The sequence below is a fragment of the Amphiura filiformis genome, unplaced genomic scaffold (assembly GCF_039555335.1).
Source record: "Amphiura filiformis unplaced genomic scaffold, Afil_fr2py scaffold_597, whole genome shotgun sequence".
Lineage (NCBI taxonomy): Eukaryota > Metazoa > Echinodermata > Ophiuroidea > Amphilepidida > Amphiuridae > Amphiura > Amphiura filiformis.
The window spans coordinates 1,487,546-1,631,724 of NW_027306061.1; the positions used below are offsets into that span (position 1 = coordinate 1,487,546).

Here is a 144,179-nt window from a genome sequence, read left to right on the forward strand (position 1 = left end):
AAATGCGAATACCACCTCAAAGCCCCACTGTGTGTGTAACCCCATGAGAACTACCTGCCTATTGGTCAAAAAGAAGTTTTCATTATCAATTGGACCAACCAGAATAATTTCACCACGCAAAAAAAAAAAAAAATGGGGTGAATTATTTGCAAAACTCCATTCTGATTGGCGATCCAAGTGAAGAAATCATGTAATCCGAGGCAATGTTAGATCCGCAGGTAGTTCTCATGGGGGTTAAACATCAGAATCATTTCACATCATGTCCGTTAGCAGCATAGCGGATTGGGACAGTAATAGGTTATCAACCTGTAGGCCTATATATTGTTTGACTGTGAGCTATGGTATGGCACTCATACATTCATTCATTCATTCATTCATTCATTCATTCATTCATTCATTCATTCATTCATTCATTCATTCATTCATTCATTCATTCATTCATCTTTATTTCATTCAAATATAAAATATAACAGCACAACAATTAAACACATACATTGAATGAGGAGGTTCTCGGATGGCCTGTATTAAGAATCCCCTGTCCTAACAACAACAAAAAGTTTCAAATAACAACAACAACAAAATATACCGCAAAATGTCAATACACAACCCCCCCCCCCATTTACCCTAACCAAAAAACAACAAAAAAAGCCTGTTTTGTGATCAAGAATATGCAAAAAAAAAATTTTTTTGTGATAAATTCAATACTACATTAAATATATTACAGATAATACGATACACAATTAAATTACTTTAAGCCGTACAAGGAAATTAGATAAAATACTAAATGTAATTAAGAATAATGTTATCTTTCACTTTGGTTTTGAAATGCTTGATCGTCTTGATATTCTTTATATGTTTCTCAAGTGAATTCCACGTAATTGGGCCCGCTGTTTTTAAGGTTTTATGAGCGAAATTCGTTTTAGATTTAGGAACCTGGTAATCTTCATTATTTCTCGTGTGGTACTTGTGCAGAGTACTCTGCCTTACAAAATATTTTTGAAATGCTTCTGGAAGTTGATTTGTAAAATGTTTATACATAAAAGTACTTAATTCAAGATCATAGGTATCGTAGACATTAAGGTTACACGAAGAAACGTATAAAAAACGTATAAAAGACGTATAAAGTTGTTCTCTAAAACAGAGTTTTCTCAGTAATCAAATATCGCAGCGAGTGAAATGTTGGTGCATTGGACGTAGCTTAACATTTTTGTGTGTGTTATATACAATTTTTTAGAATAAATTTGAAAATCCTTCGTTTAAAGCATTTTTACGCACCATGTTCACAAGATCAAAAACACGTTCCATGACGTTTTTTTCAAATGTGCGCTCCGTATAAATCCACGCCGAGTGATTTTTTTCTTCATTTTCGTATTGTACTACAAATCGATCAAAGAAATAATGTTGCCATGGGGAAGAACCAAATACAGTACCGATTAAATTTTAAAAGCCAGTTTTTGGGGAAAATTTTGGAGAATTTGCTTGAGAAAAAGCTGGTTTGTGAAATTATCGATATCTTGATTACGGGACGTTAATTTAGACATCTGAATACCTACATTATTTCTCAACATTCTGCCAATTGCCATTCCATTTCATTTTTACTCCAAATTGAAGCTAGTTTTGCAAAAAACGAGGTTTTTCTCCATCGGGTTCGTCCAAAATTTCAGCGCCGACATGCGTGTTTATTCTAAGAGCCATTATGCGGACGCAATTGCAATCACGTCATTGCGTCAAATTATAATTATATATCCCCTTCGAGGACAATCAATTGCGTAAGCTGATGTGTGGCCTAGCGGATAGAGCGTTAGACTCTATTATGATTAAATTTTGTGGGTTCGAGTCCCCGTGTGGCTGAAATTTCGTTTTTTTTTCCTCTTTTCTCATTTTTACTTCTGTTCTTCCCTCTTTTCTTTCTCCTTTTCTTTTTTCATTTCTTTTCTTTTCTTTCTCTCTCTTTCTTTCTTTCTTTCTTTCTTTCTTTCTTTCTTTCTTTCTTTCTTTCTTTCTTTCTTTCTTTCTTTCTTTTTCTTTCTTTCTTTCTTTCTTTCTTTTTTTTATTCACTATTTCTTTATTCTTTCTTGCTCCTTTCTTTTATAGTTTTTGTATATTTGATTGATTAGCTGACTATGGTGATTGATTGTTTTTCACTTTATATAATTCAGAAATTTGTAGGCCTGCTAAGTCTATCTTGTTGAATATTCCCAAATTCGATTTACAAATAATTGCATTGTGATGTTGTTGTTGATGTTATTTATTTATTTCATCAAAGATATCAAGGCTCTATAAATTTAATATCAACACATTTTCTAGATGGTGGCGTATCTTCATGGGGCGGGCATAGGGACCAGAGGAAGTTCCCCCAATCGATTTTAAAATTGATAAAATCCTCATGAAAATTGCCGAAAACGGCTTGTGCCCCCCCCGCATCACGAGCTCCCGGGCACGAGCTGACCCAAGTTTCATGTCTTGACTGTGGATCGATATTCTATTATAATTATTAAAGTAGGCTTATACCTCCCGGTACGCTTGTTCATTTTCTGCATGGCTGTTTCTGTTATGAACTTACGCCCCTCTGAAATCAAGCGCATGAAAAACCTTTCGGCTAACCTTAAGTACTTTATAGTTCTAAAACAGAGGAGCGGAATGACTTAGGTAATGACTATTTGATACAATTCGAAGTGCCCTCTTTGCAGCTTGAAAAGTTTAGCTAAGTATGTGTTACAAGTGCTGCCCCATGCTATAATACCGTAATTAACATAAGGAAGTATCCGTGTACAATATAATGAATATAGAATATGCTCAGGTACGAAATGTTTAATTTTGCTAATGATTCCTATAATAATAATAATAATAATAATATTTATTTCTTATATAGCGCAATTACATCAAAAGAACTCAAGGCGCTTTACAAAACATGGTATTAAAAGCACATACATTTGTAAAATATGAGAACAATATTTGAATTTACAATTTTAAAACAATTATTAAAAACCAGTGTAAAAAATGACAAACAAGATATTGCACAGCATGAGCCTAAAAAGGCAAGATCGAACAAAATGCAATAGACATGTTTTTTGCAATGTTATCGATATGATTTTTCCATGTCAGGTTCTCGTCAATAGTTACTCCAAGAAATTTTGTATTTTTAACTCTTTCCAAATTCGTGTTATCCAATACAATGTTAACGCTATCATTATAAATACATGTTTTACGACTTGTACCGAGTAGCATGTAATTTGTCTTGCTTGCATTTACAGACAGCTTATTTGCTTTAAACCAATTATTGACCTCTTCTAGTTCCTTGTTAATGAGATCAAATTTAGATATAATGTCTGGGTGTGAATAGGTAATAGTAGTGTCGCAAACAAAACAAATTCTAGAACAGAGGTAGTATTTACAATATCATTAACATACAGTATGAATAGTAATGGGCCTAAAATCGACCCCTGAGGTACACCACACGAAATGCTCATATAGCTGGATTTACATGAATTGTAATATACATATTGTTTCCTATTGTACAAATAATCTGTAAACCAATTTAATACATTTCCCCTTTACCCATAATACTCTAACTTGTATAACAAAATGCTGTGATCAATTGTGTCGAAGGCTTTAGACAAATCTTGGAGCACGGTTTGTTTACAAGTGTCGTGATGATGACTTGCTGAACGCGGATTTATAGCCGGCGCCTTATTGTTAATTTTGCACCTTTCGACATGCAAACCATCTCAAAAGTTAGGTCTTTATAGTAGGAAACTTTCATAACCGAAGGCACCATGTCCACAATGCCTAGAAAAGCTGCTTTTTGCCTTGTAAAAGTACGTATTTTTTCGCCATTTGCTGCTATTCCTTTTCTCCGATCAGCACCAGATAGATCGGTCTTCCTTTTACGCGCTGATTAACCTGTGTAAACCAATCAAGGATCGTAATTGACAGTGACGTCAGACGCGATAAATTCTTTTCATCTCTGTCTTTAACTATAGGGAGTGACAAGATTACTACAGATAGTGTTTATTTTATTAAAAAAGACTAACATTTTTGCTGCTGATATAGGGCAGGTCGCAATTATATTGATGTCCACCATGTAGGGCCTACTTGTATAAAGTACGATATAGAGCTAAGTCTATTAATAATAATAATAATAGAACCTACATAAATACAAAATTGGTCAAAAATTTGGAACTTTTGAATTTTCATTTTTCTTACATGACATGCCTACTGTAACATGGGACTACTTTGTCAAACTAAAATAATAATAATAATAATAATAATAATAATAATAATAATAATAATAATAATAATAATAATAATAATAATAAAATAATAATAATAACAATAATAATAATAATAAGAAGAAGAACCTACATAAATATAAAATTGGCCTAAATTTTGGAACTTTTGAATTTGCATTTTTCTTACATGACATACCTACCGTATTGTCTGTAATTTTTCCTAAAGAGGGGCGTTTATTGGAATTTTCAGTGAAAAAAAACCCCTTTAAAATCGGGTTAAATTTTCTGATGGTGCTCCTGTAGAAAGGAGTGATTTATGACCGGTAATAGGCTTATCGGACATAAACACGTCGGACATAGCGCTATTGCCGACTAAATATTTAATTCGATCGGACATAAGCCTAGATAAAATATTACCGGTAATAAGTGCATGTGTGAACACAGCTATAGCATTATTTTTTTGCCTAATGTAGCAAAAGAAATTCCCAAGCCCATAGCACCCTGTACTACATGTATAAGGTGGAATGTATAACTCGTTTAGAAATGTGTGTTGTTTGTTTGAGTTTTTTCTTCTCCATGCGGTTTTTTTTTTAAGTTTCTGATCCAGATGGGGATGACACACGGTGTAGGTGGGGTGAGGGACCTGGAGGAGATGGCGTACAACCACCAGCAGCTGTTTTACAAATTGATGAGGTAAGGAACTACAGTCGTGTTCACACGGTCGGACATAAGTGACTTATTAGCGGTAATAAGTGACTTATTAGCGGTAATAAGTGACTTATTACCGGTAATAAGTGACTTATTACCGGTAATAAGTGACTTATTAAAGGTAATAAGTGACTTATTACCGGTAACAACATTGTTATATTGTGTACATGGAAATAGGGAAATTGAATAATTGAATAAATTAGGGAAAGGAAATGGAAATGACGTAACGAATTCGGATGATGTGTGCTAGGTCTAGACACTGACCCCTAATACATGGATAGCAGGCAGCGGCCAAAAAAACGGGCAAAAAAATCGCCTCACTGATGAGTAAAAAAGAATTCCCCGTCCATCTCTGTATAAAGGTATAGATGAGTTGACCTCAATGTTTATCAACAAAGGCAAGGGACTGGTATATCGATATGCTTGAGTGAACCCCATGCAAACACTACACTGTTCAATAGCCTTATTGTGATGTGGCGGGAGTTTTAACAACACGAGCTCTGAGCATAATATGATGCGCGGGCATACTGCCAGGCAAAAAACAATGGAAATTGTGATGATGCGTGCGGAGTCAACTCATCTATACATTAAAATTTACACCACATTTCGCCATACCGCATTTTAGAAACGCTTGCTGTTAGAATAAGAAACATTTTAATGCTAATTTATTGCACATTCTAGGGAAGCGTGGTTACCGTTTCAAAATAACCGAGTGAGAGGGTTTTCAAGAAAATATTTTTCCTGTCAAAACTGAAGCATCCTCTGTATAAAAGAAAATATGAATATTAACTGCACATAACGATTCGTGATACCCAATTGTGGCACATTTGATGTCGTTTATGAGGCAGAGAATTTTATTTCAATTTTATATACGCCAAAATATTTTCTATTTTAATTGAGCGAGAATGGCGATAGAAAAAACGTTGAAAATTCCATGTATAAATTACATTAGACCCCAACAATGATTACTGTTTCGTTTTTATGGTAATCTAATCTTTTATTTCCTGAAATAAAATTAGGGGTCTAATGTGGATTAATTGTATAATTGATGAAAACATCGACGTGTATAAAAGAAGCTGCAAGAAAAATGGTAGGCCACGCCACATTGATAATCTATGCTTTTAGTACACGACGAGTTCGTAGCGCACGTGTGAATCAAAATCGATATACTATTGTGCGTGTACAGCCTCATTTGTTGTCCTATTTCTGTATATAAAACACGCAGTTATCAACAATTGAACGCTATTAATACACATTAATGTTTTTAAACAAATAAAATTCCAAAATATGGTACGTTTTCTGTCTTTGCTTGTCACGTGGTATGTTGAAGTAATGAAGTTGCGATTATATTTTCATCATGAACCCATCAAGCCCTGATAGCCGAGCGGTCTAAGGCGCTGGTGTTATGTCAATATTGTATATGAGTACATATAGCGGCTCAGTGTAGCGCATGATGCAGTCATGTCTACAGTAGAATTCACCTCGACCCCATTAAAAGCTATTAAACCAAGATAACACTCATTGAAAACAGCTCAACTGATTAAATCATATCTTCTCTGGTTAAATACACACAACATATGTTTCTGCTTTACACGTACAATGGAGCAATGCGCTGGGATTATAGTTTCAGTTGGGTGAACGATTATAAAGCGAGCGCTAGAGAACAATTCTGTGTGGTCTTTGTATACGAAATGAGACAATACGTGCTTATTGTTAACCAGCGTTCTTGAAAATGAGAAGCATGGTGGTTTGCAGACTTAACACGGTTTGGAAATAATTTCTTCATATTTTTGGTGTTATCTGTCGTTTACATATCCTTCCTAAAACACCAAAGTACGCATAATTTCCAAACATCTAAATTAGCTAAAAATTTAGGACATGTTACAAAACTATATTTTCTAGAATTTTAGAAAGTACTTTTAATATTGGCCGGTTATTTTTCACACAGCGACGTTAACTAGGCAATGTACTATTACCTATAACATACACTAAAACACCAAAGGACGCATATTTCCAAACATCTAAATTAGCTAAAAATTTAGGACATGTTACAAAACTATATTTTCTAGAACTTTAGAAGAGTACTTTTATTAATATTGGCCGGTTATTTTTCACACAGCGACGTTAACTAGGCAAATCCCCATACTTTTAACGTAGGCTATTTGTAGAGGTCACGCGTCAATGGTAAGAGCACTGTGTATTGTGTATAGGAAAACGGACAGTAACTGCAGTATGGTGGGTTCGAACCCCGCCGGCGCATCTGACAAAATAAATTTAATTTTTTTTTAAAATTTCATATTATGTTAGGGAAATGTGGCTGGGAGAATGTATGTATGGCAAAGAGTGGTGTGATTAAAATTGAATTAATTAGTTCATGGAGTACAAAAGAATCAATACCACGAACAGGTGATTGATATTGTACTCACTGAGCTTCTGCCATATCAGTGGTTTCAATCGGCGACTATCCTATTACGTGCGAGCCGCCATGTATAGAGGTCAGTGGGTGCATCGAACGAGATAAGATCACTGACCTCTACACATGGATATGCTGTATCAGGAGGGTGAGAGTTCAATGTCGGGAACCCAGGTCACGCTATTGTTTGACCTAGGCCACATCATTTTTAACGCATGCGTGTTCGTCCATCCACCTTCGTAACACGGTATGTGGGAGTGACTGGAATCACACTGACGGCGGAGGACACTACTAGCTAGTCAGACCAACGCACTGAATGGTCTATTGTTCTATTGTGTCCGATTTGAGCGCTGACACAGAGAGTTGATATTCTTGTGAGGGCACTCTATTCACGTGGTTTCTTTTCCAACGCTAAAAGATCACGAACTTTGGTGGTTTGCAAATGAAAAGTGTCCGCACTATCGATTGATTACGTAACGTAACTGTTATGAATAATGTATTAGGTTTTTCAATGCAATCGCCTCGACCCATTAATACATATTATCTGTATTATCAAAGTACTTGGAACAGCAATCCGGTGAGTTCACTGAACTACGCCCTAATACTGATGGAGTTTTAATGGCGTTAATCCTCTCCATACACAGATGAACAAATACAATAGATGAAGGTCAATACGTATGACCTCCTATGTGACATGTTATATGTGATGTGCAAAACCTGAATATCATAAAGATCAGTATTCGTTTGTGCATATGAACTGCACATTTACGTTGCTAAATATTACTCATCATATATAATGACAAATATTGGTATTATGACAATACGGTATATACATTGTATATAAAACGACTAATAGATCCTACTGTCATGGCGTCAGGTCAATGTTCATCATATCCCGTATGTTTCTTAAAATTCATTCATATTTGAGACAAATTGCTGTGCCCATTTTATAGGTGCACAGGTAGATCCGTGTTTTTTTAAAATAATTTTCATTTCCTTTTAATGAAAGAATTAAGGTTTTCCACTGCACGGGGGCCACAAGGGTGATGCTAATTTTAATGCTATATTTTCAAAACGAATACGTGTTCCCGATTGGCTCTATAGCTATTTCACAAAAAAGGTATTTCTAGTACAATGCAGCGTCGGACTCTAGCTGAGAGCGTAGCCTAAGTCATTATAGACTCCAAAAGGGCTCTCCATACAAAATGAACAAACACAAAGGAGAGTAGTCTCCTCCGTGACCAGCTTGATTTCGATGGAGCGAAACCAAATTGGCTGCAGAGGAGACGGGTAATTTTGCCATGCAAATGAGGTGAGTGTCATAGCCCTGGCTGACATTGGAAAATGTTGCCAATCAATATTCATGAGAGTGTACATTCAACGTCCAATTTTCGAAATTGGGTGACTTGTGCTTGGCAGGTGTAAAATACATCTGACTGGGCGTTTTAAATACGTAACGCATAAATGCATTGACATCATCGAATGGCTGCCTATAGTGCTGTTAGTGTTAGGCCTATGGGGAGGCTGTGTTTAGTTTCTATAATAATTATTATAAGGCCTACATTTATTTGTCATTCCTTTCTTTTCCTTTCTCTGTACTTATTCTTTCCTTGCTAAAGTATCACTCCCTCTTCTTATCACCCTTCCCTTTTTCATCCCCTCTTACTTTTTGTCCCCTCTCCTTCCTCTCATTTTCCTTACCTTTCTATTTATTTACATCTATTTATTTATTTCTTCCTCTTTCTTTCTTCCTCCAGTCCACCTCTCATTCTTCATATCCCTCCTCCACCTCTACCTCCCTCATCCCCTCCCAAGACCTCTCACAGAAGAGCTGCCCCCTTCAGTACGCCACTGTTTATGACATTCTCCTTCTTAAAATAAAATAAAATGTCAATTTGTGAAACAACCTTTATATAGGCCTATACCGGTATACTTATTATATGTTACATGTATACGTAGCTATTACCATTATACAGTACTATAGACATGCAGACATGGCAGCCTTGATGTGTAATCATTCAGCAAGCGCATTCAATTTATTTAAATGAAGCACCTAAATTCAGTAGGGTGACAACGAACTGTACATCAGCAGCTAATGTGTGCCTTTTGTGCTTACGGCTACTCAATCACACCCTTGAGTGGTATGACAACAAAAGGTACTTTTCGTTATAGTACGCGCTTTCACGCGACTTTCGTTTGATCACTTATTGACAGTAGTCTGCTAGGTAAAGCGTTAATACACTGTCGGGTCAGCTTACCGATTTAATGGCCGAAGCCCTTTGTCCCAAACAAAAGGTACCTTTCGATGAATAGCTTGTCAGATTTCAAATCGGCACAAGTTTACAATGCGTTACATAATCTATTGCCTCTCCATCTTTAATAGCGCCATGGGTCAGACGGTTTAATTCTATCAAGCCTATAATACCTGAACAATAGGGTGATTCCCAAAAAATGAAATTGGTATTTTTCAACGGGACACCCCCTCATTTTGTTCATATTGGTAATAAAATCATATCTGCAAAATATGAAAAAAATTCAAAAAAGTTTAGGGGGTGCTACCGGTCAATGAACTTTTGTACACAAAGTCAATGGGATTATGAGCCATTTTCTTTACAACACAAAAAAAGCCATGTTAATTTTCCCTGATTGTGCCAAAAATATTTGATCATAGTGTGAGTAATGTCCTTAAAATAAATGCTAAAGAAAATTGTAAAAATGTTAACCCGCTTTCCAGAAAATTGCATTTTTGTGAAAACTGTTGCTTGAACAGCCAAAAAGGGAGACACCTTATCCCAGTGTCGAGGAGCTTAAAACTACCTTTTGCCAGCATTTTGGCACTTGTGCCAACTCTTTCCATCTATGCTGGATTTTCTCCAATTGGGTACTTACACCTTGTCCCATTTTGGTTGCTCCTACCTACACTACTCTATATTTCATCCTTTTCTATTTTTTTTTTTTTTCTATCTGTCCACCTTCTCTACCTTAAAACTTCCTTTCGCAACACAGCTGGTTAGGAAAGGTGAGCCAATTTAGTTGGCTTGGTAGTTTGTTTTTTGTCTGGTGTTGTTTTTGGATTGGAGCTTTCGTCCTAAGTTTCGTAGAGGATGGGAGTTCTTATTCCACATACTAGGGTAAAGGCGCTGAATTCCAGTACTGATGGGCACATAACCCATATCACACTGGCGGTACAGGACACAGATCCCCAGTGTGAAGGTGACGGCGTAACCCCACACAGGCATCAGGAAATGGGCGATACTGTCAAATTAAATCCGGACTGTGGACTAAAAGGTTGTCCACAGACGGACAACATCATCCATTTCCTTTTGTCGGGTAAAAGCTAGTGTGGGTGCCAGCTTGTGTTGTGACTTTTACTTCTTCTCTTCATCTTTCTTTCTTGCTGTCCCAATCATAGTGTTTTGTGTAGGATGTGGATTCTCAGGGGCGCTGAGACCCCTGTCAGTATAACAGCAAGAGCTGACTTCAAGAACTCCTCTCTTCCAACTCGGAGCTCATCCAGCCTCTACCATGTTACCTCGCCAGTGTGGTATGAGTAGGCAGAAGGAAGGGACACTTTTGTAGGGTGAACCTTCTGTAACCCAGCTATGGGTAAATAGCGAATACTAGCTATGGTTTAAATAGTCGTCAGTGGTCAACAGCATTGATGTATGTGTTGCGCCGGAGGAATCAACCGTATGGTCAACGACAAAACACAATTACACAAAGCTCATATCTGGCATCCAGGGAGATGGTTTGTGTCAAGAGGAGGCTAGTACTGTAAGAACTCAGGAATGGCCCTCTACTGTTGGTACGGAAGGACCTGGCCACCCACCGTACTATTTGGCCTTGAATGTAAGCATGAGAGTACAAAGTCAAAAGAAAACGATGGTATCGGAAGGTGCGACCCGCAGGCCGGAAGATACGTCAATGGCTACTGGGGAAGAGAGAGATGCTGCTCAGAGTACACCTGTTGGTGATGACAGATCAGGATTAAAGCCTGCTACAGGAAGTCCTGTTCTTGATGGTCCCAGGAAGGAAAGGAACAGCACCCCTTTAAGGAAGCCAATAAATATTGCTACATGGAATGTACGCAGTATGTCAGGAGGAAAGATTGAAGTTGTGGAGAAGGAGATGGTTGCAAACAATATTAAGATCCTAGGAGTAACAGAGTTGTGGTGGGTTGGTCAAGGGAGGTTCACTACAGATGATGGAAGTATGTTCATCTATTCTGGAAAAGATACTGGAAGGAAACGAGGAGGTGTGGGTTTCATAATAGAAATAACCACAGCCAAGTGTGTTTTGGGATATAATCCAATAAATGAAAGAGTGATGACTGTAAGACTGCAAGGACATCCTTTAAATGTATCTATCATACAAGTGTATGCACCAACATCAGATGCATCAGAGAGCGAGATGACAGACTTCTATGAGATGGTACAAGGAGTTATGGATAGTATACCTAAAAGAGACTTACTCATCGTACTGGGGGATTGGAATGCTAAGATTGGCAAAATGAAGGAGAAAACTGGGTGTATAGGCCAATATGGACTTGGGATCAGAAATGAACGTGGAGACAGACTGGAGGAATTTTGTGAAGCTAATAACCTAGTCATTGGGAACACGTTATTTCAGCATCATCCACGGAGACTGTGGACTTGGATGAGCCCAGGAGATAGAACAAGAAACCAGATCGATTACATCATGGTCAGGAAGAGGTGGAGAACATCACTCCAAAATGTCAGGACACGACCAGGCGCTGACTGTGGTAGTGACCATCAGCTACTTGTAGCCAAAGTAAAACTAAAACTGAGAGCTAAGAGAGGCAATGCACCACCTACCAGGTATGATGTTGACAACATTCCCACTCAATATTCAGTAGATGTGAAGAACAGGTTTGACGAGTTACTGAAAGTTAATGAAGAGGAGCAGACCCCAAATGAATTGTGGGAAGACATGAAAGAAGCAGTCCAGAGCACAGCAAAGAAGTACATCCCTAGAAAGATGAAACGGAAACAGCCGTGGATCTCTCAGCAGACCTTAAACCTAGCTGATGACAGGAAGAGAGCAAAGGCAGATGGAGGAAAGGAAGAATGGGCACGCTTAAACAAAGAGGTCTCCAAAAGTGTTAAGGAGGACAAAAGAAACTACATCGAAAGGAAATGTGTGGAAATGGAAAGATGTAAGGGTGACTCAAAAATAGCTTTTGGTATTGCCAAAGAACTTACCAAGAAGTGGACCCCAGGATGGATGTTATAAATGATGAGAAAGGTAACACTCTTACCGAAAGTGTAGACATCAAAAGGCGATGGGTTCAGTATAGTTCCCAGCTGTTTGAGGCACAAGATGACAAGGTGTATGTACAGTGTGAAACGAGTGAGGAAGAACCTCCACCATTGAGATCTGAAGTTGAGCTTGCCATGGAACAAATGAAAAATGCTAAGTCACCTGGCGTTGATAATGTAGCTTCTGAGTTGTGGAAGGCAACTGGGAAAGAAGGGATAGACCTAATGTGGCGTCTATGTGGTATCATCTGGAAAAAGAAGAAATGGCCGAGAGACTGGTGCAGGGCAGTATTTATTCCACTGCCAAAGAAGGGAAATTTGAAAGAGTGTGCCAATCACCGGACCATCAGCCTGATTTGTCATGCAAGTAAAGTGCTTCTGAAGATCATCATCAAGAGAATGAAGAACAAAATGGAGGAAGAAATAGCTGATGAGCAGGCAGGATTTCGTGAAGGAAGGGGTACTAGGGACCAAATTGTCAATATCAGGAATGTGATTGAGAAATGCAGAGAGCATAGACTTCCTCTTTACATGTGCTTCATAGATTACAGTAAAGCTTTTGACTGTGTTAGCCACCCTCAGATGTGGGAAACTATGAAAAAGATGGGTTTCCCAAGTCATCTTGTGGATCTGATCAGCTGCTTATATGAAGACCAAGAATCGGCAGTCAGAACAAGTAGTGGAGACACAGATTGGTTCAAGATTGGAAGAGGCTTACGACAGGGCTGTGTGCTATCACCAAACCTATTTAACATCTACTCTGAAGACATAATGAGAACAGCTTTGGAGGGGTTTGAAGGTGGAGTGAAGTTTGGCGGTACAAGAATTACTAACCTGAGGTACGCCGATTATACCACTCTTATTTGTAGCAGCAGAGTAGAGCTGATTGAACTTTTGAAGCGCATCAAAGAGGCCAGCGAAGAAAAAATTCTCCTGAACACAAAGAAGACAAAAATAATGGTTGTAGACAGAGAGCGGAAAAGTGATGAGTTTGTGATAGATGGACAGCAGATTGAGGAGGTGAAGCAATTTGAATATCTGGGTTCAATGATTAACAACAGTGGTGACAGCACAACTGAAATTAAGAGAAGACTGGCTATTGCAAGGACAACTGTGCAGGGCATGTCAAGCATATGGAAAAGCAGAGGCCTATCCATTGACCTCAAGGTACGCCTACTTCGTGCAACTGTGTTTTCCATTGCCACTTATGGATGCGAGTCTTGGGCTATGACCAAGAATGATAGGAAAAGAGTAGATGCTTTTGAGATGTGGTGTTACAGGAGGCTTCTACGAGTGACATGGAAAGACAGGAGAACAAATTCCTGGATCCTCGACAAGATTGGTACAAGTCTAACCATCAGAAGCGGCATAATGGAGAGAAAGCTGAAGTACTTTGGCCATATTGTCAGGAAACATGGAGGTGTAGAAAAACAGATTTTGCAAGGGGCTATGGAAGGCAAACGAGGAAGAGGACGTCCACCAACATCTTGGACTAATGACGTGAAGCTGGTTTCTAACCAGGGAATGCAAGGTGCAACGCACTTGGCATCAGATCGAGTGAGATGGCGTACTCTTGTGAAGACCACAGCAGCGCTACACAGCGCCACCTGACACAGAGAGAGAGAACAGCCAAAGTATTATGGTACTTGGCTAATATAAAGTTGTGTTTATGGGGCTCTAGTTCTTTTTCTTTTTTTAAAAATGTATGTAGGTTTGTAACTGTAAATTAATTTATGTTATTCAAGTGTTGAATGTGTGTAGGTTTGTAATTTTATGTAAGTGTAGTGTAATGTTTAATGTGTAATCCAGTAGTAAAAGTGTCTTAGCCACTCTAGCTCTTGTCACAAGTACCTTGCACAAGGTGTAGTTTTGAACTGGCCAATGTTGTGACCCCAATTTATATACATTTCTCTTCAACCATGGTGAACAAATTTTTTTTTTTCATATTAGACTTTTAAAAATCTATTTTTTTTCAATTGAGCACAATCTGGCAGTTGATGTTGTTGTTGCAAACTGTGCGCATTAATAAAACAATAATTTGTTTTAAATATTTTGTTTTTCTGATGACTTGCAGTTAATGTAAGATTTCTATTTGTGTGGCTATAGTGTAAATGATGATGATGACGACGACGATGATGATGATGATGATGATGGTGATGATGATGATGGTGTAGATGATGATGATGATGATGATGATGATGATGATTATGATGATGGTGTTGTTGTTGTTGTTGTTGTTGTTATTGATGATGATGATGATGGTAATGTTGTTGTTGTTGATGTTGATGATGATGATGATGATAATGATGATGATAGTGATGTTGATGTTGTTGTTGTTGTTGTTTTGTTGTTGTTGTTGTTGTTGATGATGATGATGATGATGATGATGATGATGATGATGATGATGATGATGATGATGATGATGAGTCGTGATGGTGACGATGATGGCAGTGATGAAGGATTTAATTTAGTAATAAATTTTCAACCCCCTCCGCACCCACCCAGTCAATGTTGTTTTGATACTGAGACAGGAACGGACAATTGGTCTAGTATTGGCTCCAACATTGCTTTGGGGGAGGGGGTTGTAAACAATATGAAACATTAATGTTTGCCACTCATGTTACTTGTAATGTTTAAACAAAGAGCACGTTTCTATGGTATCACTCACAGTAACCTGCTTACTTCTCATGTATGTTTTTGCTTAACACGTGTGCTATGAGCCATCATCTCCAAATACACAGTTCAGTGACCTCGAGGCCTCCATTCAACAAGAAAGTAAACCTGCTGTTATAGAGGATGAGGCCCACGTGCCAAGGCCAAATCGACTTTTACAATGTTTATTGAAGAGATAAAATATGCATAATTTTAGTTTGCGAGAAGATAAGAGGTCAAATTTTTCCATGATAAAAATAGAATTACATGCTAGGCATGTTTGTTCCTCTTCGTCCTTTGTGTATTAATTATCATCATCATCATCATCATCATCATCATCATCATCATCATCATCATCATCGTCATCATTATCATCATCGTCGACGTCGTCGTCGTCGTCGTTGTCGTCGTCGTCGTCGTCGTCATCATCATCATCATATCATCATCATCATCATCGCCTTCATCATTACCTGACTACTAGCCACAAACCCATACCAAGGAAAATAAAATATCAATTTTGCTGCAAGCCCTCAGAGAAAATTAATATACAAATATTTAAAATCATGTTTTATTACAACGTATCTAATAGTAATAGGAATTTGCGCACAACCATGACAACTGCTAAATTAAGCTGAAATGAAAAAATATAGACTATAAAAAGTCTATAATGAAAATAAATGTTGTTGGTGAATCTAATCCTTCCTGTGGTCATTCAATTCAAACAATACAAATCTTCATCAGGTATGGCCATAATGACCACCCCTGATACAGATGTATGGATTTTGATAGTTACTATTACATAAGATTTCAAAAGCTGGTATCACCATTGGGGTAAACTAATATGTGAAGAATTTTAATCTTTTTTTTATCAACAGTTCAGTTCAATAAGGTATAAATTTGGGTGCCTGGTGGGATTCCAGGGATATCCCAGGGTATTCTTTTCTTGAGCTACACTCCCTCTGTCACTTTTGAAACATTTTTTATTATTACAGTCAACTATGAACTTTAATTTGGTAACAACCCATGTTTTCACAAAGTTAGGTATATCATTGAACATTTACTTCAGTTTTGCAAGCCTGGTAGACTTTTTAGGCCCTGAAATAAGCGTTTGAAATTTTTGACAAAAAATCCCATTGACTTTGTGTACAAAAGTTCATAGACCGGTAGCACCCTAAACTTTTTTGAATTTTTTTCATATTTTGCAGGTATAATTTTATTACCAAAATGAACAAAATGAGGGGGTGTCCCGTTGAAAAATACCAATTTCATTTTTTGTGAATCACCCTACTGAACAATCACCATCGATTTACTACAGAATATATTGTATGCTCAAAATATAATTTAAAAATTGTAAACTTATTAACTTATATATTTGTGTACTAAAGTATAACGCCACGTGAATAACATCATGTTGGAAACAAAATGGCCGCTAATGGCCGCCTATTGTCTAGACCTAGGCTACATCCGGTTTCGTCACGTGATTTCAGTCGCCTATCCCGACTAATAATGAGATTACCAATTTAGAGCCCTGAAACAGCTTTATAAACTGACAAACGATCGGCCCTTTGTTTTATCCCCGAGTTTTATCATTTTGGCCTTTATAGCCCTTGGCATGCGACATCTGGAGCCAAAATGGTCATACGGGGTATGACCATATCAGGACCATATTTTGAAAGCGGGGATGGGGGGGGGGAGGGGACAGTCAGTGGCGGATGTAGAAAATTTAAATAATTGCCGCAAACCAAAACCCTCAGAGGGGGATGTGCTCCCTAATAAGTGAGAAACTTGTGCAAAAGGAAGGCCCAATTGAAGCCATTTGGTGATCCATTTCGGTGCCTATTGTGTAAAAAATTATTGTGAAAAAGCCGAAAATTCGTGAAACGAAGGCCGAATTAAAGCCATTCGTGGGCACGTTTTCACTATCATTGTGATGCGATGGTTGGGGTCTGATTAATGCCCCATTAATGCACCGGCATATATAAGGATGGAATGCAGAAACCCTAGGAAAATAATATAATTATAAGAAAGCGTCGTGCAACGACAATGATAACGTTGTTATTCATACTGCAGTTACTGTTCATTTTCCTATACACAATACACAGTGCTCTCACCATTGACGCGTGACAGTGTATGTTATAGGTATAGGGCATTGCCTAGTTAGCGTCACTGTGTGAAAAATATGGCCGGCCAATATGTTTTGTACTCTCTGAAATTCTAGAAAATATAGTTTTGTAACATGTCTTAAATTTTTAGCTAATTTAGTTTGAAAATATTCGCACTTTGGTGATTTAGTAAGGAAGGGCACGCATGGCCTGCAAAATTACCTGTGTAAATCGAATGCAACTTTTAGTGACTATCACTCACTTGTGGACCGCTCTCTTTTTTGTACTTGATGTCAATCAAGAATAATGTATATATTACATGTAGGCTAAAAACTGAGTAGTTGGGGCATCTGTTCGTACCTCCCTGATATGTAAGTGACAAATAACAGAAAAAACAACTTCCATATCTGTCCATATACGTCTAGCCCTTTTCTATTCACAGATTATCCATTGTATTTCTTTTGTTTAAGGTTCACTGCCCCAACCATTACCTAGAGTAATGGAGGTGGCTAGCTGCCCAGAGACCATTATCAACACAATAGCTCAAGATAACGGTCTCGGGCTGCGAGCTAAACAAAAGGAATTCCATGGACATTCTAGAAACACTATGGAGAGAATAACAACATACATGTAGAATCTGAGTTAGTTATAGTCTCAGGTAGACTTACGAAACAAATGCATTTACAGCTCGATTTAAATGCAAATGTTACATGGCAAGAGAAAATTATAGAGGGCTACTGCAGTCCGTATAACATTAACATTTCATATAACACCACTGGTGCTCAATTAATAAGTTAAATTTATGCAAATTAATATTTAATTAGCATAACGAGATAATACTCATAAATGAAAAGTAACTGTTTCGTTGAATGTATACTCAGTACATGTATATAAACTTGCCATTAGTTTCTAGAAGGGAATCTGTCTTTATCCTTGCCCAACCCAAAAACGCTCAACGGTCCATGCTAATTAGCTACTAGGCAAGAACCCCCGGGATACTACCCGACCAGGGGAGCTTCGCAACTAACCTGCGGTACTCATTACAAGTCAAGAGGCTGGGGGTGCAAAGCCTTACTGTGACCTACCCATAATGGGGAGTACCATTGGACACAACGTTACTAGGTGTTTCAAATATCTGGTTACTCACATTTTTCTAAGATACAAATTTCATGGTGTTAAAACAGATTGTAGACCAAACAACCCTTTTCATAATTCATTAATCATTTGAATAACAATGGTCACGGGGTGAATACACTCCAACGGATTAATAACCTACCAAACCACTTCAAACACAGATGTAAATTGAGATCAATAACTATTATTGATTTGATAATGCTGGCGTCTGAGGTGTTAGTGTTTTTAATTCAAGAAACTAAAGTTTGGCATTAAACTTATTTTTAAACAATTATATACATATTTTTATGCAACCAATTTAATTTTGCTCGCCGTATATGTAAGATAAACGGTTCAAACAGACCATTATCAGCAATAATGGGCGTGTTGTTCATGACTGGCTCAATGTTAGTTGGTTTGAGGTTTCGACCCCTATCGGGGTCTCAACCTCAAACCAACTAACATCTCACCAGTCATGAACAACACGCCCATTATTTCTGATAATGGTCTGTGTCTCACCCTTTATCTACTACATAACTTTGGTCAGTGAAGCAAGCCAGGGGATTTCAAGTGGGTGATTATTGATTGGCAAGTGCCATTTGGTACAGTCCTCCATTCAATGTGGAGGATGTGCTAGACTTTATCGATTGATTTTGCTGGAGTAATTTCTTGTTAACCAGGTTTAAGTACTACAAAGGTCGAATCATATTGTGCAGAATAACTACACTACGTATGTTAGTATTAATTATTATTCAATATTATTACTATTTCAGAACAATTGCGTGTTGACAGTAACAGAATCAACTACTGGCTTTATAGTTGTTGCCCTGGAAATACAGGACTTCATTACACCTTCTTCCGACACGTACCTCAGCTCAATCCCGCTGCAGTTCCTCATTAATGTCGATGATGGGCCCTGTCCTTGTCACGCTACCTGTTCTTGTGTTAAACCATCCATCGTGTCGCCGACTCCAGTTGACGGTAGTAAGGTGGCAGTCCAAATTAACCAACCTTTTACGCAGGAAATTAGAGCAAATGCAAATGGTGCAAACCCTGCGTAAGAATATTAACCTATTACACGGCTTAAGGGTATACGATGTATTGTTGCTCGAAGCTGCAAAAAAACAGTATCTTGCGAATGGTAGTGAGCTTTAGCAAAAATTGCATTGCTCAATTCATAGCGAGCGTGTAGAAGAATTCAAATATCACAGAAATACTTTTGTAGGTCCTGTGGTTCTTGAGGGCTGAAACAACAACACTTTTGTAAAACGCACATAACTCATTAACAACAATAAATTAAGCAAGTTTTCAAAGTATATGATTTGTAGAATGAACTTTTGCAAAACACAAAAGTGTTATTTTTCAATAATATATTGATTCAGATAATGAAAATCGATTTTTTTGGCAGCTTCGACCAACAGTACCCTTAATTCCGCGGTTTGCGTAGTAAAAAACACATAAAGTATATATATGAACCATAGCTGTAGATCACGGTCGCTATGGGGGTTCGAAGACCCCCGGGGCACTAAACATCATAATTATGAATTTGTAAGCGCTCTTTAGCAAAGTCATAAATATCATAAAAAAGTAACTAACCCCCTTAAATAATGGCCATTATTCAAATAGGGGCTTTTGTATTATAAATCTGAAGTTTGAAAGTTGCACTTACATACAAATTTTTACACTACAAAAACACTCAGATATCATTACACAGATTTCCTTCCATTACACTGAATACAAAATCAATACAATTTACTGCAACTTTCAAATCTTGGGTTACATTGATTTAAATGTACGCTGTGAAGTCAATATTTAGTCAATTACTACAAATGAGATGTCAAAGTGTGCAGAAATAAATTCGGCTTCCAACTCATTTTACCATGTTTACAGAGTTGTAATTATACAATCACCCGTTTTTGAATAATGGTCATTATTGAAGGGGGGTTAGTTACTTTTTTTGAGATGTTTAGTTCATTGAATTTACAGCCTGTCGGTTACGAAGGACATTTCATATTGTTGAAGTCGTTTTTATTTTTGAATGGCAAACACCAAAAATTACCGTTACGAGATGTAAACACAGTTAGTTTTCTGTCGCCTCTTGCTTAAATTTCAACGAATTTCTCCACCTTTTTCAAATTAGATTTGGTGTAATATAGGTAACATTTTTCCCAAATGGTGGCCGAATTTTAAAGAAAATCAAGAAAAGGCTGGTTTAGAAACTTGTTTCGCTCGCGTGCACAAAGCTCTCGTCTACGGACAATCCTGTAAAACTATTCAAAAGGGTTCATACCATATTATGCAGTAAATAAAGGCACTTTTCCCCATGTTGAACAAGAAGCAATAATAAAACTTGGTATTGACCTTTTCGGTAAATCCCATAACCCATTGCGAGTACACCTGAGAACTCGTCATTTTACGTCACGCCGACTTGCAATGCGCAGTAACGATGTTCGATAAACGATGTGCGCATCGGCGCAGAGCGGCGTGACGCAAAATGACGAGTTCTTAGGTGTACTCGCAAAGGGTTATGGGATTTACCGAAAAGGTCAATTGGCTCAATTTGTCTCTTACTCTTATTGAAAAAAAAAAAAAAAAAAACAAACAAAAAACATGAAGAAATAAAATAACACAATCATTGATTTAAAATAATGAGTTTAGGGATGTTTTCGCGAGTTTCAGATGGTAAATTGTTTTTAGGTCAGCAGCAGAGAATAACAGATTACCGTGGTGTTTACAGAGTTCGGGTGACGAAGAAGATGTTGTGATCAGATTTATGGTATCAAACCCCGCCGAGTAATCCAAATAAAATTCCCTTTAAAAAGAACGTGTTTATACATAGAGCCTGCACTTTGGCTCGTTTTTTGCAGGTTTACATGGTCCAATAATCACAAGATGACTGACATGTGGTAACAAAGGAAGCAGTCACTGCAATTTGATTATGTCCCATATGATTGGCTATTCAAGACACCCCTGTGAATATACTATAGCGGCCTTTTCAAAATATAATACCTGTTTGCTTGACTGTATTGACAATACCCGGGAACAATACACACAGTATATGCATTGGACAAACTTTTTACAATAAGCATGATAAGTGCCCGGGATAAGTGATGATGTGACCTCCAGATTTATACATCGTTCGTCTCGCACACTGACAACATTTGATTGAATGGACTGTAGGCTACTGCGCCGTGATTACGGTGAAGGACACCGGTTCAAATCCTTTGTTTGGAGCCAATCGATAAAAGCATGCAAGGCTTCTATACCCATGTACAGTTTATCCCTACATAACCTATGTCTTGAATACGCTGGCAAAGTTATGTAATAATCGGATTAATACTATACAGCAGTATAGGTAAAAACAAGTAATCCGCGCTATAAAGTCCCATTCATTGATCCCAGCGAAAGTGAAAAAAAAAAATCAAATTGTTACGTTTATAAATTTTTTTGATGAAAAACAAATGGCAAAAAAACAAAACAGGAAAACGACAGTATTGACGAAGCTAATTTATATACTGTCAGTACCGGTATATAAATTACAGACTCAAGTAAATGCATTAGTTTTTGTCTTAGACACACGGTTTTCGGCTGAACCACTGCACTAGCAAGCTATGTTAGCACATCTATGACAATGACGAAAGGTACAAAATCAGCCATAGGCCTTTAGATAGCAGAAGACACAAAAGTGGTGTTTTATGACCTTTGACATTCTTTTGTGGCGAGTGACATGGTCTTTCAATTCACGCCGAGTGTCCTTGACAGGTTTGACTATGCTTCAGTGGTCATGAAAGAATTCAAAAGATAACCTCTGCCCCAATAATCCCAAGCAATTGTCTGAAACTGCTCCTCGGATCATAAGAACTCAGTCCTCAAATGATAGTCATAATAATGTCCAAAATATAAAAATTACTGACTATCATTGAAGACTGAGTTCCGCAGTCTAGTATCCAAAATCTGAATTTTGATGATTTTTACGATCGTCGGGATGAAAAAAAATCAAAAAAATCACTGAATGGGCCTTTAGTTCCCTCTCCTTACCCTGGCAATATAAATCAAAGAAAAATAAAGAAAGAAAACAAGAAAAGAAAATTAACCAAATTAAGGGATCTGGAATGAGCGTTTTGAGCGTTTCGATAGTATTTTTTGTGGGACATGAGAGCACATCAGACATATCGAATTGCATTCTGAATACGAAGAATGTCTTTCTGGTATCAAATAAATTTCATTGTTTGAAATTCACGATATAATACAAATTTTATGACAAATTATTAAAATTTGATATTTTTCACATTTTTGATAAATAACAGTCCTCGAAGTAAATATCATAAATCTAATGTTATATTCTTAAACAGTCCCTGGCATGATACCATACATGTATAGGCCTATGTATAGTAAATTTGTCTGCTTTATAATCTGTTTTGTGCTGTTTAAGCAAATAGTTAAACATAATTTCCATAAAATGTAAGCTTTTACTGTCAGCTAGATATGTCCCCTTTTAATTTTGAGCAGAACAAGTGAGGTAAAGCAAAGAAAATTGAAATTTACTACTACTAGCGCCAATGAATGTTATACGATTGTAAAACGGTACGATCCTCTGGGTGGGGTGTGGGGTGTGTGCGTATGTGTGTCCTGCACGCGTATTTTTTTTTTCTGCAACTATAACGGGACGCAATACGATACCGGTATGTTATAGAATCAAACTTACAAGAAAGATGGCTCTTGTCAAATCCTACAATTCTGTCAGAGAAAATATGCATATTTGCATTAAATTTTTAATTAATTGACATAATTGATTAATTAATAAATATTTTATTTAATGATTTACCATAATTCCAAATATTTCGTACAATATGTCAAATTAAAGCTAATGAAATGCTTTATAAATTGGTCAGAGCGCATTTTGCAGAATGCATTTAGTACTTTAGTTACATGATTCCAAACATTCTATTCCAATTTTTTGCTATACACGCATAGGAGCTGTACTTTTAAAATCCGCGCCTAATCAATAATAATAGTCTTTCACTCCATTATCAAAGTACTGTGCTCCAGGTCCTAGAGTGTGATGGTTTTGTAGCAGATGACAGTGCTCATTCAAGCCTGTCAAGGTCAGTTAGTAGCCACTTGCTGAATGGATGGCCATGATCAGCTATCAAAGAGATGCCTTGTGCAGCTGCCAATCACAGAAGAGGTTTGATAACATTTTGTTAAAACCCAAATGTGATATAAGGACAAAGCTGTGCATGTTGGTACTTAATTGTTTGGATTCTTACGTTGAAATTCCCTTGTATTAGTATTTTTATGTGTAGTGTATAGTGGTCATAAATTATATAGCTTTTAAATTTTGGGCATTTTTGCTCTGTTGCACTGTACCATTATGGAATTTGAGCAAATCAATTACCGACACAGTGTATTATTTTATTTTTATTTCGTATCTCAGGAGCACAGCTCACTTGGTAAGGCATCAGAATTTGGTACACTAGCGCTTCGAACTTTAAATCGGAAGGTGGTGAGTTCGAGCCTCATCACGGTCACATTAATTTTATAAACCAAATATTGTTCGAACTTTTCATATTTGTTTTTCTTTTATTGTTTCTTTTCTTTGTCTTTTTTTTTCTTTCTTGTTTTCTTTATTTTTTTCTTTATTTTTCTTTGATCCATATTGCCAGTGTAAGGAGAGGAGGGAACTAACGGCCCATTCAGTGATTTTTTTTCATCCGGACGATCGTAAAAATCATCAAAATTCAGATTTTGTACAAGACTGCGGAACTCAGTCTTCAATGATATGTGACCTCTCGGCACAACTGAGCCCGGAAGTCGCCAGTGCCACTATTGAGATATGCTCCATCGAACTTAACAATAAACAATAGGAAACAAAGGATTTATTGACTGTTTTATTGATTTTTCACTACTTAAATGTCAAGTACTATAGACATGATATACATCATTTTAAAGCTAATTTCAAGCAGAATATTTTGGTTGAATATCTCAAAAATGATGATTGGCGACTTCAGGGCTCAGTTGTGCCGAGGGGTCACATATAGTCAGTAATAATCTTTTGGTCATTATTCAGTATCGAAGTTACGTAATGTTACTATGTCAACGGGATCACGCGCTAGAGTAATGAACCACGATCGAAATGATCACCACATAAAGTATATGGCACTCGAAGGCATACCAAAGTAGCGTGATCCGGTAACCAAGAGAATTACGTAACCACTTCGATGCTGAATATGACTATCATCATTTGACGACTGAGTTCTTATGATACATCATCCGAAGAGCAGTTTCAGATTGCTTGGGATTGTTGGGGCAGAGGTTATCTTTTGAATTCTTTCATGACCACCGAAGCAGAGTTAACCCTGTCAAGGACACTCGGCGTGAATTGAACTGACCATGTCACTCGCCACAAAAGAATGTCAAAGGTCATAAAACATCAACTTGGTGTCTTCTGCTAGTGGTTCAGCCCTAAGCCGTGCAGGCCTATTTAAAGAGGAACAAACGTTGGCCTGGTCAACTGGCCAGTTGGTAGGCGACCTTGTCCTTATAGATCACACTCCTGTATACTTGTATACATGTCTGGACTTAGGTGGTGTCTGGACTGACATGCCCTGGGCCACATAACTCAATTATGTAGTTCATTATTCCAGATGTGCTTGTTCCTCTTTAAGACAAAAATAATGCATTTACGTGAATCTGTAATTTATATACTGACAGTATATATAAATTAGCTACATGTATTTGAATGGGGCTTCAACTTCGTCAATACTGCCGTTTTCTTGGGTTTTGTGCCAATTTTTTCATTAAATTTTTTAGAAAAGTAACAATTTGATTTTTTTTTCACTTTCGCTGGGATCACTGAATGGGGCTTTGCAACGCGATATATTCAAAACTTGTATTCACCTGCTGTTATAGCAATAATCCGATTATTACACAACCTCACCAGCGTATTCAAGATATCCAATGCAAATAATCACCTAGATTATGACGTATCATACCGTAAATATGGCGGAGTACTCAAATTCATTCAACAAAAGCATGATTACAAGCTATTGCAATCTACCGCGACAGCTCGTCTCACACACATAACAAATGCACAAATACGATCAAATAGGTTGACGACAACGTTTGATTGAATGCACTGCATTGTGCCATGATTACGGTGAAGGACACCGGTTCAATTCCTTTGTATGGAGCTAATCAATAATTTCACGCACATCCTCTATTATTGCCCAATTATTGCCCGGGATGATTGCACACTGTAAAAGAGCTATTGTTATAATGTTTGATGAAATCGTGTTTAACTACCGTATTTGCTTAAGAAGGGGCACAATACAGATAAAGCAGACAGATTGACTATATGTGGTACATGTATATACATATTAATATAGGGAATGTGTGTGAGTCGAGTATTACCTAATTATAATAGGGGCGTATCCAAAAATGAATTCACGCCCCTTTCAAATGTCGAGCCAAAGTGCAGGCCCTATGGTGGGAGCAGATGTGCGGTACATTGCGGTAAAATTTTTATCCGGTCAGAATTTATCCGGATACTTGTCCACTATAAACACTAGCAGTATATGTATGTACGGTACATCGATATCCTTCTCAACCGAAGGATATTGTCGCGAGATATTTGCGCTATAAACACATCAGTATAAATATATTACTCATTAAGCGTGTTTGTAGTGAATATACCGTATTTTGAGTATACCGTATATATAAAGAACATAAGACCAACGAATTTGTAAGAAACCAAATTGGAGACCATGCTTCCATGTGCCAAAAAATAGATCGTTTTAAACTGGCGTATTTTGGCCACATTTCTAGAAGAGATGGTGACAGCATTGAGAAGATAATTATGCAAGGTCACGTAGAAGGCAGTCGTAAAAGAGGTAGACAGAAGCTTAGATGGACTGATGGAATTAATCAATTAACAGGCCTGTCTCTCGTCGCAGCCCACCGTCTGGCTCAAGACAGAAGCTGCTGGAATACCATCATCAACAGGGTCATTAAGGGTCAGTCATGACTCATAGGACCACGACGACGACGAGGAGCTTCTTCATGGTGCGTAGGATGCGCGCAGGACATTCGGAACGATTCTCACACCCAAGAGTTATCAAAACAGACGCCATGATCATATTGTTGAATGGGCTGTTTATAGCTCGCACCACAATATTTACACATTCCCCATGTGACCTCGGGGTCATTGCAAATATACGATCATTTTAGTTGGTATATAATTTGTGCGGTAACTGTGTCTCACTATAAACAGCAAGGGTATCGGTATATATACAAGGATTATCGTATACGGTGTACTCAAAATGCGGTATATTCACTATAAACACGCTCAATGAGTAATATATTTGTTTTTATAAAATGGTCAGAATAACTTTGAAATGGAACGATTAGGGGGTTCTAAACGTTTTGGTGTAAAATTAACTTTGTGTGATTCTCTCAAAATCTGGCACCTTTCCTCAAATTCTGATGACTCAGTTGGATTACATTCCAATTCTTAAACGTTTATGTTCTTTATGTTGTTACTCCTCTCCAAGTGTTCCAATCACTGCGGTATCATTTATAACCATGGTGTGTTCACCTTTTGAACACTTGTTATTTGTCCTCTAAAATATTGTGTGTTCATCTTTGAACATTGAATGCTAAATCTTGTGTTCAAAATGGTGTCATATGGACACGTTCAAAGCCATGTAACACTTTTTAAATACACGGACATGTTCAAAAATTGTTGTGCATACTTTTGTGTCATATTTGCTTCAAGCAAGAAATTTCTGTACACAAAAATCCACCATTAGAAGTCAAGTAATTCAAGTCTTAAAAAATGTATTCCATGTGCTGTCTATTCAGGAAACACAGTACACCGCAGTTAACATCTCAAATAATAAACACTATTATGTTTGGGTCAGGTGGGGTTTTAACCATGTTACCTGGTGATTGAATCCATGTTTTGTCACCAATGACACCAAGACACAGAGCAAAAGCACATTATATTTATAATATAAAAAGACATAATATATATAGAATACTTGAATCCAGGTTTTGTCACCAATGACACCAAGACACATAGCAAAAGCACATTATGTTTATAATATAAAAAGACATATTATATAAAGGATGATTGAATCCATGTTTTGTCACCAATGACACCAAGACAGAGAGCAAAAGCACATTATATCTATAATATAAAAAGACATAATATATATAGGATGATTGAATCCATGTTTTGTCACCAATGACACCAAGACACAGAGCAAAAGCATATTATATTTATAATATAAAAAGACATATTGTATATAGAATACTTGAATCCATGTTTTGTCACCAATGACACCAAGACACAGAGCAAAAGCATATTATATTTATATAATATAAAAAGACATATTATATATAGAATACTTGAATCCAGGTTTTGTCACCAATGACACCAAGACACAGAGCAAAAGCATATTATATTTATAATATAAAAAGATATATTATACATAGAATACTTGAATCCAGGTTTTGTCACCAATGACACCAAGACACAGAGCAAAAGCATATTATATTTATAATATAAAAAGACATATTATATACAGAATACTTGAATCCAGGTTTTGTCACCAATGACACCAAGACACATAGCAAAAGCACATTATGTTTATAATATAAAAAGACATATTATATAAAGGATGATTGAATCCATGTTTTGTCACCAATGACACCAAGACAGAGAGCAAAAGCACATTATATCTATAATATAAAAAGACATAATATATATAGGATGATTGAATCCATGTTTTGTCACCAATGACACCAAGACACAGAGCAAAAGCATATTATATTTATAATATAAAAAAACATATTGTATATAGAATACTTGAATCCATGTTTTGTCACCAATGACACCAAGACACAGAGCAAAAACACATTATATTTATAATATAAAAAGACATATTATATATAGAATACTTGAATCCAGGTTTTGTCACCAATGACACCAAGACACAGAGCAAAAGCATATTATATTTATAATATAAAAAGACATATTATATATAGAATACTTGAATCCAGGTTTTGTCACCAATGACACCAAGACACAGAGCAAAAGCATATTATATTTATAATATAAAAAGACATATTATATACAGAATACTTGAATCCAGGTTTTGTCACCAATGACACCAAGACACAGAGCAAAAGCACATTATATATAAAAAGACATATTATGTAAAGGATGATTGAATCAGGTATACACCAATCCGAGAAGCGTTTACTGTATTTGGCCCTCTATTGACGGTAACACAGATGTACCAGAGCGGGAGATTTAATTCGTAATTCAATACTCATGATTGTGTATTGAATATCACTATTGTGTACAATTCCCGGGTACAATTCTGTATAGCACACAATAAATAATGGATAGAACCCCCGACCTCGGGACACCGCAGTTTTACATCGGGGACACCGCAGTAATGGCGAAGTCGGATAGGTGTATAAAGACATATTACTAATAAAACGATTGAATCTGGGTTTTGACACATCTGGAGTTGGGGACACTATGTATATAGGTCTTTTAAAACTGCCTCCTATTCAAATGTCAATTACGGAAAAAAAAAGGGACACTATGTAGGTCTTTTAAAACTGCCTCCTATTCAAATGTTAACTACGGAAAAAAAGTTCGCGGCCGGGAATAGTTTGATGTTCATACAGTGTTCAAAACAAGTACACTAAATGTTCGCGGGAATGTACACGTTTGAACACCTGTGCAACATGTAGCAAAACGTGCTTATTGATTTTTATGGGCGCTTAATTACGATTAAACATTATAGTGTTCATTTTATGTTCATTTTATGAACACTAAGCGTTATTATTGTACACTTTAGCCGTCCAATTCTGAGTATATCAATCATTTCTCATCTTCATGTTTAATATGTAGGCCTAAGTGCATACCGTTGCTGTAAAAAGTGTATATTGAATAAAAATCTGAATCTGATTTATCGTTCACAAAAATCCAGAAAACATGTTTTGTTTATTGCCTTTGAAGAGCTTGCTGTGTTTTAGATGTCTAATATTTCTCAATTTGTTAATCGCTTTCAGAATCACGTCTATTGGAACGATACTGCCTACAGGTTTTACAGCTTCGGCAATCCAAGATGACGGCACTCCCAACGAGAAGTTCATAACTATTGCTGGAACCCCAACTGAAGCTGGAGAATTTCTGATATGTTATTTCGCCGAAGACCAATGGTAAGTTATTTATTATGATACCATAATTACCACATGGAATAGCTTCTCTTTTGTGTGCAATGGTATTTATACAGGCCCTGCCAAAGAGCTTTCAATAGTCATAGAGTAGCAATAGATTATGTAATGCATTGTTCGTTTGATGCCGATTAGAGATTGCGACAGGCTATTCATAAAAGTGGTACCATTGTTTCGAACAAAGGGGTTCCGCCATTAAATGTTGTCATCCACCTATTTTGACTACAGTGCATTTTGTTATGTGTGTGAGACGAGCTGTCGCGGTAGATTACAATCATGCTTTTGTTGAATGCGTTTGAGTAGTCCGCCATATTTACAGTATGATACGTCATATGCACAACCACTATAGTACAACGAGACAGATGGCATAGTGCACCCTCACTGGTTCTCTCTATTGACAATGAGTAGGAAATACGGCCATGTAAGTCACGTTAGCAGTAGGTAAAGCTATGATCGTTGCAATCCCGCTGCAATTGCGATTATTAGAACACAATACGATCGCTGTACACTTCTGGTATTTGTTTCTAATAATTACGTTACGCGTTAACGTACCAGGTCCAGGTACGAAAACTATTCCTATCAAATTTTTCTAAATATTTTTTATCATAGGCAAACAAATCAACTATAAGAGACAGCTCTTTAAATCCTTTTGCTACTTACAAAACGCGTAAAAAGCGCGATGATATAGCAGGCATAACGCCTACATGTTGATACACAAGCCTCAGCAAACTTTACAGGCTGACCACTACGGCCTCATATCATTCCAAAACCGTTCAAAAATCTTCATGGCAGAAATCACCATGGTAGGTTGAATCCACAGCCACGCATGGCCATTTTGTGCCGACCTTTGAGACGCATAATGAGCCGAGGGACATCTGACTAAGGCTACTGACAATAGCCTGGAAATTGACCTCTCTGTGTGTGAGTGAGCATGTATACGCCATTATGAGGTCAATGGTCATATGCGTTTATATAGACTGATTGCACAAGTGAGTGCAGCTAGCCTACGCTGCACTATAGTTCGGCACATATAAAATGAGAATATTTTTGTAAGGTTTTGAGTTCAAGACGCACACTTCCTTCATTATTTTCTACCACGGTATCCAAAGATTTATCGTCTAATATCAAATCGTGCATAGCACATTCATGTGTATCAATCCCGGGTATTCATTTCAGGGTCTCTGCTGTATAATGTAATTATTAACCGAGCGATGTCGGTGTGGACTGTACCTTGTACATTCCACAATTGACCTTCATAGCCAGGATGAACTCTCCGAGTCTCGTACGGGTTACAACGAGATAATTAGCAGTACGTTCTTTGTCCAGTGATATTTCAAACTCAAATCTCCTAATCGATTGAGATTGACTTGACTGCTTAAATCGTATTTTGTATACATTTTGACTTTCAGCGATAAAACCCCCCTTGAGTGCTTCACTATAACAGCATGTGTCGGTAAGATTTCAGTATCATAATTTCGAATAATCATGTTAAACTCATCGTAAAAATGTAACATTATTAACTAATTTGAACCCTTAAAAGTGCCACTTGGTAAAGTAGCAATTTGATTAAGTCTGTCTAACGAGTTTGAAGCTTGAGAGTACACAATTGAATACTTTTTGGAATTTGGAATGTGCATGCCTTCTCATACATTACCTTCAAATTTTTTTTATCCCCCCTTAATAATGACTGATTTTTTTTTGATCCCCCTTTTTAGTACCCAAATTTTTTTTGATCCTCTACCATATTTTCCAACCCCCACCAAGTATTTATGAATACTCCCTAAGATTGTAATATATAGATATGTAAACATTTTTTATTGATTTAGATAGGCAGGGGTGTATATATATTTTTAGAATCTGCCAGGTTAAAATTGCTCACGCTTGAGGGCTTAAAGAAATTCAAGACGGCGTCCAAAATGGCCCCCATTTTATATTATTGGCTATAACTTAATTCCTTCAAATTTAACCTTTAATGATAATTTTGGTGTCTTTAGTCATAGGGTTTTTGGGTCAAGTCATCCAAATAAACCATTTTCAAGGTCAGGTAGGGATTACGTAATGGCAAATCCAAGATGGCTGCCAATATAGCTGCCATATTGGTAACATAACCTACTTTATATTTAACCTAATATGGTAATGAGTATGTATACATAGGTTTTGGTACAGAAAGAAACCAACATTTGGTGTGACTATTGAAATTGAAAACCTTGGATTTTGCCCATAATGGGGATACGCCATCACCGCCAAATGGCAGATGTGTGTATATGTACCCCAGATCTAGTCAATTGGAGTTGATTTGAAGGAATCAGGACAAGTAAAAGATATCACGGCTGACCTGCCTGTGGAAGGGATCCGTCGCTTCAAACCCTACCATGCAGCTGGAATCAGCACTATTCAACCTAACTGGAGTTCATTTGAAAGAATCAGAACAAGTAAAAAGATATCACGGCCAGCTGACCTGCCTGCGGACGGGATCCGGCGCCTCTAACCCTACCATGCAGCTGGAATCAGCATTAAACCTAACTGGAGTTGATTTGAAGGCTAGCTGAACTGCCTGCTTTGGCCGAGGATACTAAAGACTAGGAACAGTTGGTGAGAATAGAAGTAGAAGTATTTAACTCCAACGGGTCAAGTTATTGCCCCTTCTTGGCCTCTTAGTCTCTTTGGATAGAGTCCATTGGGCCGGGCGTGTATACTAGAACCCTTTGAAGGTCTTCAACATATTTGCACATATTTTTCTGCAGTTATCGTTAGCTCAAGCCTGGTATCGTCTGCAGGTATCGTCAGATCTTTTCACTGGGTGAGTAGATGCTTATGTCTGGTCTCCTTGACTTGGGTACTATTTTTGGCGGGAATATTATCGGGTCTTTGTCCTTTGTCCATACAATACCACTTTCCAATCCTCACACTTCTGGAGTCTGTCTTGAGTCATTAATATATCGTGTTCCAAGATTCTGTCTTGAACGCTCTGCTAGTGCGGATTTGTTTGTCATCCCATATTCCAGAAGGTTAAAGACAACATGGAAGAGCACTACTGATAGAGGGTAACCTGGGAATAATCCTATCTGGAACATAAACCAGTCATGATTGAACAAATTCATCAGGATCGGTATAGTAAACTGGTTAACAAAGTTCTTTGTATCTGATCCAGAATGTTCACTTACTTGTGTACGTTTCAACAACACCTGTTGTCTTTATCAACACTTGATGGGTAGTGACTGCTATTGGCAACCGACGCTAGAAGTAGTTCCAGCGTTGATCTTGGAGTTGCCAGTCTGTTTTCCTTCAAGGGATTTTCTTGATCCCTGAGTCAGGAACTCATCAAAAATGTGAGAGAGGTGTTGTTGAAACGTACACAAGTAAGTGAACATTCTGGATCAGATACAAAGAACTTTGTTAACCAGTTTACTATACCGATTCTGATGAATCTGTTCAATCATGTTCGACAATCGTATGGACAAAGCACGGTGAAACAACTACGTGACTTGGAAAATTGTGAGAAAAAGGTACAGAGACATAGAAACCATCTAGTCTATATCCTCCGCTGCCGTGACCAAAAGCTTACCCCGCCCAGTTTGAAACTACGTTGTCCGCTAAATACCAACAAAGCCAAGGAGATAATTAAACGCGCGGAAAAAGGTCTTATCAGAGAGAGAATTCGTGTGGTAAATTATAAAATCAAGAACTTAAAAGCCAAGAAAGATCAGTTGAAAGATGTAAACATTCCCGCGAAATCTGAGTTGGGACAAAGAATTAAGCGTCACTTGACGACCGTCGGCGAGACTACTTTCCAGGATACTAAACGACGTCATCTACAGAAGTTAGAGATTCTGAGTGAGAAAACCGCCGCGAGAAACAAAAAGTCCCAGGCTTCAAACATCGATCTATCGGGCGCCCAACTCAAAAAATGGGTCATCAATCTCTCGAAATACAAATTAAATCCTGCACAAACCAGCGTTTTGTCAAAAGGTCTAAATTTGCGCGGAGGAATTCGTGTTAGCAACCGAATTGGCGTGCACCCACCTACCGCAGGCCGATAGAATCCAACTTCGTGGTAAAATAGCAAGCACGCTGAAATCATCGAAAGTACCGGAACAAAACATCACCAAAGACGAAAGGAAAGCTATTAAAGACTTGAAGAAAGTGGAGGATATCATAATATTACCTGCAGATAAAGGCAAATCAACCGTTGTATTGGACAAAGCTGAATATGAAGAGAAAGTTACTACCATGCTTGGAGACAAGAAGACGTACGAGGAACTACCGGCTGATCCGACACAGAGGTACAAATGGAAATTAGTTACCAAGTTGACAGGTCTCAAGAAGGAAGGTAAGATCACCGAATTGAAGTATAAACAGCTCTATCGAACGGCAGAAAATGTACCCAGATTATATTGTACGCCAAAAATCCATAAGCTTAACACCCCATTGCGTCCAATCGTAGACTATACATCAACCATCGGCATGATCGGGTATAGCACATCGAGATGGCTCGCTGATATTTTAGGTGCATTGGTTGGTAACACTCAACATCATGTCAAGAATTCCAAACAATTGTCTGAAGATCTAGCTAAAGTGGTCATAGATGAAGAAGACATTCTCAACTCGCATGACGTAGTTAGTTTGTTCACCAACACCCCTATCGTCCAAGTATTAGACATTGTTCAACGCAGACTTGAGAATGAAAACATATTGCGTGTTTACAACAGAGAGACAGGGTTTAAGCTAGGATGTGGTAGAACTTCTTGAGTTCATACTAACTACCACATATTTTACCTTTAGAGGTAAGATTTACCGCCAGCTTTTTGGTACTGAGATGGGCAGCCCTTTATCCCCGATTGCAGCCATATATTCATGGAGGCTCTGGAACAGCAGGCAAATGCCACGGCACCCCTAGACTGTAGACCTAAGCTATGGTTGCGTTATGTGGATGACGTGTTGGAAGTCATAAACAAAGACAGTGTCCAGCGTCTTACCGAACATATCAACCAAGTGTACAAGTCGGGTTCAATAAAATTCACCTTTGAGCAAGAATCTCAAGGCAGCCTTCCATTTCTGGATACGTTGATTGTGAAAAAAGAAGACGGCACCGTAAAGTTACTGGTCTACCGCAAGCCAACACATACAGACCAGTACCTCAACTATCAGTCTCATCACCCTCTGCATCAAAAGCTTGGAGTGATACGCACTTTGTATAACAGGAAAGACAGTGTTGTGACAGAAGAGGAGGATAAAGTGGAAGAACAGAAGAAAGTGCAAGAAGCCCTCAGAACATGCGGCTATCCTGACTGGACCTTTAAAAAGGTCAAAGACCAGATACAAAGCGTCAAGCCCAAGAAAGTGAGCAAAAAGACTGATGATAAAACCAGGAGTAAAGGCATGGTTGTGCTTCCTTATGTAAAGGGTGTCACAGAAAGAGTATCTAGAGCTATGAAAAATTACAACATTTCTACTGCGATGAAACCGCACAACACTCTCAGAAAACAACTGGTACACCCGAAAGACAAACGCGATCCAAATAACACCACTGATGCAGTATATAAGATTCCCTGTATGAACTGCGAATTGTCCTACATAGGGAAACTGGCAGAAAGTTTGGCACGAGACTTGAAGAACATAAAAGCGAGGCGGAGAAAGTGAGTAAAACGGTAACCACCAGAGCAGGGAGAAAGGAATCGTTAACAACTACACATAAGTCAGCCATTACTGATCATGTCGTCGACAAGAATCACGTCATAGGATGGGGGGAAGCTGAGGTCATCGGCACAGAGCAAAATAGATACACTCACTGGATAAAGGAGGCTATAGAAATCAGAAAGCGAAGGGGCACCACCATGAACAGAGATGAAGGACAGTACCAACTCTCTCACATTTTTGATGAGTTCCTAACTCAGGGATCAAGAAAATCCCTTGAAGGAAAAAAGACTGGCAACTCCAAGATCAACGCTGGAACTACTTCTAGCGTCGGTTGCCAATAGCAGTCACTACCCATCAAGTGTTGATAAAGACAACAGGTGTTGTTGAAACGTACACAAGTAAGTGAACATTCTGGATCAGATACAAAGAACTTTGTTAACCAACATAAACCAGTCAGTTGTCCAATTCTCCGTATGTACTCGTACAAACATAATAGTTATGGATCAATTTACGGATGTCAGATGGAACGTGATACCTTGAAGAGCAAACTGGATCTAGCCAGGCCACGACAATTTGTCTAGCATATTGCTTGGCATTTTCAATGTTTTCAATGGGTTGGTCTATGTATCCCTTCTGCACCATAAAACTGAACGGGCGATTGGCAACCACTTGGAAAACCCTTTTCCCACTGACATTAGTTAACGTAATGTTTCTAAACAATTCTGGTTTAGATTTGTCTTTCTCTTTTATTATAAGGAAAGCGTCTCCTACTCTCCACGACAGAAGCACTTTTTTCTTCCTGTTGATTCCCTTCAGGATAATCTGGATTATTGCTAGGACTACTCTGCATTTCTTGTATTCCAGATATGGATTAGTATTCATACCTGGAGCAGATTTGTTCCTCTCAGATTTGTTCCTCTTCTTCAATTTAACTTCCTCCAACTCTGTCAGGGATGGCAGTTTTGCTAAAAAATGGCGCCTTGGGGCCTTTGCTTTTGGGATGCCTCTCAAGGGGTTGTTCCAACATTGGTGTTTATTGTCATGATAGGTGTTACGAAAGTATGTATCCTCAACTTCCTACATTCTGGTGTACCTTGTTTACCTTTGGTGTCCAATAGTTTTTAGTATACAGGTAGGGGTTATCCTCCTGTGTAGATATTAGGTATGAAATCCAAAATATGAAAGCAATTCTAGTCTGGTGCTGAAATGGCAGCCATCTTGGATTTCATATGATGTAATTCAGACCGACCATGACAAAAGTCGCAGTGGATTATATGACTACCGATACCAAAGATGACATATCAAAATGACCACCATAAGTTAAGGGAAGAAGTGCAGCAAAAACAACCATTTATGGCCATATTTCATTGTCATTCCAGGTAAATTTGAAGTGGAGCATCTTGCGCGATCAAATGTATTATTAATGTATTTTATTGTTTTTCAAGCAGTGATATTTATTATGTATTTTATTGTTTTTCAAGTGGTGATATATAACATTTCTACAGTCAAAAAATCTGTATCTCAAAAAGCAAATAAGCTTTTATCATGTTATCTTCACAACAAATTGTAATAAATCAAGTGCCTTCTTCTTTTACCTGCTGTATGTAATAAATTGCCATCTAATTTGTATAAAAAATTTAAAAGGTGTTTCTAGGAATTTATTCTCGTTTTTGCATTTTTGCGCCTTCAAAAGAGTAACGGGAGGCCATTTTACGTCACATTTTTAGGTCAACAATTTTTGTTGGCGTTATCAGGTTTTGGACTTAGCATTTTATAAAAATTCTACTTCCGCACTTTTTTTGCTGCTTTTTAACTTTCAATAAAAAAAAAAAAAATCTCTAGCATCAACGGTTGTGTTTCGTAACTATTTTGAAACCCGAGATGACCGCCAATTAAATATGCAAATGAGATTTTTTTTGAGATGAAGTTCCTAGCATGTTTAGTTTAAAATATGATTTTTGGTGCACTTCTTCCCTTAAATATGAAGATGGGTATAAAATATAAAACTATAAATTGACGGCTATATTGGCATCCGTCTTGTAAAATCATCATGCTAGGTTGAATTTGAAGGAAATTATACCCGATAAATAAAATAGCGGCCATATTTGCAGCCATCTTGAATTTACCATAATGTAATACCTGCCTGACCTTCTAAATAGTTTAAATGATTCCATGCCCCCCCCAAACCTAGGTTGAATCTGAAAGTAGTTATGCCCAATAATATAAAATGGCGGCCATTTTTTACGCCATCTTAAATTTCTCAAAACCCTCAAGGGAGAGCAATTTTCACCCGGCACATTCTAAAAGAGGATAACATCAGCTATACAAATCAACCCTCAAAAAAACTATACACAAAATTTCCAGGTTCAACCAAGGTTCTGCCAGACTACCGTAGAAACTCGACAGTTAGCATATGTGCTTACTATCAAGCGCGTTTAAAACATGCAAACATGAAGAGCCCCATCCACAAAAGTGTGAAGGGTTATGAGCAAATCATCGATATAGTTATATACAAACAAGTAAATCTGCAAATGTTTGTCTCAACCCTATTAGCTCAGTTGGTAAAGCGCCGGACTTGGGTATATACAGATTCATGTTTTCAAAAGCGCCCGATAGTAAGCTAACTATCGAGTTTTTTCGGTATGTAGCCAACTCCATCACTCGTCTACACTACGCATGTATGTGTCACATTTCTGCACATAGTATTGTAATTAAAGGTCGCAGATAGTACAAACTATACATTTTTGGATTACTTACTTATGACCAAAAGAGTAATTTGGTATTTGGTGTGAAAGAATTGGGATATTTTATAATTTTGACCCCTCTTTGAACTTAATTGACCCTACCAAAAATGCCCGCTAATTTGAAGAGTGTAGCCCAAGCCAAATTTGTTAATTATCCTTCAGGCATGCTAAAACACTTTCAAACCTTTATTTTAAAGATTTTAGTCACCAACACTAGCACTGGTATCTTACTACTAAGTTTACAACGAAATTCTTGGATGAATGCCAAATTTAGGCATATAAATCTTAGGTGTGTAAAGTTAGGCATATAAATCTTAGGTGTGTATTGATTGCTACTGTTAGATTGTGACTGTGGTTGATGAATTTTATTACTCTCATAGATACCACAGATACTGATAGTGATGGAGCACCCGACTGTATTGACAATTGCGTGGGAGACTTCAACCCAGATCAAGCCAATTCCGATACTGACTTGCTTGGTGACATATGTGACAATTGTCATGACGGTGCCAACCAAGATCAACAGGATTCTGACAGTGACGGCTTGGGTGATGTGTGCGACAACTGTCCCGATATATCGAACCCAAATCAGGAGGATACTTTGGATAACGGGGATAATGCGGGTGATGTATGTGACAATTGTCCTAACATAGACAACCCAGGTCAAGAAGATGGTGATAGTGATGGTGTGGGCGATGTGTGCGACAACTGTCCCGATATACCGAACCCAAATCAGGATGATATTTTGGATGACGATAATGTGAGTGATGCATGTGACAATTGTCCCAACATAGACAACCCAGGTCAAGAAGATGGTGATAGTGATGGTGTGGGCGATGTGTGTGACAACTGTCCCGATATACCGAACCAACATCAGAATGATTCCGATACCGATAATGCGGCTGATGCATGTGACAATTGTCCTAACATAGCCAACCCAGGTCAAGAGGATTGGGATAGTGATGGTGTGGGCGATATGTGTGACAACTGTATCGAAGTATTCAACGCGGACCAAGATGATATGGATTCTGATCACCATGGTGACGATTGTGACAATTGTCCTACAGTTCCAAATAATAACCAAACCAATTCCGATTCCGATGCTATAGGCGATGACTGTGATAATTGTCCAGATGTGACAAATGCTGATCAGTTGGATAGAGATGGAGATCTAATTGGTGATCTTTGTGATAATTGTCTCGATACTCCCAACTCGGACCAAGACGATAAGGATTCTGATTACCATGGTGACGATTGTGACAATTGTCCTGCAATTTCCAACAATAACCAAACCAATTCTGATTCCGATGCTTTAGGCGATGACTGTGATAATTGTCCAGATGTGACAAATCCTGATCAGTTGGATAGGGATGGAGACTTGGTTGGTGATCGTTGTGATAATTGTCTCGGTACATCCAACACGGACCAAGACAATATGGATTTTGATCACCATGGTGACGATTGTGACAATTGCCCTAATTTTCCCAATAATGACCAAATCAATGCTGATTCTGATGCTTTAGGCGATGACTGTGATAACTGTCCAGATGTGACCAATCCTGATCAGATGGATAGGGATGGAGATCTGGTTGGTGACGATTGTGACAATTGCCCTAATTTTCCAAATAAAGACCAAGCCAATTCCGATTCCGATGCTTTAGGCGATGACTGTGATAATTGTCCAGATGTGACAAATCCTGATCAGATGGATATGGATGGTGATCTCATTGGTGATCTTTGTGATAATTGTCCCGATATACCCAACTCGGACCAAGACGATAAGGATTCTGATTACCATGGTGACGATTGTGACAATTGCCCTAATGTTCCCAATAATGACCAAATCAATTCTGATTCCGACGCTTTAGGCGATGACTGTGATAATTGTCCAGATGTGACAAATCCTGATCAGTTGGATATGGATGGAGATCTGGTTGGTGATCTTTGTGATAATTGTCTCAGTACATCCAACACTGACCAAAACAATATGGATTCTGATTACCATGGTGACGATTGTGACAATTGTCCTAATGTTACCAATAATGACCAAGCCGATTCTGATTCCGATGCTATAGGCGATGACTGTGATAATTGTCCAGATGTCACCAATCCTGATCAGTTGGATAGGGATGGAGATATGATTGGTGATCTTTGTGATAATTGTCCCGATAGCTTAGACCAAAGTACGGATTCAGACGGGATGGGTAATGCTTGTGATTCTGATGATGACGACGGTAGGTTTTCATAAATCGTTGTATATAATACTCACGGGGAAAGTGGGGGGAATATCGAACACCTAATCCAGTCTTGTAGTATATAAACACGCTTAATCATAATACTAATCATGGCGTGTCCGTCCGTCCGTCCGTCCGTCCGTCCGTCCGTCCGTCCGTCCGTCAGTCCGTCCGTCCGTCCGTCCCTCTGTCCGCGCGCTATCGCGTTCGCACGGTTCGCGTTCGCGCGGTGCACTATCGCGTGCTCGCGGTGTGCTATCGCGGAGTATCAATGGGCGCGGAGTACAGTGCGCGCATCGGAAAGCATTACAGTGTGACTAACAGGTGCATCTCATCGGACCAATAGGCCTATTTCTCCCGATTGATTTCATTACTTTAGTAACGGCCTATATCCATGTCCAGATACTAATTTGGGTCCTTCAATGTGGTAGCAGGACAGGGCTTGGAAGGAGCGAATGATGGGCTTCCAGATTATGGGTAGGCCTACCTAACTACCGAAGTAGGCCTAAGCATCATCACATCTACAAAACAAAGAGAGTTGTTGTGTCAAGTTTGGTCTTGATCATTGAGATACGCATTTCATAGTAGTTTAAAACGTCAGGGCAGGTATATGGGTAACGGGTGTTGGGTAATTAGAAATAGGCCTATCACGAGAACCGCCCGACCCGAGAACCGCGAAATCTAGTATATTATAGTTCTGACTGTATAATGTATATTTTATAACGGCTGAGCTTTTTGGTGAGGTTTAAATGATCTCAAAAATAATTTACGTCACTAAAAACATGGAGTGTGTATAGTTTAACGTGACGCTGAGATAGTGTCGCACTCTCCTTATCTCTCTCATCACCATCATGACTTTTACACCGGATGAATATTTGTGTAATAATAAACAAAATGTGTAATGATGTGTATTTCAGACGGTATGTCAACACTCAACTTGATTTTCATCATTGTCGATCCAATTTTGATAATATTAATGATGGGTGCATGCTGGATCTGTATAAGTTATCGACGACGCAAAGAGACGAGATCACTTGAGATTGACGCTTGCCAGATTACTCCCAACTTCTTATCACTACAGGTAAATTAAAGGATGACTACGCATCACAACATTATGCCTTATATGTTAGAAAAGCAATTATCAAGCACGAATCACGTGGTTTAATTTTCACATTGACCATAAAAACGATATATAATACAGCCGTTTCTCAACACGCGATATTCAAAATTCCCGGGCACCGAGATTGTCCATTGCAATGACGTCCTAGTAATACAATGAAGGCTGACAACAATTGAGCACAAATAACCATGACGTCGTTCCACTAGACGATTTCGGCGCGGGAATTTTGAATATCGCGTGTTTAGACCCGGCTGTTTTTAATCGTTTTTATGGTCAATTTGAGTGACTAGCTCATAATTCCCCTTCACGGATATGATAGCTCCATGTTCATGATGTGAATACAATTCCGCTCTTTTCAAAGATACTAATCCTACAGGTGCGAGTGATTAACATTTCTTTGACATCTATGGTTCAATGGAGTGTTACCGCGTGTACGTTGTAGTCCAGGGCGATCGATTTAAAAGTGGATTCATCTATTGCTATGGTAATTAATTGTACGAGCAACGTATAAAAATATCGAGAAGGCCTTCACTACTCATTGAGAGTGTTTATAGTGAGCTACCGTATCCGTTATTTAGCGTATTTTAGCGTATAAGTACTGCACCATTTAGTATCTTTGAAAAGAGCGGTATTGTATTCAATCTATGATTGCACACATACAGAACTGATGAGTGCAACCTGTCTGTAGCGCAGGGAGATCTATTCAAAAATTGTATTCCTCTATTGCTATGGTAGTTAATCCGATTATGACGTCACTTCTACGGCGAATTGAAGCTTATTGAGCCCCTCAATTTCACAAGTACCGCCTGCTCAAAAGTAAGGATAGCTCCAAATAGATATTTTAGATCAACGTGGTATGACAAATATACAACACTTATTGCAGACGTCTGGTTTCGGTGTGGTGTGGCAAACTCAAAATGTTGGTGATTTAAAATTATTTTTGAATATTTTTGCCACCTGAAAGGTACTTATTATTGATTATAAATTTTGGTAAAAGAAGGTCCATGGCAAAATTAAGATGTTCCGATCACCCTCTCAGAATTGAAACTGGCAGGTGGAATAAAATAAACGCCGAGGAGAGGTTTTGCGAATTGTGCAATGATGGTAGTGTTGAAGATGAATATCAGCTGATATTCAAATGACTTGCTGAATTCATCTGTGCATGAGGTCCAATTTGGGCCAAAATGCTCATTTTGGAGAAAATCCCCCAAAACGGGTTTTTTTGGCCCAAATTTTTTCGTGCAACGTAACAAAAAAATTGTTTTTTTATTAATTTTTAAAAACTAGATAAAAATATCATAAAAAAGCCTGATTTTCGCCCAAATTTCAAATATTTTTGAAGCAACTTGATTTTTACCCAAAAATGAGCATTTTGGCCAAAATTGGACCTCACAGATGAATTCATCCATTCATATTCATATTCATATTCAAAATTTTCAAAAAAATCATAAAAAGCCTGATTTTCGCCCAAATTTCAAATATTTTTGAAGCAACTTGATTTTTACCCAAAAATGAGCATTTTGGCCAAAATTGGACCTCACAGATGAATTCATCATGTCATTTCCATTCTAAAAATGTATACTTTAATTTTCGCCCAAATTTAATACCTTAATAAAATACAATGAATGAATGAATGATATGCAAAGTATGCTAAGTAATAGGCCAAATAATAGAACAGGATGCAACATATTTTACAGTTTTAAAGAAAATAAATGAACACTTTTCGTGTTTTTCCTGTGTAGATAATGGCGGCACAAGAAGATCTGGCATGGAGAAAAGCATACTATCAAGGCGACGGATGGGTGTCCCAGAATAATTTATACCGGTAAAGTTGTATTTTTTAGGTATGAAGGGTATTACTATTGGTAGTATTGTTTTACATTCTAATGTTAACATATATTTAGTTTTCTTGGGAATTTTAGATTTTAGAAATTGGACGTTTCTAATAGAAGTTACATGATATTGTGTAAAAATTTGACAAAATTACCTGTTTTGAAAACCTGTAAAATTACTAACCGTTCATACATACGCGTTATATAACAGCATATGTGATTGGTCGATAGGCGGGCATAAACAACGTTTATGCCCTGCTTTCTGGTCGTAAACAAGTCGCGTCAGAACCGATGGACGCTCGCGAGTAGGATATATGCGTGTATGCTCGCGAGCTATTTACGCAAAGCGCGAATGATGTACGCGATTTTCGCGCGCGTCCAAACACGGTGGACTGAGCAAGTAAACGTTTTCTTACAATTAGCAATGGAAAAACTTTTAAAAAGGATAAGAAACTGGTAGTTTTTAGTCTAAAATGACGATATTTTTACTTGTGGAGGAAAATAACAGCACGCAGAATGTTACGTATGTATGAACGGGGTTCATTCATATATTTTCATGACTAAACGTTGTTTATGCCCTCGGGCTAAAGCCCCCGGGCATAAACAATCGTTTAGTCATGAAAATATATGAATGAACCCCTAATTCATACATACTCACGATATAACGACGTTTCTGATTGGATTTGTGCCCTTTTTGCTGGTCATAAATTCCGTTTATGACCAGTACGCAGGGCATAAACAAGCTGCGTCACAGCGTTGGAGCCCAATTAGCACGATCCACGATTTGCTAGTGTTGCGTACACGCGCATGTCACCGCGCCCATCTCACGCGGAGCGCAAAAGATGACGCGTATCACGCGTTGACTCCCGGTCGTTGACCTCATGAGCCGAGCTGCTTCCTGCAAGTAGACGTACTCATTTTCTTCCAATTTATGAAGGAAACGGTATGGAAATGTTATTTAAACTTGTAAACCCTTATTATTTTCATCTGTATTGAATTGCTAAGAATGTTGGGTATGTATGAACGGCTATGTTCGGGCATGATCGCTGTTTATGCCCTCGGCTCACGCCTCGGGCATAAACAGCGATCATGCCCTCAATCCTATGAATGAACCCCTAATTTAAGTTATTTGGAAAATGTTAAGCAGTATATTTCTCGTGTCCTGATCTTACTTCAACTAAATAGTCAATATCTATCAATTATTTATGATGTTAGGAAGCAATCCTTGTTTGGAATAAAGGATTTGTTACACCTTGAGTGACCTGAAACTATTCTTTCTTTGGCGGCAGTTTTCAAGACAATTATTGCAGTGTGTGAGTCTCATCATTTTAAATGTCGGCAGAGATGGGTTTTTCATAAAAGTATAGTGAAGGCTCGTCCTTAGTGTCACAGCATGTATTTATGCCACAGTTTATTGACAAACCCACAACTATGTAACGGAGAAAATTAACATTTCCTGCGGGGGATCCTTGAGGAAGTTTTATCCTCTGTAATAATGACATTTTTTGGGTAAAGATTGTGATAAAAATCGCATAAAAAGTACGTTTTTCAACCTAAATATCCAAAGTCATATTGAAATGTTTCACTTAATCCTATATCAAGAATTATTCAGCGTTGTAAGCTCTACATCTGTGCCAAATTTGGTGTATTTCCTATAAAAGAATGTAGGATTTCTCCAATATATTGCACAGTGCGGCGGGACGATGTCACGATGGTGATACAGAATCCATGTGTTATGAAGCCGTTGCGCTGTAAATTACACACATGCAGTTTTCGTCCATTTTCAGTAATAGCAATGGCATGCACGCCAAAACGAATCAAGCTATTTCCATGAAAGTCACAGGTACTGCACTTATTAAAATTAGATGTACTGTTGACTATATATTTTTGATATTTTGTTCAAACATGGGACACCCTGTATAAGCATTTATTTAACAATAAAGATTTGTAATGTCATTTTATGAGATATGTTATTATTTGAGACATTAGATTAGATTAGATTATATTAGCTTTCAAAAGCATTAGATAATCATTTCCAATAATAATTTTAATTTCTTATCAAGAAATCGCAATTGTGTTATGATCCGTTGTCTGAGACAGATTGCGTGTGCACGAAATTTACCCTAAGTTACTCTTCATAGAGTAACTTGAGACATGACAAAAAGTGAGGGTAGAAATTTTGTAACCTATCAACAACTCTGCTAGAGGGCGTTTTTCAAAATGGCCGCCAAATTCCATTTAATTACACATTAAGACACTGCTGACTACAAACTGAATCTTTTTCCAACTATTTATCAATGTCAAAGGTACAGGAATGTACCATGATTCAATATAACCTTAAGATGAAGACTATTATATAGGGCGCTTTTCAAAATGGCCGCCAAATCACATTGAATCACATATTATGACATCATATATATTCAGACAACGGATCATTATACAAAACAGTAGTAATAATTATATTATGCGTAAATTACTGGCATAAAACAAGGTAGAACTACAGTGTTCTTCCACTTTTGTTCTTAAGATCATTTAGTTTATTAAGACTGATTTATGGTAATATCATGTGGTCGCGGGTAAAAAATCAAGTTGCTTCATATTGACAAATGTGGTACGGTAGGCATTGGGGCTGACATTTCATAAATAAAAAGAAATTTTAACACAGATTTTCCACATTTACGCCAATTTTCCAACCATGAAAATTTAGGTCATAGTTACAATAATTTATTATGATTTTATGTATAATTGTCTTTGGTAAACCCCTATATGAATTTGCATCGTAAGTATGCAGTTATAGTGTTGCTATAATATATTATATTGACTATTTTCATAAATGCGATTTGCTTAAACATTTATGTAAATCTTTCAAATTACTTATTTTTCCCTTCACACACTTAAACAATTCTAAAAGAGGTTCTAAATACAACACAATCAAAAGAAAAGGGTTCTTGGAAATATATTAATAAGGTTCTTTCTGCCCGTTACATAACCATTTTAAGGTCTGAAATTGTTCTTCTTTCTGACCTTCGCTCAAACCTATAATAGTTCTTCATAGAACTATTTGAGGTTATAAATACGGGACAACTACTTTGAACCTTTTTTTAAGAGTTAAGATATGCAAAAACGGTTTTCAGAGGAGCTCCGGGTCTAAAAGGTTTTTTAGCATGTTTAGAAAGTAGCCAATTAATTCATAAGATATCAGTGTTGTCAGTATGACATCAATAATTTTGCATCATTACACAGCCGTGACGTTAGTCACGGCTGTGTCTTTTTTCTTACAGGTTCTTTCTTCTTCTTCTTTCTTCTGCCGACCACTACATTTGCTCTAGCACTTACATGCTTACACCGATTTTGACCTAACTTGGTCACAACCATCATTGGCCATGCCCCTACATGTCATATGAAACTCGCGGGGTCAAAGGTCACGCAGGGGTCATAGGGGTCAAAAACGTGATTTCAACTCAAAATGCTTCTTCTCTCACAGATTACGTAGGACAGTGACACCACTTGCACACATGCATTGTTATTATCCAGTGTATATGGGGTCCTCACAGATTTGGGGTCAAAGGTCATGAAGGGGTCACTTCCGGTATAAAACGAAAAACCATCAAAATTTTTTATTTGCTAAGAAAAACATAGGACAGTAACGGTATGTTCACACATAAATTGTAGTTACCCTGTGTATATGTGGTATTTTTTTATTTAGGGTCAAAGGTCATTAAGGGGCCACTTCCGGTTTAAAACGAAATACCTTTAAAATGCTTCTTCTCCCAAAAATTACGTAGGACAGTGACACCACTTGCACACATGCATTGCTATTACCCAGTGTCTATGGAGTCCTCACAGATTTGGGGTCAAAGGTCATTAAGGGGTCACTTCCGGTATAAAACGAAAACCTTCAAAATTTCTTATTTGCTAAGAAAAACATAGGACAGTAACGGTATGTTCACACATAAATTGTAGTTACCCTATGTATATGTGGTATTTTTTTTATTTAGGGTCAAAGGTCATTAAGGGGCCACTTCCGGTATAAAACGAAATACCTTTAAAATGCTTCTTCTCCCACAAATTACGTAGGACAGTGACACCACTTGCACACATGCATTGTTATTACCCAATGTCTATGGGGTCCTCACAGATTTGGGGTCAAAGGTCATTAAGGGGTCACTTCCGGTATAAAACCAAAAACCTTCAAAATTTCTTATTTGCTAAGAAAAACATAGGACAGTAACGGTATGTTCACACATGAATTGTGGTTACCCAATTCATATGTGGTATTTTTTTATTTCGAGTCAAAGGTCATTAAGGGGTCACTTCCGGCCTGAGACGAAAAACCTTCAAAATGCCCCTTCTGCCACAAATAACATAGCAAAGTGATGCCACATGCACCCATGCATTGACATTAGCCAATGTCTATGGGGTTTTCATATATTTTGGGGTCAAAGGTCATTGGGGGTTACAACACGGCTGTGTTCGTGGTCTTAGACCACAGCTAAGTCTAGTTCACTCTTTGACTATTTTAACAAAATTTAGTTTATGGGTTGATGGCATTTAAGGAAGATGAACTAAGGATGAATTAAGGAACTAATGAACTGAACTAAATTTATGAAGCACACTATGGATTATAACTACCATAGCAATAGGTGAAAACAATTTTTGAATATACCGCGCTGCACTGATACGTTCAGGCGGTACCTCTTCATTGAACCATATTATTCTGATTACTTGCACCTGTAAGAATAGTATCTTTGAAAAGACCAGTATTGTATTCAATCTATGATTGCAGACATATACACAGGTGATGAGTGTAACCTGCTTGTAGTGCAGCGCGATATGTTCAAAATTGTTTGCACCTATTGCTATGGTAATTAATCCGATTAATTACGTAACTTCGCCAGCGTATATAACAAGAAGCATAAAAGGAACTAGAAGGCTATATATTTGTACACAAATACGGCTATACCCGCATGTTATCGGTGTACCCAAACTTACAGTCCTTATTTGCTGAGGACTTAAAATAAAGAAATTGTAAAAAGTCGCCCAATTGGGCAGAAAATGTGTAAAAAGTGAAAGTCCAAGTCACAAGCTTTAATTGAAAGTAGGTTGCACTGTCGTAGCACTTAAAATAAAGAAATTGCAAAAAGTCCCTCTCAGGGGAGTCGTCTCTTACTTACTCCATAGGTTGCTGTTGTCAGTATCTCTTACTCACAGTGAGGCTATGCAATATGATTAGGGGAAACTATTCCAGAGGGAGTATGTTAATTAAATGGAACAGCCATTTCAGAGGGAGTATGTAAATTAAACGGAACAGCCTTTTTGGGGCCATTTCAGAGGGAGTATGTAAATTAAATGGAACAGCCAATGGGTATGTAATTTAAATGGAACAGCCTTAACGCTTCACGCTGGTATTTCCTATTATGATATAATACGATCTGTCTGTTTAGTTCTACGTGTATGGGGTGGATGGGTGTGTGGATGTTAGTAACAATATACTTCTTATGTGAAAGCTATTCCAGAGGGAGTATGTAAATTAAATGGAACAACCATTTCAGAGGGAGTATGTAAATTAAATGGAACAGCCTATTTTGTGGCCATTTCAGAGGGAGTATGTAAATTAAATGGAACAGCCAATGGGTATGTAATTTAACTGGAACAGCCTTAACGTTGATGTCATCTATATTATAATTACACTATTCTCTGTGGATCTGTTTAGTCCTACGTGTATGGGGTGGGTGTTAGTAACAATATAATTCTCAGGTGCAATCTGTCTACAAACTCTGAGCCCTGCTTTATTTGATGAGAAACAACCGGCCCTTTGTTTTAACATTTGGGGCCCTGGTGGGGCCCATAGTATTTGATTTATGAGGCTCATGAACATATATTGAAGTATAATTCATTCTCAGGTGCTCTCAGTAGACTCAAGCTGGGCACTGTAGCTGGTTTATTTACTGAGTAATGGCCGGCCCTATATTTTAGCGTTTGGGGCCCTGGGGCCCATATTATGTGACACATGGGGCTCATATGTACATATAACAATATAATTCTCAGGTGCAATCTGTGTACAAACTCTGAGCCCTGAAGCTGCTTTATTTGATGAGAAACGGCCGGCCCTTTGTTTTAACATTTGGGGCCCTGAGGCCCATAATATTTGACTTATGGGGCTCATGTACATATGTTAAAGTATAATTTTCAAGTGCTATCAGTAAACTCAAGCTGGGCATCGTAGCTGCTTTAGGGGTGGTGCAATAATTATGTGTACCCCCGGGGGGGTGAATTCTCAAAATGGTCTGCCAAAAATCGCTTGCCCCCCCCCCCTCTGGCCGTGCCAAAAAATCTTTGCCCCCCCCCTTTTTGACGTGCCAAAAAACCTTTGCCCCCTTTTGATGTGCCAAAAAATCTTTGCCCCCCTTACACATGCAAGATTTTGGGGAACCCGAATTTAAAACCTTAAATTGTCTTATCATATAGTGCGAGCGCAGCGAGCAGGAAATTTTGCATATTTGAACGTGTTCCTAACGTTTTCCTACGCCTTTTAGGGCGTAATATAGAAACAATGCCCAAAATATCTGTGCCAAAATTGCTTGCCCCCCTTTGACCTGCCAAAATCGCTTGACCCCCCCTTTGACCTGCCAAAAATGCTTGCCCCCCTTTGGCCTGCCAAAAATCTTTGCCCCCCTATAATTCACCCCCGGGGGTACATAATTATTGCACCACCCTTATTCACTGAGTAACGGCCGGCCCTATGTTTTAGCGTTTGGGGCCCTGGGGCCCATATTATGTGACATATGGAGGTTATATATACATATGACAATATAATAATTAAGACCTATCTGTGTACCAAATCTGAACCCTGTAGCTACTTTATTTGCTGAGAAACGGCCGGCCCTTTGTTTTAACATTTGGGCCCTGTGGCCCCTAGCCTTGTAAATCTGGGGCCAAAATGGGCAAAAGGCACATCTACAACTTAGGGCCCATACATATGCCATATATGAGCCCCAGTGATCTTGAACTTGTAGAGCTAGGCTTGTCAATCTGTTGCACCATATTTTAACATTTGGGCCCCTGGGGCCCATAATATATAACATATGGGGCTCTTGGATATTTGTAAATATAGAGTACCCCTAGGGGCTATCACTGGACCAACTCAGGGCCCTGAGGCTGCTTCATTTGATGAGAAACGGCGTGCTTTGTATTTTCACATTTGGGCCCCTGGGGCCCGTGACCTTTGACCTCTGGGGCCAAGATGGGCAAAAGGCACTTCCACGGGGTAGGGCCCATAAGTGTACCACATATGGGCCCTGGGGCCCTTGTAGTTTTAGCGCTAGCCTTGACAGAATGATGTGTTTGATAGGAGAAGAAGGAGGAGGAGGAGGAGATGAAACCACAGAATGGCACTAGAAGGCTATATATTTGTACACAAATACGGCTATACCCGCATGTTATCGGTCTACCCAAACTTACAGTCCTTATTTGCTGAGGACTTAAAATAAAGAAATTGTAAAAAGTCGCCCAATTGGGCAGAAAATGTGTAAAAAGTGAAAGTCCAAGTCACAAGCTTTAATTGAATGCAGGTTGCACTGTCGCAGCACTTAAAATAAAGAAATTGTAAAAGTCCCTCCCAGGGGAGTCGTCTCTCTTACTCCCCATAGGTTGCTGTTGTCAGTCTCTCTTACTCACAGTGAGGCTATGCAATATTATTAGGGGAAACTATTCCAGAGGGAGTATGTAAATTAAATGGAACAGCCATTTCAGAGGGAGTATGTAAATTAAACGGAACAGCCTTTTTGGGGCTATTTCAGAGGGAGTATGTAAATTAAATGGAACAGCCAATGGGTATGTTATTTAACTGGAACAGCCTTAACGCTTCACGCTGGTATTTCCAATTATGATATTATAATACGATCTGTCTGTTTAGTCCTACGTGTGTGGGGTGGATGGGTGTGTGGGTGTTAGTAACAATATAATTCTCAGGTGCTATCTGTGTACAAATTCTGAGCCCGGAAGCTGCTTTCTTTGATGAGAAACGGCCTGCCCTTTGTTTTAACATTTGGGGCCCTGGGGCCCATAATATTTGACTTATGAGGCCCATGTATATAATTATGTTGAAGTATAATTCTCTAGTGCTACCAGTAGACTCAAGCTGGCCACTGTAGCTACTTTATTTACTGAGTAACGGCCGGCCCTATGTTTTAGCGTTTGGGGCCCTGGGGCCAATATTATGTGATATATGGGGCTCATATGTACATATAACAATGTATTTCTCAGGTGCAATCTGTGTACAAACTCTGAGCCATGAAGCTGCTTATGATGAGAAACGGCCAGCCCTTTGTTTTAACATTTGGGGCCCTGGGGCCCAATATATATGACTTATGGGGCTCATGTACATATGTTGAAGTATGATTCTCAAGTGCTATCAGTAGACACAAGCTGGGCATTGTAGCTGCTTTATTTACTGAGTAACAGCCGGCCCCATGTTTTAGCATTTAGGGCCCTGGGGCCCATATTATGTGACATATGGGGTTATATATACATATGACAATATAATACTAAAGACCTATCTGTGTACCAAATCTGAACCCTGTAGCTACTTTATTTGCTGAGAAACGGCCGGCCCTTTGTTTTAACATTTGGGCCCCTGGGGCCCCAGCCTTGTACATCTGGGGCCAAAATGGACAAAAGGCACATCTACAACTTAGGGCCCATACATATGCCACATATGAGCCCTAGTGATCTTGTACTTTTAGAGCTAGGCTTGTCAATCTGTTGCACCATATTTTAACATTTGGGCCCCTGGGGCCCATAATATATAACATATGGGGCTCTTGTATATTTGTAAATATAGAGTACCCCTAGGGCTATCAGTGTACCAACTCAGGGCCCTGAGGCTGCTTCATTTGATGAGAAATGGCGTGCTTTGTATTTTCACATTTGGGCCCCTGGGGCCCGTGACCTTTGACCTCTGGGGCCAAGATGGGCAAAAGGCACTTCTACGGGGTAGGGCCCATAAGTGTACCACATATGGGTCCTGGGGCCCTTGTAGTTTTAGCGCTAGCCTTGACAGAATGTTGTGTTTGATGGAGAAGGAGGAAAAGGAGAAGAAACTAGAAGGCTATATATTTGTACACAAATACGGCTATACCCGCATGTTATCGGTGTACCCAAACTTACAGTCCTTATTTGCTGAGGACTTGTAAAGAAATTGTAAAAAGTCGCCCAATTGGGCAGAAAATGTGTAAAAGTGAAAGTCCAAGTCACAAGCTTTAGTTGAATGTAGGTTGCACTGTCGTAGCACTTAAACTAAAGAAATTGTAAAAAGTCCCCTCCCAGGGGATTCGTCTCTCTTACTCTCCATAGGTTGCTGTTGTCAGTATCTCTTACTCACAGTGAGGCTATGCAATATGATTAGGGGGAAACTTGTGTAAATTAAATGGAACAGCCATTTCAGAGGGAGTATGTAAATTAAATGGAACATCCTTTTTTGGGGCCATTTCAGAGGGAGTATGTAAATTAAATGGAACAGCTAATGGGTATTAACGCTTCACGCTGGTATTTCCAATTATGATATAATACGGTCTGTCTGTTTAGTCCTACGTGTGTGGGGTGGATGGGTGCGTGCGTGGGTGTTAGTAACAATATAATTCTCAGGTGCTATCTGTGTACAAATTGCTGAGGACTTAAAATATAGAAATTGTAAAAAGTCGCCCAATTGGGTGGAAAATGTGTAAAAATTGAAAGTCCAAGTCACAAGCTTTAATTTAATGAAGGTTGCACTCTCGTAGCACTTAAAATAAAGAACTTGTAAAAGTCCCCTGCCAGGGGAGTTGTCTCTCCATAGATTGCTGTTGTCAGTCTCTCTTATTCACAGTGAGGCTATGCAATGTGATTAGGGGAAAACTATTCCAGAGGGAGTATGTAAATTATATGGAACAGCCATTTTAGAGGGAGTATGTATATTAAACGGAACAGCCTATTTTGGGACCATTTCAGAGGGAGTATGTAAATTAAATAGAACAGCCAATGGGTATGTAATTTAACTGGAACAGCCTTAACGCTTCACGCTGGTATTTCCAATTATTATATTAATAACTATAAAGGCCCCTGGGGCCCGTGACCTTTGACCTCTGGGGCCAAGATGGGCAAAAGGCACTTCTACGGGGTAGGGCCCATAAGTGTACCACATATGGGTCCTGGGGCCCTTGTAGTTTTAGCGCTAGCCTTGACAGAATGTTGTGTTTGATGGAGAAGGAGGAAAAGGAGAAGAAACCACAGGATGGGAAGATACCCGTCCATGCTTCGCATGCGGGTATAAATATACCCGTTCATGCTTCGCATGCGGGTATAATCTGGCGAAGACACTAAAGCAGTATACAGACTTTTTATTGTACGTAAAATATTGTATGTACTGTATGTACGTTATTTAGTCTATTGCCATTCTATTTCCAGTAATGTTTAAGTTCTAACGAATGTTTGATGACGTAAAATCGATAATATATTTCTGCTACATATTGTATGTAACATATTATCGATTTTTCGTCATCAAACATTCGTTAGAACTTAAACATTACTGGAAATAGAATGGCAATAGATTAAATAACGTAGATATGTTGCATACAATATTGTACGTACAATACTCGGAGTCTGTGGAGCGCTTTACACTTTGAAACTGTTTCTGCCACTAGTGAAAATACAGTTCCAACATTCCAACTCAATTGTGTTATTTGCAACATCTGAAGTTGTGAGGTCTATACAGTTCAGCGGACCTGGTTCCATAAGAATGGAAGGTATTACTCTTCTAAAAATAATCAGTAAAAATATTTTGAAGTTAAACATTTTTGAACTTATACATAAAGAGGGAAATTTGATACTTGTATATATCATAAACTGTAGGTGTATTTAAACGGTTAAACAAAGGTTTGTGTGTGTGTGGGAGGTAATAAATAGATGTGAATAGAGAAGGCCATCTTAATTAAATCATATGTCTCAAAGCTTTTGAGAAATTGAAAACCTAATGCGGAATGCGGTGTTTTAAACTGTATTTTTCTTTATTTTTAATTTTTATTATATGTCAGTACAGGATTTCGGACAAGCATTTTGTGCAAAAAATACCCAATGTTGCAAATGTTGGAATAGCAGAAAAAAAGAGTCACTGCTACAAACTACTATTCTTTTTCCTTAGCAATTTGCAAAATTGCTAAGGTCTGTTTCTGTCAAGTTCTTTGTTTCTTTCTTTCTTTCTTTCTTTCTTTCTTTCTGTCAATCTTATAATGAGCCACCGTAGCCATATGCTTTGAGCCATGTTGACCATAGTTGGTCATTAGGACCATTGGGTGGGGGGACAAATGAAACATGATCAACTTCAGGTCAAAGGTCATCCACTTCCGCCCAATGGCCAAAAACATGATTTCACTAAAAATGCTACTCCTTCCACAAATTACACAGCACGATGATGGCACTTTGGTACATGCATCAGCTATACCCAGTGTCTAAAAGTTATTGTCCAGAATCGGGGTCAAAGGTCATTAAGGGGATACTTCCGGTATATGACCAAATACCGTAAAATGCTGCTCCTGTTGCAAATATATATAGTACAACAATGTTACTTGGTCATCAGGACTAATAGCTGGTGGCACAAATGTCACATGACCAACTCAAGGTCAAAGGTCATGGAAAGGTTATTATGGCCGAAAATGTTATTTCCTATTATTTTTACTAAAACTGCTACTCCTTACTAAATTACACAGCAAGATGACGTCACTTGACACATGCATTAGCCTTGAGGTCAAAGGTCATACGAAGGTCATTATGGCTGATGTGATTTTCTGTTCTGTTACTAAAAATTCTACTCACAAATAAATTATAGCATGACATTACTTGCATACAACCATTGGGGTCAAAGGTCATTGGGTCAAAGGTCATTGGGGTCAAAGGTCATGTAGGTATTACTTCCAGTATGTAGCAAATTACCTTAGGAAGTCGCACTATAATAGCGTATGACCAAAGTTGCACAGAAATATTTACATGAATATTGAATAATTTTTGGTTAGGCCAAATAAAAAATAATCATGTTTCGCGTCTTCTCCCGCTTCCTTTTTTGAGGTTTCTTCAATTATATTTTTATTTTTGAAATTCAGTTATAACTCTTGGGAGTAAAGATGCTTTCTATAGCCTTGCCAATATACAAGAAACACTTTTGGAAGGTTTTAGATAATTAGAGGAGGCCTATCTCTTTGAACAAGATATAAAAGAGGCCTCCTCCTTTTTCCAGGCATTATTGTGTGCGCTAAAACAGTTCTAATTATTGGTATTTGCACCAATTTTACGATAAAAATTAAAAATCCCCCTCTTCCTCCTTTTTGAAACATGTTTTTTATTTTACTTGGCCTTATCAAAATGATTTCACATACTGTAATAGTATGGAAAATAATTATGTAATATAATTTATGATTATAATTATAATACTACAAACTCTGTTCATACATGTATAGTCCAATGAATTATACATATGCTGGACCTTTTGAACTCGCATATGCTACATGTATAGGTGAGCTAACGAATTAACCTTGGTCTCTAGCCAAATTCCAAAGTTATAGTGCATTTCAAAAAAGACCTCTCAGTAAAATCAGCATAATATACTACCTCTTACATGCATTCATGCTATATAGCTGGGCTAATTAGCTATAGGCCTAGGTAATTAGCTATTGCTAAGGTCGCGTATATGTGTATGCGCAATTAGCTCTAGTCTTTTATTATTTTCGTGTCCAAGTTTGCGAAAAAATCGAAAACTTGAAATCAAATAAGAATTTTGAGTTTTATTTTCGCCTTTTTGTTTAAAAAAAATAAAAAGAGATAAAAAAATGAATTTCTTTTTGATTTTCAAAGAGGACTACGCGCATGATTTTTACGGATTTTACTAACGCGCGCGGCAGCTTTGAGACACAGGATTTAATTAAGATGGCCTAAGCATAATAAGTTGCAATTATCATTGTCAGCCCATATACTATTACAATATTGAATGTGTGGTGGTAAAATAGAATATAGAATAAAGAGAAAATAACGTTGAACCAGTGTTTAAGACGATAAAGGATACCTGTATACTTCATCTATAATCATCAAGAATTATCACTTGAAATTGATATAATTAATATATAGGTTTATTTTCAATAGTGATTAAAACAGTGTCATGATACGTTAAGCATGTGTTGTGTTTGCGTGGTTCTTAATATTATTAAGGGAAAGTTTGTTTATTCTGAGCCATGTTAGTTCGATATTAGCTGAATGTATGCGGTGATTGAGATTTTTATGTGAAGCCTATAAATTGGTGTCATCAGCATAAATGGCTTATGAAAGAATTTACTTACTTGAAAACACAATGTCATTTGATTATAAAATGAACAATAAGGGTCCTACGATCGAGCCCTGTGGACCTCCGCAATTGGTTGATTTGTGATGATTAAAGTTAACGAACTGGGACCTATCAGTAAGGTAACTCCTGAACCAATCGAAGGCATTCCCACGAATACAGTAATGGGCGAGTTAAGAGAATAGAATATCATGGTTACTCTTGTTGAATGCCTTCGAGAAGTCCAGGAAGATACCAAGGGCGTGATTTTTGTTATCGAGATTGGTAACAATTTTATCGTTGACTTCCATGATGGCTATGTGGAACGGTTAGAGCAGAAACCAATTGGGAGCCATGAAGTAAATTAAATCGGGAAATAAAATTGAACAACCTCTAATGACCAGGTGCTTAAGAATTTTAGAAATTAAGCAGGAAGAACTGAAATTGGTCTGTAATTCGAAGTATTATGGCGATCACCATCTTTAAAAATGGAAACAACTTTTAGTGATCTTGAGTTGATGGGGAACAAAACCAGAAGACAGAAAAATATGAGCATGGGGATGCGATTAAGGTGCTGACTGCTTTAATAACCTCAGGCTTGATGCCATCATAACCATTGCTTGCTCCAGACTTCAGTGACATACAAAGATTGACTACTTCATCGAATTCGATAGGTGAAAGAAAGAGTGAGTTAATTATAGAAGAATTTAAAACGTTTTAAATTGGTTTTAGTTTGGTTTCGTTTTTGTGAAACGTATTAAATGCGTTTTAAAAACGTAGCCTCGTAATAGTTGGTTTCTTGATTGCTGACTGGTTGCACCAGCACGTGTTAATAACGAAAAAATAACGTGTGCAAAATGCTCACAAAACAAGCATATTGAACAGAATATAATTATAACCAAATATGTTCGTAAAACATAGTTAAGGCATAATTTATTTTGTCATCATTAAATTAATCGTATGTTGCCATTCATCATCATCATATCATCATCGTCATCATCAACATCATCATCATTATCATCAACACCATCATCATCAACATTATTATCATGGTAAAAGTCAGTTGCCAAAATGTAGAATTGAAAGTTAATCCTCAATAAGTATTTGAATACATGAATACAAAAGCCACCCAAGTCCATGGGAAGTGATTTTGAGAGAAAAACCTGTGTATCATTTTAATTCCTTCAGTTAGATTTACCTGGTCAATATGGTAAGTTTTACATGCAAATGAGTGGATTAACCTGTATTAGGTATGACGATTAGCATTTCAGGGACTTCGTGGGGTTCATGGGTGGTTTTTTGAATCATATACAAAGACAACAATGTTAGAATGAGATTACCACTAGTAAGATAATACTAAATAAAGCACACAGGTATGTATAGGCCTAATGTTGATAAGCATTCTGCCATGTAATATAAACCACACACTTTCCTTTATTAAACCCATTTTTTTTTCAAAAGTCACTCTCTAGCAATGAATGTGTTACAAGTGGATTTTTATACATACTGGATTTCAATCAATGTGTTACAAGACTCAAACATGGAATTGGGTGATTCTTTCATACATGCTATTTTTCACATGCTCAATAGACACAGAGGATGAATTTGAGTTGTTCTTTCATACATATGACAGGCCTATGTATAGCAACAATTTCCCATGCTTAACACAATTTGGCTAAAGTATGGACTTGGGTGGCTTTTGTATTCATATATTCATTTATTAAATGATGTCCAAATATTTCGATGAAATGTATCATGAACAGACTGATAGGAAAACATATGCCTACTATACATTGTATTGACCTGCAAAAATCGATGAACTTCTGAACGCTTTGTCTCATTGCCGTTTGTAATTATGAAAGATCGTAAATTTATTGTTTTTGCAAGAGTTCAAATAACCTTTTCAACCTCGTAGCTCTGCTCTGGTTGCAAAGTGATAACACGTATGCAGGCAATTCGCGTACTAGGAATGAGTTCGTACGGTACGTTCTTGACCCTGATAGGGTCTAAGATTTGAAACATTTGAACTCCAGCTAGCGGTTTACAAACATGTACATGTCGCACTGGACAGACTGGCAGTTTATGATCTTACTTTTACTGAATAGTTATAGTAGGCCTATTATATTTTAAATCAACACGTCGCTCGGCCGCTGCAGGATTATTTTGAGGAGAAATGACATAAATGTCTGTGTATAATAGGCGTATACACATATCACATCAGCATGATGTTCTTTTGCTTTTGGAATTATTTTTATATCGTTGTAGTTTTTGTATTGTTTCTGCATTACACTCTCATGACTAACTGATGGGATCGGATACTCTAATATTTTCCAAAAAACTGAGTGATATTTTCGGGTAAGTTTGAGTTTCCTTCCATTTTTGCTTACCAATATACCATATAAGAAACGCGAGCTTCTGGATCTGGATATTTAAGTCGAACACATCCTACATGTATAGGCCTATATTCAATATCACAGACTTCACTGAAGCTGCAAAGTGGGTAGTTTCGCGGTCGTAGTATATATATTCCTATAGTAAATGTGCTCCTTTCTGGACTACACAGGACCAGCATCTACACAGGAACCTGTATATAAGTATGCACCACAAGTTCTACATAGTTTAAATACAACTTGCTCTGGATCTGTTATTTGTCAACTTTCGAAAGAAGTTTGTAATACCCTACAATCTCTCAAACTGAATAAGAACACATGCAGTTCTCATGATCTAGCAAAACCAAAGAGGAAAACAAGACGCAGCAAAAGAAAGAAACAATCTCACTTTGAAAAACTTAACAAGAATAAGGACACTGTTAAATTTAGCATTCTTAATACTAGATCTGTCAGAAATAAGACTACTGAATTTGTAGACTTTGTTATTGACAATAGTCTTGAAATTATTGCACTCTGTGAATCCTGGATCAAACCAGAGAACCAATCAGTTATTGGAAATATCACTCCAGATGGTTACAAATTTACCCACTGTCCAAGACCTGGTTCCAAACGTGGAGGAGGTGTAGCCTTAGTTTATAAATCTGGATTGAATGTACGTGTCTTAAACAGCGAATTGAACTTCACATCATTTGAATCGCTTTGTGTAGAAATTACCAGCGGCTCTACATCTCTTTGCCTAGTTATAATCTATCGTCCTCAACCTAAATCTACTGGATGCGCATTTGGCATATTCCTTGAGGAATTTTCATCACTTGTTGATAGATATTTGCTCAGCAATAGCACTGTCATCTTTGCCGGAGATTTTAATATCCACGTTAATAAGCCTACTGACTGTGAAGCGAAATCATTTGCAAGCCTTCTGGAAGCAAGTAATTTAGAGCAACACATTCATGTTCCTACTCATAGGGATGGCAACACACTTGATCTACTAATCACCCGCCAATCAGATCCTGTCATCTTCTCTGATCTGAAGGTTGTAGATGGCATCGGAGATACACCTGACCACTTTGCAATTTTGTGCAAACTTTTCCTAAAAAAGCCACCAGTCGCAACAAAAACTTATCACTGCTAGAAATTTGAAGAGTATAGACATTGTCACCTTTTGCAAGGACATTGATGATTCTGACATTATCAACACCCTTTCTGATTGTGATGTGAACCAACAAGTTGAGAAATATAATGACACCCTACAAGGTATCCTTGATAAACACGCGCCTTCAAAAACTCGCTCTGTAAAAGTTCGTCCAAATACTTCATGGTATAACTCTGAAATCCTCAAAGAAAAGAAAAAGCGGCGTCAACTTGAGAACAAATGGAGGAAATCTCGCTTGGAAATTGATCACCAACTTTACACAAGGCAAAAGCAACATGTTAATGCTCTTGTAAGGAAAGCAAAGCAACATTACTACAACAATTTGTTGATTGAAAACGTCTCTTCCAAATCGCCGATCAACTACTTCATCGCCGTCAAGTATCCCCGCTTCCTGATGCAATACTTCTGATAAGAGTCTAGCTAATCAGTTCTGTGACTATTTTACAGAGAAAATAAGAACCATTCGTAAAGGGTTTGAGCTTGCCGATGATTGGTCCTGTGAGGATGTACGACCTGTCTTTCACAGCTTGACAACATTCGCGCCAGCAACTGAGGAAGAGGTTTCACAGATTATATTCAAATCTCCCTCTACTTCGTGTGAACTCGATCCCATTCCAACCACACTCCTCAAGAAAGCTTCTGCTGCCATTGTGCCACTTATCACCAAGATTACAAACTGTTCTCTTAAAGAAGGAACCTTTCCTGACATTTTAAAAGTCGCACATGTACGCCCACTGATCAAGAAACAGAACCTGGACCAGAATGTCTTCAAAAATTACAGGCCTGTATCTAATCTGACTTTCCTTGGAAAGACTATTGAACGTGTCGCACTAGCTAGGCTATCATCATTTCTTCAAATTCATAATCTGAATGAAAAGTATCAATCAGCCTACCGCGCATTCCATAGTACGGAAACTGCTTTGTTACGAGTGCAAAATGATTTTCTACGTGCAATGGACAAGACCAAAATTACGCTGCTTGTGCTCCTTGACCTTTCTGCAGCATTTGATACTGTGGACCACAGAATACTTCTGTTGCGCATGAAAGAGCGACTTGGAATTGATAGCATCGCACTTAACTGGTTTCAAAGTTACTTGTCTAACAGGAGCCAGTTAGTTTGTATTAATGATCAGACTTCGGACACTGCTGCATTGGATTATGGCCTACCGCAAGGTTCATGTGTTGGACCAGCATTATTTCCAATTTACACTCTGCCCTTAGGTGATGTTATAAGCAAGCATGAGGTAGACTATCATTTCTATGCTGATGATAGCCAATTATATCTATCTGTTGAGCCTACTCAAGAAGCTGTTGATGCAGGCCTTGCCAAACTTGAGAACTGCATTGACGATGTTCGCGGGTGGAAAGGAAGCAACTGCTTGAAGTTAAATGACTCTAAAACTGAATTTATAATCATTGGCTCAAGACAGCAATTGGAGAAAGTCAACATTCCGCACATTAGGGTTGGTTCTTCTTATATTGAACCATCCACTGACATAAGAAATCTGGGTGTTATGTTTGACACTTCATTGACTATGGAGAATCAGATCACGTCCATGTCCAAAGCTGCTTGTTTATCACTGCGCAACATTGGAAGTGTACGCAAATATTTGACCAGAGATGCAGCAGAAACTCTCACTCATGCTTTTGTGACATCAAGAATTGATGGAAATAATGCTCTCCTAAATGGTCTGCCAGATAAGCAACTTAATAGGCTCCAGAGACTACAAAACATGGCTGCACGCATCATAACTTACACCAAAAAAGTCTGACCACATCACACCTGTGTTAGCGGACTTACATTGGTTACCTGTTAAACAGCGAGTGTCTTTCAAAGTTTGTTTGATCTTGTACAAATGCATGCATGGTCAGGCACCCCTCTACTTGAGTGATCTAGTTGATGCTTTCACCCGGATAAAGCTGGGTTGAGATCAACGGACAGTGGACGCCTGCTGGAGCTTCACAAGAACCCTTTGGGGAGATAGATCCTTCGAAGTTGGTGCACCTAAACTATGGAACACACTGCCTGTAGCCCTAAGAACATGTGACAATATCGCAACTTTCAAATCTGGACTTAAGACCCATCTATACAATGAGGCATTCAAAGAGTGACTCTTTTAGTATTTGACTCTTTTTCAAATGAACTGTGTCACCATGTTGATATATATTTTCTCAGATCTTTTGAACTTGTTGTGTCAAGCGCCATTGAGCGTCGAAAGGCGGATACCGGCGCTATATTAAATCGTCATTATTATTATTATTACTATAATATACTGAAACGGACAGTGGAACACCCTTTTCGAAATTTAAGCTTACCAAAATGAATTCACTGTGTGTGTGAATAGCAGAAATTGACTTGTGTCAAAATCATATTTTTCGAGTGAGTTGAATACTCACACTTTCACGATAGTTAGCTATCGTCATTTTAATGAATATTTTGGAATTTGGGCACAGTCACAGTCATATTTTTGAAGAAACTTAGATTTTTATATCGCGTCCGGCACATGTCGAATCGGCGATGTGCAGTTTCGTGCTGCTTAAGCACCGAGTTCAACGCTGTTTTTATACCCATTTTTCATCATTTCGTATCCACCTAGGTCAATATTTCCAACTTAAATAGTTGAAATATACTGTCAGTTATTTATAAAATAGTCACATACCTCATGATTATACTCAGTAACAAAGAAATGTGTATTTTATATCAGGTTACAAAGTGATCTTGACTCGTCAAGCTCGCCATCGAGAGAAAAAGTTTGTTTTGGCGATGTTCGGTGAGATTTCTCAAAATGTTCACAAAAATGCGCCAACTTGCGTTTATAAGTCCATTTTTACATTTTTGGATACATAAAACTTGGCACTTTTATATTCCTGAATGCTTTGGATATATTTCCAAGATTGTATTTTTGTGGAGTCATCTTATTTCTCTAAATTTATAATGTTTTCCTAAAATAGAAGTTTTATGAGATTTGCATATGCGCGCTGGAACATTGATTCCATATAAGGACTGACCAGTACCTTATTCGGGAGATGGGGGGGGGTATAAAAGGCGAAGAAAAAGTTTTGGCCTTCACTTTGCTGAAAGTCATTGACCGATACAGACGTGTTTATTACTATTCTCATTAAATCTGTGGTAAGAAGATCCAAGATCAAGACCCAAGAAGATCTAATTGGTAGGTTCCAAATCTCGAGAGATCTCGAGTATTATTTGGGGAAATACCCAAAAGTAAAATGTGAAGTTTGAAGCTTGAAGAAGCATCTCAAAATGCGCAGAATTGCGCTTAGTGTACCAATGTACACATCATCCGAGCCGAAGCGCTTGGTAAAGTTGAGTAGGCTAACTCTATGATACAGAGAGATTTTTGCTTTGTAAATACAATGAAATTGTAGGAAACATGATGTAGGAATTCCTAAGATAACACTAGGAAAAATCCTTTGTTTTTAATAAGAATTAGTTCAATTTGTAAAGAAAGGAATTGTTTTGGTTTATATTTACTCTCTGTATAAATGAAATGTCAATCGTAGTAAAAATTCCCGACCATTTTGTTTTCGCTCGTATTTTGTAATGGCGAACGGAAAACCATCCATACAGTCTCTTCAACCAAACCTTTAAATGCCGGTTGACTGTATGCAGAGATCGTCCGTGAATTTCGATCTTTTAAATTCAATATTTTCTATTTAATATTACTCCAAAAAGTCGAGTTAGCCTATAAATATGCTCAACACAAATAAAGGTTTATAAAACCTGTTTATTTGAGATTGCAAACCAAAGTAATAAGCTTACAAGTTTCCGATAATACTTGGGTATTCTTGCGATAAAAGTTGTTTACTTTTAAGCGATAACGTGATACTGTGTAAGAGTTGGTTGGATATAATACGCTCTGAGCGCGTATTTCTAGAGTTTATGTTTGACAGCTGTCGATCAGCTGATCGCTGTTTACAAACAATGGCAATGTTTGTAAACAATAGCAATGTTTTTATAATCAAAATACACAGTAATGTTCTCGCCAAGAGTAATTGATTTTTATATACATAGTCTGGAAATATATTGTGTCAATTTCATGTCATATGGATAAGCTCGCATAAATTCAGAGCCTCATATGATAATTAATAAGTATTCATGAAGGAATATTTATAGCATGCCAAATGGTATTTGCAAATGTATTTACATATACATAAATGTGTGATATTTATTATATACTGTGCCAAATTGTTATATACTGTGCCAAAGAATGAGAGTTTTAAAACAAAGAAATAATATTTATTTATGATGAGAATTTAAACTAAAGAATTTGCCTCTGAGTCTCTTCTCTTGTCTTATTCCATTAGTTTTAACCGAGTATCAGCGATTAAACAGTATTCAGGAATGATAAAGGGTTAAGCAAATTATTTGTGGTTGTTCGTCAACTTAAGGTTGAACCACATTACTTATGGAAGTGCGTGTTATCCTCCTGATTTATATTGTTTGATTATACTAGAGGAGTTGAAATCCCCTCAAGATTAAAAAGAGTTACAACTCATGAATCTAGTTGCTGTCATAGTATTTGAGTATCATGGGGTATCTGTTAGGTTCAGGCCAGTACGAAGATACAGATATAATTTCATGGATTAAATGTTATCCCCATTTGATTCGAGCATTCTTTCAGTTCGTTCGTTATTCATGTACAATAACGATATTTAGGAAGTACTGAGGTCTCACTTTACTTAGGGCCCAGGGAGACAGAGTCAGGAATGGCCGCCACGACTCATTCAGTACTATGGTCTATCATAATCTCAAGTACGTACGAGGTACTGAGATATTTGGTAGAAGGTTACATATCATACATTCTTGGATCCACATACAATATTACGATACTACTCAACAAATACTGGAGGTTACTCATCAGTGATATTAATGATACATAGACTCATTATTCACATCTTACAAATAAATTACATGACTCTCGAGGAAGTACATAATTACTCGTTCCACTTACGATACCTGTCACTATCGACTCTTGCCACTATATCTGTAGTCTCGCAGAATGTTTTATACGCTACTAGTTTTATACGCTACCAGTTTTATTCGCTACCAGAGGAAAAACTAGACAGTGTTATTTTGTCTCATTTTGCAGAATTCGGTCCCGTTACAATACATTATCGTGTATATTTTAGCCTTTTATTATAATCCAAACAGGTATAGACACCGGGGTAGACAAGTACATGTTGATATTGCAGGCAGTAAGAAGAAACTTAACCACGGGAACTACAATGGCCTATATAGGAACATGGAGCTGTCGGGGTCATACGTTAGCTAACGGCTTCATGTTTTTCTACAGAGTTTGCGTCTGGACTCTAATCACAAAACATTATACGGATCATGTACGGATATAGCCATAACGTCGCATCGTTTGCTGCAGAAGTTCTAAAGAATTATTGTAATGTTAACTGTTTTGCGATACTTAACATGTATAAATACAAACGTCCACGTTTGTTACATTGTTGTTCCCCAAAGGTAACACACACCCTCCAGGAACGGTTTTTTAACAATTTTTTAACGTTATAATGGCGTTTTTAAAACGTCACTAAAACGCTTATAAAACGCCACATTTTACGTTTTTAAAACGTAATATTGAAACGTATTCGTAACCAAAGTGATACGTTTTTATAACGTTATAATGGCGTTTTGAAAACGTTACATGAAACCGTTATTAAAACGCATTCAAAACTCCACACTTTTACGTTTTTAAAACGCAATATTGAAACGTTTTTGAAACCAAAGTGAAACGTTTTTTTACCGTTCTAAAAACGTATTTTGGCTAGCTGGGGATTTACTATATTTCCCGTCGATCATGCCACTGTTTTTCCATGTTATTTTATATATTTATTTATTTATTTATTTATTTATTTATTTATTTATTTATTTATTTATTTATTTATTTATTACACTTATATCACTGGCACAGAATTTCAAAAATATCATATTGCACACAAGATACATCAAAAATGACACAATATCATAAAAGGAACACTTAAAAAAATCCAGTGACGGCTGGAGCAAACAGTTGCTATGAACCTCTAAGACCACCCTACCAAATCCAAAAAGAAGGGAAGGGAAAAATAAATCAGAGGGGAAAATGCAGGTTAAGTTAAATTTGCCTGCATTTTGGACAATTACTATTGGTCTATAAAGTTAAAAACACAAGTTGCATCAAAGGTGCAAGAATAACAAAAACACCCTTTCTAATTTGGAAATTATTTCTGGTATAGTGTTGGCTCCCAGAGGGTATACGACATGAGCCTGAAATTTTCTTTTTTTTTGGCTCGTTTATATGAAGTTCTTTTGCTTTTAAAGAATTGTAAGGGGTGGCGTAATGATTTATGTCACATTGGTTCAATATGTGCAATGATCATGATGGTGGTGCATGATAATGTTGATGTGTGCGCACTACAATACTTATTTAGTATGTGAAAGTTGACCCATTCTTGTAATTGTGGTGCAAGTTGAATCATATTAATTTCATGGGAAATACCTATGCAAACTTGACTCATAACATTTGCAATTTTAAGTATGTTTTTCTGTTTTTAAATTTAAGCGTTTTTGAAATTGTAAATCTCATATTAATTCCGTCTCTGAGCTGACAATATTGCAATGTTTTATATCCGAAATTAATAAATTTTGTTTTTTAACTTAATCATTAATGGTTCACTTGTGATATTTCAACTGGCATAGTCATTTGCCAAGTTGAACTTGTCACACTTTGGTGATCATGCATAAAAACCGGGAATGACTTCATTGTGATTTCTATGACAGAAGGTTAATCAGGTGATTCTACCTGTTATTACATTACTTTACATTTCATGTAAAATTGTAAAATTTTAAGAAACCTTTTAAATTTATTCTACTTGAGATATTTTATCAGCTATGGCGATAATTACAGCAGAATTATTTATTAGAGCCGTTGGGATGCGTCTAATCTTCTTTGCTCATGCTGTAGTATGTACATGGCGAGTCGTGTCGGTTTACGACTCTATTTACTTGTGGTGTATGTTGTTAATTCCATTGTTGCTGTTACCAGAATGTGTGTTGACACTGAAGTTTACCAAATATGGCGAATGGCAAACGTAAGCTTTCATTTACTAGCTTTTTTTCGGGATTTCTTAACATTCGTACATCTTACTGTCCTTCACCGAATGTTTTATGTGTGTATGTATGTGTGACAGTGTGACGTGTGAGTGAAAGGCTCTCAGTTTTATCCAAACATCGCAAAATTCACAAAGATTTAAGATTGAAAAATGGAAGATAAGTGGATACACGTGACGTTTAAAAGGCAATATTCACATTTGTATCCTTTTTATTTCAAATATCTTAAATTTAAAAAAAAATCCATTATTAACCATGTAAAATTAACTTTCCCCAAAAATATTTCATCAAGATATAAAGATTTTTTTGTTAAATATTGAATATTAATATGACATGTATTCTGCACAGCAAATATGAAGTTCATACTTTACCTTGAAATTTACTTTCAAAGTTATAGCTATTTGAATATTCAAATTTTTTGGTAAATAATTGTAAAAAAAATCACAAAAACTGCATTTTCAACCCAAATATCTCAGCCTGCGTCACGTGTCGGAAATGACAGCCAGGTAAATGAGACGATCAGAGTGTGTAGACAAATTTTAACACCATTAGAAGCTTTGTCCAAAAATGTTGCACGAAAGGATTTGTTATTGCGACCTCCCTGCTTTTTGCCTAATGTATTTAAATGGAAAATCCAAATAATATGCATTTCATGCTGAAATGACCAGGGGTCATAAGTAAAATTGAGAAACATTGATAAAAAAGTAATAAAAACACATTTTTCAACCAAAATATCTCACTTTTCAGAATTGACAGTCGGGTTAAACAGAAAGAGGACACTCTAACGATTAATTCTAACCTGCCTGGCACCTTTGTCCGAACCAGCTGCACGGAACACTTACTTTTTTTTAAACTTTTCCACTGCAGGATGAAGGCCTCAGCATGATGTTTCCATGTATCTATGTTTTGTGCTTGTTGGTACCAGTTCACTTCTCCTTCAGTAATATTGACCACTGCACGCCGCATCTCTGGTCCCAATGCTACTTCGAGATCCCTTACAGGGCCCGTGGGGTACCCGTGTTTTGTCGCTGGGAGGCTATGTACTGGCAGGGGAAGGCTTACGCAATCTGCTTCTCTTTTCACTTTACGGCTAGCCAGCAGCCCGGGGGGGGGGGGGCACATAAAAATTTTTGGTGGGTATGTTCCCCGGGAAGTTTAAGTTGGTGGGTCTTTGGGAGCTGACGGCGTACCGGTAATCTTTTGGAGCTACGAACCGGGCTGCGAACGAGTAAAATGGGGACTTTTGGAGCTGCGAACAGTCAAAATCAAGGGTCTTTCTTGGCTTTTTGGTTGAAAATGGCCCAAAAACAGAAATATGAGGAATAGGCAATTTTGGGGTCTTTTAGAGCTGAAATGATCAAAATCAAGGGTCTTTCGGAGCTCATGATGCAGTCATGTCTACAGTAGAATTCACCACGACCTTTGCAGGACTTAAACCCCATAAAAGCTATTAAACCAAGATAACACTCATTGAAAACAGCTCAACTGATTAAATCAGATCTTCTCTGGTTAAATCCACACTACACATGTTTCTGTTTTACCTGTGCAATGAGCAATGAGCTGGTATTATAGTTTCAGTTGGGTGAACGATTATAAAGCGAACGCAAGGTAACAATTCTGTGTGGGCTTTTGTTTACGAAATGAGACAATGGTCTGCTTATTGTTAACCAGCGTTCTTGAAAATGAGAAGCATAATGGTTTGCAGACTTAACACGGTTTGGAAATAATTTCTTCATATTTGTTGGTGTTATCGGTCGTTTACATATCCTTCCTAAAACACAAAAGTGCGAATATTTCCAAACACCTAAATTAGCTACAAACTTAGGACATGTTACAAAACTATATTTTCTAGAATTTCAGAGAATACTTTAAATATTGGCCGGTTATTTTTCACACAGTGACGTTAACTAGGCAATTGCCTATACTTCTAACATACACTACTTGTAGAGGTCACGCGTCAATTGTGAGAGCTCTGTGTATTGTGTATAGGAAAACGGACAGTAACTGCAGTATGTATATTTTGGTCAAATATAGGGGGTCTTTCGGAGCTGCGAAATCCAAAAAGGGGGGTCTTTCCGGGGGAGCATACCCGTATGCGTATGGTCATTTGTGTTAAGTGCCCCCCCCCCCCTGAAAGCAGAAATTGCAAGCACTAAACTACATGCTAAAAACTAATATACCTCGCTAATTTACTAGACGCATCACAACACCCTGTGCCCAAAGGACACCAATGCACGGAACCCTATGTAGCCACAAAGTTAAAACTCGTGTTAGATTCAGGCATTAGTTAACTAATAACAATTCTAAATAATGTAACCCTTCCCTGTCAATCTATGCAACCTTCAGTTTCAGGCCATGCATTTTCATCTACATTGCCAGTGTGGTTTCCAATGTTTGGCTGATGGAGTATGAGATACTACAGGGCCGTATCACTGGGCCCGGGGTTGACGGCATCATGTGCTCTACGAAATATACTGAAGACAATGAATTGAACAACCTGTTTAGGCGTAATGCATCATTGATAGACGGCCTGGAGGTAATGATGATGATCATTAATTTTTCTTTCATTCATTCAATTATTATTCATTCATTCATTTAGTCAATTATTATCTATTCATTCATTCATTTTCAATAATTCATTATTCACTCATTCATTCATTCATTCATTCATTCATTCATTCATTCATTCATTCATTCATTCATTCATTCATTCAGGTACACCGGATCCTGTGATGACAATACATTAACATCCACGCTCATTTTTTTAAACATTTTTCAAATTTGACCATTTGACATTTTACCTTATTGCCTATAGCTCGAAAACTGTACGCCAGAGACTGATGTAACTATAGATGTAATTTATATGTTTAAATAAAAAAAACCACAAAACAAAATGTACATATACAACATTTACCAGTATTTACAATTTGTTTTTCGTTTCAGGATTTTTTTAAGGAATTTAGCTCCGATAATTGGGCTATAACGGTACAGCAATTCCTTATGTTCTTTCTTATCGGCGGCCGCTGGATTTTGCCTTCACATGGTATTAACGGTAATAAAATGGCCAATATTGTACTTTTACATGTTGTAATGGCAGCTGACATCTTAGAGTTCCTATCAGCTGGATTACGAAGCGACGAAGGAGTTTGTTTACAGTCAGTCCTCATTGGTGTGATGGTATTGTGGACTGTTAGCTTGCTACAATTCCCAATCTACTTCGATACAACAGAAATTCACCGGTTGAGTGCTGCCGCACGGTCAGCATTAGAAAAAGATCAACTCTAAATCGTTTTGCCAGGTCCAAAGTTTGGGAAATCGTGACTGTGATGATTCTGCAAGATGGTCCTTTTATTTGTATGCGATTGTTTTTCCTATTCTACTTCAAAATTTTCAGTCAAGCCTCGATGTTTTTCATAGGCAAGAATTTCATGTACCTTATTATCGAAGCGTACCGCTTGTGGGCGCTTTTGTGTGTCAAAATCGACGAAGATGGTAACAGAAATTCGACACTTATAACCAGCATTCGCGAAACTCTAAGACGCCCAAGATCTACAGGAAGTCACCCAAGAGATCACAAAACGGAAAATAATCTGCAGGATGTTTTACCAATAGATAATGTTGCACCCAATGAAGAAATGCCTTCATATGGTGGTGAGAATAAGGGTCGTGAAATTGAAAATGGCGTCGACATTGAAATGAATGGCACGTTTGAAAATATCTCTCCCAAAAGTGTCGAGGACACTGAAAATATCTCTCCCATTATTGTGGAAGACAAGCCTGGAAATATCCCAGGCTTCTCTCGCATTAATATCGAGGACAAGCCTGAAAATATCTTTCCCAGCATAGTCGAGGACAAACCTGAAAATATCTCTAGCAACAGTGTCCAGGACAAGCCTGAAAATATCACTCCCAGCAGTGTCGACGGCAATATGTCTGGCAGTAGTGTCGACGACAAGCCTTAAAATATCTCTCGCAGCAGTGCCGCATTAGAAGAGAATGACTTTAAAATAAGTCGAAATAATACTTTATAGTCACGGGGTGTTTAAATTGAAAATACTAACGTTTATCCAGTTTCTGAATATTCTTATTGCTGGCTTATTGATTCAATCTAAAGTCTGCACAAAAAGTAACGCAGCTGTTATATAATACGCCTATAGGTTCAGAATTAATAAATGTTTCCACAATATTTCAACATAAAAAGAAGGATGATTTATTTACGCGCATTTTGATACCCCATTTGTCCATATAAATTCGGGTATTTTTCTGTAAAAGCACCACTGTGTTGTTAATATTGAACGACATTTGACGAATGGGGTATCAAAATGCGTGAAAATAAATCATCCTTCTTTTTATGTTGAAATATTGTGAAAACAATTATTTGTTCTGAATCTATAGGCGTATTTATAACAGCTGAGTTACTTTTTGTGCAGACTTTATAAAGTTCATTGTATTACCCGTTTGAAACTGATATGAAATTAGTAAAAACCTAAATAAAATGATTATTCTGTATTATATCTCCTTTCTTAAAGCAGAAAACTAACAAATAATATTGGCATATGCATGGGACACAATCATCCTTCTTGTCGTTTGATAATATAATCGCTTTGGGCCTTTTTTTTAAAATACTGAACCTTTGTATATATGACTTTAAACATGTTACAATATCAGACGAGACTGATGTCGGGTAATGCAATTTTGCCGTAGAAACCAACATTACCGTGATTAAATAAACATCTCAAAAAAAGTAATGAAGTAAAATAATGGCCATTATTAAATAAAAATTCCTTTAAAAAAGGAATGGGCACCCAACTGTGTGGATACTTTTTTTTTCTCTTTAAAACAATAATGTAATATTAGCATAGAAAGGAAAGAAAGATTTGGAAATGTAAAGCTATTTATTGCAGTGGGAGAGGTGCAAAATCGTTTGCATGGGATGTAAGAGGAATTGCTTCAAATAAAAAGCTCAGGTTACCATTTCGGTTATTATTGTTAGGAAATGGTAGATCATGTGGGGGAGTAATTGTTGGAGCAAAATTATTTCATTCAGAATAGGCCTATAGGTTTACATATTTTATCCTTATGGATTGTTGTAAAACAGCTTTTATGGTTTATGATGTGGGGGGGGGGTAATTGTTGGAGCAGAATTATTTTATGCAGAATATAGGTTTACATATTTTATCCTTATGGATTGTTTTCCAAACAGGGGTATTTATAAATTTCTTATGATTGACTGCATCGGTAAAGAAGACAAGGACAAACAATCTGAAGAAGTGTTATATTGTGATTTAAAAAAAAATCAAGATATATGAATATTAACATTTAGATAACAATGCCTTAGGCCTATACATACTAGTCCTAGATTAGACCGCTTAACGTGTTATAGAAATAGATAATAAGAATTATAGGTTGTTACTAAGGTTATTTATAAATTTAATTTATTTTTCACAAAATATTTAATAGGCCTACTGAGTACAAAATAGCCCATGTTCAGGGCCAACGTGATAGTATACATGCATACATAATAATCATTGCTATTAAGCCAGAATTTATTATTGAATAAAGCCAAGACATATCTCAATATGTGCTAAACAACACTGAGAACTAAATGCCCCCAAAAACTAGGCATACAATATCGATTTTGTTCAGGTTTCTCCCTCTCTAGCTCTGCAGGGCTTCCATCACCTTTAGTCAGGTAGTTTGACAAATTATCTTTTGTCTCAACACCGATAATATTGCATTTCTCCATGTGGAAATGCGCGGTTTTGCCGTATCGCACATCACCTGGAACATACTCTCTGTTAGTATAGCGCCATCTCGTGATTGCTAAGATCTTGCCAATCAAGAGATTTCAAGAGATGGCGCTATTAAAGAGACTGTAAACGGGTTCTCGGTTTATTTCGTGTTTTTATAAGTCCATTAATTTTGTATTTTAAACAAAGAATACACGCACAACATTTTATCCCGTACATATCAGAAAACAATAATAAAATAAAATCCAAGCAAATTGTGGTTTTATTTCTAAGCTGTGCATACTTTTAAGCAAAACAGTTGCGAAGTAAAACTAGCAAGACCGAAATTAGAAGCTTTTTGCAATCCAAATAATAGGCCGCCGCCGCAGCGGGCGCCAAAAACGGGCTATTGTATATATTACAAATCTGTAAAATACGTTGGAAGCAGAATTTATTTCTGCAAATGTTGACACCTCATTTGTAGCAATTGTCTAAATATTGACATCATAGCTTACATTTAAATCAATGCAACACAACTTGAGATTTGAAAGTTGCAGTAAAATCAATTGATTTGTATTATAGTATAATGGAAATTAATTTGTGTAATGATATCTGAGTGTTTTTGTATTTTTATAAATGCAACTTTCAAATCTGGACCACACTACATTAAATTGACCGGTGTTTTATTGTTTTCTAGGCTATCGTATAAATGAGGTGTCGAAATGCGCAAAAATAAAACGCAATTTACAGATTTCTAATACAATAGCCCGTTTTTGAATAATAGCCATTTAAGGGGGGGTAATTACTTTTATTGGAGATGTTCAGCTTCATTTTACCGACGTTTTAGCTTAAGGGGGGTAATAACTCAACCATACTATGAAATATTGCGAATGCAAATCACACTGAAACTGCAGAGTTACACTTAAAAGGGTTCTTTTTTGTTAATTTAGGTCACAGTCCAATCACACTGAAAATGGACTAAACCACTTCTGAAAATGAGTGGCCATACATTATGCCTACTGAAATGGTGCTAATCACACTGAAATGTGTTGGACCATGCTATTGTTATTGAAATTTATCTCATGGACCATACGCTGGCGAAGTTACGTAATAAATCGGATTAACTACCATAGCAATAGGTGAAAACAATTTTGAACATATCGCGCTGCACTACAAGCAGGTTGAACTAATCACCTGTGTATGTCTGCAGTTATAGATTGAACACAATACTGGTCTTTTCAATGATACTAATCTTATAGGTGCAAGTGATCAGCATGATATGGTTCAATGCAGAGGTACCGCGTGAAAGTATCAGTGCAGCGCGGTATATTCAAAAATTGTTTTCACCTATTGCTATGGTAGTTAATCCGATTATTACGTAACTTCGCCAGCGTATAGCTTATTACGAGCAGACAATAGCCACATTGAAAATACATTGAATAATATCAGGCTAGAGTAACGCAGAAATGGTTTCCTGTGTAATTTTCAGTCTCACAAACACAATACTATGACCAAAAAAGGTTTCCATCATGACACCTGTTAGCAGCTGTCTCAGACAAAAGTCACTTTCTGGAAAGTTGGACTGAACGAGGTCATCTCGTGTACTTGATTCACCGTCGCAAACTTAACATAGGCTTACCACGCGACAAGCAAAAACAGAAAACGTACCAGATTTTGGAATTTTATTTGCTTAAAAACGTTAATGTGTATTAAAAGCGCTCAATTGTTAATAACTGCGTGTTCTACATACAGAAATCCGACAATAAATGGGCCTCTCATACATGCACATTACACAATACATTATATCGATTTTGACTCGCCGCACGGCTGCACGTCTACTGCTATATGCATGTGTCAGTATAATGGAGCCTACCGTATATACACGGTCTGGATTTTTGCATTTTATAGGAGAAGTCCACGTAGGTCCCCAAAGGTTTCTTCCAGATATTGGAGATTAGATTCCCATAAAGACGAAACAGTAATTTTTAGTGGGGACCTACGTAAAAATTACATAAAATTGGCACTTGGGGGGCTAAAATGGTCAAATATGAGGTTGATTTGGTCAGAAACCCACATATAGACGTCGACATTGGGGGGGGGGGGTGATTGTATGGACCATCCCCCTGGCAAAATATTTGGGGATTTACCCATCCCCACCCCCACCTCACCAACCATCGGGATCTACGCCTATGAGCACAGCGAAATCGGTGTTATTTTAATTTTTTTGTTATATTTTTTTGGCAATGTGGCAGTTCATGATTGATGAAAATGTCTAAATTAACATGTGGTCCTGTGTCACAACCTGGGGTACCTTTGTGTTACATAGTAAAAATATGAAATGTTTCAAACATTTTACCTACACGTATCATTTGAAGTGGTTCATCTTCCTGAGCATTTTGACACTTTTTTTAATGGAAATCGGTTAAAAAATGAGAGAGTGCGGGCAAAAACAATCACAAAGTAAGTGGGATTTAACCCCACCTATTTTTTCCACATGTACAATCATTCTGAGCAAGTATTAGTCTTTTAAATGACCTTCTGTATTTATTTACTTGGTTTAGATGTCTGGGAGTTCATTTAGACATTTTTTACTAGATTCAAATTTTTTAATGGGGCTTTTAGATCAATTTTACGATACGAATCCCTCCCCCTAATCTTCCTCCCCCTAATCCTCAACCACCCTGTGCACATTTCATGCCAAACGTCATAAGAAAATAATTAAAAATTATTTTAAAACAGGTTAAATACATGATCAATTCATTTGTGTGGTCAAAGTTGGACCAAATTGCCATTTTTGGCCCAAAAAACCCAAAATAACGGTTTGTGACCCACTTCTTTTTCGTTAAACGTAACAAACAAATTCTTGGGCCAATTTATTTCATTAATTTTTAAAAACTAGATAAAAATATCTAGGAACCGTCTTTTAAATTTTTTTTTCAATTTTGACCAACTTCACCAATTATTTGAAATTTGGGCGAAAATCGGGCTTTTTTATGATTTTTTTGTAAATTCAGTATTATTTGACTATTTTTGTTGCAAAAAAAATGAAAAAACGGCTCCTAGATATTTTTTATCTAGTTTTTAAAAATTAATAAAAAACAATTTTGGCCCAAGGATTTTTTTGTTACGATTTACGAAAAAGAAGTGGGCCAAAAAAACCCGTTTTGGGGGATTCTGGGCCAAAAATGAGCATTTTGACCAAAGTTGACCTCACAGATGAACTTATCAAGTCTTTGCCATTCTAAATGTGTATACTTTTATATACTTTACACCACCAATTTAGCAGGTATGAGGCACGAAAGTTTGCCTATTTCCAGGGTTCAGACCAATCTTCAGTTGTTTATTGTTTTTTCTCCTCACTTTTTGCCTATATCTCAGTTTCATTATTGCCGACTTTAGCCTAATTGGATCAAATCTGGTCATTATTTGGCAGGTGAAAGTTGTAATTTTGGTGCAAGTTGAATCATATTTTAATATGACCAATACCTATTTGCTGTTGATGCATGTTGACTTATAACATTTGTAATCTTTAGTATGTATTTCTGTTTTTTAATTGAAGTGCTTTTAAAATTCAGCTTCTTAGCTGCCAATATTGTGATTTTGAAATAAATAAATAACAAAAAAAAATATTTTGTGCACTTTTGACATTTCAACTCGCATTGTCATTTGCTTATTGCAGTTGCTACACTTTGGTGATCATGCATTCATTGTGATTTTTATGACAGTGAGGTGATTCTACCCGTGATTGCATTACTTTTGCATGCGTTGTGTTCATGTAAAAAAGTTGTTTGAGAAACCTTTTTTTCTACTTGCGATATTTTATCAGCTATGGCGATAATTACAGTAGAAGTATTTATTAGAGCCGTTGGGATGCGTCTGATTTTCTTCGTTCATGCTGTAGTATGTACATGGCGAGTCGTGTCGGTTTACGATTCGGTTTACTGGTGTATGTTGTTAATTCCATTGTTGCTGTTACCAGAATGTGTGTTGACACTGAAGTTTACCAAATATGGTGAATGGCAAACGTAAGTTTTCATTACTAGCTTTTTAGCCCGGTTCCGGCACTTCATGTTTCCGCGGGTACTCACGCTCGTTGCAAATTGCGCGAAATTAGGGATATTTGCAGATAAAGAAATGCGATTCGCGAAATACAATAAAAAGGGGTCATTTTTATACACTTGAAAAAATGCTTTTTATTCACCAATCACATGAATAAGTCATCGTAGTTTCATTATTCAGTTCGTTTAGGAATCTCAGTTTCAGTATTCCGTTTGGCACACATTACATTAGATTACACAAATGATACGATACATACAACCACGGGTGCCGTGCATTAATGTATGCGTTTCCATCAAAAAGAGGTATATTAGAAATATTGCTAGCGTTTTAGCAAAAAAGAGGCATTGTAGAATCGGTGATAATAGAGGTATTTTCATCCTGAAAAGTTCGCGAAATGAGATGCAAAAGAGGGTATTTTCAAAGTTCGCCGACGAGCATGAATACCCGTGGATACACGGAGTGCCGGAACCAGGCTTTTTTGTCGGGATTTCTTAACATCTTACTGTTATTCACCGCTTGTTGTATGTGTGAAGAGTAAGTGAATTAGAAAATAAACGATAGGAATCTTTATTTTGACTATCCTCTACACAGCCGTTTTCGCCAAACGTTTGTCAAACAATTGCCGAGCACAAACGTTGTCAAACATTTTCGCAAACGCCCATAAACGTTTGGCAAACGTTTTGATCGCTAAATGTTTGTCAAACGTTTGGCAAAAGCGGCTATGTACCGTGTGATAGACGACATGCAGGTCCAATATTTTACTAGGATAAAAATATTGGACCTGCCTGTCGTCTATCATAGGTAGAGGATAGTCAAAATAAAAACTCCTTCGTTTATTCTCATTCTTAGTCGGTTAAATATTATTTTAATAACTATAAACTATTTTTTTAAACGAAAATTAAGTTACCGTCATAAAAACTCCCCTTTTTCTAAAATGAACGAAACTTGTTTACAACTTCACATCTTTTTATCGCGTACTGCTAGCGCGTGTGAGTATTCCGCACTACGTCTACGCATACAACGTGATACATACGCGCACCTCTATGAGCGTGTTACGCGTTATCAACACTCATGATCGTGGGGTCGTCTACAACCTGATAGACGACACCCAAAATCATGCGATTGTCCAATCAGATTATGTGTCTACGTAATAGACCACTCCCACTGACTAAGAATGGCTCTCAGGTTTTATCCAAATATTGCAAAATTCAAAAAGATTGAAAAATGGATAAGATTTATTAATATACGTTAAGGTATAATAGTTGAAACAGGCGTGGAGTTGATAGTGCAAAACAAAGTCATTTATTCGAACCGTAAACGTTTCTTCAGCTGTAGTGGAAGCGGAGAACCTAAAATCATAGCGGATAACCGAATAATTTACGCAAGAGCGTGTATGTGGTGAGCCAACGTTTCAATTCAGCTATATTAGCAAAATATCTCGGGATTACCAGGGCCGTTCCTAGGGATTTTGCCGCCCTAGGCAAAGCCTCTCCCTGCCGCCCCACCAAAGCGGGGATTTACCATTTGGTCTAATACCATTTGGTCTAATATCCATTTCGTCTAAATCCATTTCATCTAAACCTATTAGGTCTATATCCACTACGTCTAATAATCATTTGGTCCTTAAACCATTTGGTCCTTTAACCATTTGGTCCGATAACCATTTAGTCTAATAACCAATAAGTCTAAAACCATTTAGTCTAACACCCATTTAGTCTAATACTCATTTGGTCTATAACCAATAGGTCTAATAGCCATTTGGTCTAATACCCATTTGGTCTACACACCATTTTGTCTTACAGGCATTTAGTTTATTAATAAATAGACGAATTGGTATTAGACTAACTGGGTATTAGACCATACGAGTATTAGACCTAACAGTTATTAGACCAAATGGTTATTAGACCAAATGGTTATTAAAGAAATATTAGACCAAATGGTTATTAGACTATATGGTTAGTAGACATACCGGTTATTAGACCAAATAATATTAGACTAAATGGACATTAGACTATGATGATTAGTAGACTAAGTGACAATTAGCCTGGTAATTTTCTGGTAATAGACCAATTGAATATAAACTAAACGGGAATTAGACGAAATGGTATTAGACCAATTGGCAATAGACCAGTTCCAAAAAAGTCAAGGGGTTACCCCCTTGAAAACTCACCAGTTTTGAACTATTATTTGTATACTACCTACGACCGTTTTCCTCAGTGGCGTAGATTTCTTTTTAATATTGGGGGATGGGGTTGGAAAATATTTCTTGTTTATGTTCTATTGTTTATGGTACAAATGCGGGCGAAGCGCACGAAAAAAAATGCCATTTTGAAGCTATAAGCTGTTGAAATATGGTGCAACAATATAATAAATTCGCGCGAAGCGCGAAAAAAAATCTCTTTTGGGACTTAAATGGCAGTGGCGTCGATTTCTTTTTTGGGGGATGGGGTTTGAAAAACATTCTTGTAGTATAGTGAATCCAGCACCGAAAATTTTTGTTGTTTTGAACCTAAAGTGATTAAATGGTGCAAAAGTGGAATAAATGCGCGCAAAGGGCGCGAACATTCGCAATTTGGGAGCTAAAACGGGCAAATATGAGGTTAATTTGTCAGAAACCCACATATCCAGGTGTAAGGGGGATGATTGTATGGACCATCCCCCCGGAAAAAATATTGGGGGGGATTTATCCATTTATTTATTCATCCCCCCGGGATCTACGCCTATGGGTTTATTTCTTTTTTGTATTTTTTATCCCACTTTTTGTTCTTCTTCGGCACTTAGTGTTTTCTGTTTCTTTTCTCCTCTCTTCTATTTTTTTCTGCTGTTTTTCTTTTTTCCTTCTGTTTTTTCACCTCCCATTTTCATCTTCCTTTACTCCGCCCCATTTCTTCTTTCTTTTTCTCCGCCCCATTTCTTCTTTCTTTTTCTACGCCCCGTGTCTTCTTTCCTTTTCTCTGCCCCGTTTCTTTTCTTTTTCTTAGGTCTCCCTTTTCCTTTTCCGCCCTATTTTCTGTTTCTCTTTTCGCCCCCTTTTTTTTTAATTTTTCCTCCCATTTTTTCTTTTTATCCGCCCTCATTTTTTTCCCCCTCTTTCTCCTTTCCTTCTTTTTTCTTTTTGCGCCCCTCTGCGTTTGCCGCCCTAGGCCTAATGGTCGGAACGGCCCTGGACACGATTCGTGTGAATACAGTCGAATAACTTGAACAACTGGTTTGATAACAAAGATTCCTGGATTATTATACTTATGATATGATATGACTCCCAGTAATAATGAATATCACCTTTATTTGAAGTTCTAATGAACTAATCAAAAAACATGCAGGGTGTTGTGACATAGTTTTAAGATTTTGAAAGGAAATACGGTTATGGTTAGTTGCGTGTTCTTTACTGTCTGTTGATTTGATTGAATGTATGACGTGTATTCTTTTGTAATGAATTTGGCTTTAACCTTGGCTGCCACAAAACATTTTTTGTAGGAATGTGTTTTCCTTTACCTCGACAGGTTCAAGGAGGGTACTTTAAGGTTAATTTTAAATTAATAAAGAGGGTGGCAACACATGCCGTTACACGCAGGCCTGATTACACGCTAGGTTTTTGAAAATAGATAATTGGAAGGAAAATAAAGTATTATTAAACTATATGGAATTAGAATTTAAAATCCAGGAAAGGGGGAGCACTTTCAAAGTATACGTAAAGAATTTCAAAAAGGCTGCTGTTCATGAGAGTTATCGGCAAGAGTGATAAGCAACAAAAAAGCATATTGACTACAACACCCACTGTGACAACACCCTAACGTCCTAAATGCGTCGTTGTTTAAAACATTCAAATCTGTAAAGCAAATTCGCAATTCCTTTGACACTAATGTAAACTTACCATTACTTGCCCCTCCTATCATCATGATTGTAATAAATTGACACTAATGCAAACTTACCATTACTTGCCCCTCCTATCATCATGATTGTAATAAATTGACACTAATGCAAACTTTCCATTACTTGCCCCTCCTATCATCATGATTGTAATAAATTGACACTAATGTAAACTTACCATTACTTGCCCCTCCTATCATCATGATTGTAATAAATTGACACTAATGTAAACTTATTACTTGCCCCTCCTATCATCATGATTGTAATAAATTGACACAAATGTAAACTTACCATTACTTGCCCCTCCTATCATCATGATTGTAATAAAATGAAACTAATGTAAACTTATTACTTGCCCCTCCTATCATCATGATTGTAATAAAATGACACTAATGTAAACTTACCATTACTTGCCCCTCCTATCACCATGATTGTAATAAATTGACACTAATGCAAACTTACCATTACTTGCCCGTCCTATCATCATGATTGTAATAAATTGACACTAATGCAAACTTACCAATACTTGCCCCTCCTATCATCATGATTGTAATAAATTGACACTAATGCAAACTTACCAATACTTGCCCCTCCTATCATCATGATTGTAATAAAATGAAACTAATGTAAAGTTACCATTACTTGCCTCTCCTATCATCATTGTAATAAATTGACACTAATGTAAACTTACCATTACTTGCCCCTCCTATCATCATGATTGTAATAAATTGACACTAATGTAAACTTACCATTACTTGCCCCTCCTATCACCATGATTGTAATAAAATGAAACTAATGTAAACTTACCATTACTTGCCCCTCCTATCATCATGATTGTAATAAAATGAAACTAATGTAAAGTTACCATTACTTGCCTCTCCTATCATCATAATTGTAATAAATTGACACTAATGCAAACTTACCATTACTTGCCCCTCCTATCATCATGATTGTAATAAATTGACACTAATGCAAACTTACCATTACTTTCCCCTCCTATCATCATGTTTGTAATAAAATGAAACTAATGTAAAGTTACCATTACTTGCCCCTCCTATCATCATGATTGTAATAAATTGACACTAATGCAAACTTACCATTACTTGCCCCTCCTATCATCATGATTGTAATAAATTGACACTAATGTAAACTTACCATTACTTGCCCCTCCTATCATCATGGTTGTAATAAATTGACACTAATGCAAACTTACCATTACTTGCCCCTCCTATCATCATGTTTGTAATAAAATGAAACTAATGTAAAGTTACCATTACTTGCCCCTCCTATCATCATGATTGTAATAAATTGACACTAATGCAAACTTACCATTACTTGCCCCTTCTATCATCATGATTGTAATAAATTGACACTAATGTAAACTTACCATTACTTGCCCCTCCTATCATCATGATTGTAATAAATTGACACTAATGCAAACTTACCATTACTTGCCCCTCCTATCATCATGATTGTAATAAATTGACACTAATGCAAACTTACCATTACTTGACCCTCCTATCATCATGATTGTAATAAATTGACACTATAAATGTAAACTTACCATTACTTGACCCTCCTATCATCATGATTGTAATAAATTGACACTATAAATGTAAACTTACCATTACTTGCCCCTCCTATCATCATTATTGTAATAAATTGACACTAATGCAAACTTACCATTACTTGCCCCTCCTATCATCATGATTGTAATAAATTGACACTAATGTAAACTTACCATTACTTGCCCCTCCTATCATCGTGATTGTAATAAAATGAAACTAATGTAAAGTTACCATTACTTGCCCCTCCTATCATCATGATTGTAATAAATTGACACTAATGCAAACTTACCATTACTTGCCCCTCCTATCATCATGATTGTAATAAATTGACACTAATGTAAACTTACCATTACTTGCCCCTCCTATCATCATGATTGTAATAAATTGACACTAATGCAAACTTACCATTACTTGCCCTCCTATCATCATGATTGTAATAAATTGACACTAATGTAAACTTACCATTACTTGACCCTCCTATCATCATGATTGTAATAAATTGACACTATAAATGTAAACTTACCATTACTTGCCCCTCCTATCATCATTATTGTAATAAATTGACACTAATGCAAACTTACCATTACTTGCCCCTCCTATCATCATGATTGTAATAAATTGACCCTAATGTAAACTTACCATTCCTTGCCCCTCCTATCATCATGATTGTAATAAATTGACACTAATGTAAACTTATCATTACTTGCCCCTCCTATCACCATGATTATAATAAATTGACACTAATGCAAACTTACCATTACTTGCCCCTCCTATCATCATGATTGTAATATATTGACACTGATGTAAACTTACCATTACTTGCCCTTCCTATCATCATGATAATAATAAATTGACACTAATGCAAACTTACCATTACTTGCCCCTCCTATCATCATGATTGTAATAAATTGACACTAATGTAAACTTACCATTACTTGCCTCTCCTATCATCATGATTGTAATAAATTGACACTAATGTAAACTTACCATTACTTGTCCCTCCTATCATCATGATTGTATTAAATTGACACTAATGCAAACTTACCATTACTTGCCCCTCCTATCATTATGATTGTAATAAATTGACACTGATGCAAACTTACCATTACTTGCCTCTCCTAGCATCATGATTGTAATAAATTGACACTAATTTAAACTTACCATTACTTGCCCCTCCTATCATCATGATTGTAATAAATTGACACTAATGCAAACTTACCATTACTTGCCCCTCCTATCATCAAGATTGTAATAAATTGACACTGATGCAAACTTACCATTACTTGCCCCTCCTATCATCATGATTGTAATAAATTGACACTAATGTAAACTTACCATTACTTGTCCCTCCTATCATCATGATTGTAATAAGTTGACACTAATGCAAACTTACCATTACTTGCCCCTCCTATCATCATGATTGTAATAAATTGACACTAATGCAAACTTACCATTACTTGCCCCTCCTATCATCATGATTGTAATTTACTCTAATGCAAACTTACCATTATTTGCCCCCCCCTATCATCATGATTGTAATAAATTGACACTAATGCAAACTTACCATTACTTGCCCCTCCTATCATCATGATTGTAATAATTTGACACTAATGTAAACTTACCATTACTTACCCCTCTTATCATCATCATTGTAATAAATTGACACTAATGCAAACTTACCATTACTTGCCCCTCCTATCATCATGATTGTAATAAATTGACACTAATGTAAACTTACCATTACTTGCCCCTCCTATCATCATGATTGTAATAAATTGACACTAATGTAAACTTACCATTATTTCCCCCTCCTATCATCATGATTGTAATAAATTGACACTAATGTAAACTTACCATTACTTGCCCCCTATCATCATGATTGTAATAAATTGACACTAATGTAAACTTACCATTATTTGCCCCTCCTATCATCATGATTGTAATAAATTGACACTGATGCAAACTTACCATTACTTGCCTCTCCTAGCATCATGATTGTAATAAATTGACACTAATTTAAACTTACCATTACTTGCCCCTCCTATCATCAAGATTGTAATAAATTGACACTGATGCAAACTTACCATTACTTGCCCCTCCTATCATCATGATTGTAATAAATTGACACCAATGTAAACTTACCATTACTTGTCCCTCCTATCATCATGATTGTAATAAGTTGACACTAATGCAAACTTACCATTACTTGCCCCTCCTATCATCATGATTGTAATAAATTGACACTAATGCAAACTTACCATTACTTGCCCCTCCTATCATCATGATTGTAATTTACTCTAATGCAAACTTACCATTATTTGCCCCCCCCTATCATCATGATTGTAATAAATTGACACTAATGCAAACTTACCATTACTTGTCCTTCCTATCATCATGATTGTTATAAATTGACACTAATGCAAACTTTCCATTACTTGCCCCTCCTATCATCATGATTGTAATAAATTGACACTAATGTAAACTTACCATTACTTGCCCCTCCTATCATCATGATTGTAATAAATTGACACTAATGTAAACTTACCATTACTTACCCCTTATATCATCATGATTGTAATAAATTGACACTTATGCAAACTTATCATTACTTGCCCCTCCTATCATCATGATTGTAATAAATTGACACTAATGTAAACTCACCATTACTTGCCTCTCCTATCATCATGATTGTAATAAATTGACACTAATGTAAACTTACCATTACTTGCCCCTCCTATCATCATGATTGTAGTAAATTGACACTAATGCAAACTTACCATTACTTGCCTCTCCTATCATCATGATTGTAATAAATTGACACTAATGCAAACTTACCATTACTTGCCCCTCCTATCATCATGATTGTAATAAATTGACACTCATGCAAACTTACCATTACTTGCCCCTCCTATCACCATGATTGTAATAAATTGACACTAAAGCAAACTTACCATTACTTGTCCCTCCTATCATCATGATTGTAATAAATTGACACTAATGCAAACTTACCATTACTTGCCCCTCCTATCATCATGATTGTAATAAATTGACACTCATGCAAACTTACCATTACTAGCCCCTCCTATCATCATGATTGTAATAAATTGACACTAATGCAAACTTACCATTACTTGCCCCTCCTATCATCATGATTGTAATAAATTGACACTCATGCAAACTTACCATTACTAGCCCCTCCTATCATCATGATTGTAATAAATTGACACTAATGCAAACTTACCATTACTTGCCCCTCCTATCATCATGATTGTAATAAATTGACACTAATGCAAACTTACCATTACTTGTCCCTCCTATCATCATGATTGTAATAAATTGACACTCATGCAAACTTACCATTACTAGCCCCTCCTATCATCATGATTGTAATAAATTGACACTAATGTAAACTTACCATTCCTTGACCCTCCTATCATCATGAATGAATAAATTGACACTAATGTAAACTTACCATTACTTGCCACTCCTATCATCATGATTGTAATAAATTGACACTAATGTAAACTTACCATTACTTGCCCCTCCTATCATCATGATTGTAATAAATTGACACTAATGCAACTTACCATTACTTGCCCCTCCTATCATCATGATGTTACATTAATGACTTTCCCCACCCCCAGGGATACATTGGGGGCATCTTATACCCACTAATGTGACGTATAGACCCACACACACATCACATACACAAACCCATCTCAATATGTGACTTGACCTTGAACGTGGTTTTAATCTTTGATGTAGCCAAACCTAATCCGTGGACAGAGTGAAAAACGGGTACATTTCTTAAAGTGGGCATATCTTCAAAATTTGCGAGCCGATTGAAATAATTGTTTTGGTTTATTAAAACTAACGATGTAAGCTTTCTTTACATATCAAAATACATTCGATCAACTTTTCAGTAATATGAGAAAAAGAAGGCGCAATGAGGGTTCTGTTTTTATTGGGATACCCTGTAGTTGATGCAGTGACCGGAGTATGAGACAAAAAAAAGTAGTTGCGAGTGAAAAATATGGGATTGTTATTTTAGTCCGAAAGGCCCTTTCAATGCTTTTTGAACTTAATTTGACCCCCTTAACGTAAACAAAAACAAAATTTGATGTTTTATTGGGGTGCGCACAACCTTGTTCTTCGCATTGCAATAGTCCGTTTTCCGCAATAATGTAAACCGTAAAAGTTTTTAGCCTTACCAATTCGCCAGTTTCAATAATTTATTATAGATTATATCGTATAATTAGCATATGTAGGGTATATTGCCGTAAAAGTACAGTAGAATGCCCATAATCATGTGTAAGAAAATACCTGGCAATTGGGTTGCCAACATTCTACCGTTAAAATCATATACAATTGTTGCCGTAACTATACTAACTATATATACACTGTACATTATACGAAATAGCATTTACACACAATCTGTCAGGACAATACAGCTATTTACATGTACTATTTTTTTTTTAATTGGAAGATGCAACACTTAATACACACACAACAAAAAAATAAACAAATACAGTCTAATGGTACTAACATGCTTATTTTCAGTGAATTAAATTTTACGGTAAATAACCGTAAAATTTACGGGAAAGTGCCGAAAAAATAACGGTAATATTTTACAGTGTTAACGAGTATTCGACGCATTAACAAATGTTTGATGACATAAAATCGATAATATGTTACGTAGAATATCTGGTAGAAATATATTATCGATTTTACGTCATCAAACATTCGTTAAACATTACTGGAGATGGAATGGGATTAGATTAAATAACCTAGATATGTTACATCGAATATTTTACGTCGAATAAAAGTCTGTAGAGTCACTAATATTATCACTGCTATTGTAATTCGTATTCTTATTTATAATAATAATAATAATAATAATAATAATAATAATAATAATAATAATAATAATAATAATAATAATATATGCACGCATTTAAGACGCATTAATATAATTCCACAAGAAAATTCAATGTGTTTACAGAAACTTCTACGAATGCTGCAAGAAGTTATAAGAAAGTATTCAAGAAATATTATACATTATTTACACATTTTAGATCTGAAGGTACAAAACAAGAAACATTATATTGTATACACATTATAAATCCATAAATCCAAAACAAAACTAGATTTGCTGCGGTCTAAAAAGACCACAAAGTCCAGCAGTGACCTTGATGACCTCTGATGACCTTGAAATGATCTTGGACACAATTTCTTTTCATACATAATGCAGACACCAAGTTTCATAATAATCCATCTAATGACAAAAGTTGAATTTTCGTTTGACCTATGGTGACCTTGAAATGACCATTATCTGATTTTGAATCATATCAACATTACATAATAATTAATTTTCATTCCAATTGGCCGTGCTTTCGCATTTTACCCTTTTTACTCCAAAATAGACCCCTCGTCCATGTTTCAGCCAAATCTGATTACAATCCTACATACACTTACTTCGCTAGAGCCCTGCAAATAGTGAATTTTAAGGTGACTTTCAGAAATCAATCCTGTATAGATGAGTTAACTTTTGACGTCAATGCCTGGCAGTATGCGAGCGCGTCATCACAATTTTCATTGTATTTTGTCTGACAGTGTGCGCGCGCATCATATTTTGATCAGGGCTCGTGTTTTTAAAAAACCCGCCACATCACAATAAGGCTATTGAATAGTGTAGTGGTTGCATGCGGTTCACTCAAGCATATCGATATACCAGTCCCTTGCCTTTGATGGTAACATTAAGGTCAACTCATCTACTGTATGACCTGGAACTCAAAATCTGTGACGGCCCCATAGACACCAGCTAGTGTATATGCATATGTTCCAGTCGCGTCTCTGTACCATGTTATCATGGTTATATCTGTATGTGTGAGACCGCCCATTTAAAGCAAATGATGAATCACCAGTTACCACCGCTTAGCATGTTAGCTGGCGAATTCGCCAATGAAAGCCAATTACTCATGGGTGACGGGAAGAAGAAGAAGAAGAAGAAGAAGAAGAAGAAGAAGAAGAAGAAGAAAAGAAAAGAAGAAGAAGAAGAAGAAGAAGAAGAAGAAGAAGAAGAAGAAGAAGAAGAAGAAGAAGAAGAAGAAGAAGAAGAAGAAGAAGAAGAAGAAGAAGAAGAAGAAGAAGAAGAAGAAGGAGGAGGAGGAGGAAGAAGAAGAAGAAGAAGAAGAAGAAGAAATTTTGAATATCGCGTCAGGCGGCTGTTAAATTAAACCACGCGATTCGTGCATGATATTTATTCTTTTTACATAATAATTGCATAAGGTTGTGATTGCCGGAAACTTCTTTGAAGGTCCGGAATCAGCTTTAATATCATAAACTGACCTCAAAGAATAAGAAAGACTTTGGTGGCAAAAACGAACCTTGCTCAGAAAAAGACATGGGTCAAATTTAAAATCATTCAGATCTTGTTAAACAAACCCAACATATTCCTATGATCATAACGATTCAGAAAAAGTATGTCCTATCTGATATGTAGGGTTGTTGAGTTATAAAAGGGTACATGCCACAAAAAAAGCGATCGAGTTACCTCCAACTTTGAAATATATATTGATATCATCTTAATCAGAACAAAATTCTGTATCACATATCTATCTAAAATGACTACCATACTGCAGTTACTGTCCGTTTTCCTATACACAATACACAGTGCTCTCACCATTGACGCGTGACCTCTACAAATAGTATATGTTAGAAGTATAGGCCATTGCCTAGTTAATGTCACTGTGTGAAAAATAACCGGCCAATATTTAAAGTACTCTTCTGAAATTCTAGAAAATATAGTTTTGTAACATGTCCTAAATTTTAAGCTAATTTAGGTGTTTGGAAATATTCGCACTTTGGTGTTTTAGGAAGGATATATGTAAAGGACAGATAACACCAAAAAATATGAAGAAACTATTTCCAAACCGTGTTACGGTCTACAACCTCTATTTTTACCAAAATGTGGGATAGGTCGTTTTTATATTGAGCCCCTCAAATTAAAATGGTCTAGTACAGTAGACTAAGATGGCGCAAACTGTTCTTAATTTAAATTGTTTTTACTTCACGAGCAAAAATCGGAGCATTTATTAGATTTTGACCCCTGTGCAGCCTAAAATGAGATCTTTGACCCTTTTGCTTTTTTGAACAAAATTTGATCAATTTTGAAAATTGACCCACCATGACCTTTTAGTGCCAACAAGTTACACTTTTACGCCAAAGTTGATCTGTTATTTCCAGGTCTTCTCTTCAGCAGAGTTAGCCTAGGGTTAGGGTTACCAATCCTTAATCTCAAAATTACACATTTTAAAACCGTACATTTTGCAACTGGACTAGACAGGATTAATTACCATAGCGAGCGGTCCACACTATTTTTTAATGTATTGCACTTTAAGCAGGCTGCGCTCACTACTTGAGTATGTGCGCAATCATAGATTGAATACGACACCGCTCTTTTCAAAGATACGAACCTTACAGCAGTCAAGTTAGCTAAATCGTTAAGGCGTTTCACTATGGTGCGAGAGGTTGCGGGTTCGAACCCTGGTGGTGCCTAGTATGCTCTCGTGAAAAAAATTGAGTTAGCTTGAAATTCCCCTGGACAAGGAACTTACTGCTTATTGTCTCGTTGTAACCCGTACGAAACTCGCCTTTTCATCTATAATTAAAACAGGTTGCGATGGTTATTTGTGGAATGTCTAGGGTGTGCGCTCTTGTAGCAGCAAAGTCCCTGATTTGTTGTTAAATGCTTTATGGAATGATGTGGGCCGTAGTGGCCAGCGACAACCTGTAAAGTGTGATGAGGCTTGTGGATCAACGTCTATAGGCGTTGTGCCTGTGCGTAGCGCACTATAAATCACTGCGCTTTTTTTTAAAGGTGTGATCAGCACGATTAAATTTCCAATTACGTTCCAGGTGTTTATCCCTGTTATTTGATAATCTATGGGGCAATGCCGAGGAACAGCGTAACGTCTAGTGCAGGGCAATACATTAAAAATAGTGTGGACCGATCGCTATGATATAGATGAGTTGACCTCAATGTTTATCAACAAATACAAGGGACTGGTATATCGATATGCTTGAGCGAACCCCATGCAAGCACTACACTGTTTTACCACCACTTCACTTATTGTGATGTGGCGGGAGTTTTAAAAACACGAGCCCTGAACAAAATACGATACGCGCGCATACTGTCAGGCAAAAAGCAATGGAAATTGTGATGATGCGTTGGCATGCTGCCAGGCATTGACGTCAGAAGTCAACTCATCTATAATTAATCCTGTTACTTAACTACTTCTACCGCGAATTTAACTATTTTGTTCGAAACAAAAGGTCCACTTTTTGAATAGCATGTCGGCAAATCAATTTGGCATCAAATGATCAATGCGTTTTCAGTCCATGGTATGAAAGATCCTTGTTTAGCACCACAACTATCTGTGCCCGACATTCGCCGTAGAAGTGACGTATTCGGATTAACTACCATAGCAATAGATGAATACAATTTTTGAATATATCGCCCTGCACTACAAGCAGGTTGCACTCATCACCTGTGTCTGTCTGCAATCATAGATTGAATACAATGCCACTCCTTTCAATGTTTCAAAGATACTTTAATATAATTTACATGTACGTGCGAGTGATCAGCATGATATGAATATTCTATCGAATTACGATCGAGGTCTTTATTTCTTTGACATCTATGGTTCAATGCATAGGTACCGCGTGAACGTCGTAGTGCAGGGCAATATATTCAAAATTGTATTCATCTATTGCTATGGCAGTTAATCCGATTGATTATGTCACTTCTACGGCGAATACAGCTTATTTAGAAATTGTGAGATTTTTGGTATTCATTATGTTCATATAATATTTACAAATTTAAAATCATATAAGATCAGATTAAATAGATTTTGATATATTCAAATTTAGAAACACATATTATACAGTATAATGCATAAAAATATATATATGGGATGTAAATCGTGGCATGCCTCTCTATTTAGGGGTCAAGTGAGGTCATTGAAATCAGTTTGAACGAAATTCCTTCTCACAATACATTAAGAGTATTGTATAAACGCATTACATAACAAGGGAGATGGATTAACCTCTGAACTGTATGTGTATTGCCTAACAAAGGAGATGGATTTACCTCCGAGCTGTATACATATCGTATAACAAAGGAGATGAATTAACCTCTGAGCTGCATGCGTATTTGCATAACAAAGGAGATGGATTAACCTCTGAGATATATGCGTATTGCACAAAGGAGATGGATTAACCTCTGAGCTGTATGCGTATTGCATAACAAAGGAGATGGATTAACCTCTGAGCTGTATGCGTATTTGCATAACAAATGAGATGGATTAACCTCTGAGCTGTATGCGTATTGCATAACAAAGGAGATGGATTAACCTCTGAGCTGTATGCGTATTGCATAACAAATGAGGTGGATTAACCTCTGAGCTGTATGCGTATTTGCATAACAAATGAGATGGATTAACCTCTGAGCTGTATGCGTATTGCATAACAAAGGAGATGGATTAACCTCTGAGCTGTATGCATATTGCATAACAAAGGAGGTGGATTATCCTCCGAGCTGTATCTATTGTTATGCAATACGCGTATTACCTTGTGGGAAGGATTGAAGGAATTTTAGCCAAACTGACATTCTGTAGAGAAACTCAGCATCCACGTATAGACGAATCCAACGAGCCAAGTAATGGTCAGAATTCATTCGGCCATTACTGGGTCCCGCACCAAACTGGTGTTGTGACTGCTCAATTGGGTGGATTAAAGCTGCTTAAAAATCGATGTTATATTGTATTGGGCTGTAAACTTTTATCATTCTTTTGTCTATGTGTAACACGGGTGATGGAATGCAGTTTGAAATTCCCGCCAAGGACGCATCATTTCACATTTCTGGTGGGATAGACTCAGCGGGGACCCACCTATGGCTGCCATTGAGGTGTTGGAATGCGTAAAAATGGATTCGACTATAGGGAAAATATCAATTTTCAAGCCTCAGTACCAAGTTAGACTCTTAGGGCCAATGTCTCGAAGTTCGGCTAGAGGCAATGCTTCATACGGACCGCTAGGCCAGCCCCATCAATGACGACACTTTTGTCTGGATTTACTTTTTAATTTTGCATTATCATTTTGTCGTACAAAAGACTTGCGCATTTGGCAAAACGCAATGGCCTAAGTAGTCGTATTAGCCGAAATTTACTTGACTTCTCTCTAGTCCGAAGGTTCTCTAGTTCGAAGGGTCGCTAGTCCGAAAACCAAATTAAGTTCATTCATCCGAAGGTTCTCTAGTCCGAATATAGATTAAGGGTTAGGGTTAGAGTTAGGGATAGGGTTAACGAGCCTTATTCTATATTCGGACTAGACTAGCGAACCTTCGGACTAGAGAACCCGATATTCGGATTAGCGAACCTTTTTCAGAATTCGGACTAGCGCGCGTGAATGGTAAATTACGTGTTCGGACTAGAGAACCTTCGGACTAAGGAGCCTTAGGAAACCTTCGGACTAGAGAGTTGTCACCGAAATTTAAGACATTGGCCCTTGGTACATGACTCGAAACAACTGGCTATTTACGAACGCATTTTCAACTGCTCGCGCTGGTTTACGTAGTTTCATCTTTAACCGATTCCAGAACAGTTCTTGTCCATCTGGATCTTCAGTCCACTTCAACACTTCCTTGTTGCATAATATCTGACGAAGCAACAATGTCTTTTTCTCATCAGGAATTTCTCCAATCTGTACAAGAATAAGTACATCTTCATTGTCCTTTACCAATCGCATTTTTGCAATTTGTAGCTTATAATTGCACAATCCATCGTCCATAAATTTCTCTGTTAAAACTACGATAGTTTTACGGCTGTGATAAATAGCATGGCATATCGCATTGATAATATAATGCCCTGCTGGAATATCACCTCTTTCCTTAGGACAAAGACGGAACTGCTCTGGTCCATCCTCAATAATTCGAACAAGTTGATCATTTACCCATGCTTCACTCTCTCTGTGGTAGGCAATATACGCGTGATATGGACGCCGCAACATTGGTGCTTCATATCTGTGCCCGCTATCAACTTCACTATCCGCCATGATATCAGCTTCATCATCATTGTCTAGACATCGTCGATATCTTCTCTGATAAAACAAAGTCCTACATTTGTGACGTATGTGCCATCGATATTTATAAATGAGACGAGTTGCAATTAGGAGCATGATTAGGAGCAGAACTGACACGCTAGGGGCAATATAGTATTCAAGATGCAGACTGCAATCTAAGCTAAATTCTGTGATACCAAGTCCCGCTCTGATCGGAGGAGACCTACATAGATATGTAGGTTGTGGTAGCACTTGATGACCTACGTATGTTTCCTTATCCGTCAGTAACCACTCTTGCAGGGGTTTAATGTCACATGTGCAATAAAATTGGTTACCGCCAAATTCAACGTGCAGCAAATTGTACGTGCTCTTCAGCAAGAAGGCAGGAAGTGTAGTCAATGCATTGTTAGACACAATAAGTGTTTGTAGACTGTGGAGACCTTTCAAACCGTTTAAATTACTTATTTTGTTTCCATCCAAATTAAGGTATGTCAGACTCGACAAGTGGTGAAATTGATCTTCGGGTAAACTGTCTATTAAGTTATTACTAAGATCCATGTGGTTTAGGTTACCCAGTAGAGTAATGTTTCCATTTATGATTTTAATGTTATTGTTACTTACATTTAAATATCGGAGGCTGCTGAGCTCGAAGACTTGTCCAATTGATGATAATGCGCAGTATGTTAAAGTAAGGTTTTGAAGCTGAGAAAAAGTAGCAATTTCTTGTACATTAACACTTTCTGATTCAGATACGGTAAGCGATTTGAGCTTGGAACAGTTACCCCAATTGGATATTATCATTTTTGTGAAAGTCATTTCTTGAAGTGCGGGTAGTGAGGAACAGATCGCAGATTCCACCCATTTTACACCATTATATACGTACACATGTAGGTCACTTGAACGATCAATTCCAGCTGAAATTTCAATAGATTTTAGGGCCATATTAATACTTCCACAGTATATCAGGAAATCGAAATCATCACTTGGTACTATTATACTATTCACACGCACATCAGTCAGATTGCGAAGTTTTGTAAGATCCAATATATATATAGGATTTCCAGAGACATCTAGGCATTCCACTTGTAAATTGTACGAGAATGGCTGAATCGGGAATACGGGAATCATGTCTATATTATTTTTGGTCAAATCTAAGTAATTCAGCGAACGAGACAGTTCTTTCAATGCTTCGATCGGAGCCCTAGTAAGACCGGTATGGATGAGACTTAGCGACTTGAGTGATAAGCCACGAAAGGCATATCTGGACAAATAAAAGATATCGCTCTGATCTGGTACGCTGGCATTTACAATGAGTTCTTGTAGGTGTGGAAACATCATAAACGCATCATTTTCTATTGATATATGATTGTCGGAATCGAGGATGTAAAAGCTAATTCGCAATGAAGACACTGATGAGTTCAAAGAGCCAACCGATATAGATTGAAATACGTGTCTACCGATAAGTAAGAGATCCAGAGTAGAGAGTGAAGGTGGTAACTTTTTGATGAGTTCAGACCACTTGGTTTTATTCCAATATTCAGTAGGTTGACCAGGTATCATTTTTTCAATTGATGATGATATATGCAGTTCCTCTAGACTAGTCATATTATCAATAGAATGAGTTATAAAATCAAATGTGTTAGCGTTCATATTTAGTGTTTTTAACTTTGAGAGGCCATCTTTTACTCTGCATGGCGAAGAGGTTAACCAGTTATACGAAATATCTAGGTATATTAGACGGGTGAGATGAACAAACAATGTCTCTGGTAAGATTGATATTTGATTCATGGATAGATCCAAATATTTCAGACTGACAAGGTTAAAAAATAATTTCTCTGGTAAGCTTAACGGAGTCGACGTCCTGCGCCAGTCGGTACTGTTGTACATATTTAAATGTTCTAGAGAGGTGAGGTTCACGAACAACGTCTCTGGAAAACTTGTCATCGAATTGTCGGATAGATACAAATATTTCAAACTGCTGAGGGTTTTAAACATACCAGATGGCAGCGAGGGCGTGATAGAATTATTGCTTACATCCAAGTAGGTGAGGTTAACCAGATTTTCGAAAACCGAATCACGTAAGGAAGGTATTGAATTACTGGATATATCAAGATGCTGCAACTGATGTAACCCACTAAATACTAATTGTGGTAGACTGGTTATACTACAGTAGCTCATATATAACCGTTTTAACGATGGAGTTGAGGCAAATGTGCTTCCGTGCAATGTAAGATTCGTTGAGGTTTGATAGCTCAAATCTAAAGTCTCCAACTTGTTCAGTCGTACAAATGCATCGGTGCTGATATGGTGTATCTTGTTGAATCTCAAATCTAATTCTTGCAGAGAAGTGAGATGAATGAAACTCATTCCGTTGACTGTTTCAAGTTGATTATAACTCAAATTTAAAGTCTTGACGTCCGCATAGTGATCATTCCACCGTGGGATGATTGTAAGTTCCCTGTAGCTGCAGTCTAAATTCACACTGTTGTATAGTTTACAAGGTAAACCGTTTGGGTAAATGTATTTACTAGATATTACCATAGTAGAACCAATAACAGCAAGCAGGTATATCAGTGAATACATCATGGTGACGGGCATGGTGACGACTTTATATCAATAAAGCGTTCAAATTGACGTTAAATAAGTAGCTCTAAGCATGAGACCCGGGATCAGATCCCGGCATCAGCTACAATCGACATGAAGATTCCAGAATCTGATTTGGTTTGTCGGAAGATTAAAATAATATTTACTCCAAAACAGACGAGACGACTGTATGTGATCAAATATTCGTGTGAATACGGCTGAATAACGTCAGCAATTGGTTTGATAAACACAGATTCGTGGATAATTATACTTATATATAACTATGACATGATATGACTCACAACAATTATTTTCACCAACTCTTTATTGAAACTGAACAAAAACATGTTAGGGCGCTGTGACCTGGTTTTAAATTTGTAAAAGGAAATAGGCCTATAGAAAAATACAGTTACTAATTGTTAGGTGCGTGTTCTTTATAGTTTGTTCATTTGATTGAATGTATGACGTGTATTCTTTGAAATGAATTTGACGTTAACCTTTGGCTGGCACAAAACATTTTTGTGTAGGAATGTGTTTTCCTTTGCTACCTCAACGGGTTCAGGGTTCTTAATTATAAATTAATAAAGAGGGCGGTAACACACGCTACACGTTAGGATTTTGAAACTTATACAATATAAATAAAGTATTATTAAAATAAATCTATGGAATTATATTTTCGAAACCAGGGAAGGCAAAGCACTTTCAAAATCTACGTAAGAATTTTTTTAAAAAGGCTACTGTTCATGAGAGTGCTAAGGGACCGATCGTTATTTACCGCAGGGGGGTAATGGGCGTTTTGAAAAAAAAATCGACCCAAAAATTCATGTTCCCCCCCCCTCGCGTCTGCTCAAAATTTTCGGATTCCCCCCTTGTTTTCCCGAATTTCTCCATTTAAAACTTAACATTCCCCCCTCCTTGTTCAACGAAAAATTTCGTGTTCCCCCCTCAAGACCCCAAATTTTTTTCGGATTCCCCCCTCAAAACGCCCATTACCCCCACTGTCGTAAATAATGATCGCTCCTAAAGCCACAAAAAGCATATTGACTACAACACCGCAAACTTCCCATTACTCGTCCCTCTTATCATCAAGATTATAATAAATTGTCACTAATGCAAACTTACCACTACTTGCCCCTCCTATCATCATGATTGTAATAAATTGACACTAATACAAACTTTACTTGCCCCTCATATCATCATGATTGTAATAAATTGACACTAATGCAAACTTACCATTACTTGCCCCTCCTATCATCATGATTGTAATAAATTGACACTAATGTAAACTTACCACTACTTGCCAAGCTAAAAGCATGCACAGAAGAAGATTCAAATACCGCGCCGAATTGTTGTAATTGGTTGAAGGACAGCTGGGATCACTGAGTTAATACACTAAGAATAAATATGCCAATTAGTAACACTGTCTGCATTTTATGAACTGAATTATATTTTTCATTTTTATAAAATGTTTTTGGTGAGGAGTATAATTAATTTACTATTCATCCATTCACTATCCAAAATCACCATACCTACAAATCTGTATAATGAGACCTTCCAAAATAATGCCACTTCTACCAGATTATTTTTAAAATGTTGAGAAAAACATTCCAATTTCAATAGAATATCTGGTAAACTCTCACTCAATGCTTTGGAAACACAAAAATCCCGTTAGGTCTCAGCGAATGTTAACACTTTTCTTTCATGACTTTCTTTAAAAGTGGATATTTTTTCAAATAAGTAACAAAAACTGGGTTAATTGGACAGACAATAATGTAAACTTACCATTACTTGCCCCTCCTATCATCATGATTGTAATAAATTGACACTAATACAAACTTACCATTACTTGCCCCTCCTGTCATCATGATTGTAATTAAATGACACTAATGAAAACTTACCATTACTTGCCCCTCCTATCATCATGATTGTAATAAAATGACACGAATGCAAACTTACCATTACTTGCCCCTCCTATCATCATGATTGTAATAAATTGACACTAATACAAACTTACCATTACTTGCCCCTCCTATCATCATGATTGTAATAAAAATGACACTAATGTAAACTTACCATTACTTGCCCCTCCTATCATCATGATTGTAATAAAATGACACTAATGTAAACTTACCATTACTTGCCTCTCCTATCATCATGATTGTAATAAATTGACACTAATGCAAACTTACCATTCCTTGACCCTCCTATCATCATGAGTGTAATAAATTGACACTAATGTAAACTTACCACTACTTGCCCCTCCTATCATCATGATTGTAATGAATTGACACTAATACAAACTTACCATTACTTGCCCCTCCTATCATCATGATTGTAATAACTTGACACTAATGTAAACTTACCATTACTTGACCCTCCTATCATCATGATTGTAATAAATTGACACTAATGCAAACTTACCAATACTTGCCCCTCCTATCATCATGATTGTAATAAATTGACACTAATGTAAACTTACCATTACTTGCCCCTCCTATCATCATGATTGTAATAAATTGACACTAATGTAAACTTACCATTACTTACCCCTTATATCATCATGATTGTAATAAATTGACACTAATGTAAACTTACCATTACCCCTCCTACATCATGATTGTAATAAATTGACACTAATGTAAACTTACCAGTACTTGCCCCTCCTATCATCATGATTGTAATAAATTGACACTAATGTAAACTTACCATTACTTGACCCTCCTATCATCATAATTGTAATAAATTGACACTATTGCAAACTTACCATTACTTGTCCCTCCTATCACCATGATTGTAATAAATTGACACTAATGCAAATTACCATTACTTGCCCCTCCTATCATCATGATTGTAATAAATTGACACAAACGCAAACTTACCATTACTTGCCTCTCCTATCATCATAATTGTAATAAATTGACACTAATGCAAACTTACCATTACTTGCCCCTCCTATCATCATGATTGTAATAAATTGACACTAATGCAAACTTACCATTACTTGCCCCTCATATCATCATGATTGTAATAAATTGACACTAATACAAACTTACCATTACTTGCCCCTCCTATCATCATGATTGTAATAAATTGACACTAATGTAAACTTACCATTACTTGTCCCTCCTATCATCATGATTGTAATAAATTGACACTAATGCAAACTTACCAATACTTACCCCTCCTATCATCATGATTGTAATAAATTGACACTAATGTAAACTTACCATTACTTGTCCCTCCTATCATCATGATTGTAATAAATTGACACTAATGTAAACTTACCATTACTTGCCCCTCATATCATCATGATTGTAATAAATTGACACTAATACAAACTTACCATTACTTGCCCCTCCTATCATCATGATTGTAATAAATTGACACTAATGTAAACTTACCATTACTTGCCCCTCCTATCATCATGGTTGTAATAAATTGACACTAATGCAAACTTACCATTACTTGTCCCTCCTATCATCATGGTTGTAATAAATTGACACTAATGCAAACTTACCATTACTTGCCCCTCCTATCATCATGATTGTAATAAAATGACACTAATGTAAACTTACCATTACTTGCCCCTCCTATCATCATGATTGTAATAAATTGACACTAATGCAAACTTACCATTACTTGACCCTCCTATCATCATGATTGTAATAAATTGACACTAATGTAAACTTACCATTACTTGCCCCTCCTATCATCATGATTGTAATAAATTGACACTAATGTAAACTTACCATTACTTGCCCCTCCTATCATCATGATTGTAATAAAATGAAACTAATGTAAACTTACCATTACTTGCCCCTCCTATCATCATGATTGTAATAAAATGAAACTAATGTAAACTTACCATTACTTGCCCTCCTATCATCATAATTGTAATAAATTGACACTAATGCAAACTTACCATTACTTGACCCTCCTATCATCATGATTGTAATAAATTGACACTAATGTAAACTTACCATTACTTGCCCCTCCTATCATCATGATTGTAATAAATTGACACTAATGCAAACTTACCATTACTTGACCCTCCTATCATCATGATTGTAATAAATTGACACTAATGTAAACTTACCATTACTTGCCCTCCTATCATCATGATTGTAATAAATTGACACTCATGCAAACTTACCATTACTTGCCCCTCCTATCATCATGATTGTAATAAATTGACCCTAATGTAAACTTGCCATTACTTGCCCCTCCTATGGAATGTCACCTCTTTCCTTAGGACAAAGACGGAACTGCTCTGGTCCATCCTCAATAATTCGAACAAGTTGATCATTTACCCATGCTTCACTATCTCTGTGGTAAGCAATATACACGTGATATGGACGCCGCAACATTGGTGCTTCATATCTGTGCCCGGTATCAACTTCACTATCCGCCATGATATCAGCATCATCATCATTGTCTAGACATCTATATCGTCGATATCTTCTCTGATAAAACAAAATCCTACATTTATGACGTATGTGCCATCGATATTTATAAATGAGACGAGTTTCAATTAGGAGCATGGTTAGGAGCAGAACTGACACGCTAGTAGCAATATAGTATTCAAGATGCAGACTGCAATCTAAGCTAAATTCTGTGATACCAAGTCCCGCTCTGATCGGAGGAGACCTACATAGATATGTAGGTTGTGGTAGCACTTGATGACCTACGTATGTTTCCTTGTCCGTCAGTAACCACTCTTGCAGGGGTTTAATGTCACATGTGCAATAAAATTGGTTACCGCCAAATTCAACGTGCAGCAAATTGTACGTGCTCTTCAGCAAGAAGGCAGGAAGTGTAGTCAATACATTGTTAGACACAATAAGTGTTTGTAGACTGTGGAGACCTTTCAAACCGTTTAAATTACTTATTTTGTTTCCATATAAATTAAGGTATGTCAGACTCGACAAGTGGTGAAATTGATCTTCGGGTAAACTGTCTATTAAGTTATTACTAAGATCCATGTGGTTTAGGTTACCCAGTAGAGTAAGGTTTCCGTTGATGCTTTTAATGTTATTGTTACCTACATTTAAATATCGGAGGCTGCTGAGCTCGAAGACTTGTCTAATTGATGATAATGCGCAGTATGTTAAAGTAAGGTTTTGAAGCTGAGAAAAAGTAGCAATTTCTTGTACATTAACACTTTCTGATTCAGATACGGTAAGCGATTTGAGCTTGGAACTGTTACCCCAATTGGATATTATCATTTTTGTGAAAGTCATTTCTTGAAGTGCGGGTAGTGAGGAACAGATCGCAGATTCCACCCATTTTACACCATTATATACGTACACATGTAGGTCACTTGAACGATCAATTCCAGCTGAAATTTCAATAGATTTTAGGGCCATATTAATACTTCTACAGTATATCAGGAAATCGAAATCATCACTTGGTACTATTATACTATTCACACGCACATCAGTCAGATTGCGAAGTTTTGTAAGATCCAATATATATATAGGATTTCCAGAGACATCTAGGCATTCCACTTGTAAATTGTACGAGAATGGCTGAATCGGGAATACGGGAATCATGTCTATATAATTTTGGTCAAATCTAAGTAATTCAGCGAATGAGGCAGTTCTTTCAATGCTTCGATCGGAGCCCTAGTAAGACCGGTATGGATGAGACTTAGCGACTTGAGTGATAAGCCACGAAAGGCATATCTGGACAAATATAAGATATCGCTCTGATCTGGTACGCTGGCATTTACAATGAGTTCTCGTAGGTGTGGGAACATCATAAACGCATCATTTTCTATTGATATATGATTGTCGGAATCGAGGATGTAAAAGCGAATTCGCAATGAAGACACTGATGAGTTCAAAGAGCCAACCGATATAGATTGAAATACGTGTCTACCGATAAGTAAGAGATCTAGAGTATGTAGTAAAGGTGGTAACTTTCTGATTAGTTCAGACCACTTGGTTTCATTCCAATATTCAGCAGGTTGACCAGGTATCATTTTTTCAATTGATGATGATATATGCAGTTGCTTTAGACTAGTCATATTATCAATAGAATGAGTTACAAAATCAAATATGTTAGCGTTCATATTTAGTTTTTTTAACAATGAGAGGCCATCTTTTACTCTGCATGGCGAAGAGGTTAACCAGTTATAGGAAATATCTAGGTATTTTAGACGGATGAGATGAAAAAACAATGCCTCTGGTAAGATTGATATTTGATTCATGGATAGATCCAAATATTTCAGACTGACAAGGTTAAAAAATAATTTCTCTGGTAAACTAAACGTCGTCGACGTCTTGTACAAGTCGGTACTGTTGCACATATTTAAATGTTCTAGAGAGCTGAGGTTCATGAACAATGTCTCTGGAAAGCTTGTCATATTATTCCACGATAGATCCAAATATTTCAAACTGCTGAGAGTTGTAAATAGACCAGCTGGTAGTGAGTGCGTGAGAAGATTATCGCTTACATTTAAGTAGGTGAGATTAACCAGATCTTGGAAAACTGAATCAGGCAAAAAACGTATAGCATTTGAGGCAATATCAAGCTCTTGTAACTGATGTAACCCGCTAAATACTATTGGTGATAGATTGGTTATAATACAGGCTCTCATATATAACCGTTTTAACGATGGAGTTGAAGCAAACAGGCTTCCTTGCAATGTAAGATTCCGTGCATTTGGACCGCTTAAATATAAAGTCTCCAACTTGCTCAGTCCTACAAATGCATCGGCGCTGATATTGTGTATCTTGTTGTATCTCAAATCTAATTCTTGCAGTGAAGTTAGATGAATGAAACTCGTTCCGTTGACTGTTTCAAGTTGATTATGACTCAAATTTAAAGTCTTGACGTCCTTATAGTGATCATGCCACTGTGGGATGATTGTAAGTTCTCTGTAGCTGCAGTCTAAATTCGCACGATTAGTACTACTATTGTACATGTATAGTTTACAAGGTAAACCGTTTGGGTAAATGTATTTACTGGATATTACCACACTGGAACCAATAACAGCAAACATGCAGATCAGTGAATACATCATGGTGACGGGCATGGTGGCAACTTTGTACCAATAAAGCGTCCAACTTAAATTGACGAGAAATAATTAGCTCTAATGCATCAGACACAATCGACATGAAGATTCAGTACCAAATACTCCAAAATGACAGACGAGACGGACACGATCAGGGCCGTTCCTAGGGGTTTTGCCGCCCTAGGCAAAGCCTCTCCCTGCCGCCCCACCAAAGCATACCAAAAAGGTCTATTGTTTATGGTACAAATGCGGGCGAAGCGCACGAAAAAAATTGCCATTTTGAAGCTATAAGCTGTTGAAATATGGTGCAACAATGTAATAAATTCGCGCGAAGCACGAAAAAAAAAAAAGCTCTTTTGGGACTTAAATGGCAGTGGCGTCGATTTCTTTTTTGGGGGATGGGGTTTGAAAAACATTCTTGTAGTATAGTGAATCCAGCACCTTTTGGCGACAGATTAAGATTATGGTACAAATGCGTCCGAAGCGCGCGAAAAATTTTGCTGTTTTGAACCTAAAGTGATTAAATGGTGCAAAAGTGGAATAAATGCGCGCAAAGGGCGCGAAAATTCGCAATTTGGGAGCTAAAACGGGCAAATATGAGGTTAATTTGTCAGAAACCCACATATCCAGGTGTAAGGGGGATGATTGTATGGACCATCCCCCGGAAAAAATATTGGGGGGATTTATCCATTTATTTATTTATCCCCCGGGATCTACGCCTATGGGTTTATTTCTTTTTTGTATTTTTTATCCCACTTTTTGTTCTTCTTCGGCACTTAGTGTTTTCTGTTTCTTTTCTCCTCTCTTCTATTTTTTTCTGCTGTTTTTCTTTTTTCCTTCTGTTTTTTCACCTCCCATTTTTATCTTCCTTTACTCCGCCCCTTTTCTTCTTTCTTTTTCTCCGCCCCATTTCTTCTTTCTTTTTCTACGCCCCGTGTCTTCTTTCCTTTTCTCTGCCCCGTTTCTTTTCTTTTTCTTAGGTCTCCCTTTTCCTTTTCCGCCCTATTTTCTGTTTCTCTTTTCGCCCCTTTTTTAAAAATTTTTCCTCACATTTTTTCTTTTTATCCGCCCTCATTTTTTCTCCCCTCTTCCCGTTTTTTTCCTTTTTCGCCCTTTTTGCGCCCCTCTGCGTTTGCCGCCCTAGGCGACCGCCTTACCTGGCCTAATGGTCGGAACGGCCCTGGGGATTACATAATAGCGAAGATGGTCCAGGAAAATGACGTAGATTGCAATCTAGATTAAATCTGCAATCCCCTATACTATAATTGGAGACCAAATTAAAAAAAAAACTAGTTTGCGTCTGACGTCAGACAAAGGCGCGACATGATTGCTTGCTAACCTGCGCAGTACGGCATTTTTGGTCTGATTGACAGGACGTCATACGCAAACTAGTTTTTTAAATTCTGTCTTCAAGTATAGCCTTTACAGCTCACATGTCATTCATATTGCGTTATTGTACGGGTGGACCGATTTCTCGGTATTTTGTTGGTAAAATCAGTGATTGTGTGTGTATAGTTTGCTGATTTCCGTTGCGACGATCGCGTTTTCACGTTTTCAGTTCTCCGCATCGACTTTTTGTTCCGCTAGAAGTGATTATAATCAAAGACAAAACTAACAAGACAAGTTTGCGTCTGACGTCAGTTCAAAGGCGCGGCGTGATTGGTTGCTGACCTGGTCAGTACAGCATTTTGGTCTGGTTGACAGAACGTCATACGCAAATATTCTTTTTTAATTCGGTCTCGAATTATAGTTTTGGTTTTTGAGCTCTGTTCTCCTTCTCAACATTTTAGACGCTGCGGACAATGATAGCCACTCTAGAATACGCTGGCGTAAAAATAGCATCTGTGTCTGTCTCAAAGGAAAAACGTCCGGAAAGCGTCTGACTATAATTGATTAAAAATACTAGTACTAGTTTACGTATGACGTTCTGTCAGCCAGACCAAAAATGCTGTACAGTGCAAACCAGTCTTTTTTAATTCGGTCTTCCATTATATCCAATTCATATTATTTCTGTATACTCAAAACTTTCCAATAGCCATGCCAGCAGGGGTGTGTGTGGGTGGGTATTGGTGTGGGTGTGGGTGGGGGGGGGGCTGGGATTTACGACCAACGGCTCAATTTTTGGGAAATGTTTTGTTTCAGATTAAGATTAAGGTCAGGATGTAAAAAAAGGCCAAACTTCGAACAATATTTTCTATGGAGCAACCTAGTGGGAACGTAACCTTGCGTTAAAAGGAGCCAAAGAAAGCTCCTGTTAGAATCAGGCAATTATTCAACTAATAGCAATTCTAAATAATGTATATGTGCAACCTTCAGTTTCAGGCCGTGTATTTTTATCTACATTGCCAGTGTGGTTCCCAATATTTGGCTGATGGAGTATGAAATACTACAGGACCGTTTCACTGGTCCCGGAGTTGACGGTATCATGTGTTCAACGAAATACACTGAAGACAATGAATTGGACAACCTGTTTAAGCGTAATGCATCATTGATAGACGGCTTCGAGGTAATGATGTTGATCATTAATTTTTCTTTCAATATTGCTTTTTAACTATCTGAGGAAAGAACTATTTTCTCTGATTCCGTTCTGTTGCGCAATATAAAAGTGTTAGAAATCAAGATCAATGACTGCCTAGCCCTTATCTAGCCTCAAATCTTTGCCAGATCATGTAGATTGGACTAAGTTCAGATTATGCGTATTACACCATTGTAAGAAATTATCAAAACCGTGGTGTGAAAACAGTGTTTTTAATCTCAACAAAGTGGATCCCGCCTTAGATACAAAAGGACACGACTAGTTGAATTATTCTACTGAGGCACATTTTGTAAAAAACCGAATGTTGTCGGCTCTGATAATTTCTTGGAAACGGGTGGTGGGCAATATAGTCAGTTGACGTCACATTATGCATGCCTGCGCTGGTCTTGTTTAGAATACACACCAGATACAATCGTAATCATGTGATGAAAATGCATTAAGGGGGTACTACACCCCTGGCCAATTTTGTGTCTGTTTTTGCATTTTTCTCAAAAATTATAGGACATTGGTGACAGGTAAGTTATGTATATTATAGGGGTCAAAGACTACAACTACTGCATTGAAAATTCAGCAACTCAAGGCAAGTAGTTATTGATTTATTAACTGTAACTCCACAACTGTTGTCTGTGCTGAAATAAATTTTCCAGTGCAGTAGTTGTAGTCCTTGCCCCTATAATATACATATCTTACTTATCACCAATGAGCTATAATTTTTATGAAATATGCAAAAATAGGCACAAAATTGACCAGGGGTGTAGTACCCCCTTAACATCCACGCAATCTAGCCATTTCATCTTTTAACTTGGAACTAATTGCAACAGTATTGTTTTTGCTGCTTTTTGAAAACATTTGTCAATTTTTGACCATTTGACATTTTACCTTTTTACCTATAACTCGAGAACTGTACGCAAGAGTCAGATTCAAAGTCATAATGTATGATTTGCATAAATTTTTATTCCTATTTAAATGTTAGTTTTCACTGATCACATTGTTCCTTTTTAACTTCGAGCCAAACAAAGTAAATTGCTATTTCATTCCAATGTAAATTGCTATTTCATTCCAATGCTTACAATTCAATTCCAATGCTTACAAAGTAAATTACTATTTCATTCCAATGCTTACAATGCGTGTATTAGCTCGCCGATCGTATTATTATCATGATTATTGGCGGAGCTTCACGCAACTGGGTCGTTCAACCAAGACGTAAGACGAACAGCGAAATGCACATAATTTGTACGTCAAGACGTAACACAAATAGCAATATGCACACAGTTTATCCGTCACTGATGTAATGACGCACGTACCATTGGGCAATGCAATCATGCGAAAAGTAGAAATTCTCGAAAAATTGAGGACGTTGCTCTGGAGCTATAGATGTAGTGTATATGTTTAAATCAAAATATCAACACAAGATACAATAAACATACAATACTAGTATTTACAATTTTTTTTTTCGTTCCAGGAATTTTTTAAGAATTTAGCTCCGATAATTGGGCTATAGCTCTGCAACAATTCCTTATGTTCATTCTCATTGCCGCCCGCTGGACTTTGCCTACGGATGGTATTAACCGTAATAAAATGGCCAATATAATACTTCTACAAGTCGTAATGGCGGCAGACATCTTGGAATTCCTATCAGCTGGATTAAGAACCGACGAAGGACTTTGCTTAGAGTCAGTCCTCATTGGTGTGATGGTATTGTGGACTCTTAGCTTGCTACAATTTCCAATCCACTTCGATACAACAGAAATTCACCGGTTGAGTTCTGCCGCACGGTCAGCATTAGAAAAGACATCAACTCTAAATCGTCTTGCCAGGTCCAAAGTTTGGGAAATCGTGTCGGTGATAATTCTGCAAGATGGTCCTTTTATTTGTATGCGATTGTTCTTCCTATTCTACTTCAAAATATTCAGTCAGGCCTCGATGTTTTTCATAGTCAAGAATTTCTTGTACCTTATTATCGAAGTGTACCGCTTGTGGGCGCTTTTGTGTGTCAAAGTTGACGAGGACGGTTACAGAAATTCGACACTTATAACCAGCATTCGCGACACTCTAACACGCCCAATATCTATAGGAAGTTATCCAAGAGATCATAAAACAGAATATAATCTGCGGGTTGTTATACCAGTAGATAATGTTCCACCCAATGAAGGTATGCCTACACATGGTCGTGAGAATAAGGGTCGTGAAATTGACGGCGACATTGAAATGAATGGCACGTTTGAAAATATCTCCCCCAAGAGCGTCGAGAACAAGCCTGAAGATATCTCTCCCAGCATTGTCGAGGAAAAACCTGAAAATATCCCAGACTTCTCTCGCATTAGTATCGAGGACAACCCTGAAAATATCTCTCCCAGCATTGTCGAGGACAAGCCTGAAAACATCTCTAGCAACATTGTGCAGGACAAGCCTGAAAATATCTCTTGCGACAGTGTCCAGGACAAGCCTGCAAAATATTACTCCTAGTAGTGACGGCAATATGTCTGGCAGTGGTGTCGACGACAAGCCTGAAAATATCTCTCACAGCAGTGCCGTATTAGAAGAGACTGACTTTAAAATAAGTCGAAATAATACTTTATAGTCATCGGATGATTAAATTGAAAATATTTAAGTGTATCCAGTTTCGAAATACGCTTATAAATGGGTTATTGCACCAGCCTACAAAGTTCATTGTATTACCCATTTAAAACTGAAATTATGTGTATTGTGTAAAGGAAAACGGACAGTAACTGCAGTATGTGAAACATATATTTTGAATTGGGAATCAGACAAGGTAGAGTCAGACACAGTCCATGCAAGTCCAATTTAAAACAGTCACGGGGGCGTTCAATGCAAAATCCTGTTTTGATCTATTCATGGTATCAGTTCAGCGCACATGTTCACCAATCATGCATATAGCTTGTTATTTATAGTTTTTTGTTGATGAACACCAAGTTTGCCTATAGAGATATCATATAGGCCTACCGCGTATTGCAGATGTTGTTTTTATTTGAACAGCTTCTGTGTAGTTCAGCAAACATGAAATGATCAGCGATAATGTTGGTTTTTTTGTTAAATTGTTAAAATCAAGTTAGGCACAACGTCTAATTTGTTCCTATCAAATTAATTCAGCCTATCGGTGCCCTAATAGGTACCCATTGTTCTTTCTATCGTATGTTGAACATTATTAAAATGAAAAGTGATAACACTATACAAATGTTAATTATTATGATTAAATTATACAATTTATTACATCACCTCAAGGAGGTTATATAAACATGGAGAAAAATAGATTACGTAACGAATTGTTCCTTTGATGCCGATTTCATTTACCGACAGGCCAGAGCAGCTATTCATAAAAGTGGTATCATTGTTTCGAACAAAACGGTTCCGCCATTAAATTGGTAACTGACCCGACAGCATATTAATGCTTTACACAACAGGCAAGTATCAATAAGTGACGACAACAAAGTCATGTGTAAGCGCACCAATTGGTAACACGCACTTAAACCTTCTTTGTAATTTCAAGGCGGCGCCTAAAGTGGTTTGTCCGGTTAATTTGAATATAATTTAATTATCATCTTTTATCGTACCTGACGATACAGCCGATGCCCAATGTATGCTACAAACGCCTAATAAAAAGTTGTCTATAATTGTACAACTGCATGATTTCATGAATATTGATTGGCAACAGTTTCTAATATGTTTGCGCTCAATCGGACACAATTGATGAATAAAAGTTTCAGTCCGTTGCATCACCAGGTGTATGATAGAAAAAGTCACCGGTACCTAAATCGGATACCGATAGTGTCATAGGACCAAATTAGACATTAGACGTGGTGCCTTGAAGCTGATGTTAGAAATGTTAGGCATTTATAGTGTGTGAGGTGTATAATGTTTTTAATACCGGGAGGGGGGGGGGAAGCTGCATTACTACCAGAGAAAGTTGATATCATGGGGTGCACAATAAGAGTTAGCAATTGACCCGGATTAGAACTTGGCGGAAAAGGTAAACAAAACTTTTACTCAGGGTCAAATTCCAAATTTCTATAAAAAAGGTATTGTTTCCAAAAAAGTCAAATGTCAATTGTTTTGGTTCTACGGGGGTCAAAAATATAAAAATTCTCCGATTTGACAAAAGAGTATCAAAATGTTTGTTTTGATATAAAAATTCAAAGAAAGGTAAAATATCTCGTTACCTAGGTACATAGGTAACAGAGCAAAATAGGTGAATTTCTATTGAGGCAAATAATGGACATCAACTATTTTGATAGAAATTATTCGGACAAAAACGTGAGTGTTGTTGACTAGTTTTAAACTTTTCTTTGAAAACTATTTTGATGCATTACGTTGGTGATGAAACATCCTAGATTATGCAATCCTATCTTTATTGGAATTGTTATATCAAAACTGATATTTTGACACCTCTTTTCTTTTTCAAAATCGGACCGTTTTGATGTTTGTGACCTTTGATCTTTGAATTGAATAAATTGGAGACTGATACAAGTACGAATATGTGACACAGTGGATGGGGGCACGGTGGCGCAGAGTTCTATAGACTTCGCGAGGTAGCTGGAGGTCGTGGGTTCGAATCCCCGCGGTATCAATGTGTTGTGTACTCAGGCAAGGCACTTCATCCCGCCTCTCCACAAACGAGTGTAAAAATAGGTACCGACATGAACGAGCCAGGTGAGGTTATCGAATTCGAAAATCACAGTTACATATCAATTTGTAAGCGCTCATTAGCATAGTTCATTGAATTTACAACCGTATGACAAAGCAGGCAATTTAAAGAGAATTAACAATTGCTCATTGAAATGAAGCTAGTACATGTAGTGTAAGTGTACTCGTTCATTTAATGACATAAAATTTGAAAAGGAACACTTGAGGTTTTGACTTTTAAAACTTACATTTTGGTCAAAAATTGTGCTAGGATAGGTCGTTTTCAACAGATTTACCACATTTGCCTTGCTATGAACATTGAATTGCGTTATCTGTTGTCGTATCCATGGTTACAAAACGGAACTTTTTTTCAAAGATAATCGTTGAATTATGGAAGGTAGTTTCTTCGAAAAACCAGATCAGTGAAAAATATTGTTCTGCTGTTTTTTTTGTACATTGAATATTGTAGCCATGTGTATATGACTTTGACGATTACAACTGTAGGCACGATCAATCCGTAAGTTAAGAAAATAACTTTAAAATGCCATCCAAAGGCAAACACCGCCTGCATATGCTCAATGAATTAAAGAAGTTCAGGATGTATATTGTGTGCAGCCACTTTATATTGAATACGCAGCTGCAATGGCTTCCTGACTATTATCGGTTTTGCTATGTCATTTTCATGCAATTCAGCATTTATTTTTCTGTAAGATGAATATAGTTTGATATGATATAATACGATGTGATAATAATGAATCCATATTATTAATCATTTGAGGAATACCAGGCTCATTAACCAGTCGTTCTACTGTGCTTTTCCCAAAACTCCAAGAATCTTTTTGGATTTTTTTTTTCAAATGATAGAATGGAATAACACAAAAGCCGGAACTCTAATACAAAATGTGCACTATTGACATTTCAAGTGACATTCTAATTTGCGCACTTTTGTGTACTTTTGACATTTCAACTGGCATTGGAATTTGCGTATAGTTTTCGATCAAGAATGAATCTAAACTGTATTTGATATTTCCGTAGGATGTGTTTTTCAGAAAACGCTCAAAGCCAACTTTTGAACACGCCACTTTAATATGAGCGTCATTGATTTGTTTGAGAGCGTGAGAGCGTGTTACTTAAGCTTTACTTAGGTGCTCCGTGATTCCATTACTTTTACATGCATGCTTAATGTTGTTTTAAGATTAAATTTATTCTACATCTTATCAGCTATGGCGATAATTACGACAGAAATATTTATCAGAGCCGTTGGGGTGCGCCTGATCTTCTTCGTTCATGCCTTAGTATGTACGTGGCGAGTAGTTTATGAGAAAGAACTCGTGTCGGTTGACGATCAGTCGATTTACTGGTGTCTGTTACTAATTCCATTGTTGCTGTTACCGGAATGTGTGCTGACACTGAAGTTTACCAAATATGGTGAATGGCAAACGTAAGTATTCAATAATACTAGCGTTTTATCAGTATTTCTTGGCATCTTTAATCTTTAATTCACATAATGTTGTTCATGACGGATGAAGAATAAAGAACGAACATTTTGCACGGACGGACAACGGCGCATTTTATTTCATTATTGAGCTTATCCCCAATGTTGCACATCTCCTTGTCAAATAGGGACGACATGAAATGTGCATCGGGGTATTTGCTCCACATTCTTGGGCTTTGACGCCAGGTGCCCTCTGTCAAATAGGGGCGACACGGAGGGAGCATCGGAACACTTACCCCTCAGACCTGAGCTTTCATCAGTTATTGCGTTTTTCAATCTCAGTTTTGGGCTTTTTCTCAGTTCCCCCCTGACAAATAGGGATAGCGCGAAGGGGGAATCGGGGCATTCGCCAGTTGCCCATTCAACTGTAAAATATGGGTAGCATAAAGGGAACATCGGGAAATATTTTCAGCATTGATTTCGTGGCATTATTCAACTTTTCAATTTCAAAAAATATAACCTTGCCTTGTCAATCTGTGTAACCTTCAGTTTCAGGCCATGCATTCTCATCTACCTTGCCAGTGTTGTTCCCAATATCTGGCTGTTGGAGTACCATATACTACAGGACCGTTTTATTGGGCCCGGGGTTGATGGTATCATGTGCTCAACGAAATACACCGAAGACGATGAATTTGACAACCTCTTTAGGCGTAATACAACGACAGTAATAGAAGCCATCCAGGTAATGACGTCTATGATGATTATCATTTAGTAACCCAGTTACGATAATTGCCTAACCCATTTTTGTAATTTTGAGAACAAGTACCAAATATGGTTCAAGCATGCATCAGTTACGTAATCACCATATTTTCTCAGTATAAATTTGTTCTTATTCAAAGATTGGATTAATATGTTTTAATGCATTCACTCATTCATTCGCTTATTATTCATTCATTCTTTCATTTTTCATTCATTCATTCTTTCGTTCATTCGTTCGTTCGTTCGTTCGTTCGTTCGTTCGTTCATTCATTCATTCTTTCATACATTCATTCATTCTTTCATTCACTCACTCACTCACTCACTCATTCGATTATTTATTCATTCATTCATTCGTTCGTTCGTTCGTTCGTTCGTTCGTTCGTTCGTTCGTTCGTTCATTCATTCATTCATTCATTCACTCATTCATTCATTCATTCATTCATTCATTCATTCATTCATTCATTCATTCATTCATTCATTCATTCATTATTCAGAAGTGCAGGGGCTTCAGCTAAGTTTTGAATAATTTTCCATTGTTAGAAATCATACGATATGTATCCTTGAAATCTGACACATGCCCAGAGCACATATCCTGTACCTAGATATTTGTTGAAACTATATTGAACTTTGTGTGATAGGCAATGCTAATGTCTGATATTGTAACACTGCTGACCTTTTTATATACAGCTTATAAATTTGGAGGCTTTCACATAAAGAGCTATTTTGCTCCACAACGCCGTTTTCCCCAATAAAATCGGACATTCCTAAGCGAAGATATTGAGTTCGTAAGTTATGGTATTAAAAAATTGGAAATTAAAATATCGTGGATAAAAAGCTGAAAAGACAAATAAAACCAGAACAGAACAATTTAGAGAACAATAATGAATTAATAATAATGAACAATAATGAATTAAAGAGTTGACAGGAGATTAGGAGTTAATGTTTTCTGCAGTTTCAGTGTACATCTTCTCACCGTTGATGGTTTGGTGGACTGTCATGTAACATGGATGTAGTAAGCCGTGATCCTAAAAATGCCTTTCACATTGACCAAAACTAATTACAAGACCTCTTCTACATTGAGGCTGGCTTTCCCTTTTAAAGGGAATTTTTTATTATATAAGGCTATTGTTGAGATAATTCCTGTAACCATGGTACTAGGAAGGGTGGTACTGTTTGGTGTTATTGTGCGGTCGACGACAAAGCTTTTTAGGTCAAGTTGGACAGTTTGTATCTGCTTCCAGAATTAAATTTTGTTTTCATTTTTTCCTTTTTTCTTTCTAATACACAGCCGTGACATTAATCGTGCAGGTTCTTCTTTCTTCTTACATGAAATAAAGTCATGAAATAAGTCACGGCTTGTTTCTTCTTTCTTCTTTAATCTTCTTTTTTTACACAGCCGTGACGTCACGGCTGTGTCCTTAATCGTACAGGATCTTCTTTCTTCTTTAATCTTCTTTTTTACACAGCCGTGACGTCACGGCTGTGTCCTTAATCGTACAGGATCTTCTTTCTTTCTTTCTTTCTTTCTTTCTTTCTTTCTTTCTTTCTTTCTTTCTTTCTTTCTTTCTTTCTTTCTTTCTTTCTTTCTTTCTTTCTTTCTTTCTTTCTTTCTTTCTTTCTTTCTTTCTTTCTTTAGTCATGGTTGTGTCCTTAAACGTACAGATTCAGTCTTCTTTCTTAGTACACAGCCGTGTTTTTAATCGTACAGGATCATCTTTCTTCTTTCTTTACACAGTCATGACATTAGTCACGGCTGTGTCTTGTTTCTTACATGTTCTTCCTTACACAGACGTGACGTTAGAATCTTCTTTCTACTGTCAACATTTACATTTGCTCTATGACTCACATGTTTTCAATCGATTTTGCCCTAACTTGGTCACAACCATCACTGGTCATGAACATAATGTCACATGAAACTCGTGAGGTCAAAGGCTATAGGGGTCAAAAACTATTTTTCAACTCAAAATGCATCTTCTCCCACAAATAACGTAGGACAGTGACGCCACTTTCACACATGCATTGCTATTATCCAGACATAGATTCTGGGTCAAAGGTCATTGAGGGGCCACTTCCGATGTAAATTAAAACCTAAAACAAATTTCATCAGCTAAGAAAAACAAAGCACAGTGACGGTATGCTCACACATGCATTGTTGTTGCCCAGTGTATATATGGTATCTTATTTGGGGTCAAAGGTAATTTAGAGGACACGCTACGGCTGTGTTCGTTGTATTAGACCACAGCGTTGTCTAGTCTGTTGTTCTGTTATACAGGTAACAATACACATGAGATATGGTCAATTAGTCTTTGTTTAACATGGTTTTTTTTAACGCCAGACTATCAAACTATACTTTTTCTGAATTCCTTATGATGTGAGGAATAGATTTGAATTAAAACATCCACACCACTACCACTACTAAATTCCCGTTTTGTTTTTCTTTTCAGGATTTTGTGACGCACTTGGGCTCCGATAATTGGGCTATAGGACTTCAGCAATTCCTTTTGTTCATTCTTATCGCCGGCCGCTTGGTATTGCCTAGAGGAAGTACTGACCATAAGAAACTCGCGCATATTGTACTTTTTCAAATTGTAAGGGCAGCAGACATGTTGGATTTCCTAGCAACGGGATTAAGAAATGACGAAGGACTTTGTTTAGAGTCAGTCCTCATTGGTGTGTTGGTTCTGTGGACTGTTAGCTTGCTACAATTACCTTTCCATTTCCAGACAACACAAATTTGGCGGCTGAGTGCTGTCACGCATACGGCATTTACAAATAAATCAACTGATAAGTTTGAAGTTTGGGAAATCGTGACAGTGTTAATTATGCAAGATGGCCCTTTCTTTTGTATGCGATTGCTATTTTTATTCTACTTCAACATTTTCAGTCAGGCTTTATTGTTTTACATAGCCAAGAACTGTCTGGTTGTTATAATCAAAATGTACCGCTTGTGGGCGATTTTGTGTGTTAATATTGACGAGGATGGTAACAGAAATGTCAAACTCGTAACCAGAATTCGCGCCACTCAAAGAGGTCGAAGATCTACAGGTCAATCAAGAGATCACAAAACAGATTCCAATGTTGCACCAAATGAAAATACACGTGGTCGTAAAAATAAAGGTCGTGAGGCTGTCGACTTGGAGCAAAACGAAGACAATGGCGACGACATTGAAATAAATGACATGCCTGAAAATATTTCTTCCAAGAATGTCACGAACACGCCTGAATACTTCTCTCGCATTACTATCGAGGACAAGTCTGAAGATGATTCAACACCCAATAACATTTGTGATAATGAGCGTCGTGATGGTGATAATCAAATGAGTGACAAGCCTAATAGTACCAAAGATAGTGACCTTTAAAATAATTACGATAAATAAACGGATGCGGCTCAAAAATAGTACATGTATAAGAATATAAATGTACTCCATAACCACTGGAGTCCTAAATTGAATCGAATTCACATCCGAAATTGGAAAAAGTCCGGTTTTATTACATGCACTTTCATCCTTGGTTGTATGAAATTCGATACGGCCACTTCTCGATATGAGAGCCAAAAATGTGTATTCGAATGCCCAAGGAATTTTTTGTGTGTTTTGTGAATAAATGAAATAAACGACAAACCTAAAAACAGTGACCTTTAAAATAATTACGATAAATAGGGTCACGGCTCAAAGAGAAGAAGCGAAAGCGCACGAAATATGTTCAATTGACTATTTAACCCCCAAATGAAGGTGAATTTTGCTATGGGCCAGAGCGCCCGAAGCGTGATAAATTTATACAATTTTAAACTATTTTGGCCCCAAACACCGATTGTACCCCTTCCCGCTTCCGTCACCTATGGCTTGTAATTTAACTAATGTTCTCAAGGAAACCAGATACAGAACCAACTGATTCTACAGCAGTCTTATTCCATATCTTACCAGATGCCTAAATAAGAAATGAATATTTTGCCGTTTGATATTGTATTAGCTTTGTATTTTTTTGTATAAGGGGATACTGTTTTTACTACGTAATATGTAATTTTCATGCAAGTTAGGATTTTGTTGTAAGATAAATAAAATTTGATATGATATGATATGCTTTATTATATTTCGTGTCACACAGACTATTCGTTTCATACAGATTCGTAAAGCCCCCGCCGCATTAGTACAATCGACCGCTTTTTGTGCGTTATTCCCGCTGGATTGAGGAAGCAAAATTCAAGTAATAAAAGGGGGAAGGAGTGACATAAAGGGGAAGCAATGGAACACATATGAACAAGGAGGAAAGAAGACCAGGCATGGGAGTGGAAGATGGAGTTAGAAATGGAAAAAAGAAAGAGAGAAAAAGGAAATCAACACGACTAAGCTAAAAGGAAGAAGGGAAGAGAAAGGAAGCTAAGAAGAAAAAGCCAATGAAAGAAAAGAACACGAATAAAATCATATGAAAGGGAAGGGAAACTCCAGATAGGAATGAGGAGAAGAATATTGAAGATAAATGAAGAGGTACAAGTTTAGAGGGAAGCAATTTAAAGGCATATTGTAACATTTACTGAGGAGGACGCCCTCAATATTTTTCAAAATTCTGGGTTTTTTTTACAGTCATGATTATAATGTACTTTACATCATTAAACTAACATACTAACATGCCAAAATCAAGACTTTAGGTACTGTAGTTTTGTCAAAATGTTTTGTAAAACGCAGGAACGTCGGTCGTTTAATTATAACGATAGAAATAATTGTCGAACGCATACGCTATGTTCATAACACAGTACGTACATTGCGTGCGGGACTGTTATACATACATCAAAGGCCGATGCCGTACCATAACCGATGTAGTGACACGTATTGGCGGCATTAGAGCTAGTAGTAAATTCCAATTTTCTTTGCTTTACCTCAGTTGTTCGGACATATCTGACAGTAAAATCTAGCATTTTATGGAAATGCTTATCTTTTTTACATGGAAATGTTACAATATGGCTCTAAATGAATGACCTTCTCACCTTTCTAGGCATGGTTGGCTGTTTTTGATTGACATTTTAATTACCGGTTTTGTATTTCAAATTCATCATAACAATATAGTCAACTGTTGTCATATTACGGCTCTGATTTCTTGATAATGAAAATCCAATCTCTTTATGCCTATATTAATGAGCCGTTTATTTTATCTCATCACGCTCATAGTATCCGTGTTCATGATCTTATATTACATATAATTCTAGAGCTCCAAAATGACAACAGATGTGGTTTTATAATAAATGGGATATTCGTTTTAAGGGATGGGGTATGAACGTTTGGACAGTATTTATTGTGGGCCATTAGAGTACATCAGACATATCGAATTGCATTCTGAATACGAAGAATGTCCTTCTGATATCAAATAATTTTGATTTTTTTGAAATTCGCAATGTAATACACATTTTATGGCAAATCATTAAAAATTGATATTTTTGATATTTAACAGTACTCGAAGTAAACTTTATAAATCTGATGATTTATTCTTAAAGTGTATGTAGGTGGGATGAAAAGCCGACGATCAATTGAAAATTTTGATCTTTTGTATTGAAGATATGGATTTTTTGGGGAAAATCCATATCTTCAATATGAAAGGTCAAAATTTTCATTTGATCGTCGGTTTTCAAGCTAAATACACTTTAAGAATATATCATTAGATTTATCAAATGTACTTGAAGGATCAATTGAAAATTTTGATCTTTTGTATTGAAGATATGGATTTTTTTGGGGGAAAAATCCATATCTTCAATATGAAAGGTCAAAATTTTCATTTGATCGTCGGTTTTTCCTCCCAGCTAAATACACTTTAAGAATATATCATTAGATTTATCAAATTTACTTGAAGGACTGTTAAATATCAAAAATGTGAAAAATATCAAATTTTAATAATTTGTCATAAAATTTGTATTACATCGTGAATTTCAAAAAATGAAAATTATGTGATATCAAAAAGACATTCTTCGTATTCAGAATGCAATTCGATATACCTGATGTGCTCTCATGTCCCACAAAAAATACTGTCAAAACGCTCATTCCAGTTCCCTTAAACCAACCTGCTCACGGTTAATATCATGACAATATTAACAATTTTGATTTGTGTATAGTTTTCGATCAACAATGAATCTCAACTGTATTTGATATTTCCATAGGATGTACATTTCAGAAACGCACAAAGCCAACCCCTGAACACGCCACTTTAGTATGAGCGTTATTGATGATTGTGATATGTTGGACAGCAGGTTACTCCGGTGATTCTAGCTTTTATACTTATACCATTACTTACCATTACTTGAAAAACTTCTTATTACGTCCATACTATATTTTATCAGCTATGGCGATAATTACAACAGAAATATTTGTCAGAGCCATTGGGGTCCGCCTGATCTTCTTCGTTCATGCCTTGATATGCACGTGGCGAGTGGTTCATCAAAAAGAAATCGTGTCGGTTGACGATCAGTCGATTTACTGGTGTCTGTTGCTAATTCCATTGTTGCTGTTACCGGAATGTGTGCTGACACTGAAGTTGTCCAAATATGGTGAATGGCAAACGTAAGTATTTCATAATACTAGTTAAATCTCAAACGGGCCTTAATTACGGATTGAGTTCAACACCCATGTCTATGGAGTGTTACACTCTAGAATACCGCTAGGGGGTATGCCAGGACGGTGCTGAAGAAATAAAGTGGGGTTGGGGGTTGGTGGTTGGGGGTTGGGGTGGGTGTTGGTGGTAGGAGTTTTTTTTTAATTAGTAACTACTAAACGACTATAACATTAACCTTAGCTCTAATACGTAACAACAATTTGCCGACAATCACACATAGCTTTGACTACATTTACCGACAACTACATGGTTTTGACGGCAACAGTCAATTTTGCCGACAAAATTGTGTATTGGGGTGTCACAACCCATACCTACTTCTAGGGGGACTCCTATTTAGGGTACTTTTTTACGCTAGAGGTCACGAAAGGTCACATAGGGAAAAAATTAAAAATGCTTCGATCTTGTTGAAAGATATATCATATATACTCGCCTGATGCTAGGATTAAAATATGTATAGTTTGTGCTATCTACGGCCTATCGTTATTAAGTTATAGATTGAATATATATAAATCTGCAAGTCTTCGTGTAAATATCAATTGTTATATAAATGCCTCTCCGCCTGCGAAGGGGCATCGGTGCATTTGCCTCTCCAGTTTTCCCCCCTGTCAAATAGGGGCATCGCAAAATGGGCTCAATTTTGAATTTTAAATAATGTAACCTTGCCTTTTCAATCTGTGTACCCTTAAGTTTCAGGCCATGCATTATTATCTACCTTGCCAGTGTTGTTCCCAATATATGGCTGTTGGAGTACCATATAGTAAACATACTAAAGGACCATGTCATTTGCTCAACGAAATACACCGAAGACAATGACGAATTTGGCAACCTCTTTAGGCGCAATACATCGACAGTGGTAGGAGCTATCCAGGTAATGACGTGAATGATTTATTTGTCTTTCAATTATTGACCATTCTGACAGTGGCGGGGGGGGGGGGGGCATCCAGTCGGGCGAAGAGGGAGTTTAGGTACCAAAATCAAATTGCCGTCTTTTAGACCATATTTTATCGTTTTAGTGCAATTATTTCGGGGCGGGTCCCTGTCAACTTTTTCATGCAATATTATTTCTAATTTATAATATTATTGATGTATTCCTTTATAACCTACATTTATATGTTGTATTGTGCTGTTATTTAATATGCGGATGTTTGAGCCTGGTCGTGTACCTTCCCAACCCTCCTGTCTGGCCTTAAATGTATTCCTTTTCAATATATCGGTTTTTGTGTATTATGAATAAAATTGAAATGATGAAACAACAAAAAACAGTCGGAGGAAGCGGGACCCGTGGCACCCATATACTTCTGAAACAGTACACAAAATCTTGCTATAGCCCAACCCATAGTATTAGATTAGATTGTGTATTCGATTGGGTGTATCAAAACAAAGTAAACAGTTTGAAAAATGCCACTAGATTAAAAAATGCGAGGTAATTGGTCAAAATGCTTTACTTTTATTAGAATCAACATCTTGTCATCCCACAACTGCAAATCCATATGTGGCGCGTGATCCTTAATGAATAAGACACAGTGCCTATTTTGGTGAGTCGTGTAAAAACGCAGTTGCTCAAATTCACATGCTTTATCACTTTCATTATGTACAGTAAGTGACAGAATGCCGTGCAGAATTGTTTGGCAACCGAGTGATTGCAGCATGTTTTTCATATTCAGACTAGCGAAGTGTATTTCAGATTTGGACTAGCGCACTGTTTTTCAAAATTGTACTTAATTAATTAAATTCAGAATTTAATCAGAAATCTCAATAGAGATCACATCCACCAACATACCAAGTTTCATGACAATCCAACAATCTATATTCAGTTGATCTTTTAGCTATTTAACGCATTTCATTTTGTTTTTGATTTCAGGATTTTGTGAAGGACTTTGGCTCTGATAATTGGACTGTAGCCCTTCAGCAATTCCTTTTGTTCATTCTTATCGCCGGTCGCTTGTTATTGCCGAGAGGAAGTACTGGCCATAATAAACTCGGGCATATTGTACTTTTACAAGTTGTAATGGCAGCTGACATCTTGGATTTCCTATCAACGGGATTAAGAACCGACGAAGGAGTTTGTTTAGAGTCTGTCCTCATTTGTGTGTTAGTACCGTGGACAGTTAGCTTGCTGCAATTACCTTTCAACTTCCAGACAAAACAAATTTGGCGGTTGAGTGCTGTCGCGCATACGGCATTTACAAATAAATCCACTCTAAATCGTCTTGCAAAGTTGGATGTTTGGGAAATCGTGACGGTGTTAATTATGCAAGATGGCCCTTTTCTTTTTATGCGATTGTTCTTCTTATTCTACTTCAACATTTTCAGTCAGGCCTTGATGCTTTTCATTGCCAAGAACTGTCTGGTTGTTATTATCCAAATGTACCGCTTGTGGGCGCTTTTGTGTGTCGATATTGACGAGGATGGTAACAGAAATTTCAAACTTGTAACCAGAATTCGCGCCACTCAAAGAGATCATAGATCTGCAAGAAGTCACTCAAGAGATCACAAAACAGATTCTAATGTTGCACCAAATGAAGATACACATGGTCGTAAAAATAAAGGTTGTGAAGCTGTCGACTTGGAGCAAAACGAAGACAATGGCGACGACATTGAAATAAATGACACGCCTGAATATGTCTCTCCCAAGAATGTCAAGGACAACCTTGAATACTTTGTTCGCATCACTATTGAGGACAAGACTGAAGATGATTCAGCGCCCAATGACAGTTGTGATAATGAGGGTCGTGAAGGTGACGAACAAAACGACAAAAAGGAATAGTGCCCAAGATAGTGAACTTTAAAATAATTACGAATAAAGGAGCTTAAAGGGTTGCGGCTCATAAATAAGAATAATAAGAATAATGTAAGAATATTTATGCGCCATAATCATTGGATTACTAATTTGAATTGAACTCATATTGCAGCCCTTTTCGCCAGCTGGCTGGCACTTGTTTCATAGATGGGGTTTGCTTGCACTAAGGATCATACCTACTTATTGATATGAATTATTTTATTTTACTTTTTGCGGTGGAAATTTTTTTAAATATTGCCATTCGATTTGTAAGGAAAAGAAAGTATGTTTTGCCGTTTCAATGAACGAAAACGAGTAAGTATTGCCAAAGTTATGTTTGAATTAATTATGACTTTGGTTAGGCCTATAAATGTAACAATAATAGTTCTACAGCAGAAGAAAATATATCGCCAATGATGTCATTTCGGTGTCTTTGACCACTGAACAGCGTGATATCGTGTTGATAACAGATCTAAAAATCAAAATCTTCATCATATGGACCATATTGAAGTCAAAGTAATTATCTATCCTGAATCGTTTTATGGATAAAATGACTCAAACTGTTATTGATGAAATAGTTGCTATCATAAACATCAGTTTTGTCTTTTTAACGGGAGACATTTTTAGGGCCTAGCTGTAATATGGGCATAATTAATACATGTAGTATTGAACAATGTACCCCATTTGACATAATTATAATAAAAATAATATGCACAGAATACAAAATTCATTTTTCAAAACCAATTAATTACTGTTTTGCACTGACCTGACAGTTTCGAGTCTCTTTGGCGACACCCTTCTTCAGAGTGAGCTATGTCCACACACCTCCGGCGAAGTTTGACCTGACTTAAGAATAATATGCACATATTTATTAAGCGCTTACAAAATTAATCTCGAAGCGCTGTACAAATCATTAAAATATTAAACAATAAGCAAATATTATAGAGTTAACAGGCAAAAATATAGATTAAAAAACCTTGACAAGAAAACATGAAAAGCATGCAACCACATATAATAAAGGGCAAGACAAGTGGGTGGCCATGGCAAAACGCACGAGAGAATACCAAGAGCCAAACCACCCACCCGTCGTGCACCGTAAAACAAAATATTGCAAGGCAGTGCCGCACGGCAAGTGGATGGTTATGACAAAACGCATGAGAAAACACAATATCAGCCATCCATCCACCCGTCGTGCGCCACTCAAAACAAAACATGCAAGACAAGGGAACGGTAGACCGACGCGTCGGTCCACCGTCGCGACGGTCCCTCCAATGAGATTGAAAAACACCAAACAAGGAGAAAACAATTCCATCAGTAGAGTTAACCGTTGTCCTTAAATATAATAAGCAAGAATGGCAATACTGATCAATTAACAACTGAAGCATAAATAGATAAATGCACTTATACATGCACTTATAGATAAATAAATAAATTATTGTCTTACTTTATTAATTTAATTACTTCTTTATTATAAATAAAATGACACTGTCACATAACTAAAGTGAAACCACTGTCTATCTTTTTTATTTGATTCATAAAAATACATTCAACAAAATGATTGAAGAAAAAACACACAAGGCAGACTATTATATAATGGAGTAGGTAAGATGCCATGTTTATAGCTTCGCAGGTGTTCCCGACTAACAATCAACATATTCAGAAAAAAATCAGTTTAAAGTAAATATTGTAGTGAGTAATCAGTCCTTTATACAGCCTGTCTCAAAAAAAATGTGCAATTGAAAAGCGCCCTTGTTGGCAATTAGAAAATACCGTTGTGACATAATGCTTACATCAACGTCAAGGGCATAGTCTTAGCTCTCTAATGCCATTTAGTCTGTTCATTTTGCTTGTTTTAATCTCGATATAAGCTTACTTAGGGTAAAATCACAATTGTGCCACTTTTACTAGGGAATATGTCTGTACATGTAAATCAATGATAGCATCAAGTTTATCAAGAGTTTTTAGTGTTTTGTCATGATAAATGTATAATGATTCCCTTTTTCTACTTACGACAAATCAAACGATAAATGAATATTACACATTCTGCTGTGAAATTAAATACATGTGCATGTCAATGATTTTATCATGGTACATACTGTTCTCTTTGACAAATTAATGAAATTAGACAAAATAATGCTCGCGCCCTGGTGTTGAGGCGTCTAATGCACGAGCCCCGAAGGGGGAGTGCATTAGACGCATCAACATCAGCTATCATTGATTTACATGTACAGCCCATTCCCTAGTAAAAGTGGCACAATTGTGATTTTACCCTTTCGTCGTTAACTAAACATATCTCGAGATTAAAAAGAGCACATTGAACAGAACAAACGGTATTTGAGAGCTAAGACTGTGTCCATGACGTTGATGTAAACATCATGTCACAACGGTATTTTCTAATTGCCAGAGAGGGCGCTTTTCACTTGCACAACTTTTTTGAGACAGGTTGTAAGTATGCTTGCCACTATCTATTATATAGTAAACTATACATTGCGAATAATTGAACTACAAATAATTTTATAAACTTATTCTTTTTTTACTTAAATGTTTTTTCAAAGATAATCTTTGAATTAAATCTTTGAATTAATTGTGCCAGCTTGTCTTCCTTGGAAACTCTTATTTGTGGTATCTCACAGGGCACTAAGTTTGGACCAGTTGGTTTCCTTGGTCAGTGTTGGTGCAATCAACGATGCGTCACTCAGCTTCTTCCAAAATGTAACTGGAAGTATCTTGACGATTTGAGCCTTTGTGAAATAAGATCCTCAACGATAATGCTCAGATCATAGAAGGCGTCCATAGTCGCAACGATTGGGGATGGAGAAAACTACTAGTATATAAACCCTTCAAATGCAAGCAAATGCAAATTTGTTTCAAACGTGATGCCCCTATACCAGTGATGTATCGTTCGAGTCCGGACTCGGACTCGAGTCCGGACTCGAGTCCACTTTTTGTTGGACTCGGACTTGGCTCGGACTCGGACACAAAAAGACTCGGCTCGGCTTGGACTCGGACCGGACTCGGCTTCGAGTCCGAGTCCAATTAAATCCATGTAAAATGTGAAATGATTATCTAAAAATGTCAAAATAGATCTCAAATTTGTTGACTTTACTTATTTGGCCATTTTCCAAATTAATTGGGGGCTGTAAAATCTGTGATCTGTCATAGATCCTAAATATCCACCAAATTATTAAGATTTATCTGTCACTTAGCAGAATCATATTATTGTTATCATTAATGAAATAATTGATAATTAATTAATTCCATAATTGTATTAAATAGTTGGACTATATAAAAATATCTAAGAGTTCTTTCATGAAACTTTCCAATCCATTTAACTCCCGAAAGAGAGAAAGAGAGAAAAATGCACACTGGACCGTACATCTCAGTTCCCACTCTGTAAATTGGTACATCCACACAGGGATATCTAGGCACTACTCACTGCACATTTGTGTGGGACAATAAAGATGTTTAGACTTACAGCTGAATTTCTGTTCGCATTATTATTATGATGATGATAACGATGATGACAATGATGCTAACGATGATGATGATTGAGTTGGGTTGAGTCTTGAAATGTCAACTGTGTGGGTTAAGGTGGGGTGGGGTTTGGTTGGTTGGATGTGTATAGACGAATCCAACGAGCCAAATCATGGTCAGGATTTGGTCGGCCATTTTTGGGTAGCCGCTAGCACCAACCTGGTGTTTTGAGCGCTCCATTGTGCAAAAAAGCCACCTTACACATGTACACCTAGAGAAGATGCAAGGACGAGGAGGGTTAATAGAATAATATATACAATAGAGATAATTCCGCAGGTAATCCCGTCGCATCTATTCATACATAGTCCTTTTGTTCGCAAGTACATCCATTTGTAGCGTTTGATATGGCACAGTGTCATCGCCTCGATATCTTCATGGCAGAAAATGCCATGGTAGGGTGAATCCACAGCCACGAATGGCCATTGTGCTCCCACCTGTTTAATAGTTTTTAAACACATAATAGGCTGAAGGACATCCGACTAAGGCTAATGACATTAGCCTGTGACTGACCTCTGTACGTCAGCGAGCATACATACGCCGTTGTCATCTGCTTTTAAACTGCCTTTACGATAGTCTCCTACACAGCCAGTTTGTGTCAGTCGGTCTGACACTCGTCGATCCTGTATGTTCGTGATAGCCACATACAGTCTGGCCCGAGACTACCTCCACGAGGGTCTACGCTGCGCTATATAAAATCTGAATTTTGGTCACTTTTTCAGCTCAAGACGCACGCTAGTTTTTCAAAGCGCAAGCTAACGACGATAATATATGTTGAACATATATGTTCAAGTGCAAGGAACCAGGTCTGGTTTCTTTATACGAAATCATTTACGGGGGATATTCATCATTTTCCACCCCGGTATCCAAAGATTTATCGTCTGAATATCAATCGTGCATAGCACATTTACGTGTATCGATCCCGGACTGTCTCTGGCTGTACTAATGTAATTATTAACCGGGCGATGTCGGTGTGTATGGTGTATGAGACCGCCATGGTTGATCAATTTCCAATGTTTCTATAGATAATTTGTTGGAAAGTATTAAAGACCTCCCCCCCCCCAAATGTAAATATAGGGCTATAAGTTTATGATTGTTAGCATTTTTTCAGAGAAGTGATGATTATTTATTTATTTATTTTTTTCTGTATTTTCGGTGGTTTCCTGAAGCCTGATAACCAAGATATTCTGGTACAAGCACTACAAGCAGGTTGCACTCATCACCTGTGTATGTCTGCAATCATAGATTGAATACAATACCGCTTTTTTCAAAGCTACTTATCGTACAGGTGCGAGCGATCAGAATGATTTTTGGTCAATCATACATAATAATGCTATTCTAATTTAATTATATTGATTTAATTGTTATTGCCTAAATGTATTGATATTTATTTAAACCAATGACTCTTGTTTACATTACTTTGTTGAGCTGTTAGTATCACTTGTATATTGATGTTGATGATTGATGAAAATAAAATATGAATGAATGAAAAAAATGAATGAATGATATGGTTCAATGCATAGATACCGCACCCGATACAGACAATAGTACACATTGACCAATATGTACTACATACAAATAGTAACCATTAGGCAATGTGCAAAATTATATGTCCATATACTGCCGTGTATGCAGTACCCATTTCCCAATGTTACTAACATGTACTACAGTGTACTTACTAGCCAGCGTGGACGAGTTAGTCACCGCCCAAGCCGATTGCAGCCTTGTAAACCAAATTTTGCCCAACCCTATATTGTAGTGGCCGATATTATGGGCGCATTACACCAAATCACTGCGCGAAAGGTGCAATTGTGATGAGTTTGTTTGTTTGTTTTAAATGATCTTCCCGTAGGAACTCGACAACAACCCATAATAGGAGAGGGTTACGGCCCGCACTACCCCACCCTCGGTCTACGCCAAGCTGGCACAACTAGGCCAATTTCTACAAACTTTTACGTCTTTCAGGAAATGCCATTTTGTAAGACTTGCATCTTGACAATATCCTTAGGGGGTACAATATTTGCTCTAGCCTTTTGGGTAACGAGAAAGGACTAACTGATTCCAGTCTCTAACAAGTTCCAGTTAAAAGTATATGGCTACTGGAGATGATGTCATGCGCGTATTTGGGTGGGGCTTTGGGGGCGCCAGCCTCCCGGTGTAAAAGCAGGGGGCGGCTAAAACTAAGGGGCGGTGGAAGAAGGGGTGGCAAAAAGTTGGGCGGCGAAAGAAGAAGCGGCGGCAAATAGTATTAGTAAAGAAGAAAGGGCGGAAAAAATTTGAAAAAGTATACAAATTTGTGACTATAGCCTACATTTATTGCTTTTAGGGCGCTAGCGCCTATAATCCTTATTTTTAAAAAAATTTTCTCTTCACTTTTTCAAACAACCTTAAAAAATTGGGTCAACCTTTTCGGGCTGTTGACTAGGGCGGAAAATTTTCTTCAGCCCCCGGATCCGGGCCCGGATAGGAGCGGCCATGGTACACCACTGGATGTGGTGTCCTTAGGGACCATGTTCTTCGTGAGGTTGGCATGTTCTGATATAAATGAAAGATGCTAACCTATTAATGACTAAAATAGCTATGATTTTATACCAATCGATTTCACAAGAAAAGTAGGCCCTGTCCAAATTACTGCTAAGGGGTGGTGCAATAATTATGTGTACCCCCGGGGGGTGAATTCTCAAAATGGTCTGCCAAAAATCGCTTGCCCCTCCCCTTTGGCCGTGCCAAAAACCTTTCCCCCTTTCGACGTGCCAAAAACCTTTGCCCCCCCTTTGACGTGCCAAAAAATCTTTGCCCCCCCCCCCCTTGCACATGCAAGATTTTGGGGAACCCGAATTTAAAACCTTAAAGTGTCTTAACATATAATGCGAGCGCAGCGAGCAGGAAATTTTGCATATTTGAACGTGTTCGTAACGTTTTCCTACGCCTTTTAGGGCGTAATATAGAAACGGTGCCCAAAATATCTGTGCCAAAATTGCTTGCCCCCCTTTCGACCTGCCAAAATCACTTGATCCCCCTTTCGACCTGCCAAAAATGCTTGCCCCCCTTTTGGCCTGCCAACAAATCTTTGCCCCCCTATAATTCACCCCCTGGGGTACACATAATTATTGCACCACCCCTAACGGAACAAGTTTTTGGCGTTGAAATAGCGGCGTCGCTTTTCAACATTTTTTTATAAAAACTGAATCTGTAAAGTTCCCAAAATCGAAGCTTAACCTTAATTAATACAGGGATGATGTTAAAAAGTGTAAAATATTGTCACGCCTGGTAGAAAACGCCGCTTAAAAAAAAGTTGATTTTTACGTGCTTTTCAAAGGGGAAGTTATTTGGTGGTCTGCGCCCTTATAGTACTTATTTTACCCAGAATGCAACTCGTTGGCATACTATATTCCCAGTAATGACGATACTTTTCAATATTCATCATAATGACGTCACAAATAGGCCAGATTCCAAAATCTTATAGTAGGGGCTGAGCAATAATTAGCAAGCTGGGGGGGGGGGCGTAAATGTCCAAATACGGTGATTGGCCCACCCTCCCGGCCTGCCAAATATCGATTGACCCTCCTGTTCTTGGCCTGCCAAAAATCCCCATGCACATTGCCAATTTTTGTAGTTGCAGCCGCTTTGCCCCCCAGGCTGGACAAAAAATTGTCATTATTAGGATTGCATCCAGTGGCTTAGGGCTGTGCAATAATTATGAGCCCCCAAATGGTTCGCCAAAATTGCTTGCCCCTCTCAGACCGCCAAAAATCGCTTGCTCCCCCTCACGGCCCATCAAAATTCTTTGCCCCACCCCTTGCGCATGCCAAATTTTTGGGATCCCAATTTACAAACCTTAAATGGTGTAGATGCATGTTGCGAGCGGAGCGAGCAGGAAAATTTGCGTATATAAGCGTGATCTGTACTGTTTTCCTAAGCCTTTTTAGAGCGTATTGTTTAAAAGGCGCAACATGAATGTGTGCCAAAAATCGCTTGCCCCCCTCTCGTCTTGACAAAATTGCTTGCCCCCCCTTTCGGCTCACCAAAATGTCTTTCTCCCCCCAATTTTACCCTCCCCAGGGCTCATAATTATTGCACAGCCCCTTAGCTATCGGGCTTAGCTAGGGCTACGGATACGGATACATAATGGCACCCCAAATACATTCCTTGAAACAATTGCGAACAGATGCGTGCCAAAATTTGATAAATATGGCCAACCACAATTAATTTTGGTTTAATGAAGGTGAATATCGGTCTTAATGATCTTTCAAATGATTTTGCGCTGAAATGCACGCGAAGCGTACAAAAATTTTGACTTTAATCGCTTGGAGGGGCGCAGAATCGATGTCGAATCGGTCAATTCAGCGCTCCCAGCGCCCCTTTGTAACCCCGACGCCATGCTACTGGGCATCTTGTGGAAAGGGGGGCAGGAACATCAGTATTGTCTAGTTTAAGTTTTGGTTAGTAGTTTTTTATCGTCTAGCTTTCTCTTACAGTCCTTCTCCTTCTCCTACTTTTTCTCTTTCTCCCCATTCTTCGTCCCCATTTTTTCCACTTCTCCATCCCCAATTTTTAGGTGTCCAGGCAGGGCAGTATGTCCCCTGCCCCCCCTTGCTGGCTACGCTTTATGGTGTCATGCGATTTTGGCAGTTCATTTTGAGAACTGGCCATTTATTTATTTATTTATTTATTTATTTTTATTTATTTATTTATTTATTTATTTATTTATTTATTTATTTATTTATTTATTTTTATTTATTTTTTTATTTATTTATTTATTTATTTATTTATTTATTTATTTATTTATTTATTTTTATTTTTATTTATTTATTTATTTTTATCTATTTATTTATTTATTTATCTATTTATCTATTTATTTATTTATTTATCTATTTATCTATTTATTTATTTATTTATCTATTTATCTATTTATTTATTTATCTATTTATCTATTATCTATTTATCTATTTATCTATTTATTTATCTATTTATTTATTTATTTATTTATTTATTTATTTATTTATTTATTTATTTATTTATTTATCTATTTATTTATCTATTTATTTTAATATTTATTTAGTTATTTAGTTATGTAGTTATTTATTTAGTCATTTAGTTATTTAGTTTGTTTGTTTGTTTGTTTGTTTGTTTGTTAGTTAGTTAGTTAGTTTTTATTTTTGTATTTATTTCTTATTTGTTTGTTTGTTTGTTTTTTCGTCCAGTTCTATAATAGAAGCCGGGAATAGAAGCAATGTCAAACGGTTGTTGCAACGTGATGACGTCAACAATTAATATTAATGAGGTCAACGTGTATGGACAGAACCAGGGGTCCATTTCACTAAACTTTACGAAGCTTCGTAAGTCTCAAAATCATTCGCAACTTACGTCGAGTCGTAAGTTCCATTTCACTCAACATACTTACGAAACGGTACCCTTCGTAGGTAATAGGGATTTACTACAGGGACTCTTCGTAAAGTTACGTCTAGTATTGGGTATTCGTAACTTTACGAACAGTTGCTTGAGTTACGAAGAGTACGAAGGGTTCAAAGTTTAGTGAAATGGACCCCAGGTCAAAGATCATCCTACGTTGCAGTCAGTAAGATCTTGTCCAAGTCTCCAAAATATTTATCTGTGATCGAATACGGAAGGAAGCGCAAAATTCAGGGTACTTCAGCGAGATTCATGCTATTGCTAGACACTGTCATTTATTTACGATTGGACATATTTTTATGTATGTCCCGGATAGTTGTACACTTGACGTTGTGATTTTCTTGCGTAGAAAATAGAGTAGGGGGTCCTACTTAATGTCATCGAGTACATGAGTAAGTATGGGAATTATTAATCACATAATATCACAAATGAAATAATCATGATAAATAAGAAGAGCTGCTACTGTGGCGCTAGCTGTGTGTATTGTGTGTGTGAACATGCATGCATGTGTAAAACAACACATTACTATGCAATCAATACATGTACCGATAACCCTACAGGGCCACACAGGGTGATGAGTACAGTAAAGAAGCAGAAGCATGTGCACATAATACAGACGACGGTGGCCGACATAATTCATGTTGCAACAGCCAATAGCGTAAACAAAACAGACAATATGACGGCAACACTGCCTGGACGTTCATGATGTTGGACGCCCCGTGCCGAGCCCGAGCCTGCCGAGCCCGAGCCTGCCGAGCCCGAGCCTGCCGAGGTGCGTTTTTAGCTCTAATTGGCCATGTTAGTGTGTTACAGAAAAAAAAAGCATAAAATATATTTCTCAGTGCAATGTATACATTTTCACATGAAAATAAATATTTTTTTCAAAATTTAATGTGAAGAAAAAAAATTATTACTATGTATAGCCAGGAGTGGGACTCGATCTCGGGACCCTCTGCGTGGGAGGCGAAGACCTTACCGCTAGACCATGCAAACAAAGATACACGATGGGAGAAATTTTTAGTATGTGTCATAAACATATCGTTTGTTAATATTCATACAAAACATTAAAAAACATGAGGTTCACTGTCGAACCTCAATGGATTTAGACTAATAAAATAGTGCTTAATATTACATGCATACACTTCCACTTTTGGAATTATTGGAGACATTTTGGTGTTTACGTGTAAAACCAATGACAACATCAAAATTCAGTCAATCTTGCCCCCCCCCGATGTACATTGTGTATGATCTCCATAGTCAATGGTAGTAGTTCGGCAAGAAAAGTGGCTTATGGAATTCAATCGTAGCAATTTTTGGCACATGTGTCGAGAGGTGGGACAATTAAATTTTTGGCGCACATCCGACCATGTAGCCCGAGGTAGGCCTACTCACACCTCCGTCACTACGATTTCCACTTTTCAATGCAAAGGTCTGAGATGTCTACCTTACACCTTTCCAGGGACATAAAATACCACTTTTTCTAATTAATAAATACCACTTCCTACCATTCCTCATGTGAAGATGAGACTTAAACAAAACATATTTGGCGCATGTTCGTAAATTTTGAGCACATTTGAGGATGTGAAAGACCAGACTTGTATCGTCGCCGTGTTTTGAATTCTTCCTATAAATAGATGCCGTCAGCGTGACGTCATCACCGCGACATCAGTTCAGACTTTTTAACATGGTACCGCGTTCATGGCCCTATGGCGAGGAAGGAACAACTAGGGCCATGATGTTTCGGGCTACCGACCATGGGGCACGGTGGGGGTGGTTCTAGTACTAGTTCTGGCCACGCGTTTTGAACTCGCCAAACAAAAAATGGTGGTTATTTTGTTGCGCTTTTCCAAATCGAGACTTGTTCAAATTGTTATATCTCTGATAAACAAAAGGTATTATAGTGTGTTTGGTGTCAGTTTGTAGCTAAATGAGTGCCCTAACAGACCTCCAAAGGAGAATTGTTTATCAGCTACATGTAAGATAGTGGAGTTAGAGTTGTTTGAGTTCAGAATGACCGAGGTGGTTGATGAGGTGGTGGCGGATGAGGCGGTGGCGGTATGAACAAAGTCTATGGGAAATAAAGATTTTCTGCTAATTATTTTTAATCATTTTGAACTCTTTATGATTGGTTTAGTCTATAAAATACAAACTTTTACGTACCGGTACAAAACTACCCGTTTTCATATTAAACACTGTAGTAAGCAATGCGGATGTCTTCAAAATTTAAAAGTTGCTGTAAATTTTTAATTACGGTACTTACCCTATCATAGTCAAAGTAAACATTTTCTGAGAGGAAATTTGATGAGGAATCTAAATATGGACTTGGTCGCATGTCATGAATTGGTCATCTTTTGTGTAACATAATGTAAAATGAGGAAAATATCACCAATTTTGATTCGCTTCAACACAACTTTTAATAAATACATTTTAGACCATTATAAGTATATATTTCTGGAAAGCTTATATTACAAGGATGCCAAATCAACAAAATATAACATCATAATACAGGGTGGGTAAGAAATATACAGGGTGGAACATCAACAAAATTAGCATTTTCCTTGTCATAGTGAACCCCATATTTTTCTTTTCTGAAAGCTATGTAGGTCAAAATGAATATGGATTCAGAAAGACATTTCATGGGCCCTTCAAACAAATTAGGAAGAAAGAGTTTGGTATCCCTTGTGTTAAACATACATGTACAGGGTGGTCAAAAATTGTAAAATAATTTTACAATTTTTATGACATTTATCAATCAAAACTTTTTTCCTCCATTTCTGGCACTAAAACTAATAGCATAATTGAATTCCTCATCAAATTTCCTTAAAAATATGTGTACTTTTGAATAAGCAGGATGACCCGGGCCAAAGATGGGCCATTTAGAAATGTCAGAGCATTACGTGTACACTTTGTACAGTAACATATAGGAAAAACTGTCTTAATTAGCATTTAATTAGGCAATTAATTAGTTACATCTTTTATGTTACAGTTGATCTACTATGAGGTAGATCTACAATCCAGGATGATATACATGTATGTGCAATTTGTGGTCCATGCTAGTTGTACTTTTTAAGATACAAAGGTTTGAAGTTGGCCATATTTTCACAATTTTGTGTACAACCCTATGGGTCTCCCCCGCCCCAGCTCCCCCGCCCCGGCACCCCCATTGACATATCTTACATAATGAAGTATAAATCTCAAAGTAGTTGCCCAATTGACTTGGTTTTTTTTGTATTTGACAAAGAACATAATTATCTACAAAATGACACCAAACTTTCCAAAATAGGTACTATACTTATAGAATAAACCAAACTTGAAGTGTGAAGAAAGCATTTTCATGTTACGGCTCCTCCATTTTTGGGTGACCTATTTGTGACATGCGACCACTTACTTTTTCTGTATGGGTTAGGGGTAAAATGTTTCAGTTCAAAACATGTTGAATTGTAAAAAAATTTGAACATATTTTGGGACACCCTGTATTCCGAGATTACCAAACAGCTGTGATTTTTTTTCTTCCAAAGTCAGTAGGCTCCCCCTAACCTCTAACCAAATCAATGTTGTTTACTTTCAGTTTATATCTGCAAGTTAGTAATGTAAGCAATGGCCCATTTTATATTTGGAATTATTTTATTCCACCCTGTATAACTTCAAGGTCACCCTGTACAATGAGTTGAAATGTGTATATTTAAATTGCTTTTGCCTTCAGCTTTCCAAAATGTATACTTTTGCTAGTCTATAGGGTTGATAGTTATGGAGATATTCTAATTTGAAACTTGATTGGTGTAAAAACTCATAATATTTGTGATGCAACGCTAAGGGTGGCGAGTTCAAAACCGTGGCCTTCTACTGGATTTATTGGTAGACAACTAAGTTAGGGGCTATGCAATAATTATGAGCCCTGTGGAGGGTAAAATTGAGGGACACGAAATTTTTATGGCGAGCCGAAAGGGGAGGAGCAGGTGAAAGCAAGTTTGACAAATCTGAGAGGGGGCAAGTGATTTTTGGCATACATTCGTGGGGTGCCTTTTAGTGCTTGCGGTTAAATTGGATTGATAAACAAGCATGATTGACAGTGTGTTTTAGAGACCAAAGTACCGGGGTAAAGTTCTGCTTAAGATCCAATGTACATAGTCGGATTTTTTACTCGTGCTTCAGCGATCAATAAACTGGTAGATTCCAATTCCAAAATCAGAATGGTTTAGTATTGAAGTGAGCCATTATAATTATGCAAGATATATGTTGTATTCGATAACTTTTATTTTCACTAATCATCTAATTATGATATTTCTTATCTCTTTATGACCATTTTACTATTGAACACTTTAATTTTAACATGTTTTAAAATAAACATCAATATAATTTTAAGTTCAACGGAATGCTTTCATCATGATTAAATTATAATAACATATTTTTATCAAAATTCGACTATGGCTTAGTCTCGCACCGCTTACGTTGTATGGTGCCCATCTTGTCCTCCTCTTTTCGAATAGCTCTGATGACACTTTAACATGCACAGGGATGAATCCTCCTGAACACGGGACAAACGGCTTTATGTGACTTCCGAATCACGGACGTTGCACATACACTACCTATATCTGCACATGATGCTAAGCAGTGTATGGGGGCGAGAAGAAATTCTACAATTAAATTCTGTGATGAAACAACTTAATTGAAGGATTCCCGACCATATAGTCCTAGACTTCTTGGGAGGAAGAGAATTTTCACTATATAGTCCTAGACTTCTTGGGAGGAAGAGAATTTTCACCTAAGGCAAACCCAAGGCTCAAACCCTCGCCGATCGTATCTCCCAACCGACAATGCCACTGCTCTGCCATCTCACCTTCAAGTTTGGTTTTAGTAGGGGTGTGCAGCTGAGAATTTGGAAGTGGACCCATCAATATATACCAATTCTGGACGCAAGAAATTTGGACGCATCGAATTGATATAATTATACCAAAAGTTGAAATTTTCAGCCAAACATACAAATTGATGCCAAATTGTCTTAGTTTTTTGTCTTAATTTTCGCAAAAATTTTGGCTTTAGAAGCAAAGCATGAAAAAAGCAAATTATCACAGCAAGTCATGAAATGAGGCTTTTTTTGTTTCGGAGGCTTCATGTTAAAAACATTATGGAACTTTTTTTCCCCATAAGAACACTGTTAGTATCATCTAAGCTGTGATATTTTTGTATGTATTGAATCAATAATTCTGTGTCGCTGATATTGTAGATTTATCACACTTTAATTTTTTCACCCCTTCGTTAAGTATGGTGTCAACGTGCATATAAAGCATCCGAAACAGGCTTCTGTGGGTATCGGTATATTTTTCAAACAGTAACCATTATAATATATCAACACTTGTTTAAATTTATGACATTCTACACATATCAAGTAACAATTTAATACAATGCAGATATCAGTATGAAACGCTCCCAATTTAGATGCGCAAAGATGATAATTAATCTTATTGTTGTTTCGGAGACTTCTTTTGTTTCGGCGGCTTCAAGTGTTAACGGAAAGTTTGTATTGGGTCCCATTTTCATACGGTGATGTATATCTCTACTGTTTTAAAGACAAGTGACTTGAGGATATACATTGTAAATGCTACATTTTGATAAATAGATTGGATGATCTCTTTTATTTATATTTGCTTTCAAGTTAAGTCATCAACTGTTATGAATCAAGAAGAAAATGAAGAAATAACAAAGAATTATGAATCAAAGCTATACCCACAAAGTTTGTTCGGAAAATGAAGCCTCCGAAACGACAAATATCGAAGTCCGGGGTCGAAGAAAACTTTATTAGTCATGCGAAATATACACAATATATGAAGAGCTTTGTTGCAAAACCCTTTACATCCACTTGAGCAATTTTGAGAAAACATCAATAAATCATCAAAAATGATAATTTTCAACAAAAGCAGTTTTGGGCGGGATGCTTGGGTAGGATGAGCATGAAAGTCCTGAACATTTTTTTTTAAATCAACAAATTTTTGGATTGATGGGCAATAAGAAGATATATTTTTCAAAATAGGCACGTTATTTTACTCAAAAACATTACTGGGTTAGTCATTTTGCCAAATGATTTGAGAGGTGCAAGTATTGATGAAGCCGTTGATCATGGCGAAAGTTTGAGACAGAATATATACCCCAAAAATGTTGCATTTTTTTAATTAATGGGTCTTGCAGTGCAATTTTTTTCTGCCTATCTTGAAGTTTAAACTTCAATGCAGAGCCAGTTGTTATTAGACTACTCCGTAGTCCACTTGCCCATTGTGCATACGCTGGATATTGCATTTAAGTGTAAAACTCCGATTTAATTAATTTGTGCACAATTGATAGATTTTCACAATTGATCATCTGACTTTGGATTGCGGTTTACATGCTTAACACGGCTGTCTATGAGCTTCTATGAATGAGATTGTCGGATTCCTGGCTTCTAAAATTGGCCATGATGTAATGCATCTTCAAATGGATCTGGCTTGTGATTGCTCGCACAGATCTCGTTATGGTTTAAATACTCCGGGCACCTGCCATTACCATTAATAACTACATGGTACAGAACTATGCGGCATTTGTGTCGGCGGGAACATGAGCGCGTCTTGTACCATGCTTGTATTTCCAGGCTATGTGCGTGCGGTTAAATTGGATGATAAACAAGTATGATTGACAGTGTTTGTTTAAAATTCAATGTCCATAGTCTATCCTAATATGCGATTAATAAACTGGTAGATTCTAAAATCAGAATTGTTCAGTATTCAGACTGAAGTGCTTATATAATGACATTATGATTTTGCATTTAATAATATAAGACTACATATGCTTTACTTTTACTGTCACTAATATAATATAAACTTTTCATAACAATTTTATACTAGTATTTTGATGTAATAAATATCAGTATAATTTCGAGTTCAACTGAATGCTTTCATCATGATTAATAACATGTTTTATTTGTCAACAATCGACTATGGCATAGTCTAGGTTGTAGTTATTATTTATTCTATCATTTCATCTGAAATATCCAGGTTCGGCCGTTTTCTATCTCTGTTAGTCTTTTTTTTTTTTGGCCTATAAAAAGATACCATGCACGTATTAAAATAGGCTTACAAGAGCATAGAGTGTAAGTTATATTCACAACTTGCATCTCATCGATCCAGAACACAAAAGGTATAGAAATCGTTGACATTAGAGTACAATGTTGCCAACACTGCGGTTAAAGTGCCAAATTGTTCTAGTTCAGTTTATAACATAACGTAGTCTCTTGGATTGGATTAATTATAAACACTATTAAATCAAACACAAAGGGACCACCAGACTAATGCACACACAAAGTGATCTACATGTATACATAGAGTTGCATTTGCTATTTTAAGATGAAATTCATAGTTCTAGACTTCTAGTCCAATAAAACAGCATTTACTGTGGACGTTTCAAAGTCTGAAGATTTTCAAACATGTGAGTTGGATTGTATTGCCCTCGTCTCTGCTCATGGCAATGCCTTGTTGCCTGATTTTCACAGTTTCCAATGTGGTATATATGTCTGCCGCTCTGCCTCTATGATGTGGTCTTTTCTAGAACATCGATCAATATTTTAAAAAATCAAAAGAAATTGGGCAGATTTTGTGAAAAAATGTGTGTCAGGTGTTAAATGTAGGCTTGATTCCAAGCATCTAGCCAAGATTGAGAAAGATTCTGTGTTTTTTTGTCCAGATTTTTAATGTATTTCTCAAGCCGCCACTTTCAGGTATAATCTACAAGTGTCACTATTCTGAAAATGAAAAAACTTGATAGTCTTCACGGTCCACCAGTAGTTAAAAAATTCAATAGTCACCTATATATTGCTTTTTGTTTGTTTTACTTTCTTGTTTGTTTGTCTTTCAGGAAAATATTGCTTCGAAAACTTGAGTCACTTCATAAGGTAGCAAGAGCCATTTGAACAGAGGCCATTTTGTACACAAAGTATAGGGAAATTTATAGTATTGTGCACCATGAAGAGAGTGTATGTGTGTGAGCCTATACGAAGGATGTTTTGATCGAGCAAGTTGTGCCAAACAGGTTTTGATTAGCATTTGCATATTGATTGAGTGTTTTAATTGTAATTCATATAATTTATAGCTAAAATCGCAGAAAAAAGCAACATATACTAGTTTACCAGTGCTAAGGTGAGTTATAGCCCGAAATGGGAGACCGGAGAAACATCAGTATGGTGGCACTCAATGTTGGTCAATACCTGGACAGGTAAGCTTACCTTTTGTGAGTGGGGGGTGTGGGGGGGGTGAGTGTGGGCTAGGGTAGGCTAAGCTTAATTATGACAGGCAGCCAAGTTGGAGATAGAGAAAATGTCGATACAGTTTCACTGTTATAAAACTGTCTGGATGGGGTATGAGGGTGTGAGTGTGGGGTGGTGGATAGGCTAAAATTATGACAGACAGCAAGAAAGACACAGATATGAAAAACATGACCACAAATGCAATGCATGAATTATAGGCCTACTTATTGTTGAATTACATCCGTCTTTGGTCATGTTGGTGAAATCATAAGCTTAGCCTACCCACCCCCCCCCCCCACACACAACCATAAGGTAAGTTTACCTGATCCAGGGGCCCGTGACATAGGCTCCAGTAGCTATTGTGTTTGTTTGTTTCCATGCATTACCAAATTAATTTGATGCCTCAAACATTATACAGATGGGGATCAACATTTTCAAAATAAATTGATTTTAATTTGATCCATTCCAGTACCTCCATGACCTTTTAAATGTACTATCTACAGTAGATAGCACATTAATAGAATTTGGTGCCAATTTGAATTTGACACCAAAAATGTCAACTTGAGATCGGTCCTCATAGTGAAGTTACATATAATGTTAATTAGTATTAAAACCCTTGAAAATAAATCAGACATCTTGAGGTCCCTGAAGATTTCACATCACCAAATAATGTCTCTAAAGGCCTTCCATCCCCGATATACAGCGTTTAAATTACATTTCGGTAAAAGTTAAACAACTATAAATAAATATTAAAAATCAAAGAAATTCGGCAGATTTTGTGAAAAATTTGTAGTCAGGTATTAAATGTAGGCTTGATTCCAAGCATCTGGCCCAGATTGAGAAAGATTCTTTGTTTTTATCCAAATTTATTCTGAAAATGGGATGAAAAACTTGATAGTCTTCACGGTCCAGTAGTTCGAAAATTCAATGGTCACCAATATATTTCTTTTGTTTGTTTACTTGCTTGTTTGTTTGTCTTTCAGGAAAATATATTGCTTCGAAAAATTGAGTCGCTTCATAAGGTAGCTAGAGCCATTTGAATAGAAGCCATTTTGTAAACAAAGTATAGGGAAATTTATTAGTATTGTGCACCTTCAAAGCTATAGTGTTGGTGACTGGAGGTAGAGTATAGTTTTGTTTCATCTTTCTTATTTGTCTTCTGCATAGGAGTGCATCTGCTGTGGAACTTTTTTCAATACAATATAGCCGCTGTTACTAAGAGCTTTCTTGATGATGCCTTCTTCATCTATCTTGACTTGATTTTCTGTTTTATGAACTTATTTTCCTGCCCATGAGGGTATGTATTGCTCCCAATTTCTGATATAAGTTCATGTAATGGATGGTGCGAACTGAATATCAGATATTAGTTGGTGTGGGTTGCTTTATGGTACACAAATAATTTCATTGTGTCATCTTCACGCTGAACTACAATGTATCAAAGTGTCTATATGAATTGTATGTTTCATCATTTTCCTGCTATATATGTACATGTACATTTGAGATGTTCTGTGTGCAGAGGTATACTGTGTCCTTATTGTCAACCTCAAGCATTATTTATAAAACATGCTATTTGTCTACAAAACTTTAATACTGGTTTTGACGAAAGAGCACTAGATATTTTTTTACTGACTTGGTACATGGAGTCAGTGTTTCAAATAAAAAGTGGGCCCAAGGGCCCACAGCTAATAAAAATCAGTTTGGGCCTACTGCATGAAAAAGCTACCGTACAGTACAGGCCTGTTGGGCCAGTGTTGGCCCATGATTAGATTGTGTAATATTCATTGTTCTGATCGTTCTTCATAATTATTCATATTTCAACTTTTTTTTTTTTTTTACGTGGAGGCCCTGAAAATTTCAAATCCAAGAGCCCAAATGGCCCAATGATTTTACTGCATGAATACTTAGAGTAAACATTGGGTGAGGGTGGACTTGGTAAAAGTTTTTTAGTGTATGTGTGCCCGGTGTGTGTGCGCACAAAGGGTAATGCTACAATGTACATAATTTCTTTTAAGCATGCTTCTATGGTTTATCCTTAGCATAAGAGAGCACAAAATACTAATAGGATTAGAGTTAGGGTTAGGATTTAGGGTTAAGGTAAGGGTAGGATTAGGGTTAGGATAAGGCTTGGGATTTGATTGGTGTTCTTTTACACGAAGGATACACTGCTTTCGTGAATGTCTCTTCGACACAATGGCCTTTGGGTGTATTGGCACATAAAAGATGTCAGCATATTAGAGGTCATCTACAGGTCACATGATGGATTGGCACATAAAAGATGTCAGCATATTAGTATTCATCTACAGGTCACATGATGGATTGGCACATAAAAGATGTCAGCATATTAGAGGTCATCTACAGGTCACATGATGGATTGGCACATAAAAGATGTCAGCATATTAGAGGTCATCTACAGGTCACATGATGGATTGGCACATAAAAGATGTCAGCATATTAGAGGTCATCTACAGGTCACATGATGGATGTCATTTGATAAGATCATTGCTAAATAGGGCACAAAAGCTAAATATCTGGCCATTGTTAGATCCACTATGGCAGGTGATGCATGTTCTTTGGAACAGTGTTTATTGTTTATTAATTTTATTATTAATAATTGAATTCAGACTAACTTTATAGAAAATGCTAGATATGCCATCAGTCATAGATGTAATGTTACTTCACTGTAACATGTGTGCCAGTGTACTGCAAGCAAAGGTGTTGCTAGTTGTTTAATATTTTACTCTCTGTTTTGTTACGTCTATAAATAGTTAGCAGACAACAAGTGTGGGGATACCGTGTGGAAGGCTGCAGGAGCACAGAACACTACCAAAGCTAAACAGGATGAGATGGGCTTGGCTGTTGCCAGATGTTGCCATACATTGACCCGAAACATGTTTAGTGGTGAAATGTATGAGTTACCCTCATTTTGCTGTGGGCAAAAAACAGCAAAATAAACCAGATTATATGCCAGGGGTACAACAGCAATGAAGCCTGGGACAGTCAGGTGAGTTAACTTACCCCACGTGGTGACAATGTCGGACACTATAATTGAAACGTGCAGTATATCGCCAGGTCTTATTTTGGGGTAAGACCATAAGAGGTGGATGTATTTGTATTATTTTCTTTATGTACCCCACCAACAAGTACTGATTACTTAGTACGGAGAAATAAAGTTTAATCTATGTGGTAAATTAAATTAAACTGAAGGCCTATAGATAATAACATCACTGCTCCTCTCCATCTGACTTATTAGCTCAGTTGGTAGAGCATCGGTCCGGTGATCCGAAGGACGCAGGTTCAAATCCTGGATAGTCAGTGAAATTTTTTCACTGGCTGTCATTATGTATGTGTTGACTTGACTTAAAAACCTTGCTCTTATTACTTGGTAGTTATTGAAATACATCAGGGCCGTAGCAAGCAGGGTGGCTGGGGATGCTATGGCTGCACCACTTTTGAGAAATTTGTTATGTTTTTCTTTGTATGTTTATTTCAATATGGGCATAGATTTGTAATTTGGCCACCCATATTTGTAATGGCCGCCTCACATTTTTTGACCTTGCTACGGCCCTGAAATACATGAATACAAATAGTTGAGATAAACAAATGAGAGCATCATCAAGGAGTACATAGATCAGTAGGTCATCCTCTTGTTGATGGGTTATTACCCAGTGGGTTCAGTGTTTTGCTTGAGACAAAGTAAATGCATCATAAAAACTTGATAATTATAGCATATGGTCTCATGTCATAATTTTGGTATGCAAAAGGATGGAGGATTACACTTTTCTGAAAATTGTGATACAAATTTGATTGGCTTTCCATAACCCCACATCCTACTGCAGTGGTTGATACCTCATTTTTTTCCTTCCTTCCTTCCTTCCTTCCAATACTGTGCAGCTCTCATTTGGTTCAGAATAAATGCACAATGTGTTGTGGGCTTGCGTCCCGTAAGACGACAAGAAAATTGAAAAACAGGTGCGAATATAAACATGTGCAAGAAAAAAAGTCCGGTGGCGCTTCTACTTCAGAAGAACATCCCTCAGAGCAGTCTTGAAGCAGTTGAGAGATGGGTATGCAGCAGGGTCTACTGGTAGACGGTTCCACTCCGGGATGGTGTGAGGAAGAACGCGCTGGCATATGTTGAAGAGTGGGTGCGTGGAATAAAGGACCTAGAGCTGTGGCCTCTGGTGGTTGATGTACATGTAAGCTGAGATATGTACTGGTGGTTCCACGGGATGTCGACCAGGTTGAACCGGATTTTGTACATCGATGTGCAGTCTGCTATTGCGGCGGCATTCCTGAAGTGAAATCCAGCTACATTGTAAGATGTTTCAGCATGGCGGTGACACTACTGTACTTGCAGTAATCACCATGACATACCGAGCTGAACTACGTTGGACTTGCTCCAGTTTGCTTGTATTCCTCTGTGTGGGGTCCCATGAGGTGGCAGCATATTTGACTGTTGGGCGGATGAAGGTAGTGTACACAGCTTCTTTAACCCTGTGTCTGCTGTGACTCAGGTTTCTGGAAAAGAAGGCTCTGTTAGCTCTTTGGGGTTGTGTCTACATGGGTATTGAAGCTCAACCGAGAATCTAGACTGACTCCAAGCTACTTGGCCATGGATGGTGTAATATTGGCTGGTCATTGGTCTACGCTTATTGGTGATCTGTACAGCCTGACACTTGGACACTTTTAAGCCTAATTTTATTCTCTTTCAGTCTACTGAAGCATACATAATATATAATATTGATATTCTTTTCCTTAATAATAGAATAACCGGCTCGCTATTAAATTACTCAAATTTGTCATTTTTGACCATACGACTATATTATGTATGTGCTACCATCAAGCGCTTTTTGAAAACATGAAATTGTACCAAAGTCTGGCGCTTTACCAACTGAGCTAATGGGCTTGAGACACAAATTTGCAGGGTTACTTGTTCGTATATAGCTATAATGTCTATCG

At 37.2% G+C, this 144,179-nt stretch overlaps 4 protein-coding genes across 4 annotated transcripts; all 4 read left to right on the forward strand.

Moving 5' to 3' along the window:
• The first annotated feature begins 31,828 nt into the window (after positions 1 to 31,828).
• LOC140145761 (uncharacterized) lies at positions 31,829 to 34,505 on the forward strand. Its single transcript, XM_072167438.1, has 2 exons — positions 31,829 to 31,855; positions 33,789 to 34,505. The coding sequence occupies exons 1-2, from the start codon at positions 31,829 to 31,831 to the stop codon at positions 34,503 to 34,505; spliced, it is 744 nt and encodes a 247-aa protein (XP_072023539.1).
• Positions 34,506 to 67,031: 32,526 nt separating this feature from the next.
• LOC140145765 (transmembrane protein 26-like) lies at positions 67,032 to 72,394 on the forward strand. The gene is made up of 3 exons (XM_072167443.1): positions 67,032 to 67,306; positions 69,672 to 69,861; positions 70,269 to 72,394. Exons 1-3 carry the CDS (start codon positions 67,107 to 67,109, stop codon positions 70,608 to 70,610), a joined length of 732 nt encoding a protein of 243 aa, XP_072023544.1. The 5' UTR covers positions 67,032 to 67,106; the 3' UTR covers positions 70,611 to 72,394.
• A 4,503-nt stretch (positions 72,395 to 76,897) lies between these two features.
• On the forward strand, positions 76,898 to 110,087 carry LOC140145762 (transmembrane protein 26-like). Its single transcript, XM_072167439.1, has 3 exons — positions 76,898 to 77,079; positions 105,584 to 105,781; positions 107,285 to 110,087. Exons 1-3 carry the CDS (start codon positions 76,925 to 76,927, stop codon positions 108,267 to 108,269), a joined length of 1,338 nt encoding a protein of 445 aa, XP_072023540.1. The 5' UTR covers positions 76,898 to 76,924; the 3' UTR covers positions 108,270 to 110,087.
• Positions 110,088 to 111,464: 1,377 nt separating this feature from the next.
• On the forward strand, positions 111,465 to 116,852 carry LOC140145767 (transmembrane protein 26-like). Its single transcript, XM_072167444.1, has 3 exons — positions 111,465 to 111,885; positions 112,429 to 112,621; positions 115,083 to 116,852. The coding sequence occupies exons 1-3, from the start codon at positions 111,620 to 111,622 to the stop codon at positions 115,995 to 115,997; spliced, it is 1,374 nt and encodes a 457-aa protein (XP_072023545.1). The 5' UTR covers positions 111,465 to 111,619; the 3' UTR covers positions 115,998 to 116,852.
• The last annotated feature ends 27,327 nt before the right edge of the window (positions 116,853 to 144,179 follow it).

Coding starts and splice junctions, on each gene's coding strand:
- LOC140145761 (XM_072167438.1), top strand. CDS start 31,829: ATGGCTGCCAATATAGCTGCCATATTG. Junction 31,856..33,788: donor CCAATATAGCTGCCATATTG/GTAACATAACCT, acceptor CACCTACCGCAG/GCCGATAGAATCCAACTTCG.
- LOC140145765 (XM_072167443.1), top strand. CDS start 67,107: ATGGCGATAATTACAGCAGAATTATTTATTAGAGCCGTTGGGATGCGT. Junction 67,307..69,671: donor AAATATGGCGAATGGCAAAC/GTAAGCTTTCAT, acceptor TGCAACCTTCAG/TTTCAGGCCATGCATTTTCA. Junction 69,862..70,268: donor CATTGATAGACGGCCTGGAG/GTAATGATGATG, acceptor TTTTCGTTTCAG/GATTTTTTTAAGGAATTTAG.
- LOC140145762 (XM_072167439.1), top strand. CDS start 76,925: ATGCGTCTGATTTTCTTCGTTCATGCTGTAGTATGTACATGGCGAGTC. Junction 77,080..105,583: donor AAATATGGTGAATGGCAAAC/GTAAGTTTTCAT, acceptor TGCAACCTTCAG/TTTCAGGCCGTGTATTTTTA. Junction 105,782..107,284: donor GACGGCTTCGAGGTAATGAT/GTTGATCATTAA, acceptor TTAAGAATTTAG/CTCCGATAATTGGGCTATAG.
- LOC140145767 (XM_072167444.1), top strand. CDS start 111,620: ATGCTTAATGTTGTTTTAAGATTAAATTTATTCTACATCTTATCAGCT. Junction 111,886..112,428: donor AAATATGGTGAATGGCAAAC/GTAAGTATTCAA, acceptor TGTAACCTTCAG/TTTCAGGCCATGCATTCTCA. Junction 112,622..115,082: donor CAGTAATAGAAGCCATCCAG/GTAATGACGTCT, acceptor TTTTCTTTTCAG/GATTTTGTGACGCACTTGGG.